This window comes from Ammospiza caudacuta, chromosome 32, assembly GCF_027887145.1.
Source record: "Ammospiza caudacuta isolate bAmmCau1 chromosome 32, bAmmCau1.pri, whole genome shotgun sequence".
NCBI lineage: Eukaryota > Metazoa > Chordata > Aves > Passeriformes > Passerellidae > Ammospiza > Ammospiza caudacuta.
Genome location: NC_080624.1, coordinates 2861936 through 3004439, shown reverse-complemented (window position 1 = coordinate 3004439; position 142504 = coordinate 2861936). Strand labels below are relative to the sequence as shown.

Here is a 142504-nt window from a genome sequence, read left to right as displayed (position 1 = left end):
CCCAAACCCCCCTGGTGACCCCCAAAACTCCCTTGAGAGCCCCCCAAACCCCCCTTCAGAGCCCCCCAAAATTCCCCTTGAGAGCCTCCCAAAACCCCCTTGGAACCCCCCAAACCCCCCTTCAGAGCCCCTCAAAACCCCCTGGAGAGCCCCCCAAAATCCAACTGAGAGCCCTCAAACCCCCTTGGGATCCCCCAAACCCCCCTTGGGAGCCCCCCAAAACCCCACTGAGAGCCCCCCAAACCCCCTTGGAGAGCCCCCAAACCCCCCTGGCGACCCCCAAAACCTCCTTGGAACCCCCCAAACCCCCCTTCAGAGCCCCCCAAAACCCCCTGGAGAGCCCCCAAACCCCCTTGGGAGCCCCCCAAAATCCAACTGAGAGCCCTCAAACCCCCTTGGGATCCCCCAAACCCCCTGGGCACCCCCACTCACTGCGCTTGCGGCCGTCCTCCACCTCGAGGGCGATGCGCACCTTGTTGGCCCAGGTGTCGAAGGACTCTGCGCGCACCTTGAGCTTGTGCAGCATGGCCGGCAGCTCGTCCAGGGTGTAGCGGTACCTGGGGGGCACCGGGGCTCACTGGGGGGCTCTGGGGGCACCCCAAAAGGGACACACGGGACCCCCAGACTGAGCTCACGGGGTGTTCCCCATCCCAGGGACACCTCGAGATCTTCAGCACCCCCAAACCACAGCCAGGGTCACACCAGGACCCCCAGATCAATGCCATGTGTGTCCCCAGGGTCACATCAAAGCCCCCCCAAAAACCATCTCCAAATCTGTAGAGGAGCCACCAGGTCGTGGCTGTGTCCCCCCACCCCATCCCAGGGACACCTCGAGATCTTCAGCACCCCCAAACCACAGCCAGGGTCACACCAGGACCCCCAGCTCAACGCCATGTGTGTCCCCAGGGTCACATCAAAGGTCCCCAGCCCCCCAAATCCCATTCAAACCCCCCCAAACTCCTCTCCCAGCCCCCCAATCCCCTGTCCAAGCACGTCAAATTCCTCTCCAAGCCCCTCAATCCTTCTCCAAACCTCCCCAATCCCATTCAAACCTCCCCCAAACTCTATTTAAACCCCTCCAAATCCTATTCAACTCGCCCAAACCCCTCTCCCAGCCCCCCAAACCCCATTTAACCCCCCCAAACCCCATTCAAACTCCCCCAAACACCATTCAAACCCCCTCCAAACCCCATTGAACCCCCCAAACTCCATTCAAACTCCCCCAAACCCCTCTCCAAACCCCATTCAAATCCCCCCAAACCCCAAACTCCTCTCCAAACCCCATTCAATCCCCCCAAACCCCATTTAACTCCCCCAAAACCCCATTCAAACCCCCCCAAACCCCATTCAAACTCCCCCAAACACCATTCAAACCCCTCTCCAAACCCCATTCAAACCCCCCCAAACCCCAAACTCCTCTCCAAACCCCATTCAATCCCCCCAAACCCCATTCAACCCCCACCAAAACCCTCTCCAAGCCCCCCAAACCCCATTTAACCACCCCCAAACCCCATTCAAACCCCCCCAAACCCCACTAAACTCCATAAAACCCCCCCAAACCCCATTCAAACCCCCCTAAACTCCATTTAAACTCCCCAAACCCCACTAAACCCCATTCAAACCCTCTCAAACCCCATTCAAACCCCCCTAAACTCCATTTAAACTCCCCAAACCCCGCTAAACCCCATTCAAACCCACTCAAACCCCATTCAAACCCCGCTAAACTTCATTCAAACCCCATTTAAAGCCCCCCAAGCCCATTCAGACCCCCCTAAACTCCATCTAACCCCCTCTCTCACCCCCCAAACCCCATTCAAACCCCACTAAACTCCATAGAACCCCCCCAAACCCCATTCAAACCCCCCTAAACTCCATTTAAACTCCCCAAACCCCACTAAACCCCATTCAAACCCCGCTAAACTCCATTCAAACCCCATTTAAAGCCCCCCAAGCCCATTCAAACCCCCTCTAAACTCCATTTAAACCCCCCCCAAGCCCCACTGAACCCCCTGTAGCCCCCCACCTGAGGTACTGCTTGCTGCGGGGGCACTTGCACAGGTCGTCCATGTGGTAGAGGCAGACGAGGCCCTGGGGGCAGTCGTAGCAGGCCAGGGCAGACAGGAAGCACGTGGTCTTGCACTTGTCACACTGCCGCTCGTCGTCGGGCAGCAGCTCGAAGGCCTCGCGCTCGGCCTCTGTGATGCCCTGGGGGGGCAGGAAAATGGCAATCAGACCCTCCTCGTGGAGATTTTGGGGTGTTCTCAGCACCCCCGATCCATTCGTGACCCCCTCAGAGGGATAAAAATCCTCCCTGTAGCTTCAACCCCTCCTGCTCTGCCTCTGGGATGTCCTGGGGGAGCAGGAAAATGGATATCAGAACCCCTATATAGAGATTTTGGGGTGTTCTCAGCACCCCAATCCCTTCATGATGCTCTAACTGGGGTAAAAATTCCCTCAGATTTTCCCCTGTAGCTCCAACCCCTCCTGCTCTGCCTCCGGGATGCCCTGGAGGGGCAGGAAAATGGATAGCAGAACCCCCCCATGGACATTCTGGGGTGTCCCTGTACTCCTAATCCCTCCATGATCCTCTCAAAGGGATAAAAACTCCCTCAGATTTCCCCCTGCAGCTTCAACCCTTCCTGCTCTGCCTCCGGGATGCCCTGGGGGGTCAGGAAAACGCACATCAGACCCTCCTCATGGAGATTTTGGGGTGTTCTCAGCACCCCAATCCCTTCATGATGCCCTGACTGGGATAAAAATTCCCTCAGATTTTCCCCTGTAGCTTCCAACCCTCTCTGCTCTGCCTCCATTATGCCCCGAGGGGCAGAAAAACCTACATCAGAACCCCCCATGGAGATTTTGGGGTGTTCTCAGCACCCCCAATCCCTTCATGATGCTCTGAGAGGGATAAAAATTCTGTCAGATTTTCCCTTGGAGCTCCAACCCTTCCTGCTCTGCCTCCGGGATGCCCTGGGTGGGGCAGGAAAATGGACATGAGATCCCCCCCGGCGGAGATTTTGGGGTGTCCCTGTACTCCTAATCCCTCCATGATCCTCTCAAAGGGATAAAAACTCCCTCAGATTTTCTCCTGTAACTCCAACCCCTCCTGCTCTGCCTCTGGGATGTCCTGGGGGAGCAGGAAAATGGATATCAGAACCCCTATATAGAGATTTTGGGGTGTTCTCAGCACCCCAATCCCTTCATGATGCTCTGACTGGGATAAAAATTCCCTCAAATTTTCCCCTGTAGCTCCAACCCCTCCTGCTCTGCCTCCGGGATGCCCTGGAGGGGCAGGAAAATGGATAGCAGAACCCCCCCATGGACATTCTGGGGTGTCCCTGTACTCCTAATCCCTCCATGATCCTCTCAAAGGGATAAAAACTCCCTCAAATTTTCTCCTGTAACTCCAACCCTTCCTGCTCTGCCTCTGGGATGCCCTGGGGGAGCAGGAAAATGGATATCAGAACCCCCACATTTTGGGGTGTTCTCAGCATTCCCAATCCCTCCATCACCCCCTAAGGGTGACGGAACAACCCTCACCCCCTCCCCAGACCCTTTGGGGTGCCCCAAAAGCGCCACAACCACCCCCCCCTCCATCTCCCTTGCCCCCTCCCCCTTCGTGGGCGCCCCCCACCCCCCGTTTTTGGGGGTGCCCCCACCTTCTCGAGCAGGGCCTTGCGCAGCTTGCGCTCCTCCTGCACGAGCACGAACATCTCCTTGTGCACGGCGGCCGCCAGGTTCAGGTCCAGCTTCTCGGGGCTGGCGGCCATCTTGCAGATCAGCTCCTCGTGCGAGAACACGCAGTAGCGGCGCAGGCGGCGATAGTGCTCGATGCACTGCCGGCCCGCGGGGAGCTGCGGGAAAACGGGGGAAAACGGGGGGTCGGGGGGGGGGGTCCCCAAAACCTGGGGGGACCCCCAAACGCAGCCCTGAACCCAGCTGTGCCGACCGAGCTCCCAAAGCTGGGAACCTTCCCATAGCCCTGAACTGAGCCGGGCACCGGATGATGCTCAATGCACTGCCTGCCTGCGGGGAGCTGAAAGGGACTGGGGGCGTCAGGGGGGTCCCCAAAACTGGGGGAACCCCCAAACGCAGCCCTGAACCCTGAGCTGTGCCGAGCTCCCAAAGCTGGGAGCCTTCCCATAGCCCTGAACTGAGCCGGGCACCGGATGATGCTCAATGCACTGCCTGCCTGCGGGGAGCTGAAAGGGAAAACGGGGCGTCGGGGGGGTCCCCAAAACCTGGAGGGGGACCCCCAAACACAGCCCTGAACCCTGAGCTGTGCCGAGCTCCCAAACCTGGGAACCTTCCCACACCCCTGAACTGAGCTGGGCAGCTGAAAGGGACTGGGGGCGTCAGAGGGGTCCCCAAAACCTGGGGGGAACCCTAAACACAGCCCTGAACCCAGCTGTGCCGAGCTCCCAAAGCTCCCAGACCTGGGAACCTTCCCATAGCCCTGAACTGAGCCGGGCACCGGATGATGCTCAATGCACTGCCTGCCTGCGGGCAGCTGAAAGGGACTGGGGGCGTCAGAGGGGTCCCCAAAACCTGGGGGGACCCCCAAACGCAGCCCTGAACCCTGAGCTGTGCCGAGCTCCCAAAGCTGGGAACCTTCCCACAGCCCTGAACTGAGCCGGGCACCGGATGATGCTCAATGCACTGCCAGCCTGCGGGGAGCTGAGAGGGACTGGGGGCGTCAGGGGGGGGGTCCCCAAAACCTGGGGGGACCCCCAAACACAGCCCTGAACCCAGCTGTGCCGAGCTCCCAAAGCTCCCAAAGCTGGGAACCTTCCCATAGCCCTGAACTGAGCTGGGCACCTGAAAGGGACTGGGGGCGTCAGGGGGGGTCCCCAAAACTGGGGGGGGACCCCCAAACACAGCCCTGAACCCTGAGCTGTGCCGAGCTCCCAAAGCTGGGAACCTTCCCACACCCCTGAACTGAGCTGGGCACCTGAAAGGGACTGGGGGTGTCAGGGGGGTCCCCAAAACCTGGGGGGGACCCCCAAACGCAGCCTCGAACAGATCTCAGCACCCCCAAACCTGGGGAACCCCCCATAGCCCTGAACTGGGCAGTGCCCCAAGCACCCCCTGCCTGTGGGAGCTGCACGGGGGGCAGGGGCTCCCCAGAACTGGGGGACAGACATTCTCTCCCCCCCCCAGGGATATTCTTCTTTCTCCCCCAGGGATATTTTTCTTGTTCCCCCCGTGGTTTTTCTGCCCTTTCAGGCACTTTCTGAGCCCCTCCAAACACATTTTGTGCCCCCCAGAATTCTGGCTTCTCCTTTTCTTTTTCTTCCTTTCTCCACCCATAAATTTCAGTTTCCCTCTTTGTGCTCCCCTGTTTTTTTTGCCGTATAAAGGAATAATAATAATAAATAAAGAAATAATTTATATTATATTATATTATATTATATTATATTATATTATATTATGTTATATTATATTACATTATGTTATATTATATTACGTTATAGTATGTTATATTATATTATATTATATTATATTATATTATATTATATTATATTATATTATATTATATTATATTATATTATATTATATTATATTATACTATATTATGTTACACTATATTATGTTACACTATATTATGTTACACTATATTATGTTACACTATATTATGTTACATTATATTATGTTACATTATATTATGCTACATTATGTTATACATGGTAAAAATATAATATTATTGATATAATATTATTAATATATCAAGATACATTATCACTATATTATTAATAGAATAATTGTGTATATTAATGTATTAACATACTGATATGTTAATTATTGTAACACTAATATATTACTAATATACATTGATATATGTGATATATAACATATAATATACAGTATATAGTATATAATATATACTATATACTATATAATATATATAATATATAATATTTAACATATAATATATATAATAAAATATGACATATAAAGGAATAAAAGAAAAGGAATAATAGAAAAAAAAATAATATAAAGGAAGTCTGGAGGGTTTTGATTCCTCTAGTGTAGGCTTTTCTAAGTACTAGGAAATGAGAGGGCTGGTGTACCTGCCTCCCCAGGTATTTTTTCTGCCCCCTCAGGTCCATTTTCTACCCCCCAGGTCCATTTCCCGCCCCCCAGGTCCATTTTCTACCCCCCCAGGTCCATTTTCTACCCCTCCAGGTCCATTTTCTACCCCTCCAGGTCCATTTTTTAACCCCCCAGGTCGATTTTCTACCCCTCCAGGTCCATTTTTTACCTCCCCAGGTACACTTCCTGCCTCCTCAGGTACATTTTCTACCCCCCAGGTCCATTTTTTACCCCCCCCAGGTGCATTTCCTGCCCCCCAGGTCCATTTTTTACCCCTCCAGGTCCATTTTTTACCTCCCCAGGTCCATTTTTTACCTCCCCAGGTACACTTCCTGCCTCCTCAGGTACATTTTCTGCCCCCCAGGTCCATTTTTTACCCCCCCAGGTGCATTTCCTGCCCCCCAGGTCCATTTTTTACCCCCCAGGTCCATTTTTTACCCCCCCAGGTACATTTCCTGCCTCCCCAGGTACACTTCCTGCCCCCCCAGGTCCATTTTTTACTCCCCCAGGTCCATTTTTTACCCCTCCAGGTACATTTTTTACCCCCCCAGGTCCATTTTTTACCCCCCAGGTCCATTTTTTACCCCCCCAGGTCCATTTTCTACCCCCCAGGCCCATTTTCTGCCCCCAGAGCTCACCCAGTCGGCCGTGCAGAAGTTGACGGCCTCGGCGAAGTTGTAGCCCTGGTTGAAGCCGCTGTGGTAGGCGCGGGGGAAGGTGATGACGAACTCGCCGGCGCATTGGTTGGTCCGGACCACCTGGGGGGACACACCTGGGCTCAGCCCCGCCCCCAGGGCGTGTCACGGGGCCGGGGGGGGGGGGGCTGGGGACACCCCCAACTCACGGGGACGCCGTGGGCCATCAGGGTGTTGGGGTTCATCAGGGTGACGAGCTGGTGCAGCAGGTCGGGCTGGCTCTCGAACAGCTCCGGCGTCAGCTTCTTCATCACCTCCTCCAGGTGCTCGGCCGCGAACGACGGGACCCCGTACCAGGTCTTGGGCTCGCCCCTGCGGGTGGGGGACCCCAAAAATGTCCTTATTCCACCCCAAAAATGTCCTTATTCCATCCCAAAAATGTCCTTGTTCCACCCCAAAAACCTCCTTGTTCCACCCCAAAAACCTCCTCATCCCACCGCGATCCACCCCAAAAACCTCCTCATCTCACCCCGTACCACGTCTTGGGCTCGCCCCTGGGGGTGGGGGACCCCAAAAATGTCCTAATTCACCCCAAAAATGTCCTTATACCATCCCAAAAATGTCCTTATTCCATCCCAAAAACCTCCTTGTTCCACCCCAAAAACCTCCTCATCTCACCCCGTACCAGGTCTTGGGCCCGCCCCTGCGGGTGGGGGACCCCAAAAATGTCCTTATTCCATCACCAAAAATGTCCTTATTCCATCCCAAAAATGTCCTTATTCCATCCCAAAAACCTCCTTGTTCCACCCCAAAAACCTCCTTGTTCCACCCCAAAAACCTCCTTGTTCCACCCCGTACCAGGTCTTGGGCTCGCCCCTGCGGGTGGGGGACCCCAAAAATGTCCTAATTCCATCCCAAAAATGTCCTTATTCCAGCCCAAAAATGTCCTTGTTCCACCCCAAAAACCTCCTCATCCCACCCTGTACCACATCTTGGGCTCGCCCCTGGGAGTGGGAGACGCCAAAAATGTCCTAATTCACCCCAAAAACCTCCTGATCCCACCCTGATCCACACCAAAAACCTCCTCATCTCACCCCGTACCATGTCGTGGGCTCGTCCCTGGGGGTGGGGGACCCCAAAAATGTCCTTATTCCACCCCAAAAATGTCCTTATTCCAGCCCAAAATTGTCCATATTCCACCCCAAAGACCTCCTTGTTCCACACCAAAAACCTCCTCATCCCATCCCGTACCACGTCTTGGGCTCGCCCCTGGGAGTGGGAGACCCCAAAAATGTCCTAATTCACCCCAAAAACCTCCCTATTCCATCCTAAAAATTTCATCATCCCACCCCGTATCACGTCTTGGGCTCGCTCCTGGGGGTGGGGGACCCCAAAAACATCCTTATTCCAGCCCAAAAATGTCCTAATTCACCCCAAAAACCTCCTGATCCCATTCCTGTACCAGGTCTCGGGTTCGTCCCCGGGGATGGGAGACCCCAAAAATGTCCTTGTTCCACACTAAAAACCTCCTGATCCCATCCTGTACCGCCCCAAAACCACCCTCATCCCACCCCAAAAATCTCCTGATCTCATCCTGCACCACACCTTGGGCTCTCCCCTGGGGATGGGGCACCCCAAAACCTCCTGATCCCACCCCAAAAACCTCCTGATCCCACCCCAAAAACCTCCTGATCCCACCCCAAAAACCTCCTTATTTCCATCCCAAAAACCTCCTTGTTCCACCCCAAAAACCTCCTTATTTCCACCCCAAAAACCTCCTTATTTCCACCCCAAAAACCTCCTTATTTCCATCCCAAAAACCTCCTGATCCCACCCCAAAAACCTCCTTATTTCCACCCCAAAAACCTCCTTATTTCCACCCCAAAAACCTCCTGATCCCACCCCAAAAACCTCCTTGTTCCACCCCAAAAACCTCCTTATTTCCACCCCAAAAACCTCCTTATTTCCACCCCAAAAACCTCCTTATTTCCACCCCAAAAACCTCCTGATTCCACCCCAAAAACCTCCTGATCCCACCCCAAAAACCTCCTGATCCCACCCCATGCCATGTCTTGAGCTCACCCTGGGGACAGGACACCCCAAAAATGTTCCTCCTGGCCACTCAAACACCCCACAATCACCCCCTGGGCACCCAGAATTAACCCCTGGGCACCCAGATGCCCCCCAAAGTTGCCCCTCTTGTCCCCCAGATGCCCCCAAACACCCCAAAGTCGCTCCCCTGGCCCCCCAAACACCCCAAAATCGCCCTCCTGGGCACCCAAAATCACCCCCTGGGCACTTAAATGCCACCCAAACACCCCAAAGTCATTCCCCAAGTGCCCCAGACACCCCAAATTTGCCCCTCTCTCCCCCCAGACAACCCTAAATGCCCCCTGGTGCCCACCAGTGGAGGTAGTTGATGGAGCAGCTCCCTAAATGCCCCCCAGATGCCCCTTGGTGCCCCCTTGGTCCCCACCAGGTGCCCCTTGGTGCCCACCAGTGGAGGCAGTTGATGGAGTAGCCCCCTAAATGCCCCCAGGTGCCCCCTAAATGCCCCCCAGAAGCCCCCCCAGATGCCCACCAGTGGAGGCAGTTGATGGAGCAGCTCCCTAAATGCCCCCCAGGTGCCCCCTAAATGCCCCTTGGTGCCCATCAGTGGAGGCAGTTGATGGAGCAGCTCCCTAAATGCCCCCCAGGTGCCCACCAGTGGAGGTAATTGATGAAGTAACTCCCTAAATGCCCCCCAGGTGCCCACCCAGTACCCACCAGTGGAGGCAGTTAATGGAGTAGCCCCCTAAATGCCCCTTGGTGCCCACCAGTGGAGGCAGTTGATGGAGCAGGTCCCTAAATGCCCCCCAGGTGCCCCCTAAATGCCCCCCAGAAGCCCCCCAGGTGCCCACCAGTGGAGGCAGTTGATGGAGCAATGCCCCCCAGGTGCCCCCTAAATGCCCCCTTGGTGCCCACCAGTGGAGGCAGTTGATGGAGCAGCTCCCTAAATGCCCCCCAGACACCCCTAAATGCCCCCCAGGTACCCACCAGTCGAGGCAGTTGATGGAGTAGCTCCCTAAATGCCCCTAAATGCCCCCCAGGTGCCCCCTAAATGCCCCCCAGGTGCCCACCAGTGGAGGCAGTTGATGGACTAGCTCCCTAAATGCCCCTAAATGCCCCCGGATGCCCCCTGGTGCCCACCAGTGGAGGCAGTTGATGGAGCAGCTCCCTAAATGCCCCCCAGGTGCCCCCTAAATGCCCCCAGGTGCCCCCTAAATGCCCCCAGGTGCCCACCAGTGGAGGCAGTTGATGGAGCATCTCCCTAAATGCCCCCTAAATGCCCCCCAGGTGCCCCCTAAATGCCCCCTAAATGCCCCCAGGTGCCCACCAGTGGAGGTAGTTGATGGAGTAGCTCCAGTGGTCCTCGATGTGCCAGCAGAAGGCCGAGAACACCATGCCCACGTAGAGCCAGGGCACCTTCATGCCCGAGATGTCGGCGTTGATGTGGCACAGCACCGACTGCTGCAGCACCGGCATCACGTTCAGGTTCCAGCCGCTGCCCGCGTACTCCTGGGGACACCGAGGGGACACCGAGGGGACACCGAGGGGACAGCGTCACCGGGCATGGGGACACCGAGGGGACACCGAGGGGACAACGTCACCGGGGATGGGGACACCAAGGGGACACCGAGGGGACAGCGTCACCCAGGGATGGGGACACCGAGGGGACAGCGAGGGGACACCGAGGGGACACAGAGGGGACAGCGTCACTGGGGATGGGGACACCGAGGGGACTTGGGGACACCGAGGGGACAGCGTCACCGGGGATGGGGACACCGAGGGGACAGCGAGGGGACACCGAGGGGACAGCGTCACCGGGCATGGGGACACCGAGGGGACACCGAGGGGACAACGTCACCGGGGATGAGGACACCAAGGGGACACCGAGGGGACAGCGTCACCCAGGGATGGGGACACCGAGGGGACAGCGAGGGGACACCGAGGGGACACAGAGGGGACAGCGTCACTGGGGATGGGGACACCGAGGGGACTTGGGGACACCGAGGGGACACTGAGGGGACAGCGTCACCGGGGATGGGGACACCGAGGGGACAGCGAGGGGACACCGAGGGGACAGCATCACCGGGGATGGGGACACCAAGGGGACACCGAGGGGACAGCATCACCCAGGGATGGGGACAGCGAGGGGACAGCGAGGGGACACCGAGGGGACAGCGTCACCCAGGGATGGGGACATCGAGGGGACACAGGGAAGGTGTCACCTCGACACAGGGACATGCCCAGGACAGCATCACCCAGACATGGGGACGAGGGGACACAGGGACATGGTATCACTCCCACTCCCACATGGGGACAGGGACATGCCCAGGACAGTGTCACCCGGGCACAGGGACACCCCAAGGGACAGTGTCACCCAGGCACAGGGACACCCCCAGGACAGTGTCACCCGGGCACCCGGACACCCCCAGGACAGTGTCACCTGGGCACAGGGACATGGCATCACTCCCCCATGGGGACAGAGACACCCCAAGGGACAGTGTCACCCGGGCACGGGGACACCCCCAGGACAGTGTCACCTGGGCACAAGGACATGGCATCGCCCCTACATGGGACAGAGACACCCCATGGACAGTGTCACCCGGGCACGGGGACATGGCCTCACCTCCACGTGGGGACAGGGACACCCCAAGGGACAGCGTCACCCAGGGGATGGGGACACTGAGGGGACACAGGGATGGCATCACTCGGGCATGGGGACATGCCCAGGACAATGTCACCCGGGGATGGGGACACCGAGGGGACAGTGTCACCCGGGGGATGGGGACATCGAGGGGACACCAAGGGGACAGCATCGCTCAGAGGATGGGGACATTGAGGGGACAGTGTCACCCGGGGGATGGGGACATAGAGGGGACACGAGGATGGCATCACCTGGGCACGGGGACAGCATCACCCAGGGGATGGGGACACCAAGGGGAGAGGGACATCGAGGGGACGGCGTCACTCAAGGGATGGGGACACTGAGGGGACAGTGTCACCCACGGGATGGGGACATCAAGGGGACAGTGTCACCCACAGGATGGGGACACCAAGGGGACATGGGACAGTGTCACCTGGGCACAGGGACATCCCTAGGATGGCATCACCCAAGCACAGGGACATGGTGTCACCCCCACATGGGGACAGGGACACCCCAAGAACAGCGTCACCCGGGGGACAGTGTCACCCAAAGGGATGGGGACACTGAGGGGACAGTGTCACCCAAAGGGATGGGGACACTGAGGGGACAGCCAGGGGACGGTGTCACCCAAAGGGATGGGAACAGGGACACCCCCAGGACATTGTCACCAGGGGATGGGGACATCGAGGGGACACTGTGAGGATGGCATCACCCAGGGATGGAGACATCAAGGGGACAGTGTCACCAGGGATGGGGACATCGAGAGGACACTGAGGGGATGGTGTCACCAGGGGATGGGGACATCGAGGGGATGGTGTCACCCAGGGATGGGGACATCGAGGGGACAGTGTCACCAGGGATGGGGACATCGAGGGGATGGTGTCACCCAGGGATGGGGACATCGAGAGGACACCGAGGGGATGGTGTCACCAGGGATGGGGGTTTGGAGGGGACGGCGTCCCCCAGGGATGGAGACATCGAGGGGACAGTGTCACCAGGGATGGGGACATCGAGGGGATGGCATCACCTCGATGAGGACACCCAGGGGACACAGGGACAGTGTCCCCAAGGGACAGCATCACTGAGGGGACAGGGACACCTCCAGGACAGCGTCACATGGGCAGGGGGACACCAAGGGGACAGCGTCACTTGGGCAGGGGGACACCAAGGGGACACCAGGACGGTGTCACCCGGGCACAGGGACACTGTCCCACCTCCTCCTCGGGGGAGGTGACACTGTCCCTGGCAATGCCCCCGTGGGGTAACAATGTCCCCCCGGGGGAGGTGACAGTTTTTCCCCGGGGGAGGTGATCACGCCCCTGTCCAGAGGTGACAATGTCCCTGGCAGTGTCCTGGGGAGGTGACAATGTCCCCCTGGGGGAGGTGACACTGTGACAGTGTCCCCAATGTCCCACCTCCTCCTCTGCGGAAGTGACACTGTCCCTGGCAATGCCACCGTAGGGTAACAATGTCCCCCCAGGGGAGGTGGCAGTGTCCCCGTGTCCCACCTCTGCCTCAGGGGAGGTGACAATGCCCATCAGTGCCCTGATGGCAGGTGGGAGGTGACAGTGTCCCCATGTCCCACCTCCTCCTCTGCGGAGGTGACACTGTCCCTGGCAATGCCCCCGAGGGGTAACAGTGTCCCCCTAGGCGAGGTGACAATGTCCCCCCCAGGGAGGTGACAGTGTCCCCATGTCCCACCTCCTCCTCGAGGGAGGTGACAATGCCCCTGGCAGTGCCCGGGGGAATGTGACACTGTTCCCCCGGGGGAGGTGACACCGTGGCAGTGTCCCCGTGTCCCACCTCCTACTTGGGGCGGGAGGTGACAACGTCCCTGTGGCAGTGCCCTGGGAGGAGGTGACAACGTCCCACCAGGTGAGATGACAATGTCCCTGGCAGTGCCCCAGGGGAGGTGGCAGTGTTCCCCCTGGGGGAGGTGGCAGTGTCCCCACTGTCCCCGTGTCCCACCTCCTCCTCGGGGGAGGTGACAATGCCCCTGGCAGTGCCCCGGGGGAGGTGGCAGTGTCCCCGTGTCCCCGTGTCCCACCTCCTCCTCGGGGGACAGGCGCCGTTTGCCGTCGCGCACGGGGAAGCCGGAGCCGAACTCCTTGGAGTGGATGTCGGCGCCGTACTCCACGGTCACGTCCTCCTCGATGCTGTTCACCAGGCGCCAGAACTCCTTCTCCACCAGCTCCGTGGGCACCATCTGCGGGCACCCGGGACATCAGGGGGCATTTTGGGGGGGATTTGGGGGCATTTGGGGGATTTTTGGGGAGATTCTGGGGCATTCTGGGGGGTTTTGGGGCTGTTCACCAGGCGCCAGAACTCCTTCTCCACCAGCTCCTTGGGCACCATCTGCGGGCACCGAGGGCATTTGGGGGGATTGTGATGATTTGGGGGGATTTTGGGGGTTTTTGAGGGCATTTTGGGGCTGTTCACCAGGTGCCAGAACTCCTTCTCCACCAGCTCTGTGGGCGCCATCTGCAGGCACCGAGGGCATTTGGGGGCTTTTTGGGGGTTTGGGGGGGGATTTTGGGGATTTGGGAGCATTTTGGGGTTTTTTGGGGAGATTCTGGGGCATTTTGGGGGGTTTTGGGGCTGTTCACCAGGCGCCAGAACTCCTTCTCCACCAGCTCCTTGGGCACCATCTGCGGGCACCGAGGGCATTTGGGGGATTTTGGGGGGATTTTGGGGGTTTTTGAGGGCATTTTGGGGCTGTTCACCAGGTGCCAGAACTCCTTCTCCACCAGCTCTGGAGGCACCATCTGCAGGCACCGAGGGCATTTTGGGGGTTTTGGGGGGGATTTTGGGGGTTTGGGGGGATTTTGGGGGTTTTTGAGGGCATTTTGGGGCTGTTCACCAGGTGCCAGAACTCCTTCTCCACCAGCTCCTTGGGCACCATCTGTGGGCACCGAGGGCATTTTGAGGGTTTCTGGAGGGGTTTTGGGGTTTTCTGGGGGCATTTTGAGGGCTTTGGGGGTTTTTGGGGGGATTCTGGGGGAGGTTTGAGGGGATTTGGGGTGGGATTTGGAGGTTGTTCACCACAACTCCTCCACCTCCTGACGCTCCGTGGGCACCATCTGCGGGCAGGGGGCTTGAGTGGGGGGCTGCAGGGAGGGGATTTGGGGGCCAAGGGCCTTCAAGGGGTACAGGATGGTTTTAGGTGTGTCTGGGGGAGACCTGGAGGGGTTTTGGGGTGACCCAGGCAGGTTTTGGGGTGATGCAGGGGGGTTTTGGGGTGACCCAGGCAGGTTTTGGGGTGCTCACATGGACGGGCACATTGAAGCAGCCAGCCTTGAAGGCATCACCCACCTCCCCAAAGGGAGGGGAGCCCAAGGGAGTCTGGGGGGCTCAGGGGGAACCTGGGGAGTTTTGGGGGGATCCAGGGGGGTTTGAGGAGATCTGGGGGGTTTTGGGGTGACCCAGGCAGGTTTTGGGGTGATGCAGGGGGGTTTTGGGGTGACCCAGGCAGGTTTTGGGGTGATGCACGGGGGTTTTGGGGTGACCCAGGCAGGTTTTGGGGTGCTCACAAGGATGGGCACACTGAAGCAGCCAGCCTTGAAGGCATCACCCACCTCCCCAAAGGGAGGGGAGCCCAATGGAGTCTGGGGGGCTCAGGAGACCCTAGGAAGTTTTGGGGGAATCCAGGCAGATTTTGGGGTGATGCAGGGGGGTTTTGGGGTGACCCAGGCAGGTTTTGGGGTGCTCACAAGGACGGGCACATTGAAGCAGCCAGCCTTGAAGGCATCACCCACCTCCCCAAAGGGAGGGGAGCCCAAGGGAGTCTGGGGGGCTCAGGGGGAACCTGGGGAGTTTTGGGGGGATCCAGGGGGGTTTGAGGAGATCTGGGGGCTTTTGGGGTGACCCAGGCAGGTTTTGGGGTGCTCACATGGACGGGCACATTGAAGCAGCCAGCCTTGAAGGCATCACCCACCTCCCCAAAGGGAGAGAAGCTCAATGGAGTCTGGGGGGCTCAGGAGACCCTCGGAAGTTTTGGGGGGATCCAGGGGGGTTTGAGGAGATCTGGGGGCTTTTGGGGTGACCCAGGCAGGTTTTGGGGTGATGCACGGGGGTTTTGGGGTGACCCAGGCAGGTTTTGGGGTGCTCACAAGGATGGGCACACTGAAGCAGCCAGCCTTGAAGGCATCACCCACCTTCCCAAAGGGAGGGGAGCCCATTGGAGTCTGGGGGGCTCAGGAGACCCTAGGAAGTTTTGGGGTGATCCAGGGAGTTTTTTGGGGTCCGGGGGAGTTTAGGGGGGCTCACGTGGACGGGCATGTTGAAGTAGTCGGCCTTGAAGGCGTCGGCCATCTCCCCGAAGCTCTGCAGCGTGTACTCGCGCGTGGCCTGCTCGAAACCAAACGCCTCCGGGGGCCGCTTGCACTCCTGGGGGGACACCGGGGACATCGGGGGGGTCACCGGGGACATCGGGGGGGGTCACCGGGGACATCAGGGGGGGTCACCAGGGACATCGGGGGTCAGGAGGGTTTGGGGAAATCGGGGGGGTCACTGGGGACATCAGGGGACACCGGGGACATCAGGGGGGGTCACCAGGGACATCGGGGGGGACACCGGGGACAGCGGGGGGGTCACCGGGGACATCGGGGGGGTCACCGGGGACATCGGGGGGGTCACTGGGGACATCACGGGGGGTCACTGGGGACATCGGGGGACACCGGGGACATCAGGGGGGGTCACCGGGGACATCAGGGGGGGTCACCAGGGACATCGGGGGTCAGGAGGGTTTGGGGAAATCGGGGGGGTCACTGGGGACATCGGGGGGGTCACTGGGGACATCAGGGGGGGTCACTGGGGACACCGGGGGTCACCGGGGACATCAGGGGGGGTCACCGGGGACATCAGGGGGGGTCACTGGGGACATCGGGGGTCAGGAGGGTTTGGGGAAATCGGGGGGGGTCATTGGGGACATCGGGGGGGTCATTGGGGACATCAGAGGTCAAGGGGTTTGGGGACGCTGGGGGGGGGGATCAGGGGGTTTGGGGTCATTGGGGACATCAAGGGTCAGGGGGCTTGGGGACACTGGGAGGGTCACTGGGAGGGGTCAGGGGGCTTGGGGACATCAGGAGGGGTCAGGGTGTTTGGGGACACCAGGGGGAGTCAGGGGACACCAGGAATTAGGGGGTTTGGGGATGTTGGGGACATCAGGGGTCAGAGGATTTGGGGACACTGGGAGGGGTCATTTGGGACACCAGGAAAGGGTCAGGGGACACCAAGAAGAAGTCGTTGGATACATCAAGGGTCAGGGGGCTTGGGGACACCAGGAGGGGTCATTGGGGACACCAGGGGTCAGGGGGTTTGGGGACAACCGGGGGCTTGGGGACACTGGGAGGGTCAGTGGGGATCGGGGGGCTTGGGGACACCAGGAAAGGGTGAAGGGAAACCAGGAAAGAGTCAGGGGGCTTGGGGACATCGGGGCAGGGGTCACTTGGGACACCAGGAGGGGTCAGGGGGTTTGGGGACACCAGGAGCAGTCATTGGGACACTGGGAGGAGTCAGGGGACACCAGGAGGGATCACTGGGGACAGGAGGGGTCAGGGGGTGTGGGGACACTGGGAGGGGTCACTGGGAGGGGTCAGGGGCTTGGGGACACCAGGAAAGGGTCAAGGGATACCAAGAGGGGTCAGGGGCTTGGGGACACCAGGAGGGGTCACTGGGGACACCGGGGGTCAGGGGCTTGGGGACACCAGGAGGGGTCAGAGGATTTGGGGACACTGCGGTACTTGGGGAACCCTACAGAAAGCAGATCAGGGGGTCCCTAACCCACAGATGGGGGTCCCCAGCCCCACAAACAGAACTGGATGGGATCTGGGAGCCCCCACCCCACAAATCAGACAGACCCAAACCCTCCTGAAAGCCAGGACACCACACAAGGGGGGTCTGGTTCCAATCCCTAAAGATCAGGGGGTCCTTAAACCCATAGATGGGGGTCCCCAGCCCCACAAACAGCCTGGATGGGATTTGGGAGCCCCCACCCCACAGATCAGAGGAACCCAAAGCCCCCTCACAGCACAGGACACCACACAAGGGGGGTCTAGTTCCAACCCCACAGATCAGGGGGTCCCTAAACCCACAGATTAGGGGGTCCCTAAAGATCAGGGGTCCCTAAACTCAAAGATCAGGGGGTCTCCAGCCCCACAAACAGCCTGGATGAGATTTGGGAGCCCCCACCCCACAGATCAGAGGAACCCAAAGCTCCCTCACAGCACAGGACACCACACAAGGGGGGTCTGGTCCCAACCCCACAGGGGTCCCTAAAGATCAGGGGGGTCTCTGAACCCACAGATCAGGGGGTCCCCAGCCCCACAAACAGAACTGGATGGGATCTGGGAGCCCCCACCCCAAAAATCAGACAGACCCAAACCCTCCTGAAAGCCAGGACACCACACAAGGGGGGTCTGGTTCCAGCCCCACAGATCAGGGGGTCCCTAAACCCATAGATCAGGGGGTCCCTAAACCCACAGATCAGAGGGTCCCTAAACTCAAAGATCAGGGGGTCTCCAGCCCCACAAACAGCCTGGATGGGATTTTGGAGCCCCCACCCCACAGATCAGAGCAACCCAAGCCCCCTCACTGCACAGGACACCACACAAGGGGGGTCCCAGCCCCCCAGATCAGGGGGTCCCTAAAGATCAGGGGATCCCTAAACTCAAAGATCAGGGGGTCTCCAGCCCCACAGATCAGGGGGTCCCCAGCCCCACAGATCAGGGGGGTCCCTAAACTCAAAGATCAGGGGGTCTCCAGCCCCACAAACAGCCTGGATGGGATTTGGGAGCCCCCACCCCACAGATCAGAGGAACCCAAAGCCCCCTCACAGCACAGGACACCACACAAGGGGGGTCTGGTCCCAACCCCACAGATCAGGGGGTCCCCAGCCCCACAGATCAGGGGGTCCCTAAACCCACAGATCAGGGGGTCTCTGAACCCACAGATCAGGGGGTCTCCAGCCCCACAAACAACTGGATGGGATCTGGGAGCCCCCATCCCACAAATCAGACAGACCCAAACCCTCCTGAAAGCCAGGACACCACACAAGGGGGGTCTCTAAACCCACAGATCAGGGGGTCCCTAAACCCACAGATCAGGGGGTCTCTGAGCCCACAGATCAGGGGATCCCCAGCCCCACAGACCAGGGGGTCCCTTAACCCACAGATCAGGGGGTCCTTAAACCCATAGATAGGGGGTCTCCAGCCCCACAAACAGCCTGGATGGGATTTGGGAGCCCCCACCCCACAGATGAGAGGAACCCAAAGCCCCCTCACAGCACAGGCCACCACCCACCGAGGTCCCCAGCCCCACAAGCAGGACGTGCCCCACACCGGGGTGACCCCGGGGCCGTCCCCGTGCCCCCCTCACCGCCATGACGCATTTGGGGCAGCGCCAGATGCCCTTGGGGATCTCGGGCAGGGGGGGCAGCAGGCAGAAGATGTGGTAATTGTCATCGCAGCCGTCACACAGCAGCAGCTTGTCGTCCTCGTCACCCCGCGAGCAGATCCGGCACACGTACGAATCCACCTGCAGGAAAAAATAAAATTAAAAAAAAAAAAAAAAAAAAAAAATTAAAAAAAAAAAAATTAAAAAAAAATAAAGGGGGGGATTTTGGGGGGAAATTAGGGGATTTTTTTTTTTTTTTTTTTTAACCCAAACTAAAATTGCTCAGGGGTATTTTTGGGGTTATTTTAGGGGGCTTTTGTGTTATTTTTGGGGATATTTAAATTCAAATTTTAATTGGGGGAGTTAAAGGAGGGAAGGGGTAGAAATGGTATCAGGGATTTTGGGGGGTGTGGGAGGGAAGGAAGGGGGGGGGATGGGGTGAGGAAATTTAATTGAATTAAAATTTAATTGAATTGAAATTTAGAATTGAATGGGGAGAGGGTCCACTAAAAACAGCCCCAAAACTGAAAAAAAAAACCCAAGAACTGAAAACAAACCCCCAAAACTGAAAAAAAAAAAACCAAAACTGGGGGGATTTTTCCCCCCAGGTGACCCCTACTCACGAACTGGCTGTTGCACTAAAACAGCCCCAAAACTGAAAGAAAACCCCAAAAATAAAAAAACAAAAAAAAAAAAAAAAAAAACAAAACTGACAAAACTGAAAGAAAACCCCAAAACTGGGGGATTTTTCCCCCCAGGTGACCCCTACTCAGGAACTGGCTGTTGCACTAAAAACAGCCCCAAAACTGAAAAAAAAAAAAAACCCAAAACTGAAAAAACCCCCAAAACTGAAAGAAAACCCCAAAACTGAAAGAAAAAACTGAAAGAAAACCCCAAAACTGAAAGAAAAACTCCAAAACTGAAATAAAAACCCCAACACTGGGGGGTTTTCCCCTACTCACGAACTGGCTGTTGCACTGAAAACAGCCCCAAAACTGAAATTAAACCCCCAAAACTGAAATAAAAACCCCAAAACTGTGGATTTTTCCCCTACTCACAAACTGGCTGTTGCACTAAAACAGCCCCAAAACTGAAATTAAACCCCAAAACTGAAAGAAAACCCCAAAACTGGGGGATTTTTCCCCTACTCACAAACTGGCTGTTGCACTAAAACAGCCCCAAAACTGAAATTAAACCCCAAAACTGAAATAAAAACCCCAAAACTGAAAGAAAAACCCCAAACCTGTGGATTTTTCCCCTACTCACGAACTGGCTGTTGCACTAAAACAGCCCCAAAATTGAAAGAAAAAACTGAAAGAAAACCCCAAAACTGAAATAAAAACCCCAACACTGGGGGATTTCTCCCCTACTCACAAACTGAAAGAAAACCCCAAAACTGGGGGATTTTTCCCCCCAGGTGACCCCTACTCAGGAACTGGCTGTTGCACTAAAAACAGCCCCAAAACTGAAAAAAAAAAAAAAACCCAAAACTGAAAAAACCCCCAAAACTGAAAGAAAACCCCAAAACTGAAAGAAAAAACTGAAAGAAAACCCCAAAACTGAAAGAAAAACTCCAAAACTGAAATAAAAACCCCAACACTGGGGGGTTTTCCCCTACTCACGAACTGGCTGTTGCACTGAAAACAGCCCCAAAACTGAAATTAAACCCCCAAAACTGAAATAAAAACCCCAAAACTGTGGATTTTTCCCCTACTCACAAACTGGCTGTTGCACTAAAACAGCCCCAAAACTGAAATTAAACCCCAAAACTGAAAGAAAACCCCAAAACTGGGGGATTTTTCCCCTACTCACAAACTGGCTGTTGCACTAAAACAGCCCCAAAACTGAAATTAAACCCCAAAACTGAAATAAAAACCCCAAAACTGAAAGAAAAACCCCAAACCTGTGGATTTTTCCCCTACTCACGAACTGGCTGTTGCACTAAAACAGCCCCAAAATTGAAAGAAAAAACTGAAAGAAAACCCCAAAACTGAAATAAAAACCCCAACACTGGGGGATTTCTCCCCTACTCACAAACTGGCTGTTGTACTAAAAAGAACCCCAAAACTGAAAGAAAAACCCCAAACCTGTGGATTTTTCCCCTACTCACCAACTGGCTGTTGCACTAAAACAGCCCCAAAACTGAAAGAAAAAACTGAAAGAAAACCCCAAAACTGAAAGAAAACCCCAAAACTGAAATAAAAACCCCAAACCTGTGGATTTTCCCCCTACTCGCGAACTGGCTGTTGCACTAAAACAGCCCCAAAACTGAAAGAAAACCCCAAAACTGGGGGGTTTTCCCCTACTCACGAACAGGCTGTTGCACTAAAACAGCCCCAAAACTGAAATTAAACCCCAAAACTGAAATAAAAACCCCAAAACTGGGGGTTTTCCACTACTCACTAACTGGCTGTTGCACTGAAAACAGCCCCAAAACTGAAATTAAACCCCAAAACTGAAATAAAAACCCCAAAACTGAAATAAAAACCCCAAACCTGTGGATTTTCCCCTACTCACGAACTGGCTGTTGCTGTGGCTGCGGCGCAGCCTCATGGTCATCTTGGTGCAGGGCTCGGGGCTGTGGCGCAGCTCGTCCCGAGCCCCCCCCGGGGAAATTGGGGACCCCCGGGGCTCCCCCGGAGGCTCCTCCTTCACCACCACCGTGGGGGGGCACTCGGGGCCGTCCTTGTCTGTGGGGAGGGGGGAAATGGGGGTTACTGGGGGGTTTGGGGGGTGATAGGACAATTGGGGGTACTGGGGGGTGCTGAATCATGGGGGGGGGTTAATGAGAGATTGGGGGGTGCTGAACTATTGGGGGTTACAGGGAAATTTGGGGTACCAGAACAATTGGGGGGTGCTGAACCACGGGGGGGTTAATGAGAGATTGGGGGGTGCTGAGCTATTGGGGGCTGCTGGGAGATTTGGGGGTGACAGAACAATTGGGGGGTGCTGAACTATTGGGGGTTACAGGGAGATTTGGGGTAACAGAACAATTGGGGGGTGCTGAACTATTGGGGGTTACAGGGAAATTTGGGGTAACAGAACAATTGGGGGCTGCTGGGAGATTTGGGGGTGACAGAACAATTGGGGGGTGCTGAACTATTGGGGGTTACTGGGAGATTTGGGGGTACCAGAACAATTGGGGGGTGCTGAACTATTGGGGGTTACAGGGAGATTGGGGGGTGCTGAACAATTGGGGGTTACTGGGAAATTTGGGGGTGCTGAATTACTGGCAGATTGAGGGGTGCTGAACTATTGGGGGTACAGAGAGATTTGGGGGGTTACAGAACAATTGGGGGTTACTGGGAGATTGGGGAGTGCTGAACTATTGGGGGTACAGAGAGATTTGGGGGGTGCTGAACTATTGGGGGTACAGAGAGATTTGGGGGGTGCTGAACTATTGGGGGTTACTGGGACATTGGGGGGTGCTGAAGCATTGGGGTTAGTGAGAGATTGGGGGGTTACAGAATCATTGGGGGGGTTATTGAACTATTGGGGGGTGCTGAACCATTGGGGGTGTTACAGAACAATCTGGGGGTACTGAATTATTGGGTTACAGAACCATTGGGGGGGTTACTGAGCGACTGGGGGTTGTTAGAGTTCTGGTTGAACCATTGAACCATTTGGGGGGGGGTTACTGAGAAACTGGGGGGTTATTGAACCTTTTGGGGGTTACAGAATCATTGGGGTGGTTCTGAACCACTGAGGGGTTACAAAACAACTGGGGGATTATTGAACTGCTGGGGGTGCTGAACTATTGGGGGGTTATTGAACCACTGGAGGATAACAGAACAACTGGGGAGTGCTGAACAACTGGGGAAAGGGTCCTGAAAATGGGAGGGGGTGTCAAAAGAATGGGAGGGGGCAAAAGGACTGGAAGGAAAAGGGGTCCCTAAAGAACTGGGAGGGGGGAAAAGGGGTCCCTAAAGAACTGGGGGGGGAAAAGGGGTCCCTAAAGAACTGGGAGGGGGGGAAAAGGGGTCCCTAAAGAACTGGGGGGGGAAAGGGGGTCCCTAAAGAACTGGGGGGGGAAAAGGGGTCCCTAAAGAACTGGGAGGGGGGGTGTCTGTCCCACAACACAGAGGTCTGTCCATAAGTAACTGGGGAGAGAAAGTTTCTAAATTACTGAGAAGGAGACACCCCATAAAACCTGGGGGTGTGGGAAGGCATCCCAAAAAAATGAGCAGAGGTAGCCAAAAGCTCTGGGGGATGTGACCCAAAAGAGAGAGGGGAGAGGAAAGAAAGAGTCCTGAAGAACCCAAAAGAATTTGGGGACACCCCAAACAAACTGCGGACAAAGAGGCTCCCACAAGAACGCCAGAATAAATAATAAAAAAAGATCCCAAAAAAACCCCAGAGGCTCCCAGAAGGATTGAGGGTGTCCCAACCACCCCTGCACCCCCACATGAGGAGGGGGGATCCCCAATACCTTTCTTCCTCATGGTCTTATCCTTGGCCACGAGCCCCAAGCCCAACATTTTGGGCCCGGCCCCGTAAATCTGCAGCTTCTTCAGCTCGGGGTTCTTCTCGATGTCCTCCTCCGTGGGCTCGGGCTGCGGGACAGCGACGTCAGGGGGGGGTTTGGGGATCCCAGGGGGGATTTTGGGGTGATTTAGGAGGGTTTAGGGGTGCCCACCTCCTGCTGCAGGCGCTTGGCACGCCGGCCGTAGCTGTTGAACTTGGAGGGCTGCACGGACTGGCGCAGGGGGATGCTGTGCGGTTTGTACTCCCTGTCCTTCTCCTCGCTCTCAAAGGGCCGCGCGTGGCACTGCTGGAGGATGGGGGGCACCCTCAGCGTGGCCCGGGGTGCCCCCCAAACCCCTCCCCGAGGCCCTGCACTCACCACCAGGTTGGCCCCGGACTGGTACATCTCGTAGGGGTAGATGATGCGCTCGTAGTGCGCCCGCAGCAGCGAGCCGATGTTCTTGCCCGACGGGTACGAGAGGCGCTGGGCCACCCGCGCCCACCGGCGGTCCTTGCAGATGGCCTCGTAGCCACCCTCCTCCATCACCACCTGGGAGGGGGGACACTGTGCTCAGGGACAGCCAGGGACAGCCCGGGTCACACAGGGCCACCTGCGCCCACCCCTGGTCCTTGCAGGTGGCCTCACAGCCACCCTCCTCCATCACCACCTGGGAGGGGACACTGTGCTCAGGGACAGCCCAGGGACAGCCACAGCCACCCATGGACACCCACAGCCACCCGCGCCCACCGGCGGTCCTTGCAGATGGCCTCGTAGCCACCCTCCTCCATCACCACCTGGGAGGGGGGACACTGTGCTCAGGGACAGCCAGGGACAGCCCAGAGTCACCCTGGTCCTTGCAGGTGGCCTCAGAGCCACCCTCCTCCATCACCACCTGGGAGAGGGGACACTGAGCTCAGGGACAGCCAGGGTCACACAGGGCCACCTGCGCCCACCCCTGGTCCTTGCAGGTGGCCTCACAGCCACCCTCCTCCATCACCACCTATGAGAGGACACTGAGGGCTCAGGGACACCCCAGAGCCACCCAGGGCCACCCGCAGTCCTTGCAGGTGGCCTCATAGCCACCTTCTTCCATCACCACCTGGGAGGGGACACAGTGCTCGCTCAGGGACACTACAGGGGTCGGCCAGGGCCACCCCAAGCCAGCCAGGGCCACCCCAGAGCCACCTGCAGTCCTTGCAGATGGCCTCACAGCCACCCTCCTCCATCGCCACCTGAGAGGGGACAGTGAGCACTCAGGGACAGCCCAGAGACATCCAGGGACAGCCAGAGTCACCCAGGGCCACCCCTGGTCCTTGCAGATGGCCTCACAGCCACCCTCCTCTATCACCACCTGAGAGGGGACACGGGGCACTTAGGGACACCCCAGTGACACCCAGGGACAGTCAGGGACACCCCAGAGCCACCGGCGGTCCTTGCAGATGGCCTCACAGCCACCCTCCTCCATCACCACCTGAGAGGGGACACAGTGCCCAGGGACAGCCCAGGGACACCCAGGGCCACCCCTGGTCCTTGCAGGTGGCCTCGTAGCCACCCTCCTCCGTCACCACCTGGGAGGGGACACTGAGCACTCAGGGACTCCCCAGTGCCACCCAGGGCCACCCCAAAGCCATCCAGGGCCACCTGTGCCCACGGCTGGTACTTGTGCCCCCCTCCTCCGTCACCATCTGTGAGGGGACACTGAGCACCCCGGGTCACCCAAGGCCACCCCAGAGCCACCTGTGCCCGTGGGTGACACTTGGTACCCCCCTCTCCTCCATCACCACCACTGAGTACCCCAGAACTGGAGACGTCACCCCCTGGATGGGGACAGCACCCCCTAAATGGGGACAGCACCCCCTGAATGGGGATGTCACCCCAAAAATGGGGACAGCACCCCGTAGATGGGGACGTCACCCCCTGAATGGGGACGTCACCCCAAAAATGGGGACAGCACCCCCTAGATGGGGATGTCGCCCCAAACATGGGGACAGCACCCCCTAGATGGGAACAGCACCCCCTAAATGGGGACAGCACCCCCTAAATGGGGACGTCACCCCAAAAATGGGGACAGCACCCCCTAGATGGGGATGTCACCCCAAACATGGGGACAGCACCCCCTGAATGGGGACAGCACCCCCTGAATGGGGACAGCACCCCCTGAATGGGGATGTCACCCCAAAAATGGGGACAGCACCCCGTAGATGGGGATGTCACCCCAAACATGGGGACAGCACCCCCTAAATGAGGACGCCACCCCCTGAATGGGGATGTCACCCCAAACATGGGGACAGCACCCCCTAGATGGGGACAGTGAACTCCTCTAAAACCAAACATTTCCCTCTCACAGAAGTAATTCATTCTAATTAGAAATACTCGCCCAGAAAAAAAACAATTATCCCCCTAATTAGAAATATTCTCCCACAAAATTAACCCCCCCCCAAATAGAGAAATATCTTCCAAAACAGCAAAATATCTCCCCAAAAACACAACTCCTAAATGGGAAAATTAAAATAAATTCCTAAATGGGAAAATACCCTCAAGGAGGGCAATTAACCCCCCTAAATGAGAAAATGCCTCTATGGGGGCAATTAATCCCCCAATAAAAAATAAACCCCCAGAGGAACAATCACCCCCCCTAGGTCAGAAGACACCCCAAAATTTGGGGAATTTACCCCCAAAACAGGAAAATCCTCCCCCCAGGACTATTGGGGGGGCACCTTCATCATCCTCACCCCCAGGTGTGACCCCCAGGGAGGTTTGGGGGTCCCCATTTTGCCCCCCCAGATCAGAAAACACCCCTAATTTTAATTTTCCCTAATTTTGGGGGAATTAACCCCCAAAACCAAAATATCCCCCCAAAGGAAACAATCACCACCGGGGGGGCACCTTCATCATCCTCACCCCCAGGTGTGACCCCCCAGGGAGGGCAGGGGGTCCCCATTTTGCCCCCCCAGATCAAAAAATACCCCTAATTTTATTTTTCCCTAATTTTGGGGGAATTAACACCCCAAAAACCAAAATATCTCCCCAAAGGAAACAATCACCACTGGGGGGGCACCTTCCTCATCCTCACCCCCAGGTGTGACCCCCAGGGAGGGCTGGGGGTCCCCATTTTGCCCCCCCATACCAGAAAACACCCTTAATTTTATTTTTCCCTAATTCTGGGGGAATTAACACCCAAAATAAAAAAATATCCCCCCAAAGGAAACAATCACCACCGGGGGGGCACCTTCCTCATCCTCACCCCCAGGCGTGACCCCCAGGGAGGTTTGAGGGTCCCCATTTTGCCCCCACAGATCACAAGACACCCCCAAATTTGGGGGGATTAACCCCCAAAATAGGAAAATCCTCCTCCCCCCAGGAGACAATCACCACTGGGGGGGCACCCTCCTCATCCTCACCCCCAGGTGGGACCCCCAGGGAGGGCTGGGGGTCCCCATTTTGCCCCCCCATACCAGAAAACACCCCTAATTTTAATTTTAATTTTCCCTAATTTTGGGGGAATTAACACCCCAAATAAAAAAATATCCCCCCAAAGGAAACAATCACCACCGGGGGGGCACCTTCATCATCCTCACCCCCAGGTGAGACCCCCAGGGAGGGCAGGGGGTCCCCATTTTGCCCCCCCCTCACCTTGCTGAGGCTGTAGAGGTCGAGGATCCGCCGCTCCACGTTGGGAATTTTGAGGGACGAGCCCTGGATCTCCCAGAATTTGGCGATCTGGTCCAGGTAGTTGAGCTTCACCCGTGTCTGAGCCTGTGGGGGGGGAGCAAATTTGGGGAGGGGGGGGCACAGATGGGGGGGTGAGACCCCAAAATCAGCGCCCAAAGCCCCCCCTGGGTCCCCCCCATCCCACCCCGCTCACCTCCAGCTCGTTGAGCCGCTGGATGCGGGGCGTGAACCTGAAGTTGTCGACCTCGACGGCAAAGGGGGGCTGCCAGTCCTGGGGAGGGGGCAAAGGGGGGGTCAGGGATGGACAGACGGACACACAGACCCACTCTGGGGATGGGGGGCAGCAGCCATGGCCCCACCAGGGTGGTACAGAGAGAGCAGCACTGGGAGATCCGTGGGGAAATGGCGGAATGAACCCCAAGTTTGGGGGAATAAACCCTAAGTTTGGAGGAATAACCCCCAAATTCGGGGGGAATAAAGCCCAAATTCAGGGGGATAAAACCCCAAAGCTGGGGGGGAAAACCTGTCAAATTCGGGGGGAATAAACCCCAAATTCAGAAGGAATAAACCCCAAATTCGGGGGGAATAAACCCCAAATTCGAGGGGAATAAACCCCCAATTCAGAGGGAATAAACCCTAAATTTGCAGGGAATAAACCCCAATTCGAGTGGAATAAACCCCAAATTCGGGGGGAATAAACCCCAAATATGGGTGGGTATAAACCCCAAATATGGGGGGAATAAACGCCAAATTCGGGGTAAATAAACCCCAAATTTGGGGGGAATAAACCCCAAATTTGGGGAAAATAAGTCCCAAACTCGGGGGGAATAAGCCCCAAATTTGGGGGGAATAAACCTCAAATTTGGCAGGGAATAAACACCAAATTCAGGGGGAATAAACCCCGAATTCATGGGGAATAAGCCCCAGATTTGGGGGGAATAAGCCCCAAATTCAGGAGGAATAAACCCCAAATTCGGGGGGAATAAACCCCAAATTCGGGGGGAATAAACCTAAATTTGGGGGGTCTGCAGCAATGCCCCCTCCCCAGTCCTGCATGGACAGGGAGAACACAGCCCAAATTTGGGGGACACACACAACACACAGCCCAAATTTGGGGGGTATAGAGAACACATAGCCCAAATTTGGGGGGCACACAGAAAATACAGCCCAGATTTGGGGCACACAGTTCAAATCTGGGGGGCACACAGAAAATACAGCCCAAATTTGGGGGGCACACAGAAAATACAGCCCAAATTTGGGGCACACACAGAAAATACAGCCCAAATTTGGGGCACACACAGAAAATACAGCCCAGATTTGGGGCACACAGCCTAAATTTGGGGGGCACGCGGAAAACACAGCCCAAATTTGGGGCACACACAGAAAACACAGCCCAGATTTGGGGCACACAGCCTAAATTTGGGGGGCACACAGAAAACACAGCCCAAATTTGGGGGGCATAGAGAACACACAGCCCAAATCAGGGGTGGGGGCAGAGAAAATACAGCTCAAAATTTGGGGGGCACACAGAAAATACAACCCAAGTTTGGGGCACACAGCTAAAATTTGGGGGGCACACAGAAAACACAGCCCAAACTTAGGGCACACAGCTCAAAATTTGGGGGGCACACAGAAAATACAGCCCAGATTTGGGGCACACAGCCTAAATTTGGGGGGCACGCGGAAAACACAGCCCAAATTTGGGGCACACAGCTCAAATTTGGGGGGCACACAGAAAATGCAGCCCAGATTTGGGGCACACATCTCAAATTTGGGGGGCACACAGAAAACACAGCCCAAATTTGGGGCACACACAGAAAATACAGCCCAGATTTAGGGCACACAGCCTAAATTTGGGGGGCACGTGGAAAACACAGCCCAAATTTGGGGCACACAGCTGAAATCTGAGGGGCACACAGAAAACTCAGCCCAAATTTGGGGGGCACACAGCTGAAATTTGAGGGGCACACAGAAAACACAGCCCAAATTTGGGGGGCACACAGCCCAAATTTGGGGGCAGAGGGGTTCAGCACCCACAGGAAGCTCAGCCCTGCTGAACGCCGGGGTGAAACCGGGGGTGTCCCATCCCAAATCCAGGCTCTCCCCGTGCCCCCCCCCGCACCGAGAGCCACCCCCGCAGCCCCATTGGCGGGGGGGGACACACCGGGGGTGCCCCGCGGGGCCGGTGACGCCGGCACGGCCCGGCCCGGCCCAGCACGGCCCGGCCCTCCCGGAAGCCTCTCCCTCACCGAGCAGGGGGAACCGGCTCAGCCTGTGCCCCCCCCCACACCCACCAGGACCCCCCCCCAAACCGGCCGCGGGCACAAAGGGACCCCCACAGGGCGGGGACACAGCGAGACGCCCCCCCCCCCCCCAAAAAAAAAACAGGAAACCAGCCGGGAAATGAGGGGGGGGCGCAGCGCGGTGGGTGCGGATTGGGGAGGGGGGGGTTCAGCCGCCTCCTGCCCCCCCCATCGGTGCCCCCCCCCGGTTCTCCCCCATGCCGGGGGTCGCTGAACGAGCCGGGCCCCCCCCCAGGAGCGGCCGGACCCCCCCGCGGCCGCAGACAAAGGCTCGGCGCTGGCGCCATATTGGCCGTGGCACTGTTGTTGTTGTGAGGCCGCGGGGGAGGCACCGGGACCCCCCCCCCCGGAGCTGCTGAGGGGGCAACGGGACCCCCCCGAACCCGCGGGGACACCCCCGGGTCTGCCCCCGATACGGGCATGGGGGGGTCCTGAGGGAGGGGGGGGGGAATTATGGGAGAGGGTCTGAGCCCCCTCCCACACCACGAGGTTTGGGCTGTGCGGGACCCCCAAAATCCGCCTCAAAATTCACCCCAAAATCCGGGACCCCCCCACACCGGGGGAACCTCACCACCCCCCCCCACCCCGAAGTTATTCCTAAATGGGGGAAGGGGCATTTACACCCCCCCCCCACCCCCTGTGGGGATTTACCCCCCCACATTTGGGTCACCCCTCCCCCCAAACCCATAACTGCCCCCCCCCGGTGCATTTCCCCCCCCCCAGGAATGCAGCAGGAACACTGAGGATTAATTACACCCCCTGGTGGGGGTCATTATCCCCCCCCCCCCTTAATTAGAAATTACTCTGGGGGGGAGGAGTAATTAATCCCTCCCCCAAATTAGAAATTACACCGGGGGGAGAAGAATGACCCCCCCCCCCAAGTGGGAATGTGCCACCCCATGGGGGCAATCAATCCCAACACAAAATATCTCCATAAATCCAATTATATCCTAAAATAGAAAATATTCACTCTCCCCCCTCAGGAAATAAACACACAAAATGGGGGGGGGGGGAAGGGGGGGGGGGCAATTCCCACCTCCCAAATTATTAAATGACCCCACCAAGGGGACAACTCTGTCCTGAGGGGGGCACCGACCCCAGCCCCACACCGAGGGACACCGGGGAGGACCCCCGGTCCCCCCCGAGCCCCCACAGCGAGGGGATCCCCAAAACCCCCCCCGGAACCCCCCCAATACTCACGGCCGGGGGTCGGATTTTGCAGATTCCGCTTTTCTCGGCGATCGGGCGGATCTTGGCGATGTAACCCAGGGGGTCGCTGAACTCGGCCCAGCTGGGCTCGAACACGGGACACTCCGGGGGCGGCAAAAAGTCCTCGGGGGGCTCCGGTTCCGCCGCCAGCCACGGCGACCCCCACTCCCCGCGCTGCTCCGGGCCGGCCCCGCCGCCGCGGGTGCCCCCGAGGGGCCGCCGGGCCTTGTCCTCGGCTCCGGGCCGCTCCCCGCCGCCGCGGGCCCCGCGCTCCTCGGCGGCTTTGCGGGGGCTCCGCTCCTCGCCCGGGGGGCGCCCCCCGGCTCCTTTGCCGGGTCCCCCCCCGCCCTTAGCCCGCGGTTCGGCGCCGGTCCGGGAGGGCCGCGGGGCGCTCGCGGCCTTCTCGTCCCCCGCCGCTTTGGGGGGCGCGGCCGCCGGCCGGGGGGGCCCCGCGTCCCCGGAGGGCTCCGGGCCCCCCCACTCCGCGCCGCGGCCCCGCTTGGGCTCCTCGTCCCCGTCGGGCGGCGGCGGGGGGACCCACGGCGGGGACCCCCCCGGGCCGGGCCCCCACTCGGGCCAGCTGCCCCCTGCGCGCTGCTGCTCCCCCTCCTCCATGCCTCGCACCGAGGGGAGCGGGGGGTTCCGGGGCTGCCCGCCGGGACCCCCTCAGGGGGCCATGGAGGCCCCGCCGCCCCCGCGCCGCCCCCTCACAGGCCGCGGGCCGGCCCCCCCGGCCCCGAGCCGCGGGGAAAGGGGGGTCAAGACAACGTCCGCGAGCTCCGCCGACCCGCCGGCCCCTCCGCGGCCCCTGTGCCGCCTCTCCGGCCCGTCCAGCCCCGCCGCCCCGCGCTCCGCCCGCCTCACAGCCCGGGCCTGCCCGGTCCCCCCAGCCGGGCCGCCGCCGCCATCTTGGATCCTCCTCCTCCTGCCGCCCGCCCCCCGCCCGCGCGCACGCGCGCACTGCGCAGGCGCGGCCGCGCACGCCGCTCCGGGCGGTGTGATGAGTCCCGCGTGTCCTTCCGCCGCGGGACAGGAACGGGCGTCGAGCGCCGCCACAGCGCCGCCACCGCCGGCGAGGGCGGGAACAGTGAGAGGGAAAAACAGCACCGGAGCCTCTCCGCCGCGGTCCGGGTGGCGGGAGACGGTGTGGCGGGATGAGGGACGGAGAAATAGTCCTCAGGCTCCGCCCCGTTCGCGGCGGAGGCATCCGCGGCACCGCTCGCCTCCGCGGCTGGGTCAGCGGTGGGGCCGGGACTTGTTGTGCACGTTTAAAGGGACACACAGCGCATGCGCGCCTGGCGGCCGCGGGGAGGGCAGGGCCAGGCGGAGGGGCGGGGTTTGTTTATGCCACGCCCCTGTAGGCCACGCCTCTCCGTCCCTCCACGCCCTTCTCGAGACCCCCAGGACCCCCAGGGACCCTCATGGTTCCTATAGAGCCCCATAGACCCTATGGACCCCTATGCACCCCTATGGAGCCTTATGGACCCTATAGACCCCTATGGACCCCCAGGGACCCTCATGGATCCTATAGAGCTCCATGGACCCTGTAGACTCCTATGGACCCCTAGGGATTCTATAGAGCCCCACGGACTCTATAGATGCCTATAGACCCCCATGGACCTTTATGGACTCTATAGACCCCTATGGACTCCCCAGGACCCCCAGGGACCCTTATGGACTCTAAAATCCCCAGCTGACCCTAGAGACTCTTCAGGAGTCCCAAGGACCCTTATGGACCCCTACAGACCCCCACCCATATGGACTCCTGGGACTCCCATGGACCCCTTTAGCCCCAGGACCCCTATAACTCCCATAGCCTCCAGGACCTCTGTAGCCCTCATGGCCCCTATAGGCCCCAGGATCCCTATAGCCCCCATAGCCTCTATAGCCCCCATGGCCCCTATAACCCTCATGGCCCCTTATAGCCCCCATGGTCCCTATAGCCCCCATAGCTCCTATAGCCCCCACAGCCCCTCTAGTGCCCAGGGCCCCTATAGTCCCCAGGACCCCTGGAACTCCCATAACCTCTATAGCCCCTAAGACCCCTACAGCTCTCACGGCCCCTATAGCCCCCATAGCCTCTATAGCCCCCATGGCCCCTATAGCCCCCAGAACCCCTATAGCCCCCATAGCTCCTATAGCCCCCACAGCCCCTATAGTGCCCAGGAGCCCTATAGCCCCCAGGACCCATTTAACCCTCATGGTCCCCATAGCCCCAACGACCCCTATAGCCCCCATGGTCCCTATGGCCTCCATAGCCTCTGTAGCCCCCAGGACCACTTTAACCCCTATAGCTCCCATAGCTCCCATAACCCCTGCAGTTTCCAGGACCCCTATAGCCCCAACCACCCCTAGAGCTCCCAAGGTCCCCTGTAACCCCCATGGTCCCTATAGCACCCATAGTCTCTATAGTCCCAACAACCCCTATAGCCCCCATGGCCCCTATGGCCCACACAGCCTCTCTAACTCCCAAGACCCCTATAGCTCCCAGGACCCCTATAACCCCCATAGTCCCCATGGCCCCTATAGTCCCAATGACTCCCATAGCCCCTATAGCCCCCATGGCCCCTATAACCTCCAGAATCTCTATGGTCGCACAGCCCCTATAGCTCCCAAGACCCCTATAACCCCCATAGCCTCCATGGCCCCTATAGCCCTCATTACCCCCATAGCCCCATGGCCCCTATAGCCCTAAGCACCCCTATAGCCCCCCAGAACCCCCACTGCCCCATGATCCCTATAGCCCTCATTACCCCCATAACCCCCATAGTCCCTATAGACCCCATGGTCCCCATAACCCCCAGGACCCCTATAGCCCCCAGAACCCCCACAGCCCCATGATCCCCATAGCCCTCATCTACCCTATAGCCTCTATAACCCCCAGGACCCCTATAGCCCCCCAGAACCCTATAGCCCCATGATCCCTATAGCCCCCATAGCCCCCAGAACACCCAAAGCCCCTATAGCCTCTATAGCCCTCCAGAACCCCCACAGTCCCATGATCCCTATATCCCCCATAGCACCTATATCCCCCATAGCCTCTATAACCCCCGGGACCCCCATAGCCCCCCAGAACCCCCACAGCCCCATGATCCCTATTACATCCCCTATACCTCCCAGACCCTTTCAATCCCCCTGCCCCCCTCCACTCCCATCCTCTATAGCTGTGTCCCCCCATCCCCTACAGCCCCTATAGGCGTGTCCCGTCCCCCCCCATCCCCTATAGCCCCTATAGGTGTGTCCCCCCCCATCCCCTATAGCCCCTATAGGCGTGTCCCGTCCCCCCCCATCCCCTATAGCCCCTATAGGTGTGTCCCCCCCATCCCCTATAGCCCCTATAGGTGTGTCCCCCCCCCCATCCCCTATAGCCCCTATAGGTGTGTCCCCCCCCATCCCCTATAGCCCCTATAGGTGTGTCCCCCCCCCCATCCCCTATAGCCCCTATAGGTGTGTCCCCCCCCCATCCCCTATAGCCGTGTCCCCCCCATCCCCCTATAGGTGTGTCCCCCCCCATCCCCTATAGCCCCTATAGGCGTGTCCCGTCCCCCCCATCCCCTATAGCCCCTATAGGTGTGTCCCCCCCATCCCCTATAGCCCCTATAGGTCGCCCCCTCCCCAAAGAAGCGCTGTCGGGCGGGGCCGGCCGGTCCGTTTATGAAGCATCAAATATACAGTCTCGTCTCTTATATACAGGGCCCGGCGCGGGCGCATGCGGGTGCCTGGGGGGCTCCCCGGGGGGGCCCGGCCGCCTGGGACCCCCCCCTCCAAAACCCCAAAACCCCCGGGGGGACACGGGGGGGGACCCCAGGCGGCCGGGGGGGGGGCGGGGGGAGGAGGGGGGAGGGGAGGTTAAAGTGCCATGTGACATTCAGCCTGAGCTGGGAACGGGGGGACGGGGGGATTTGGGGTGAAGGGGGGGGGGGGCAGCATCACCGCCGGACCCCCGGGATGGTTTTAGGGGGGGGGGGTTGGGCAGAGACCCCCCCCCCCCATTTCCTCGCTCCCGGTGGGTGGGGGGTGGCGGGAGCAGCCAAACACGAGCCACGTGCAGGTTTTGTTTTTTGGGGGGGTTTTTGGGGGGGGACATGGAGGATGAAGGGGGGGGTTACAAAAATAACCACCGCGTCCAGCAGGCCGGCGCCGTCCGGGATGGGGGGGTGGGGAGGGGGCTCAGACCACCGTGCTGATGCGGTTCCCCCCCTTGGGTTTCGGGGGGCCCTGGCCGGCCTGGGCCAGGGGCGAGGTGGGGCCGGCGGGCGAGTGGGGGCTCAGGGGGGTGTGGGGCGATGGGGGGGGCAGGGGGGGGTAGGAAGGGTGTGGGGGGATGGGCGAGTGAGGGGGCGCGTGGGGGTGGTGGTGATGGTGGTGATGGTGGTGATGGGCAACGGGGGGCGCCGCCCCTCCCCCGCCGCCGCCCCCTCCCCGCAAAGCCCCCCCGGCCGGGCCCCCCCCCACGCCGCCGCCCCCCCCGAACACGAAGTGCTTGGCGGGGGCGGGGGGCGGCGGCGGGTGGTGGTGCGGGGGGGGCCCGGGGGGGTACGCGTGGGACAGCCCGTGGTGCGCGGGCGCGGGGCTGTACAGGGGCAGCGGCGACAGCGGCTGCCGGGGGGCGCCGGGAGGAGCCCCCCCCCTTTTGCCGGGCCGGTGCAGCGTGTAGTGGGGGTGCGGGGGGGGGAAGCCGCCGCCGGGGGGGCCGTGCTGCTGCGGGGGCGCCGACAGCGGAGGGGTGGGCCCGCCGTGGAAGCGCGGGGGGGCCCCGGCGGCGATGGCCGGCAGCGGCGGGGGGGGCGCGGGGCGGCTGGGCGGCGGCGGCTGCTGCGGGTACGGCGGGGGCGGCGGAGGGCCCGGGCCGCCCCCCGCGCCCGCCGAGCCCCCCCCGGGCCCGTGGCAGTACTGGGCGTGCAGCGCCTGCAGCTTGGAGGGGCCCTCGGGGGGCGCGGCGGGCGGCGGGTGGTGGTGGTGGTGCGACGAGGACGCCGAGGAGGAGGAGGCCGAGGCCGAAGCGGGACCCCCCGCGCCGGGGGGGGGCCCGGCGGGGCCTTTCCCGCGGCGGCTGCCGAAGAGCGAGCCCAGGAAGGACGAGGAGTTGGAGACCGGGCGGGCCGGGGGCTTGTAGCCGCCCCCCCCCTCGGGAGCGCCCCCCGGCCCGCCCGGGCCCCCCCGCGCCTGCGGCCGGGGGCTGCTGATGATGGAGCCCTGAAAGGGGGCGCGGTCAGCACCGGGAAGCCGCGCCCCTCGCGGGTTTTGGCGCCTCCCATTGGTTGAGTCAGCCCCGCCCATTCTGTGTGCAAGCCACGCCTCCCAGTGATAGCCCCGCCCCCGAGGCAAAAGCGAGCTCCCATTGGTGGATAAGAGCAGCCATCAATGGTTGGCCCCACCCCATCCACTCTGGCCCCGCCCATTCCACGTGCAAGCCATGCCTCCCAACCTCTAGCTCCACCCCCGAGGCACAAGTGGGCTCCCATTGGTGGATGAGAGCAGACATCAGTTGTTGGCCCCACCCCCAGGGCATGCACAAGCCCCGCCCCATCCATGCAGGCGTCCCCCCAATCCACAAATGAGCTCCCATTGGTGGATGAGAGCATCCATCAGCAGTTGGCCCCACCCCCAGATGTGCATAAGCCCCACCCCATCCATCCAGGCCCCACCCCTTTTACATATGAAGGATGGTTTGCCTGCCTGGGGGCGGGGCTAAAGTGGGCAGGGCTTGGGTGTGGCATTGGGGTGTGGCATTTAGGGGGTGACATTCAGGTGTGGTACTTGGGGTGTGACATTTGGGGTGACACTCCGGGGGCGGCACAGTGGGTGTGGCACTCGGGGTGTGGCACTCAGGGGTGTGACGGGGTGTGGCTTGCAGGGGTGTGGCACTCAGGGAGTGGCACTCAGGGGTGTGACAGGGATGTGACATTGAGGGGTGGCACTTAGGGGCGTGGCACTCAGAGGAGTCACAGTCAGGGGTGTGGCACTCAGGGGTGTGGCATTCATGGTGTGACAGGGGTGTGACGTTCAGGGTGTGGCACTCAGGGGTGTGGCATTCATGGTGTGACAGGGGTGTGACATTCAGGGGTGTGGCACTCAGGGTGTGGCACTCAGGGTGTGACAGGGGTGTGACGTTCAGGGTATGGCACTCAGGGTGTGGCACTTAGGGGTGTGGCATTCATGGTGTGACATTCAGGGGTGTGGCACTCGGGTGTGACATTCAGGGGTGTGGCACTCAGGGTGTGACAGGGGTGTGACATTCAGGGGTGTGGCACTCAGGGGTGTGACATTTGGGGTGTCACAGTCAGGGGGTGGCACTCAGGGACGTGACAGGGGTGTGGCATTCAGGGGTTGTGGCATTCAGGGATGTGATAGGGGTGTGACAATCAAGGTGTGGCACTCAGGGGGGTGACACTCGGGGTGTGACATTTGGGGCGGCACTCAGGGTGCAACATTAGGGCTGTAACACAGGGTGCGTGACAGCTCAGGCTGTGACAATCAGGGGTGGCACTCAAGGGGTGACATTCAGGGGTGTGACATTTGGGGTGGCGCTCGGGAGTGTGACAGAGTGGCACGCAGGGAATGTGACAGAGGATGTGACATTTTTGGGGTGGCACTCAGGGGGTGTGGCATTCAGGGGGTGTGGCACTCGGGGGGTGTGGCACTCAGGGTGTGGCATTCAGGGGGTGGCACTCAGGGGGTGGCACTCAGGGGGTGTGGCACTCAGGGTGTGGCACTCAGGGGGTGTGGCACTCAGGGGGTGGCACTCAGGGGGTGTGGCACTCAGGGGGTGTGGCACTCAGGGGGTGGCACTCAGGGGGTGGCACTCAGGGGGTGTGGCACTCAGGGTGTGGCACTCAGGGGGTGTGGCACTCAGGGGGTGGCACTCAGGGGGTGTGGCACTCGGGGCGGCACTCAGGGGGTGGCACTGTCCCCTCACCTCGATGGTGCTGTCCAGGGACCCCACGCTGTTCCGCCGGCCCCGCTTGCCTGGGGGGGGGGGGGAACAATGAGGGGAGACCCCCAGGGGACCCCCCCAGGACACCCCAAATCCCCCAGGACACCCCAAACCCCTCAGGAGACCCCAAATCCCCCAGAAATCCCAAATCCCCCCCCCGGACACCCCAAATCCCCCCCAGACACCCCAAACACTTCAGGGGACCCCAAATCCCCCCCAGGGCACCCCAAATCCCTCAGGACACCCCACAGGAACCCCAGACTGTCCCAGAAACCCCAAATCGCTCCCAGGGCACCCCAAATCCCTCAGGAGACCCCAGATCCCCCCCCCCCCCAGGGCACCCCAAATCTCTCAGGAGACCCCAAATCCCCCCCAGGATACCTGAAACCCCACTGGGGACCCCACAGGAATCCCAAACTGTCCCAGAAACCCCAACCCCCCCCCCGGACACCCCAAATCCCCCCGCTCAGGACACCCCAAATTCCCCAAAGCCACACCAAGGGACCCCCCCAAAGCCACACCCCAGGACACCCCAAACCCTCCCAGAGGACCCTAAACTCCACAGGGGACCCCAAAACCTCTCCAGAGTATCCCAAAACTCCCCATGGACACCAAAATGTTCCCTTGGGCACCCCAAACCCCCAAGGGACCCCAAAACCCCCTCATGGAGACCCCAAACTCCCTCCCGGTCCCTCCCCGTGACCCCCAGTGCCCCCCAGTCCATCTCAGCCCCCCAGTTCTTCCCAATCCCCCTCTCAATCCCCCTCCCAGTCTCACCCAATCCCCCTCCCAGTGCCTCCCAGTGGCTCCCAGTCCCTCCCAGTCCCTCTCAATCCCTGTCCCAGTCCCCCCCAGTCCCTACCAGTTGCTCCCTGTGGCTCCCAAGCCCTCTCAGTGCCCCCCAGTTCCTCCCAATCCCCCTCCCAGTCCCTCCAGAGCCTCCCAGCCCCTCCCAGTGCCCCCCAGCTCCTCTCAATCCTCCTCCCAGTGGCTCCCAGTGGCTCCCAATCCCTCCCAATCCCTCTCCCAGTCCCCTCCAATCCCCCTCCCAGTGCCCCCCAGTCCCTCCCAATCCCACCCCCAGTGCCCCCAGTGCTCCCAGTGCCCCCCAGTCCCTCCCAGTCTCTCTCAATCCCCCTCCCAGTGGCTCCCAGCCCTTCCCAGTCTGCCTTCCAGTGCCCCCCAGTGCCTCCTAATCCCCCTCCCAGTCCCCCCCAGTGCCTCCCAGCGGTTCCCAATCCCTCCCACCCTCTCCCAGTCCCTCCCACCCTCTCCCAGTCCCTCCCAGTCCTGCCCAGTCTCTCTCAATCCCCCTCCCAGTCCCTCCCAGTTCCCCCCAATCCCCCTCCCAGTCCCTCCCAGCCCCTCCCAGTGACCCCCAGCCCCTCTCAATCTCTCAATCCCCCTCTCAGTGGCTCCCAGGGGCTCCCAATCCCTCTCAAATCCCCTCCCAGTCCCCCCCCCGAGCCACTCCCAGTGCCCCCCAGTCCCTCCCAACCCCTCTCCCAGTCCCTCCCAGTCCGTCCCAGTGCTCCCAGTCCCCCCCAGCCCCACCCAGTCCCCCCCAGTTCCCCCGGTCCGGTCCCTCCCAGTGCTCCCAGTCCCGTCCCAGTGCTCCCAGTCCCGCCCAGTCCCCCCCAGCCCCTCCCAGTCCCCCGCAGTCCCTCCCAGTGCTCCCAGTCCGTCCCAGTGCTCCCAGTCCGTCCCAGTGCTCCCAGCGCTCCCAGTCCCGCCCAGCGCTCCCAGTCCGTCCCAGCGCTCCCAGTCCGTCCCAGCGCTCCCAGTCTCACCGCTGTCGGACAGGTCCCGCAGGGAGCTGCTCAGCGCGCTCCGTTTGAGCCCCTCGGCCCCGAACGCCTCCTCCAGGGAGCTGCGGCTGAGCCCGTTCAGCGCCTCGCGGGGTTGCCCCGCGCCCCGCGGCCCCGCCACGCCCTTCTGCTTCTCCAGCTCCGCTGGGGGACACCAGTAACGCCAGTGACCACCAGTGACCCCCCCCAGTAACCACCAGTTACACCAGTGACACCCAGTAACACCAGTGACCACCAGTGACCCCCAGTGCCCCGCGGCCCCGCCACGCCCTTCTGCTTCTCCAGCTCCGCTGGGGGACACCAGTAACGCCAGTGACCACCAGTGACCCACCAGCAACCTCCCAGTGACACCCAGTTACACCAGTGACCACCAGTGACCCCCATTGACCACCAGCAACCTCCCAGTGACACCCAGTAACACCAGTGACCAACCAGTGACCCCCCCCCAGTGCCCCGCGGCCCCGCCACGCCCTTCTGCTTCTCCAGCTCCGCTGGGGGACACCAGTAACGCCAATGACCACCAGTGACCCCCCCCCCCAGTAACCACCAGTTACACCAGTAACGCCAGTGACCACCAGTGACCACCAGTGACCGACCACCCAGTCACACCAGTGACCTCCAGTGTCCCTCCCAATGCTCCCAGTGCCCATTTTGATGTTCCCAGCACTCCCAGTACCCTTCTCAGTGCTCCCAGTGCCCCCAGTGCTCCCAGTGCCCATTTTGATGCTTCGAGTGCTCCCAGCACTCCCAGTCCCCCTCCCAGTGCTCCCAGTTGCTCCCAGTGCTCCCAGTATCCCTCCCAGTGCTCCCAGTGTCCCTCCCAGTGCCCATTTTGATGTTCCCAGTGCCTCTCCCAGTGCCCCCAGTATCCCTCCCAGTGCCCCCAGTGCCCCTCCCAGTGCCCCCAGTTGGTCCCAGTTGCTCCCAGCACTTCCAGTGCCCTTCCCGGTGCCCATTTTGATGCTCCAGTACTCCCAGTGCCCTTCCCAGCATTCCCATTGCTCCCAGTACCCCTCCCAGTGTTCCCAGTGCCCATTTTCATGCTCCCAGTGTCCCTCCCAGCACTCCCAGTGCCCCTCCCTGTGCCCATTTTGATGTTCCCAGTGTTCCCAGTGCCCCTCCCAGAGTTCCCCGTGCCCCCAGTGCCCTCCCAGTGCTCCCAGTGCCCCTCCCAGCGCTCCCAGTGCCCTCCCAGCGCTCCCAGTGCCCATTTCAATGCTCCCAGTGCAATCCCAGCGCCCTCCCAGTGCTCCCAGTGCCCTCCCATTGCTGCCAGTGCAATCCCAGTGCCCTCCCAGTGCTCCCAGTGCCCCTCCCAGTGCCCTCCCATTGCTCCCAGTGCTCCCAGTGCCCCTCCCAGTGCAATCCCAGTGCCCTCCCAGCTCTCCCAGCGCTCCCAGTGCCCCAGCAGCGCTCACCCTCCACCCGGTACTTCTCCATCTCCTGCACCTCGGCCACGGACTCTCGGAGGTCGCTGGCGAAGCGCAGCCGGTCCTGGGGGCTCGGGGCGTTGAACACGATCAGCACCTTGCGCTCGCCGCCCGGCGCCGCCGACAGCAGCTTGATCCCAAACTGGTAATCTGGGGGGGCACGGGGGTCAGGGACACCCCAAAAGGGACAGGGATACCCCCATGGGGTCAGCAATCTCAGCTTGATCCCAAACTGGTAATCTGAGGGGGAAATGGGGTCAGGGACACACCCATGGGGACAGGGACACCCCAAAAGGGACAGGGACACCCCCATGCGGACATCCCCAAAGGGACACCCAGCTTCATCCCAAACTGGTAATCTGGGGGGGGATATGGGGTCAGGGACACCCCCAGAATGTCAGAGACACCCCCATGGGGTCAGCAATCCCAGCTTGATCCCAAACTGGTAATCTGAGGGGGAAATGGGGTCAGGGACACACCCATGGGGACAGAGACACCCCCACAGGGACAGGGACACACCCATGGGTCAGGGGCACCCCAAAAGGGACAGGGACACCCATCTTGATCCCAAACTGGTAATCTCGGGGGGGGATATGGTGTCAGGGACACCCCAGAATGTCAGAGACACCCCCATGGGGACAGGGACACCCCCAAAGGGACAGGGACACCCCCATGGGGACATCCCCAAAGGGACACCCAGCTTCATCCCAAACTGGTAATCTGGGGGGGAAAATGGGGTCCGGGACACCCCCACGGGGACAGGGACACCCCAAAAGGGACAGGGACACCCTCACAGTGTCACCAACCCCAGCTTGATCCCAAACTGGTAATCTGGGGGGACAGGGAGGGGGGAGGGCACAGCAGAAGGTCTCAGAAGGTCCTGTGGGGTCCCATGGGGTGTTCTAGGGTTCTGTGGGGTTTTTTGGGCTCTGTAGGGTCCCATAGGGTTTTTTGGGGTGTTGTAGGGTTTTTGGGGTTCTGTGGAGTCCCATAGAACGCCCTGGGGCTCACAGGCGTTCTGGAAGAGCTGCATGTGCATCTCCACCAGCGGGAAGCTCTGCCGGAAGCTGTAGGTCACCAGGATCTTCTTCTTCTGGAAGATCTTCGTCACCTGCCGAGGCCAGGGGGTCACCAGGGACCCCTCCCCTGTGCCCCCCACCCCGAGACCCCCCGGGACCCCCTGGGACCCCCCGCTCACCACCAGGAGGTCGTTGAAGAGGAAAACCTCGCGCTGGTGCAGCCCCAGGCGCTGGGGCCGGTTGGGGTCGGGCACCTCGTAGAGTTGGCAGCAGCAGACGAGGCGGCGGTGGGGCAGGGACAGCACCTGGGGACAGCCATGGAGGGGGGTCACAGCTGGGACAGGGGGACACGGCCCCACGGACACCCCGGAGCTGCCCTGGGGTGGGGATGGTGGCCTTGGGACCTTCACTGGGGTCACACGGGGCGTGGCAACATTGTGTCACCTCAAATGTCCTACATGGGTCACCCTGAATGTCACGTGTGGGTCACTGCAAGGGTCACTTCAAGAGTCACCTCAAATGTCTCACGTGGGTCACTTCAAGGTCACCCCAAATGTCCCATATTGGTCACTTCAAGGGTGACCCCAAATGTCCCATGAGGGTCACTTCAGGGGTCACCCCAAATGTCCCTCATGGGTCACTTCAAGGGTCACCCCAAATGTCCCATGAGGGTCACCATGAGTGTGCCACATGGGTCACTTCAAAGGTCACACCAAATGTCCCACCTGGGTCACTTTGAGTGTCCCCCAGAGGTCACACCAAATGTCCCATGTGGGTCACTTAAAAATTGACCTCAAATGTCCCACATGGGTCACTTCAAGGGTGACCCCAAACGTCCCAGTTGGGTCCCATACGATATCCCCCATTGGTCACCTGGATCATCCCCCATGGGTCACCTGGAATGTGTCCCTTGGGCCACTAGAACCTGTCCCATGGGCCCACCTGCCCCATCCTTCCCTCAGGATCTCCTAGAACATTGGAACATCTCCCATGGGTGGCCTAGAACACCTTCCCCACCACAGCATCACCTGGAACATCTCCTTTGGCTGGTCTAGAACCTGTCCCATGGGGTCACCTGGGCCACCTCCCGTGGGTCACCTGGCCCCGCCCCCCGTGGGTCACCTGGCCCCGCCCCCCGTGGGTCACCTGGCCCCGCCCCCCGGGCACACCCACCGGTTTCTTGCCGACGATCATGCGCTCCACAGCCTGCACCTGGGACACGTGGTCGTCGTTGGTGCGCAGCTCGCGGCTCTGGATGCGCTGGTAGATGCCCACCAGCATGTCCCGGGGGATGTCCTCGCCATTGTCCACCCCTGTGTGACACCCGGACCTGCTCTGGAACCGCTCCAGAACCCACAACACCTCCAACCCTCAAGAACCTGCAACAGCTCTAGAACCCCCAATTCCAGATCCAGGGCTCACTACTAATGGGTGTCTCTAGAATCCAGTGACATCTGGACACACTCTAGAACCTGCAACGCCCAGCCCAACTCCAGGATCTGAGACACCCAGATCCCTTCTAGAGGCCCCAACACCCAGATGTGCTCTAGAACCCTCCTCACCATGTCCTACTCCAGAACCTGCAACACCTGAACCCACTCTAGAACCTGAAACATCTGCCCCTGTTCTAGAACCCACAACAGCTGGGCTGAGGGTGTTGCACCACTCTTGCACCAGTGTCATCCTGGACCCCCCCAGAACCTGGCCCCAGTCTAGAACCTGCAGGACCTGACCCAATCTAGAACCCACAACGCCCAGGTCCACCCTAGAACCCATAACACCTGACCCTGTTCCACACCCTACAACTCCTGAGCCGGCTCTAGAACCTCCAACACCCAGTCCTGCTCTAGAACCCGTGTCCCCTCCTGGGGAACACCAGGCAGGGCCTCACCTCGCAGGTTCTTGATGAAGTCCTCGAGCTTCATCTTGCGCTCGGCCTTGACGCTGGGGCTGTACATGTCGGTGTTGAGGAGGATGATGGCGAAGGCCAGGATGAAGATGGTGTCCGGGTTGCGGAACTGGCGCAGCAGGGCCGCGTTACACACGCAGTAGCGCTGGCTGCGGGGCGGACAACCCCCACGGCCCATGGGGTCACGGTGCCCCACGGCCTCTGCACCCCACGGCCGCCCCTGAGCGTGGGGAGGCGCCCCCATGGCTGCAGGGTCACCTAGAACGCGGGCCACCACCGCTTGTGTCCCCCTTAATCCACAGGGTCACCTAGAACATGGGCCACCACCGCTTGTGTCCCCCTTAATCCACAGGGTCACCTAGAACGTGGGCCACCACCCCCACTGCTCCTCCTTGATCCACAGGGTCACCTACAATGTCATCCTGTGGTCCAGGGGCCACCACCCAGTGTCCTGCCAGTCTGTAGGGTCACCCAGAACAGCCCCTGTTGCTACCACCCCCTTGTGTCCCCCCATAGCACATAGGGTCACCTAGAACATGGGCCACCACCCACATGGCTCCTCCTTGACCCACTGGGTCACCTACAACAGCCCCATGTCCCACAGGTGCCACCACCCCCTTGTGTCCCCCCTCAATCCACAGGGTCACTTAGAACATGGGCCACCTCCCCTATTGTTCCTCCTTGATCCACAGGGTCACCTAGAACGTCACCCTGTGGTCCAGGGGCCATCACCCAGTGTCCTGCCAGTCACCTAGAATGGCCCCATGTCCCTCAGGTGCCACCACCCCCTTGTGTCCCCCCTCAATCCATAGAGTCACCTAGAATGTCACCCCATGGTGACCACTGTGTGCTGCTGGTGGCAGGGTCAATGCAGTGGGGACATGGGGACACAGGGACAGGGGACACAGGGACATCATGGGGACACAGGGACAGGGGACATGGGGACACCGGGACATGGGGACATAGGGACACAGGGACATCATGGGGACATGGGGACATAGGGACATGGGGACATCATGGGGACACGGGGACAGGGACCCACCCCTCACCTGAAGGCCTCGATCAAGCGCTCGACCTTCTGCGCCTCGCCCTGCACCCGGATGTGGGACTGGAACTTCCGCAGGGCCTCGTCCAGCTCCATCCCGGAGAAATCCATCTCGTCCACCACGCAGCTGCCGGGACCCCGGCGCGGGGATGGGTCTGGGGGCTGCCGCTGTCCCCAGGGTGTCCCCTCTGTCCCCAGGGTGTCCCCCCTGGCATGTCCCCCCCTGTCCCCAGTGTGTCCCCCTGGCGTGTCTGCCCAGCCCCAAGATGTCCCCACCATCCCCAGTGTGTCCTCTCTGTCCCCAGGGTGTCCCCTCCTGTCCCCAGCGTGTCCCCTCTGTCCCCGGAGTGTCCCCTCTGTACCCAGCATGTCCCCCTGTCCCTAGTGTGTCCCCTCTGACCCACTCCCTGTCCCCTCCGTCCCCAGCGTGTCCCCGATGACCCCAACGTGTCCCCCCCGTCCCCAGTGTGTCCCCCTGTCCCCAGTGTGCCCTCCCCATCCCCAGCGTGTCCCCTCTGTCCCCAATGTATCCCCCTGTCCCTGGTATGTCCCCTCTGTCCCCGGCGTGTCCCCCCCCATCCTCGGTGTGCCCCCCCCAGCCCTGGTATGTCCCCCTGTCCCAACCCTGTCCCCCCCATTCCCACCATGTCGCCCCCACCTCCACCGTGTCCCCCATGTCCCCTCTGCCCCCGCCCTGTCCCCTCCGTCCCCAGCGTGTCCCCAATGTGTCCCCCCATCCCTGGCATGTCCCCCCCAGCCCCAGCGTGTCCCCCTCAGCCCGGGTGTGTCCCCCCTGTCCCCACTGTGTCCCCCTCGTCCCCACCGTGTCCCCTCTGTCCCTGGAGTGTCCCCCCCACCCCCAGCATGTCTCTCCCTCCCCATTGTGTCCCCTCCATCCCCAAGGTGTCTCCTCCATCCCCACCATGTCCCCCAAGCCCCACCGTGTCCCCTCCATCCCTGGCGTGTGCCCCCCATCCCCAAGGTGTCCCCCCCATCCCCGGCATGTCCCCCCATCCCCGGCGTGTCCCCCATCCCCGGCGTGTCCCCCGTACTCGAGCACGTCGCGGTTGAACTGTTTCTGGCGGTTGCCCAGGAACTCGCCGATCATCTGCCGGCTCAGGCCCTTCCGCTCCAGGATGAAGTGAGCCACGCCCACGGGCGTGTCCGACAGGAACCCCCTCTCGATCAGGTACTGGATCCCCTTCTCCGGCTTCCTGTGGGGGCGTGGCCATGGTGGTCAGCCATGGTGGTCAGTCATGGTGGTCAGCCATATGGTCAGCCATGGTGGTCAGCCATGGTGGTCAGCCATGGTGGTCAGTCATGTGGTCAGTCATGGTGGTCAGCCATGGTGGTCACCCATGGTGGTCAGTCATGGTGGTCAGTCATGGTGGCCAGCCGTGTGGTCAGCCATGGTGGTCAGTCATAGTGGTCAGTTGTGGTGGTGAGCCATGGTGGTGAGCCATGGTGGTGAGCCATGGTGGTCAGTCATGGTGGTCAGCCATGGTGGTCAGCCATGGTGGCCAGCCGTGTGGTCAGCCATGGTGGTCAGTATTGGTGGTCAGTCATGGTGGTCAGTCATAGTGGTCAGTTGTGGTGGTCAGTCATGGTGGTCAGTCATAGTGGTCAGTTGTGGTGGTCAGTCATGGTGGTCAGCCATAGTGGTCAGTCATAGTGGTCAGTTGTGGTGGTCAGTCATGGTGGTCAGCCATGGTGGTGAGCCATGGTGGTCAGTCATGTGGTCAGCCATGGTGGTGAGCCATGGTGGTCAGTCATGGTGGTCAGTCATGTGGTCAGCCATGGTGGTCAGTCATGTGGTCAGCCATGGTGGTCAGTCATGGTGGTCAGTCGTGTGGTCAGCCATGGTGGTCAGTCATGGTGGTCAGTCGTGTGGTCAGCCATGGTGGTCAGTCATGGTGGTCAGCTGTGTGGTCAGCCACAGTACTCAGTCATGGTGGTCAGTCATAGTGGTCAGCCATGGTGGTCAGCCATGTGGTCAGCCATGGTGGTCACTCTGGCTGTAGAGTGACCTAGAACATCACCTGCCCCCAGCTCTAGGGCCACCTGGTCACCTACTTCACCCTAGAGTTACCCAGAATAGCACTGTAGATGGACCTAGAACATCACCATAGGGTCACCTAGAACATTCCATGCCCTTTCTATAGGGTCACCTAGAACATCATTGTGGATTCTCCGGGGTCACCTGGAACCTCCTCCTGCCCTCGCTATAGGCTCACTTAGACCCTCACCATAGAGTCACCTAGAATGTCATTGTGGGGTTCTATAGGGTCACCTCAAACATCTCCCTCTCTTTGCTATAGGCTCACCTAGAACTTCACCACAGGGTCACTTAGAACATCACCCTGCCCTTGCTATAGGGTCACCTAGAACATCCCCCTGCCTTTTCTGTAGGGCCACCTGGAACATCCCTCCATCCTCACTATAGGCTCACCTGGAACATCCCCCTGCCCTCACGATAGGGCCACCTGGAACACCACCTTGTCCTTAATATAGCGTCACCTAGAACATCACCCTGCCCTTGCTATAGGCTCACCTGGAACATCACCTTGTCCTCAATATAGCGTCACCTAGAACATCACAACATCACCCTGCCCTTGCTATAGGGTCACCTAGAACATCCCCCTGCCTTTTCTGTAGGGCCACCTGGAACATCCCCCTGCCCTCACGACAGGGCCACCTGGAACATCACCTTGTCCTCATCAATATAGCGTCACCTAGAACATCACAACATCACCCTGTCCTTGCTATAGGCTCACCTGGAACATCGCCATAGAGTCACCTAGAATGTCATTGTGGGGTTCTAAAGGGTCACCTCACACATCCCCCTGTCCTCGCTATAGGGTCACTTAGAACTTCACCCCATCCTCACTATAGGCTCACTTAGAACCTCACCATAGGGTCACCTAAAACATCATTGTGGGGTTCTCCAGGGTCACCTCAAACATCACCCTGCCCTCGCTACAGGCTCACCTAGAACATCACTGTAGGGTCACCTAGAATGTCATTGTGGGGTTCTACAGGGTCACCTCAAACATCCCCCCACTGTCACTATAGGCTCGCCTGGAACATCACCATAGGCTCACCTAGAACACGACCCTGCCCTTGCTACAGCCTCACCTAGAACAGCCCCCTGCCCTCACCATGGCGTCACCAACAATCCCACCCCACCCTTCCCCTGCTGACCATGGCAGCACCGCATTGCCCCACTGCCGGACCCCCAGACCCCACCCCACGTCCAGCACAGCCCCCCCAGATCTCCCAAAGCCCCCCCAGCCCCTCACTTGTTGAAGAGGTTGAGGCCGATGCGGTACTGGCGCCGCTGCACCACGTCGTTGTTGAGCGCGGGCGAGTCCCAGCTCTGCCGCGGCTCCCGCTGGTACGTGGCCTTGCCGGGGGCGCCGGCGGCACCGGGGGGCTGCGGCGGCGCCGTGGGCGGCGGCGGGGGCGGCGGGGGCGGCCGGCGCAGGCTGTCGCGGGACGAGGAGCCCGAGGAGCAGTTGAGGGTCTCGTTGGAGTTGGAGCTGCTGCCCAGGCTCTCGTTGTCGCCCTCGGAGCCCTCCTCGGCCGCGGGCGGGGGCGGGGGCCCGGGCGGCGGCGGGGGCGGCCCCTCGGGGTGGAAGCAGCGGTGGGGAGGGGGGCCCGGAGCGGGGCAGGGTGCCGCCGCCGCCGCCCCCGGTGCCCTCGGGCTCGTAGGGGCCGCCGCGGTTGATGGAGCCGCGGTCCGAGCGGTCGCTCAGGTCGGCCGAGCTGTCGCTGGGGGGCTCCACGGTCAGCAGCGGGGGGTGCCCGCCCCCGGCCCCCCGGCCCCGGCACTCCAGGCACGGGGGGCCCCTCCGGGGGGGCTCCTCGGGAGGGCCCCCCCAGCGCTCGGCGGGGCCGGGGGCGTTGGCGGGGGGCGGCGGCGGGGGCGGCGGCGCGGGCGGGGGCGGGGGTCCCGCCGTGTCCGGGGGGGGCTCGGGGCTGGGGGGTCGCTCCGGGGAGCGGGGGGAGCCGGGGAGCCCCTCGTCCAGGTACAGCGTGACGTCACTGGCCGAGGTGGCCGCGCTGTCGCCCGCGGGGGGGTCCGGGGCGCCGGGGGGGACACCGCGACCCCCTCCCAGCGCCTCATCGATGGAGGCGGCCAAGGACTTCACCTGCAGGGACAGGAGCCCACCGTGAGACCCCCAGAGACTCCGGACCCCCATATTGGCCCCTGTGACCCCCGTGACCTCCCCAAGACCCCCAAATCCCTCTGACCCCCCCCCCAATGTCCCCTCTGACCCCCCATAACCCCCATGGTTTTTTTGTCACCTGACCGCAATGGCCACTGTAATGTCCATGGTCTTGTGACCCCAGTGACCTCCCAGGACCCCCGTGACCCTCCTGACTCTGGGAACTCCATGACCCCATAACCCTCTATGACCCTTTAACCCCCATCGCCATGACCCCTTTGACCCCATAACCCCCAGGACCCCCTCTGACCCCCCTGACCCCATAATCCTAAGAACCCCATAACCCCTGTGACCCCATAACCCCCATGACCCCCCTGACCCTGTAAACCCCAGGACCCCCTTAACCCCCATGACCGCCTGACCCCTCTGATCCCATAAACCCCCATAACCCTCAGAACCCTATAACCCCCCTGACCCCATAACCTCTATGAAACCCCTGACCCCATAACCCCCCTGACCCCCAAAACCCCCATAACCCCCCCAGACCCCCACCTGCTGCGCAAACGCCTCCTCCAGGTCGGCGCCTCCCGGCCCGAAATCGGCCGAAGCCGAGAGCTGCCGGGGGGGGCTTCCCGCGCCCCCCACCCCGGAGCCCCCCCCAATCTGGACCCCCTCTCCGGGACCCCCGCCCCCGTCCAGGCCGGCCCGGCAGGACCCCCCGTATCGGGGGGCGCGGCGCGGGCCCCCCAGGACGCCCTCGTCCAGCGAGGCCGGCTTGCCCTGGAAGTAGGGCGGGGGCGGCGGGGGCGGCCCCGGGGCGGGGGCCGGGGGGCCGCGGTCGTACTCCTCGAAGGAGAACTGCAGGCGCAGCCCCGGCAGCGCCAGGCGCCGCGCCCGGCCGCCCTCGCTGCGCAGCCGCTCGAACTTCTGCGCCATGCGGTAGCGCCGGAACGCCGCCTGGATGGTGCGCGCCGCCCGCCGCGAGCGGAAATAGCCGCCGTACTTGCGCTCCAGCATCTCCACCTGGGGGGACACGCGTGGGGACGTGGTGGGGATGTGGGGACATGGCAGGGGACGCGGGGACATGGTGGGGACGTGGGGACATGGCAGGGGACATGGGGACATGGCAGGGGACGTGGGGATAGTGATGGGGACATGGGGACATGGTGGGGATGTGGGGACACGGGGACGTGGCGGGGGATGTGGGGACGCGGGGACATGGTGAGGATGTGGGGATGTGGGCACATGGCAGGGGACATGGGGACATGGCAGGGGACGTGGGGATAGTGATGGGGACATGGGGACATGGTGGGGATGTGGGGACACGGGGACGTGGCGGGGGATGTGGGGACGCGGGGACATGGTGAGGATGTGGGGATGTGGGGACATGGCAGGGGACGCGGGGACATGGTGGGGACGTGGGGACATGGCAGGGGACGTGGGGACACGGCAGGGATGTGGGGATAGTGATGGGGACATGGTGGGGATGTGGGGTTGTGGGGACATGGGGACACCAGTGGGGATGTGGGGACACGGGATGGGTGGGGACATCCATGGGGACACAGGGACATGGGGATATGGATGAGGATGGGGACATAGGTGGAGACATGGGGAGATGAGGACATGGATGGGGACAGCCATGGGGACATGGGGATGTGGATGGGGACATGGAGACATGGCGAGGGACGTAGGGACACGGATGTGGATGGGGACATGGAGACATGGCGAGGGACGTGGGGACATGGATGGGGACATGGGGACATGGGGATGTAGGGATGTGGATGGGGACATGGGGACATGGATGGGGACATGGAGATATGGGGACGAAGGGACATGGATGGGGATGGGGACATGGAGACAGGCATGGGGACATGGCAAGGGACGTGGGGTCGTGGGGACATGGATGAGGATGGGGACATGGGGACATGCATGGGGATAGCCATGGGGACATGGGGACATGGCGGGGGACATGGGTGGGATGTGTGGACATGGGGACAGCAATGGGGACATGGGAACACGGGTGGGGATGTGGGGACATGGGGACAGCAATGCAGACATGGGGACATGGCAGGGAACATGGCGAGGGACGTGAGGTCGTGGGGATATGGATGAGGATGGGGACAGGCGTGGGGACATGGATGGGGACGTGGGGACATGGATGGGTCATGGGGACATGGTGGGGGACACAGGGACATGGGGACATGGGTGGGGATGTGGGGACGTGTGGACATGGATGAGGACAAGGACATGGCGAGGGACGTGGGGTCGTGGGGACATGGATGAGGATGGGGACATGGGGACATGGGTGGGGACAGCCATGGGGGACATGGGGACAGCAATGGAGTCATGGGGACATGGCAGCGGACATGGGGACATAGATGAGGATGGGGACATGGCGAGGGATGTGGGGACATGGATGAGAATGGGGACATGGGGACACCCATAGGGACAGCAATGGGGACATGGGGACACCCATAGGGACAGTGATGGGGACATGGTGGGGGATGTGGGGACATGGCAGGGGACATGGGGATGTGCGGACATGGATGAGGATGGGGACATGGGGACACGTGTGGGGACAGAGGACAGGGATGGGGACATAGGGACATGGCAGGGGACGTGGGGTCGTGGGGACATGGATGTGGATGGGGACATGGGGACATGGGTGGGGACACAGGGACGTGGGGACATGAATGAAGATGGGGACATGGGGACATGTGTGGGGACAGGGACCGTTGTATGGGGACAGGGACTGTGACATGGGTCTGCTGGCCACCACACAGGCTGGGGACAGTCACACGTGGCTGGTGACCACCACACGTGGGCTGTGACCGTCACACAGCCAGGACCCACTCTGGGCGTGTCCCCAGGTGTCCCCAGGATGTCCCTGGGTGTGTCCCCAGGTGTTTCCCATGGGGTGCCCCAAAGGGTGTCCCCAGGTGTGTCCCCAGGTGTCCCCAGGGGTGTCCCCAGGTATCCCCAGCTGTGTCCCAGGTGTGTCCCCAGTTGTCTCCAGGAGTCCCCAGGTGTCCCCAGCCTGTCCCCAGGTATCCCCAAGGGTGTCCCCAGGTGTGTCCCCAGGTACCCCCAGGTGTCCCCAAGTGTCCTCAGGTGTCCCCAGGTGCCCCCAGGTATCCCCAGGTGTGTCCCAGGTGTGTCCCCAGGTGTCCCCAGGTGTCCCCAGGTGCCCCCAGGTATCCCCAGGTGTGTCCCAGGTGTGACCCCAGGTGTATCCTCAGGGTGTCCCAGGTGTGTCCCCAAGGGTGTCCCCAGGTATCCCCAAGGGTGTCCCCAGGTGTGTCCCCAGGTGCCCCCAGGTACCCCCAGGTGTGTCCCAGGTGAGTCCCCAGGTGTCCCCAGGTACCTTCTTGTCCTGCAGGTCGGTGGAGAGCTCGTAGCTGTCGCTCAGAGCCTTCGGCCTCTTGCTCTCCTCCTCCTCCTCCTGCTTGCGCAGGGCCACGCTGGCGGGCTGGGGGGGCAGCCGGGGCCAGGCCACGCCCCCGGCGCCGCCCCCGGGGCCGCCCCCGGAGCCCCCCGGGCCTTGGGGCGCGGGCTGGGGCAGGGCCCGGTACGGGGGGGGCCGCCCGGGGCTCTCGGGCACCGCGCCCCCCCCCCTCGCTGCCCGGGGCCTCGCCGTCCACGCTGCGGGGACAGCGCGTCAGAGCCAGGTGGGGACCCCCCAAAAACACCCAAAAAACAGCCCAAAAAACAGCCCAAAAACACCCCAAAACCAGCCCAAAACACAGCCCAAAAACACCCCAAAACACCCCAAAACCATCAAAACCACCCCAAAACGTCCCCAAAACACCCAAAAACACCCAAAAACCACCCCAAAACCACCCCAGGACATCCCAAAAACACCCCAGACTCCTCCAGGATACCACAAAAACAATGCCAAAACACCTTAAAACACCCCAAAACCACCCCAAAACACCCCCAAAACACCCCAAAAACACCCCAAAATCACCACAAATGCACCCGGGACCCCCAAAATTCCCCTGGGACCTCCACAGGTCCCCCTGAGATCCCTCAAAGGGTCTGGAGGCGCCAGGGTGGGGACCAGGGGGACACAGGGACACGGGGACAGACAGACAGACATGTGGGCATGGGGACATGAGGACAGACAGACACAGGGACATGGGGACAGACAGACACGTGGATGTGGGACACAGGAACAGACAGAGACATGGGGACATGGGGACATGGGGACAGACAGACACAGGGACATGGGGACAGACAGACACGTGGATGTGGGACATGGGGACAGATAGACAGACACAGGGACATGGGGACAGACAGACACGTGGATGTGGGACATGGGGACAGACAGACAGACAGACACAGGGACATGGGACACAGAGACACAGGCCATGGGGACAGACAAACATGTGGGCAAGGGGACATGGGGACAGAGACACATGGACATGGGACACAGGGACAAGGGGACAGACAGACAGACACGGCATGGGACACAGGGACAAGAGGACACAGACATGGGGACACAGACTTGAGGACAGATGGACACGGGGACATGGGGACACAGGGACACTGACACATGGACACAGAGACACACAGACATGAGGACATCAGCCATATGGACACCCGGACATGTGGACACACAGACATGGGGACACACGGACACGAGGACAGATGGGGACATGGGGACATGGGCCCGATGGACATTGGGGAACCATGGACGAGAGGACATTGGCCATATGGACATGGGGACACGAGGACACATGGACAAATGGACATTGGGACAGATGAACATGGGGACATCGGCCATATGGACATGGGGTCACATGGACACACAGACATGGGGACACACAGACATGGGACACAGGGACATGGGGACATCAGCCATATCAACATGGGGACATGGGGACGCACAGACACATGGACAAATGGACATGGGGACACACGGACATGGGGATATGGGGACACATGGATGCAGGGACACACGGACATTGGCCATATGGACATGGGGACAAACGGACACGGACATGGAGACAGAGACATGGAGACATTGGTGATGTAGACATTGGGACACATGGACACACGGACATGGGGAACACGGACATGAGGACATGGGGACAGACGGACATGGGGACACAGGGACACAGTGACACATGGACATTGGGACACATGGACACACGGACATGGGGAACACGGACATGAGGACATTGGCCATCTGGACATGGAGACACAGGGACACACTGACACATGGACATTGGGACACATGGACACACAGACATGGGGACAGATGGGCAGTGGGACATGGGGCCATCTGGACATGGGGACATTGGCTGTATGGACATGGTGACACACGGACACCGGGACACACGGACATGGGGACACACGGACACATGGACATAATGGACATTGGGACACAGGGACAGACAGACATAGGGACACACGGACACATGGCCATGGGGACGTGGGCCCTATGGACATTGGGACACATGGACACACAGACATGGGGACAGATGGACATGGGGACAGATGGACATGGGGACAGACGGACATGGGCCCTATGGACACTGGGACACATGGACATGGGGACAAACAGACACACAGACATGGAGACACAGGGACACGGGGACATCAGCAATATGGACACAGGGACACGGGGACACAGGGACACACAGACATATGGACACGGGGAACACAGACACAGGGACATCGGCCCTATGGACACGGGGACACATGGACAGATGGACATGGGGACAGACAGACATGGGGACATCGGCCATATGGACACAGACACACAGACATGGGGACACACAGACATGAGGACAGATGGACATGGGGACACGGGGACACACTGACACATGGACATTAGGACACGTGGACACTTGGACATGGGGACGTCAGCCATGGGGACACATGGACACACGGACATGGGGACAGACAGACATGGGGACATGGGGACACACAGACGTGAGGACACACAGACACACGACAGGGACATGACAGGGACGTACGTGCACGCACGGCCACGGGGGACACACGGACATGGGGACACACGGACAGGGACGTACGTGCACGCACAGCCACGGTGGGGGGGGGGACACACGGACACGCAGACAGACGGACACACAGACAGACGGACACACGGACACGCAGACAGACGGACAGACGCCTCCCCTCCCCCCCAGCCCCGCGGGGACCCAGCGCCGGGATTGGGGGGAGGGGGAGGGAAGGGGGCGGAGCAAAGCGTGGGGGGGAGGGGGGATCCCCAAAATTCGGGGGGAGGGTCCCGGGCAGGCGAGGGGGAGGGGAAGGGTTGGGGGGTCCCGGGGGGGTCTCGGGGGTACCGGGGGGGTCCCGGAGGGGTCTCGGGGGTTCCCGGAGGGGGTCTCGGGGGGGTCCCCGACTCACCCGTGCAGCAGCCGCTGCCGGAGCGGCCCCCGCCGCCGCTCGGCCGTGCACTGCAGGCACCACATTTTGGGGAGGGGGCGGCACCCCCAAATCAGTGGGGAGGGGGGGACACGCACACACTGGGGGGGAGGGGGGGAGGACACCCCCGGGATTGGGGGGGGAGGGGTCCCGGGTGGGGGAGGGGCTGGGGGAGCCCCCGGCGCCTCCGCAGCGGAACCAGGGCCCGGCCGGGCGGGGCGGGGGGGTGAGGGGGGGAGGGGGAGGAGCCGAGCAGAGACCCCCCCCCTCCTCCCCCCGCCCCCCCCCCCACCGCTCTGCGCGTGCCCGGACACCGAGACCCCCCTGGATTTGGGGTGGGGGGGATTTGGGGGAGGGTCCTGAGGGGGGACGGGGGGGGAGGGGAGGACGCCTGGGTCCCTGTGACATGGAATGGGGGGGGGGGGCGTGTGTGTCCCCCCCCCCCAAAGAATAAAAAACCACGCCCAGATTGGGAGGGGGTGCCCCCTATAATTGGGGTTCCCCCCCCGGAATCAACTGGGGGGTCCCCGATGGGGGGAGGAGCCCCCAGGCCCCCTCCAAGGCCGGGGGTCCCCAAGGAGGGGAGGGGGAGTTGGGGGGGAGGTGTCCCCGTCCCGCTGCGCATGCGCAGAGCGCCCCCCCCGTGGATGGCGGTTGCCATGGCGATGCGGCGGGCGGGGGGCGGCGGTTGCCATGGGAACGCGGCGGGGGATGAGGGACGGGGGGAGGGGAGGGGGGGGTTCCCCGGGGGGGAGGGGCGAGGCCGCGGAGTCCCCCCCCTTTAGCCCCGCCCCCATCCCCACCCTCGGCACCGCCCCCTCCCCAAAATAGCGCAGGGATGGAGGCGTTGCCATGGCAACCGCCCCCAAACTGCGGCCGGGGGAGGAGCGGGCGGCGCCTGTGGGGGCCCTATAGGGGCCGGGGATCCATATGGGGGCCATGGGGGTCCCGATAGGGCCATGGGGGCCCTATAAGGTCCAGGGGATCCATATGGGGGCCATGGGGGTCCCTGTAGGGCCATGGGGGCCCTATAGGGGCCGGGGATTCATATAGGGGTCTGGGGATCCCGATAGGGGCCGGGGATTCATATAGGGGCCATGGGGAGCCCTATAGGGGCCATAGGGATCCATATAGGGCCTGGGGATCCCGATAGGGGCATGGGGGCCCTAAAGGGGCCGGGGATTCATATAGGGGCCGGGGGATCCATATAGAGCCTGAGGACCCCTATAGGGCCTGGGGACCCCTATAGTGGCCATGGGGATCCTGATATAGCCATGGGCGCCCTATGGGGCCATGAGGATCCATAGGGCCTGGGGACCCTGAGAGGGGCCTGGGGATGCCTGTAGGGCCTGGGGACGCCTATAGGGCCCTGGGGTCTGTACAGCCCCCGTAGGGGTCTACATGGACCCTATGGGCCCCTATAGGGATCTATATGGGCTCCTATAGGGTCCTGGGGTTTGTATGGCCCCCATAGGGATCTATATGGGCCTTAAAGGGGCTCTATATGGGCCTCTATAGGACCCTGGTGTCTGTACGGCCCCTATAGGGGTCTGTATGGGCCCTAGAAATACCCAGGGGTTTGTATGGCCCCTATATGGGCCCCTATAGAGACCCTGGGGTGTGTACGGCCCCTACAGGGGTCTATATGGGCTCCTATGTGGCCCCTGCAGGGATTTTATATGGGTCCCTATAGCGATCTATATGGGCCCCTGTGGGGATCTATAAAGGTCCCTATAGGGATTTTATATGGGTCCCTATAGGGATCTATATGGGCCCCTGTGGGGATCTATAAGGGCTCCTACAGGGATTTTATATGGGTCCCTATAGGGATCTATATGGGCCCCTGTGGGGATCTATAGGGGCCCCTATAGGGATTTTATATGGACACCTATAGGGATCCCCATGGCCCCTAGAGGGATCCACAAGTGCCCCTATAGGACCCCGAGGTTCCTATAGAGCCCCTATAGGGATCCATATGTTCCCTGCAGGGATCTGTAAGGGCCCTATAGAGCCCCCATAGGTGGCAGGGGTCCCTATGGCCCCTATAGGGATCTATATGTTCCCTATAGGGATTCTATATTGACCCCTATAGGGATCTATATGTTCCTTATAGGGATCCCTATGGCACCTACAAGGATCTATATGGCCCCCTATATGGGCTCTGGGGTCCCTATGGCCCCTATAGGTCCAGGGGGGTCCCTATGCCACCTCTAGGGATCTATATGGCCCCCATAGGGATCTGTATGGGCCCCTATATGGGCCCTGGGATCCATATGGCCCCTATAGGCGCTGGGGGGTCCCTATAGAGCCCCTCTAGGGATCTATATGGGCCCCTCTAGGTCTTGGGGTCCCTATCAAGCCCCTATAGTATCCCGAAGGTCCCTATAGATCCCCCATAGGTGCTGGGGGTCCCCCATGGCCCCTATAGGATCCTGTGGGTCCCTATGGCCCCCATAGGTGCCGGGGGTCCCTATAGAGCCCCTGTGGGATCCCGAGGGTCCCTATGGCCCCATAGGGATCGATATTGTCCCCTATAGGATCCTGGGGGTCCCTATAGGGCCCCCATAGGCATCTATATGTTCCCCATAGGGGTCCCTATAGAGCCCCCATAGGTCCCAGGGGTCCCTATGGCCCCTATAGGGATTCAATATTGACCCCTATAGGGATCTATATGGCCCCTATAGGGTGCCAGGGGTCCCCATAGAGCCCCCATAGGGATCTATATGTTCCCCACAGGGGTCCCTATGGCCCCTATGGGATCCCGGGGGTCCCTATGGCCCCTATGGGATCCCGGGGGTCCCTATGGCCCCTATGGGATCCCGGGGGTCCCTATGGCCCCTATAAGGTCCTGGGGGTCCCTATGGCCCCTATGGGTCCTGGGGGTCCCTATGGGTCCCGGGGGTCCCTATGGCCCCTATGGGATCCTGGGGGTCCCTATGGCCCCTATGGGTCCCGGGGGTCCCTATGGGTCCCGGGGGTCCCTGTGGCCCCCACAGGAGGCTGCGTGCGGTGTTTGGGGAGGGGCGGCTCTTACCTGCGGGCGGGGGGAGGTTGGAGCAGCCAAAGCACCCGAGGGTGGCACCTGGAGGGGACAGGGACACACGGGGGGACGGACGGACAGACGGACACGGATGGACAGAGGGACAGACAGATGGACACGGATGGACACAGGGACAGGGACACACGGGGGGACGGACGGACAGACGGACACGGACATGGATGGACACGGGGACACGAGGGGGGACGGACAGATGGACGCGGATGGACAGGGGACAGACAGGGGGACGGACAGATGGACACGGATGGACACAGGGACACGAGGGGGACGGACAGATGGACACGGGGACAGGGGACACACAGGGGACAGACAGATGGACAGGGGAAAGACGGGGACACGGATGGACAGATGGACAGGGAGACACAGAAGGACACAGGGACAGGGGACGGACAGGGGACAGACAGACGGACACAGGGACAGACCGGGGGACACGGATGGACACAGGGACAATGGACAGAGGGATACAGAGATGGACAGGGGGACAATGGACAGATGGACAGGGGGACACAGATGGACAGGGGACAGACAGATGGACAATGGGTGATGGGGACAGTGGTCAGGAGGTGATGGAGGGGGACACATGGACGGTGGGGACAGACAGACAGCAGGGGACAGACGGACAGCAGGGACAGGGGACAGAGGGATGATTGACAGGGGGACAGACAGGACACCGAGGGACAGATGGACGTGGGGACAACGGGCAGGGGGTGACAGAGGGGAGGGGACAGATGGCTACGAGTCACTGTGGCAGGACGGACAGACGGACAGGGACGGACAGAGGGGGGCACGGACAGACAGGGATGGACAGATGGACAGGGAGGGACAGTGGGGGGACAGATGGATTGGGGGGAGGGTTGGATGGCAGCCAGACAGACAGACATGGGGGGGGGGCATGGATGGATGGACGGGCACGGGGAGGACATGGACAGACGGACATGGCAGGGGGACACGGATGGACGGACGGACACATGGGGGAACATGGACGGACAGACAGACACGGCGAGACACGGACGGACAGACAGACGGGGGAGAATGGACAGACGGACATGGGGAGGGGACACGGATGGACAGACGGACGCAGGGGACGGAGCACGGATGGACAGATGGACACAGGGTGGGGGGGACACGGACGGATAGACGGACACGGGGTGGGGGACACAGACAGACACATGGGAGGGGACACGGACGGACAGACGGACACAGTGCGAGGGGGACACGGACGGACAGACGGACGCGGGGTGGGGGACACAGACACGGGGGAAGGGACACGGACGGACAGACAGACACGGACAGGGAGGAGAGAGAGGAGAGAAACGAGTCAAGAGCCGGAGGGGGGGGACGGGACGGACGGACAGACGGACACGGGGGACACGAGAGGGGGGAGGGAGGGGGACACGAGGGGGGGAGGGGCGGGGGGGGATCCAGCGGGGTGGGGGAGGGGCCCCGGGGGCGGCGGGTCCGGCCCTGACCCCCCCAAACCCCCCCGGACCCCCCAAAATCCCCAAATCCCACTCGGGGGGGGGTCCTGGGGGTCACCTCCCCCCCACCCAATGTCCCCAATGTCCCCAAATGTCCCCAGGGTCACACTCACGGCATGGGGGGCCGAGCTGGGGGGTCCGCGGGGCTTTTGGGGTGTCCGGGGGGGATTTGGGGGTGTCCAGGTGGGGTCCGCGGGGGTTTTGGGGTGTCCGGGGGGGATTTGGGGGGTCCGGGGGGGATGTCCGGGGGTATCTGGGGGGATTTTGGGGTGTCTGGGTGGGGTTTGGGGTGTCCTGGGGGGATTTTGGGGTCTCCTGGGGGGCTTTGGGGTGTCCTGGGGGTTTTGGGGTGTCCGGTCCCTCGGTCCGGCCGGTCCGGCCGCTGCCCCTCCCCCCCTTTCCTGCCCCCCCCCCTCGGTCCGGAAGGGCCCGGGCGGAATTCCGGCCCTGCCCGACCCCGGGGACAGCGCGGGGACAGCGCGGGGACAGCGCGGGGACAGGGACAGGGGATGGGGACAGCGAGGGGACAGCGAGGACATGGCCCTGAACAGGGACAGGGGGCGGGGACAGGGGGACAGGGATGGGACAGGGATGGCGACAGGGGGACATGGGGATGTGGGGACAGGGACGGGGGACACAGCGTGGGACAGGGACAGGGACATGGGGACAGGAGGGACATGGCCCTGAACAGGCACAGGGATGGGGACAGGGATATGGGGGACAGGGAGGGGACAGCGCGGGGACAGGGACATGGCCCTGAACAGGGACATGGGGACAGGGCGGGGACAGAGACAGGGACATGGGGACGTGGCCTGGAACAGGGGGACAGGGAATGGGGACAGGGATGCTGGAGTCACTGCCTGGGACAGGAACGGGGACATGGGGACAGGGAGGGGACAGCAACAGGGACAGGGGGACAGGGATATGAGCACAAGGAGGGGACACGGCCTGGGGTGGGGACAGGGACAGGGAGACAGGAAGGGGACAGGGACATGGGGGGATATGGGGACAGGGACAGAGAGGGGACAGGGACGCGGCCTGGGATGGGGACAGTGACATGGGAACATGGGATGGGGACAGGGAGGGGACAGGGAGGGGAGGGGACAGGAACAGGGACGGGGGGACACGGCCTGGGACAGGGTCAAGGAGGGGACAGGGACACGGGGACAGGGACACCGGAGTCACAGCCCAGCACAGGCACAGGGAGGGGACATGGCCCTGCACAAAGAAGGGACAGGGAGGGGACAGGGACAGGGAAGGGACACAGCCTGGCACAGGGACAGGGAGGGGACAGGGACAGAGGGGACATTGCCCTGCACAGGGACAGGGAAGGGACACAGCCTGGCACAGGGACAGGGACAGGCAGAGGGACAAGGAGGGGACAGGGAGGGGACACAGCCCGGCACACCCGCACATGGCCCTGGCACGGGGGTGCCACCACCTTGGCACCGTGTGACACGGGGTCACACGGGGTCACACGGTGTCACACACGGTGTCACACAGTGTCACACACGGTGTCACACAGTGTCACACATGGTGTCACACACGGTGTCACAGTGTCACACATGGTGTCACACAGTGTCACACAGTGTCACACAGTGTCACACCCGGTGTCACACACGGTGTCACAGTGTCAGACACGGTGCCACACCCGGTGTCACATGGCCCGTGCACACCCCGGCACTGCCCTCGCACAGGGGTCACACCTGGTGTCACACCCTGGCACGGTGTCACACACAGTGTCACACAGTGTCACACGCCGTGTCACCATTGTCACATGCCCTTGCACGAGGTTACACAGGGTCACACACAGTGTCACATGCACTGTCACACGCGGTGTCACCACTGTCACATGGTCCTCGCACAGGGTTGCACGGTGTCACACCCTGGCACGGTGTCACAGTGTCACACACAGTGTCACCATTGTCACACGCCCTTGCACGGGGTTGCACAGTGTCACACCCTGGCACGGTGTCACCATTGTCACACGCGGTGTCACACACAGTGTCACCGTTGTCACACGCCCTTGCACAGAGGTCACACGAAGGTGTCACACCCTGGCACAGTGTCACAACACGGTGTCACCGTTGTCACGTGCCCTCGCACAGGGTTGCACGATGTCACACCCTGGCACAGTGTCACAATGTCACATGCAGTGTCACACGCGGTGTCACACACAATGTCACACCCGGTGTCACTCACGGTGTCACACACGGTGTTACACGCGGTGTCACAGCGTCACATGCAGTGTCACACGCGGTGTCACACGCGGTGTCACCACTGTCACATGCCCTCGCACAGGGGTCACACCTGGTGTCACACCCTGGCACAGTGTCACACAGTGCCACACAGTGTCACCATTGCCACATGCGGTGTCACCATTGTGACACACCCTTGCACGGGGTTGCACAGTGTCACACCCTGGCACAGTGCCACGACACGGTGTCACCGCTGTCACATGGTTCTTGCATGGGGGTCACACCTGGTGTCACACCCTGGCACGGTGTCACACGCGGTGTCACCACTGCCACATGGCCCTTGCACACCCCGCACAACCCTGGCACAGTGTCACACGGTGTCACACATGGTGTCACATGCGGTGTCACACACAGTGTCACACGGTGTCACACACGGTGTCACACGCGGTGTCACACATGGTGTCACACACGGTGTCATACATGGTGTCACAGTGTCACACACGGTGTCACATGCGGTGTCACCCACAATGTCACACACAGTGTCACACACAGTGTCACACGCGGTGTCACACACGGTGTCACACACGGTGTCACACACAATGTCACACACAGTGTCACACCCGGTGTCACACCCGGTGTCACACCCGGTGTCACACCCGGTGTCACATGCCATCACACAGGGGTCACACAAGGGTGTCACACCCTGGCAGTGTCACACGCTATGTCACACGGTGTCACAGTGTCACACTCAGTGTCACACACAGTATCATGGTGTCACTCTCAGTGTCACACTCAGTGTCACACTGCCCTTGATGTCACACGCACTGTCACATGCTCTTGCACACGCTGTCACACGGTGTCACACCCAGCGTCACCCACACTGACACACCCAGTGCCACATAATGTCACACACAGTGTCACACACCCGGTGTCACGCCCATGTCACATGATGTCACACAATGTCACGTCCAATGTGACATAATGTCACACACAGTGTCACAGAGACACACCCACTGTCAACATACACAATGTCACACGATGTCACCCAGGGCCACACCCAGTGTCACACAGACACACACAGTGTCACACAATGTCACACACAGTGTCACACAATGTCACACCCAATGCCACATACAATGTCACACCCAGTGCCACATACAATGTCACACACAGTGTCATACAATGTCACACACAGTGTCACACAATGTCACCCAGGGCCACACCCAGTGTCACACACTGACACACACAGTGTCACACAATGTCACACCCAGTGCCACATACAATGTCACACACAGTGTCACACAATGTCACACACAGTGCCACATACAATGTCACACACAGTGTCATACAATGTCACACACAGTGTCACACAATGTCACCCAGGGCCACACCCAGTGTCACACACTGACACACACAGTGTCACACAATGTCACACCCAGTGCCACATACAATGTCACACAGTGTCACACACAATGTCACACACAGTGTCACACAATGTCACCCAGGGCCACACCCAGTGGCACTCATAATGTCACACCCGCTGTCACACCCAGTGTCACACACAATGTCACACGCTGACACACAGAGTGTCACACTCAGTGTCACACAATGTCCTACCCGCTGTCGCACAGTGTCACACCCAGTGCCATACCCAATGTCACATGATGTCACACAATGTCACATAACAGTGTCACCCATAATGTCATACCTGCTGTCACACCCAGTGCCACACCCAGTGTCACCCATAATGTCACACACAATGTCACACACTGAGACACACAGTGTCACATCCAGTGTCACCCGATGCCACACCTAATGCCACTCATAATGTCACACCCAGTGCCACACCCAGCGCCACACACTATGTCACACAATGTCACCCGGTGCCACACCCGGTGTCACAATGTCACATGGTGTCACCTGCTGTCACACATCGTCACACACAAAACGTCACACTCAGCGCCACACTCGGTGTCACACAAAAAATGTCACACCCAGCGTCACCCATAATGTCACACCCAACGTCACACCATGCCACACCAGCCCCTGCCCGGTGTCACCCTCGGTGTCCCCCCCGTTCTGTCCCTGTCCCCTGCCCTGTCAGTGTCACACCCCGGCCCCTCCCCCCCGGGGCACTTTTGGGGCCATTTTGGGCATTTTTGGGGGGATTCTGCTCCCGTTACCACGGCAACGCCCCCCCCGTTTGTCGCCTCCCCCGGCGCTGTCACCGCTGTCACCGCCCGCGCCGTCGCCCGGCAACGCCGCCCCGGCACCCGCGCGGCCCCGCCTGTCGCGACATGACGCATGTCGTGACACTGTCACAGCGCGGGGACCACCCTGTCGCGACACGACGCGCCGGGGGCTGCCCCGATAGATCGGCCCTGTCGCGATATATCAGCCCTGTCGCGATATATCAGCCTTGTCACGACACAGCGGCTCCAGCGCAGCGCGTCACTGTCGCGACATGCGTGGGAAAGGGGGGGTAATGGCGGGACAGAAGGGCCCTGTCGCGACAGAACGGCGCTGTCGCGACTCACCTGACAGCCCCCCCCCACCCCGGGAGGGGACCCAGGCGTCCGAGGGGGGGGGGAGGGGAGGGGAAGGAGGGGGAGGGGCGCGGTGGGGGAGGGGCAGCACTGACCTCACTGTCCTGGAGCTGTCGCGATCCGACCTGGGGGGGGGGGGGGGGGGGGGAGGGGAGGAGGGGTCAGTGAGGGGCAGAGACCCCTCCCCCCAAAATCCCCCTCCCCAAAATCCCCCCAAAAATCCCCCCAAAATCCCCCTCCCCAAAATCCCCCCAAAAAATCTCCCCCAAAAATCTCCCCCCAAAATCTCCCCCCAAAATCTCCCCCAAAATCCCCCTCCCCAAAATCCCCCCCCCCAAAATCCCCAGGTCCGTCTGTCCCCAGGTGCCCCCGGACAGACAGACGGCGCCCGGGGGGGGGAGGGGGGGCTCTGACGTCGCCCCTCCCCCCCCGCGGGTCCCGCACCTGCTCCTCCCCCCCAGGGGCGCGGATGGGGGAGGGGCCGCAGCCAAAAAATCCCGAAACTGGGAAACCCAAATCTCACAAATCCCATAAATTCTCGATTTTGGGGGAGGGAAATCCCAAATCCCAGATCCTTAAATCCCCCATTTTGGGAATCATAAATCCCACAAATCCCCGATTTCAGAAATCCCAAATCCAGGATTTTGGGAAGGGAATCCCAAATCCCGGATCCACAAATCTCAAATTTTGGGGACCCCAAATCCCCGATTTTGGGAAGGGAATCCCGGATCCTGGATCCTCAAATCCCCAATTTTAGAAATCCCAAATCTCGGATTTTGGGAATCCCAAATCCCACAAATCCCCAATTTTGGGAAGTTCTGAATCCCAGATCCCCGATTTTAGGAATCTCGAATCCCACAAATCCCCAATTTTGGGAATCTCAAATCCCCAGTTTTGGGGAGGGAATCTCTAATCTCACAAATCCCAGATTTTGGGAAGTCATGGATCCCACAAATCCGAGATTCTGGGAGGGGAATCCTGAATCCTGGATCCCTCAAATCCCCGATTTTGGGGAGGGAATCTCAAATCCCACAAATCCTCGATTTTGGAAATCCCAATTCTCCAAATCCCCGATTTTGGGGAGGGAATCACCAATCCTACGAATCCCTGATTTTGGAGGCTGGAGGGGAGGAGTCCCTGATCCCAAATCCCGGATTTTGGGAATCCCGAATCCCACAAATCCCAGATTTTGGGAATCCCCAATCCCATAAATCCCAGATTTTGGGAATCCCCAATCCCACAAATCCCTGATTTTGGGAATCCCCAATCCCATAAATCCCAGATTTTGGGAATCTCCAATCCTATAAATCCCTGATTTTGGGAAGTTCTAAATCCCAGATCCCCAATTTTGGGGTGTGCTCCTGAACCCCTGCTCTCCAGTCCCAGATTTTGGGGCCGTTCCCAACTCCTGTTTTTAGGGCTGTTTCTCGCTCTCAATCCCATTTTTTGGGGCCGTTCCCCATCCCCAGCCTCTGATTTTGGGGCCATTCCCAATCCCCAATCCTGGATTTTAGGACCCTTCCCAATCCCATTTTTTGGTGCTGTTCTCCATCCCCAATCCCATTTTTTGCTGTTCCCCACCCCAATCCCATTTTTTGGCACCATTCCCCCCTCCAATCCCATTTTTTAGGATCATTCCCCACCCCAATCCCGGTTTTTGGGGCTGTTCCTGACTCCAGTTTTTGGTGCCATTCCCAATTCTGTTTTTAGGGCCATTCCCCATCCCAATCCCAGATTTTGGGGCCGTTCTCAATCCCCGTTTTTGAGGCCATTCCCCATTCCCAATCCCGTTTTTTGGGGCTGTTCCTGACTCCAGTGTTTGGGGCCATTCCCCATTCCCAATCCCGTTTTTTGGGGCCGTTCCTGACTCCAGTTTTTAGGGCCATTCCCCACCCCAATCCCGTTTTTTGGTGCCAATCTAGTTTTTGCGGCTGTTCCCAATCCCATTTTTTGGCACTATTCCCCATCCCCAATCCCATTTTTTGGCACTATTCCCCTCCCCAATCCCATTTTAGTGCCATTCCCCCCTCCCCACTCCGGGTATTTTTGTGTCCCCAATCCCATTTTTTAGGACTATCCCCCTCCCCAATCCCATTTTAGTGCCACCCCCTTCCCCAGCCCGTTTTTTTGTCCCTCCCTAATCCCGTTTTTTAGGATCATTCCCCATCCCAAATCCCATTTTTTGGCACCATTTCCCTCCCCAATCCCATTTCTAGGACCATCCCCACCCCAATCCCATTTTAGTGCCACCCCCCTCCCTACTCCCGGTATTTTTGTGTCCCCAATCCCGTTTTTTAGGATCATTTTCCATTCCCCAATCCCATATTTTAGCGCCATTCCCTCTCCCCACTCCCGGCATTTTTGTGTCCCCAATCCCATTTTTTGGCACCATTTCCCTCCCCAATCCCATATTTTATCGCCATTCCCCCTCCCCACTCCCGGTATTTTTGCGTCCCTAATCCCATTTTTCAGGATCATTTTCCATTCCCCAATCCCATATTTTAGCGCCATTCCCTCTCCCCACTCCCGTTATTTTTGTGTCCCCAATCCCATTTTTTAGGACTATCCCCCTCCCCAATCCCATTTTAGTGCCACCCCCTTCCCCAGCCCGTTTTTTTGTCCCTCCCCAATCCCGTTTTTCAGGATCATTTTCCATTCCCCAATCCCATATTTTAGCGCCATTCCCCCTCCGCGCTCCCGGTATTTTTGTGTCCCCCCACATCCCGTACTTGCGCTGCAGGGTGGTGGCCGGGCTGGTGCTGGCGCTGGTGCTGTGTCCGCCGCCGGGGCTGGAGCTGCGGGAGGCGCCGCGGCTCAGCGGCCCCCGCGCCCACTCCCGCTCCCAGCAGCTGCCGTAGTGCCCGTCCCGGGCCCGGAACGGCGCCTCCCGCTCCAAGCGGGCCGGGTACGGCCCCTCCTGCTCCAGCCGCGCCGGGTACTGCGCGTCCCGCTCCGGGTACGGCGCGTCCCGCTCCGGGTACGGCGCGTCCCGCTCCAGCCGCGCCGGGTACGGCCCCTCCCGGTCCATGCGGCTGGAATATTGTCCGTCCTGCTCCATCCTGCTGGAATATTGTCCGTCCTGCTCCATCCTGCTGGAGTATTGTCCGTCCTGCTCCATCCTGCTGGAGTATTGTCCGTCCTGCTCCATCCTGCCCGGGTACTGCCCGTCCCTGTCCAGGTGCGGCTGGTACTGGAGGTCCCGCTCCAGGCAGCCGTGGAACTGCCCCTCCTGCTCCATGCGGGCCGTGTAGGGCCCGTCGCGCTCGGCTCGGCTCAGGTAGGGTCTGTCCCGCTCCTTTCGGCTCGGGTAGGGCCGCTCGTGCTCGCCCCGGCCCGTGTAGGGTCCGTCGCGCTCGGTGAGCGCCTCGAAGGCCGCGTCCCGCTCCAGGTGCGCGGGGTAGGGCCGCTCCCGCTCCAGGTGCTCCGCGTAGCTCCCGTCGTGCTCCAGGTGCTCGGGGTAGGTCCCGTCGCGCTCCAGGTGAGCCGGGTAGGCCCCGTCGGGGTCGCCGTGGCTCGGGTAGGGCAGGTCCCGCTCGCCTCGGGCCGGGTACGGCAGCTCGGGGTCCCCGTAGAGCCCCTCGGCCTCCAGGTGGTTCTGGTACTGAGCCTCGGCGTCCGCGTGGCCCTGGGGACACGGAGGGGACACGGGGGTGGCACCGCGGGCTGGGCAGGGACGGTTCTGGGCATGGATGGGAGCCCCTGACACGGGATGGATGGACCTGGGATCCTCAGCTTGGTGTGGGCATCCCTGAGACCCCCTGACCCGGGATGGGTGGATCTGAGACCCCTGACCCGGGATGGGTGGACCTGGGACCCCCCTGACCCGGGATGGGTGGATCTGAGACCCCCGACTCAGTCTGGGCATCTCTGAGACCCCCCTGACTCGGGATGGACGGCCCTGGGACCCCCTGATCCAGCCCCAAATGGCCCTGGGATCCCTTTGGGGGTCCTGAGACCCCTGCCCTGGTCTGGACATCCCTGGGACCCCTCTGGCCTGCGATGGGTGGACCTGGGACCCCCTGGCCCAGCCTGGATGGACCTGAGACCCCTGGCCTGGTCTGGGCATCTCTGAGAGCCCCCTGACCCGGGGTGGACGACCCTGGGACCCCCTGACTCAATCCCACAAGGTCCAGGACCCCCTGACCCTGCCCATATGGCCCTGAGATCCCCCTGATCCAGCCTGGACGGCCCTGGGACCCCCAGCTCGATCTGGGCAACCCTGGGACCCCCTTGGGGGTGCTGAGACCCCCGCCCTGGTCTGGACATCCCTGAGACCCCCCAGTCCAACCCCACAAGGTCCAGGACCCCCTGACCTACCCCAAATGGTGCTGGGACCCCCCATTCTGGTCTGGGCATCTCTGAGACCCCCCTGACCCAGCCTGGATGGACCTGAGACCCCTGCCCTGGTCCAGCCGGTCCTGGGACCTCTTCACTCAATCCCACAAGGTCCAGGACCCCCTGACCCTGCCCATATGGTCCTGAGACCCCTGCCCTGGTCTGGACATCCCTGAGACCCCCCTGACCCAGGATGGGTGGCCCTGGGACCCCCTGACCTGGCCTGGACGGCCCTGGGACCCCCAGTCCCATGTTTCGGTGGGAGTCCCGTATTCTGCATTCCCAAATCCCAGATCCCAAATTTTGGGGATGTCCCTGACAGCCCAACCCCAGATTTTGGGGATGTCCAGATCCCCAAAACCCAGATTTTGAGGGGGGTCCCAGATTGTGGATTTCCAAATCCCAGATTTTGGGGGGTCCCAGATCCCCAAATCCTGCAGATTTTGGCAGATCCCAGGTTCCCAAATCTCCGATCCCCAATTTGGATTTGGGGATCCCCAATTTTCTGGGGCTGTGTTCCTGAACCCTTGGGCATCCCTGGGACCCTCCCTTGGGGGTCCTGAGACCCCCGTCCTGGTCTGGACACCCCAAATCCGGGCTCCCTACCCTCCCAAGCCCCCTTCCCACTCCATGAACCCCCCAAAATTGGGGTCCCCTCTACATGACCCCCACCCCCCCCAGAATCCCCTCTCTGCCTCCAAACCCGGGGCTCCCCCAAACCCCTCCCCACCCCAAAATCGGGGTCTCTTCCCTGTGACCCCCCCCCCCCGTGACCCCCTCCCCACCGCTGCACCCCCAATCCTGGGCTCCCCACCACCCCCCAAACCCTCCCCTCCCCAAACCAGGGGGTCTCCAGCCCCACGACCCCCCCCCCCATTCACCCTCCCCACCCCAGTGACCCCACCCCAAACCCGGTCCCGGTGACCCCTCGGTGACCCCACCCCCCCCTCACCGTGACCCCCCCGTGACCCCGAGCTTCTGCACCCCCCAAACAGCGCCCCCCACCCCATAACCACTCCGGCCCCATCGCGGTGCCCCATAACCCACACCCCATATCCCCCCACACCCCGACACCCCCTAAACGCCCCCTATCCCCACGTCCCCCCACATCCCCCCATATGTGCCAAGCCCCACACCCCCATTTCCCCCCACATGGCCCCTACACGCCCCATACTTCCCCATATCCCATCCACATCCCTGACACCCCCTACCCCACATCCCCCCAAATCCCCCAATGCCCCCCATATCCCCTACATGTCCCAAACCCCATATCCCCCCCATATCCCCCCATATCCCCATATCCCCCCCATATCCCCTACATGCCTCTAACCCCACATCCCCCCATATCCCCCCCATATCCCCAAATCCCCCAATGCCCCCCATATCCCCTGCATGCCTCTAACCCCCATATCCCCCCCATATCCCCATATCCTCATATCTCCCCATACCCCCACATCCCCCTATGTTCCAAACCCCCATCTCCCCCCCATATCCCCCCCATATCCCCTACATGTCCCAAACCCCCATATCCCCCCATATCCCCCACACTGCCACATCCCCCATACCCCCATATGTCCCAACCCCCCGTATCCCCCCAATCCCCCCTATACCCCCCACATCCCCCTACCCCCACATGTCCCAAACCCCCCGTATCCCCCCCATATCCCCCCATACCCCACCGTGGCCCATAGCCCCCATATCCCCTGTATGCCCCATACCCCTCACCAGTTCCATATCCCCCCACACCCCCATATCCCCCACACCGCTCTCATGTCCCATACCCCTGTATCCTCCCCATATCCCCCCTACCTCCCAAACCCCCATATGGCCCCCCACATGCCCTATACCCCCTATGCCCCCATATCCCCCACAGGTTCCATATCACCCCCATATCCCCCACACCCCCATATCCCCTACATGTCCCCAACCCCCATATCCCCCCCAATCCACCCTATGGCCCCACAAGTTCCATATCCCCCCATATCCCCCACATCCTCCATATACCCGATACCCCCAGACCCCCAAACCCCACCATCCCCCAGATATGGGGGCGTCCCTATCCCCATATCCCCCAATACCCCACAACCCCAATACCCTCAGACCCCAAATCCCCCATACCCCCCCATATCTCCCACACTCCCCATATCCCCCCCAATATCTGGGGGTGTCCCTATCCCCACACGCCCCATATCCACACATCCTCTACATCCCCCCACATCCCCCGGATATCTGGGGGCGTCCCTCTCCCCACATCCCCCATACGTCCCAAAGCCCCATATCCTCTCTACATCCCCTATAACCCCCCTATATCCCCCGCACCCCCACACCTCCATATCCCCCCCCAATTCCCCCTTATCCCCACACACCCCCATATCCCCCAATAGCCCCCCATACATACCCCAGACCCCCAAACCCCTCACACCCCCCTATCCTCCGTGCCCCCAAATACTCCCATATTCCCAAATCCCCCACACCTCCCATGTCCCCCACATGTAGGGGCATCCTTATCCCCACATCCCCCATAGCCCCACAAGTGCCATGTCCCCCAAATCCCCCTCACCCCCATATCCCCCAGACCCCCAAATCCTCCATATCCCCCATATGTGGGAATGTCCCTGTCCTCACATCCCCCATGTCCCCTGTATCCCCCCCATATCCCCCATACTGCTCACGTGTCCCAAACCCCCATATCCCCCCATATCCCCCCAAACCCCCATATCCCCCCCATACCCCCAAACCCCCCATACGTCCTAAACCCCCATATCCCCCCACATCCCCTATTACCCCCAGAGGTCCTACACCGCCCATATATGGGGGCGTCTCTATCCCCATATCCCCCCCAAATATCCCCCATATATCCCCCATCTATGGGGGTGTCCCTAGCCCCATATCCCCCCATATACCCCCATACCCCTCATAAATCACCCCTATCCCCCACATCCCCCATACTGCTCACATGTCCCATACCCCCATATCCCCCTCATATCCCCCAGACCCACAAATCCCCCAGACCCACAAATCCCCCAGACCCCCCATATCTGGAGGCTTCCCAATCCCCATATCCCCCCAATAAATCCCCACATCCCCCATACCCCAATACCCCCAAATCCCCATATATGGGGGAGTCCCTATCCCCATATCCCCCCCATATATCCCCCATATCCCCAATACCTCCAGACCCCCAAATCCCCCATATCCCCCATGTATGGGGGCGTCCCTATCCCCACATCCCCACATCCCCTATATCCCCATATGTCTCACGCCCCCCATACTCCCACCATCCCCCACATCCCCAATACCCCCAAATCCCCCACACCCCCCATATGTCCCACACCCCCCATATCCCCCCATACCCCAAACCCCCCATATCCGGGGGCGTCCCTATCCCCACACCCCCCATGCTGCTCACATGCCCCATACCCCCATATCCCCCCCCTGTCCCCCAGTTCCCTCAATACTCCCATATCCCAATGCCTCCAGACCCCCAAACCCCCCATATATGGGGGGGGTCCCTATCCCCCCATATCCCCCATATCCCCCCCCATAACTCCCAATACCCCCCATATCCCCCCAAACCCCCAAATCCCCCATAAATGGGGGGGTCCCTATCCCATATCCCCACATCCCCCATACCCCCATAACTCCCAATACCCCCCAAACCCCCAAACCCCCCATATATGGGGGGTCCCTATCCCCTCATATCCCTCATATCCCCACATCCCCCCACATCCCCCATATCCCCCATATCCCCATACCCCCCCACATCCCCCATACCCCCCCTCATCCCCAATACTCCCTGTCCTGGGTTGACACTCCCAAAACCCCCAGACCCCCAAATCCGCCATATCCGGGGGCGTCCCTACCCCCACACCCCCAATCCCCCCACCCCCCAAAGCCCCCGGACCCCCCAAAGCCCCGGACCCCCCGAATCTGACCGGGTGCCGGGGGTTGCTGGCAGGTGCGTCCCTATCCCCAAACCCCCCCAAACCCCTCTACACCCCCAAACCTCCCCAAACCCCCCCTACACCCCCGGACCCCCCCAAAGCCCCGGACCCCCCGAATCTGACCGGGTGCCGGGGGTTGCTGGCGTTGCCGCAGGTGCGTCCCTATCCCCACACCCCCAAACCCCCCTACACCCCCGGACCCCCCAAAGCCCCCGGACCCCCCCAAAGGCCCGGACCCCCCGAATCTGACCGGGTGCCGGGGGGTGCCGGCGTTGCCCGCCGCCCCGCGCTGCCGCAGGTGCCGGTTCTCCGGGCCAGGCGCTGCAGCTGCCCCTCGAGCTGCGCGATGCGGCGGCGCTGCGAGGCCAGGAGATGTCGCTGAGTCGCGATAATCCGGTTCAGCTCCAGCAGGTACTCGACAGCGCGGTCGGGGGGCTCGGAACCCCCCGGGGGGGCCCCGCCGCCCCCCGCGCCCTCCATCCCCCCCCCACCCCCCTCCCGGAGGTAAAAAACAAAAAAAAAAATAAAAAAAAAAAAAAAAATGTGGGGAGGGGGCTCGGAGGGGGGTCAAGGAGGGGGGGCTGGCATGGGGTGGGGGGGGGGGGTTTAAAAAATTGGGGGTGTGGGGGTGTGAAATTAAATTAAAATTTCGGGGGGTGTAAAATGTGAAATGGGGGGGGGGGGGGGTCCGGCAGCCCTGAGGGTGGGGGGGGTGTGGGGGGGTGTGGGGGGCCCTGGATGGGGGTGGGGGATGGGGGGGCCCCCGAGTGTGATGGAGGGGGGGGGGGTGGCCCGGCCGGGGGGCGGCGGGGGCGGGGGGGGCGGGGGGGGCGGCTCGGGGGGGCCCGATCCGGGCGCGGAGCTCGGAGGGAGGAGGCGAAGCGGGTGGGGGCGGGGCGGAGGGCGGGGTTAAGGCGGCCCCTCCCCCCCTTGCCCAAACCCCACCCCCCCTCCCACCCGGCCATGAACCGCCCCCCCCCCCCCCCCCCAATGATGGGGGACACCGCCTTCACCCCCCCCCCTCCCCAAAAAGGGACCCCCAGCGTCAGGCCCCGCCCCCTTCATTAATCTTAATTAACACTCCCAAAGGGGGGGGGGGAGGGTTGGGCTTGACACCCCCCCCCCCCCCCAAAAACTCCTCGGGGACCCCCAGGAGAGCTCCCGGCCCCTCCCCCCACGCCAACTTTATGACCCCCCCCGCGACCCCTCCCCAATTCTCTGCCCCCCGCCCCCTCCGTGTGCCCCCCCCCCGGTGCCACCCCCTGTGTGCCCCCCCCCCCGGTGCCACCCCCCCCTCGTGTGCCCCCCCCCCGGTGCCGCCCCCCGCCCCCCCCGGCGCTGCCGCCGGCTCAGCCCCGCTCCGTTGCCATGGTAACGGGTCACAAATAACTCGGGCTCTGATTGGGGTTCGGCCGCCGCACGGGGAGGGACCCCCGCCCCCCCAGAGCCCCCCCCGGACACCCCCAGAGCCCCCAGACCCACCCAGACCCTGCCTGGATTCCCCCAGACCCCCCCGAGACCCCCCGGAACTCCCAGAGCCCCCAGACCCACCCAGACCCTGCCTGGATTCCCCAGACCCCCCCGAGACCCCCCGGAACTCCCCAGAGCCCCCAGACCCACCCAGACCCTGCCCGGATACCCCCCCAAAGCCCCGGAGAGCCCCCAGACCCCTCCCAGCACCAGCACCTCCAGAGCCCCCCCATTCCCCCCATTCCCCCAAAACCTCCCCTGGACCCCCCTCAGACTCTGCTGGGACCCCCTCCCCAGACCCCCCATTTCTCTCAGACCCCCCCCCCCCGCAGACTCCCCCGGATCCCCCCAAAGCCCCTCCAGACCCTGCTCGGACCCCCCCAGACTCCCGCAAAACCCCCCAAAACCCTCCCCAAACAGCCCCAGGACCCTGCCGGGACCCCCCCAGACCCTGCCGGGACCCCCCCCCCCCAATCCCCAGACCCTGCCGGGACCCCCCCAGAGCCCCCATAGCCCAGGGGCTGTGACTGCTCCTGCTCCCGGGCTCCTATAGAGCCCCTACAGATCCCCCATAGCCCCCCAGCTGATCCCCTATAGATCCCCTACAGCCCCTATAGAGCCCCGACAGCCCCCACAGCCCCCTACAGATTCCCTATAGATCCCCTGTCGCCCCCTATAGATCCCCTATAGCCTCCTATAGATCCCCTACAGCCCCCTATAGCCTCCTATAGATCCCCTATAGATTCCCTATAGATCTCCTATATCCCCCATAGATCCTCTATAGAGCCCCCATAGCCCCCCTATAGCCCCCTATAGATCCCCTATAGCCCCCACAGATCCCCTATAACCCCCTATAGATCCCTCACAGCCCCTATAGCCCCCTATAGCCCCCATCGCCCCTAGAGATCCCTACAGCCTGCTATGGATCCCCCACAGATCCGCCATGTCCCCTATAAATCCTGCACAGATCCCCACAGCCCCCCTATAGATCCCTACAGATCCCCTATGGATCCCCTATCAATCCCTATAGATCCCCCATAGATCCCCTATAGATCCCCTATGGATCCCCTATAGATCCCTATGGATCCCCCACAGCCCCTCTATAGATCGCCCAGAGCCCATACAGATCCCCTGATGATCCCAAATAAATCCCCTATAGGTCCCCTATAGATCCTCTACAGATCCCCACAGATCCCCATAAATCCCCTATAGCTCCACAGATCCCCTATAGCCCCCACAGATCCCCCACAGATCCCCACAGATCCCCTATAGCCCCCACAGATCCCCTATAGCCCCTCCACAGATTCCCTATAGATCCCCCATAGCCCCCGTAGATCCTCTATAGATCCTACAGATCCCCTATAGATCACTTACAGCCCTCCTATAGCCCCTATAGATCCTCCATAGACCACCTATAACCGCCCTACAGGTCTCCTATAGCCCCCCATAGATCCTATAGATTCCCTATAGATCCTCCATAGATCCCCTACAGCCCCCCTACAGGTCTCCTACAGCCCCCCTGTAGATCCCCTATAACCCCATAGATCCCCTATAGATCCCCTATAGCTCGTAGAGGTCCCGTATAGATCCCCTAAAACCCCCCTATAGATCCCCTATAGGGATCCTGTATAGATCCCCCACAGTCCCCTAGAAATCGCCCATAGATCCCCTACAGCCCCCCCATAGATCCCCCATAGATTCCCTATGAATCCTACAGATCCCCCATAGATCCCAAATAAATCCCCTATAGAGCCCCCACAGCCCCTCCAGAGATCCCCTATAGCCCATATGGATCCGCTATAGATCCCTGCAAGCGCCCAAACACCCCCTACAGCTCCCCCTATAGCCTCCTCTAATGCCCCATGGATCCTATAGCCCCCCTATAGATCACTTATAGCCCGCCTATGGATCGCCTATAGCCCACAGAGATCCCCTATAGATCCTATACACCCCCTACAGCCCCTATGGATCGCCTATAGCCACAGAGATCCCCTATAGATCCTATACACCCCCTACAGCCCCTATGATCTCCTATAGCCCACAGAGATCCCCTATAGATCCTATACACCCCCTACAGCCCCTATGGATCGCCTATAGCCCACAGAGATCCCTATAGATCCTATACACCCCCTACAGCCCCTATGGATCTCCTATAGCCCACAGAGATCCCCTATAGATTCCTATACACCCCCTACATCCCCTATCAATCGCCTATAGCCCACAGAGATCCCCTATAGATCCTATACATCCCCTACAGCCCCATCGATCGCCTATAGCCCACAGAGATCCCCTATAGATCCTATACATCCCCTACAGCCCCATCGATCGCCTATAGCCCACAGAGATCCCCTATAGATCCTATACATCCCCTACAGCCCATCGATCGCCTATAGCCCACAGAGATCCCCTATAGATCCTATACATCCCCTACAGCCCCATCGATCGCCTATAGCCCACAGAGATCCCCTATAGATCCTATACATCCCCTATCAATCGCCTATAGCCCATAGAGATCCCCTAATGATCCCAAATAAATCCCCTATGGATCCCCTATAGATCTCTTATAGCCCCCCTATAGATCCTCCATAGATCCCCTATAGCCCACATACGGATCCCCTATAGATCCCCCATAGTCCCTACAGTTCCTCTATAGATCCCCTATAGATCCCCACAGATCCCCTATAGATCCCCTATAGCCTCCTCTAGACCCCCACAGATCCTATAGATTCCCTATAGCCTCCTATAGCTCCCCTAATGATCCCAAATAAATCCCCTATAGCTCCCGAGAGATCCCCCTAGAGATCCCCTATAGCCCCCACAGATCCCTATAGATCCTATAAATCCCCTATAGATCCCCTACAGCCCTGCCATAGATCCCCTATAGATCCCATCCATTCCTTATAGCCCCCTTATAGATCCCCCATAGCCCCCTATAGATCCCCTGTAGCCCCCTATGGATCCTATAGATCCCCCATAGATCCCCTATAGATCCCCTATAGATCCCCTATAGATCCTCCACAGATCCCTTATAGCCCCCCATAGATCCCCTGTAGCCCCCTATGGATCCTATAGATCCCCCATAGATCCCCTATAGCCCCACAGATCCCCTATAGATCTCCTATGGCCCATATAGATCCCCCATAGATCCCCTATAGATCCTCCACAGATCCCTTATAGCCCCCCATAGATCCCCTGTAGCCCCCTATGGATCCTACAGATCCCCCTATAGATCCCCTATAGCCCCCACAGATCCCCTATAGCCACCCTATAGATCCCCTATAGATCCCCCATAGCCCCCACAGATCCCCTATAGATCCCCTATAGATCCCCCATAGACAATCGATCCCCTATAGATCCCCCATAGATCCCCTATAGCCCATATAGATCCCCTATAGATCCCCTACAGCCCCCTATGGATCCTACAGATCCCCCTATAGATCCCCCATAGCCCCCACAGATCCCCTATAGATCCCCCTCCCCCCTCCTTCATTTCCATTTTAATTTTAATTAATTTTAATTTCATTAATTTTCTTGTAATTACTTTTAAATTTCATTTTATTCAATGCTCGTTTTCCTTCCCCAAATCCGGGGCAATTCCATAAAAACCGGGGGGGGGGGGGGGGGGGTGCAGGACATGATTGGGGGGGGGAAGGGGGAGGGGGGACACCCCAAAATCGGGGGGGGGGGGCACCCCGGGAACGCAAAGGGGACCCCGAAATTGCGGGGGGGGGTCAGGGACCCCATAGGGGACCCCAAATTTAGGGGGAGGTGTCCGAATTTTGGGGATCCCCACTCCCCCCCCCGAGGGAATTTTTTGGGGCGACCCCAAATTTGGGCAGTTCCAAATATTTGGGGGGGGGGGGTCCCAATTTTAGGGGATCCCCACCCAAGGGAGTTTCGGAGGGACCCCAAAATGTGGGGGGGGGGTCTCAATTTTGGGGATCCCCACCCAAGGGACATTTGGGGAACTCCCAAATTTTGTGGGAGGGGGCACCCAGGGACCCCAAAATTTGGCGGGGGAAGGTCCAGGACCCCCTAGAGGACCCCAAATTTTGGGGGGTCCCCAATTATTATGGATCCCCACCCAAGGGAATTTTGGGGGGGGACTCCTGAATTTGGGGGGGTGTTCAAGACCCCGGAATTTGGGGGGGGTCCCTAATTTTAGGGGGTCCCAAATCCCAACCAGGGCCCTTAGGGGGACCCCAAAATTTCAGGCGGGGGCACCCAGAGACCCCAAATTTGGGGGGGTCCCCAATATTTGTGGGGTTCCCCACCCAGAGGGATTTTTGGGTGGACCCCAACATGTGAGGGGACCAACGAGGGACCCCAAAATTTGGGGGTGGGGGAGGCTCAAGGATTTTGGGGGTGGTCCTGAAAATTTAGGGGGGGGGTCACGATGATTTTGGGGGGTGCTGTGGGGGGTCCCGATGATTTTTTTGATCACAATTATTTTGGGGGGGGGGGGGGTCCTGGGATTTGGGGGTACCCCAAGATTTTGGGGTTTCCGGGATTTTGGGAGTCCTTGGTGGGAAAACTTTGATTATTTTTTGGGGGGTCCCCGGGATTTTGGGTGGGGGGTCCTGATAATTTTGGGGTCCTGGGGGGCTCCCAGGATTTTTGGGGTCCTGGAGATTCTGGGGGGGGTTGGGTCCCGAGGATTTTTTTGGGGTATCCCGATTATTTTGTGGGTCCCAACGATTTCGGGGGGATCCTGGGGGATTTTTTTGGGGGGGTCATGATGAATTTGTGGGGGTCCCCCAGGGTTTTGGGGTCCTGAGGATTTTTAGGGGTGGGGAGAGTCCAAGGATTTTGGGGTCACAATGATTTTAGGGGGGGGGGGGGTCCCAGGATATTTTGGGGTCACAATGATTTTGGGGGTGTCCCCAATATTTTAGGGGCGGGGTCACACAATGACTTTGGGGGTGTCCCCAATATTTTGGGGGGGGTTCACGATGATTTTGGGGGGGGTCCCCAGGGTTTTGGGCTCACGATTTTGGGGGTGTCCCCAATATTTTGGGGGCGGGGTCACGCTGATTTTGGGGGTGTCCCCAGGATTTTGGGGGGGGGTTCACAATGATTTTGGGGGGGGTCTCCAGGATTTTGGGGTCACGATGACTTTGGGGGTGTCCCCAGGATATTTTGAGGGGGGTCACGCTGATTTTGGGGGGGGTCCCCAGGGTTTTGGGGTCACGCTGATTTTGGGGGTGTCCACCAGGATTTTGGGGGGGGGTCCCCAGGGTTTTGGGGGTCACAATGATTTTGGGGTGTCCCCAGGATATTTTGGGGGGGGTGTCCCCAGGATTTTGGGGGGCTCCCCAGGGTTTTGGGGTCACGATGATTTTGGGGGTGGCCCCAATATTTTAGGGGTGGGGTCACGCTGATTTTGGGGGGTGTCCCCAGGGTTTTGGGGTCATGATTTTGGGGTGTCCCCAGGATATTTTGGGGTGGGGTTACGCTGATTTTGGGGGTGTCCCCAGGGTTTTGGGGGGGTCCCCGGGGTTTTTGGGGGGGGTCCCCGGGGTTTTGGGGTCACGATGATTTTGGGGTGTCCCCAGGATATTTTGGGGGGGGTCCCCGGGATTTTGGGGGTCACTGCTCGTTGGGGTTGGGGTTGGTGTCCGGGTACTTGGTGAGGTCAAAGGTCAGCACTTTGCTGATGACGCAATCGCCTTGCTGGGGGGGGAGGGAGGGGAAGGGGGGAGGGGTCACAGCCCGGCCTGGGACCCCCCCCCCCCCAAAAAAATCCCTGTGACCACCAAAATTCCCCTGAACCCCCCAAAAACCCAGCCCGAAAATGGAGCCCCTCCCCCAATGGAGCCCCTCCTCCCCATGGAGCCCCCTCCCCCCATGGAGCCCCTCCCCCAATGGAGCCCCTCCCCCCATGGAGCCCCTCCCCAATGGAGCCCCTCCCCCCCTTTTTGGGGTTTTTGAGACCCCCCCTCCCCCCATGAGCCCCTTGGTTTTGGGGTATTTTGGGGTAATTTGGGGTATTTTGGGGTATTTTGGGTATTTGGGGATATTTTGGGGTATTTTGGGGGAGTTATTTTGGGGTATTTTGGGGTATTTGGGGTATTTAGGGGAGTTATTTTGGGTATTTGGGGTATTTGGGGAGTTATTTTGGGGTAATTTGGGTATTTGGGGTATTTGGGGGGTATTTGGGGTACTTTGGGGGAGTTATTTTGGGGTATTTCTTTGGGGGTATTTGGGGGGTTATTTTGGGGTATTTGGGGGTTATTTTGGGAACTTTGGGGGTATTTTTGGGGTATTTAGGGTACTGTAGGGGACTTGTTTTGGGGTATTTTGAGTATTTTGGGGGAGTAATTTTGGGTATTTGGGGTATTTTTGGGGATATTTTGGGGGGATATTTTAGGGGGTTATTTTGGGGTACTTTGGGGGTATTTTGGGTATTTGGGGTATTTTGGGTATTTTGGGGGAGTTATTTTGGGGTATTTTGGGTATTTAGGGTATTTTGGGGGAGTTCTTTGAGGGTATTTGGGGTATTTGGGAACTTTGGGGGTATTTTGGGGTACTTAGGGTACTGTAGGGGAGTTGTTTTGGGGTATTTTGGGGGAGATATTTTGGGGTATTTTGGGTATTTGGGATATTTTGGGGGTATTTGGGGTATTTTGGGGATATTTCGGGGGGTTATTTTGGGGTATTTGGGGAACTTTGGGGGTATTTTGGGTACTTGGGGATATTTTGGGGTATTTTGGGTATTTGAGGTACTTTGGGGGAGTTATTTTTGGGTATTTTGGGTATTTGGGGTATTTTGGGGGACTTATTTTGGGGTATTTGGGGTATTTTGGGGGTATTTGGGGAACTTTGGGGGTGTTTTGGGATATTTAGGGGTATTTTGGGGTATTTAGGGTACTGTGGGGAAGTTGTTTTGGGGTATTTTGGGTATTTGGGGTATTTTGGGGGTATTTGGGGAACTTTGGGGGTATTTGGGGATATTTAGGGGTATTTTGGGTATTTAGGGTACTTTGGGGATATTTTGGGGGGGTTATTTTGGGATATTTTGGGTACTTTGGGGGGTATTTTTGGGTACTGTGGGGGAGTTGTTTTGGGGTATTTTGGGGTATTTGGGGTATTTTGGGTATTTGGGATATTTTGGGGGTATTTGGGGTACTTTGGGGATATTTTAAGGGGTTATTTTGGGGTACTTTGGGGGTATTTTTGGTATTTGGGGATATTTTGGGGTATTTTGGGGTATTTAGGGTACTGTAGGGGAGTTGTTTTGGGGTATTTTGGGTACTTTGGGGGAGTTATTTTGGGTATTTGGGGTATTTTGGGGGTATTTGGGATATTTTGGGGGTATTTGGGGTACTTTGGGCATATTTTGGGGGGTTATTTTGGGGTATTTTGGGGGTATTTGCGGTACTTTGGGGGAGTTATTTTGGGGTATTTAGGGTACTGTGGGGGAGTTGTTTTGGGGTATTTTGGGGTATTTTGGGGTAGTTATTTTGGGGTATTTTGGGGGTATTTTGGGGGAGTTATTGTGGGTATTTGGGGTATTTAGGGGAGTTATTTTGGGGTAATTTGGGTATTTCAGGTATTTTGGGATATTTGGGGTATTATGGGGGTATTTTTTGGGAGTTATTTTGGGTGTTTAGGGTATTTTTTGGGGGTTATTTTGGGGTATTTTGGGGGTATTTGGGGTACTTTGGGGGTATTTTGGTATTTGGGGATATTTTGGGGTATTTTGGGTACTTTGGGGGAGTTATTTTGGGGTATTTGGGGGAATTTTGGGGTATTTTTTGTATATTGGGGATATTTTGGGGGAGTTATTTTGGGGTATTTTTGGGTATTTTTTGGGATTTTGGGTATTTAGGGGAGTCATTTTGGGGTATTTTGGGGGTATTTTTTGGGAGTTATTTTGGGTATTTGGGGAATTTTTGGGGAGTTGTTTTGAGGTATTTGGAGTAATTTTGGGATATTTGAGATGTTTTTTGGAGGTTATTTTGGGGTATTTTGGGGGTATTTGAGGTATTTTTGGGGCAGGTTTTTTGGGGTATTTTTTTGGTATTTGAGGAATTTTTTGAGGTTATTTCGGGGATATTTTGGGGAGTTCTTTGGGGATATTTGAGATATTTTGGGGATATTTGAGATATTTTTTGGAGGTTATTTTGGGGTGTTTGAGGTAATTTTGGGGTAATTTTGGGGGTATTTGAGGTATTTTTTGGGGAGTTTTTGGGGTATTTTTGGGGTATTTGAGGTATTTTCAGGGAGGTATTTTTGGGGAGTTTTTTGGGGGTATTTTTTGGTATTTGAGGAATTTTTTGAGGTTATTTTGGGGGCATTTGAGGTATTTATTGGGGAGTTTTGGGGGTATTGTTGGGGTATTTGAGGTACTTTTGGGGAGTCTTTTTGGGGATATTTTAGATATTTTGGGGAAATTTGAGACATTTTGGGGGTATTTTTGGAGATTATTTGGGGATTTTTTTTTGGTTTTGAGGGTGTTTTGGGGTATTTGAAGTATTTTTGGAGGATATTTTGGGGGCACTCGAGATTTTTTTAGGGCATTTCTGGGTTATTTTTTGCACTTTTGGGGTTTCAGGGGTAATTTCGTGTATTTCAGGGGTATTTTTTGGTATTTCAGGGGAATTTGGGACCATTTTTGGGGATTTTTTTGGTATTTCGGGGATTTAGGGATATTTTGGGGTATTAAAGGGTATTTCTGGATATTTCAAGGGAATTTGAGGCCATTTTTGGGGATTTTTGGTATTTCAGGGGAATTTGGGGCCTTTTTTTGGGGATTTTTTGGTATTTCAGGGGAATTTGGGGCCGTTTTTTGGGGGATTTTTTGGTATTTCAGGGGAATTGTTTGGTATTTCAGGGGAATTTGGGGCCGTTTTTGGGAATATTTTGGTATTTCAGGGGAATTTGGGGCCGTTTTTAGGGGTTTTTGGTATTTCAGGGGAATTTGGGGCCTTTTTTGGGGTTTTTGGTATTTCAGGGGAATTTGGGGCCATTTGGGGGATTTTTGGTATTTCAGGGGAATTTGGGGCCGTTTTTGGGGGATTTTTGGTATTTCAGGGGAATTTGGGGCCCTTTTGGGGGATTTTTGGTATTTCAGGGGAATTTGGGGCCGTTTTTGGGGATTTTGGTATTTCAGGGGAATTTGGGGCCGTTTTTTGGGGCTTTTTAGGTATTTCGGGGAATTTTTTGGTATTTCAGGGGAATTTGGGGCCGTTTTTAGGGATTTTTGGTATTTCAGGGGAATTTTTTGGTATTTCAGGGGAATTTGGGGCCGTTTTTAGGGATTTTTGGTATTTCAGGGGAATTCAGGGCAGTATTTGGGGATTTTTGGTATTTCAGGGGAATTTGGGGCCGTTTTGGGGGATTTTGGTACCTCGGGGTAGACGCCGATCAGGCTCTGGGCCTTGGTGTAAAATTCCTCCTTGAGGGAGATGACGATGGCCTGGAAGTTGGCGGCCGACTGCTCCTTGATGTAATTGGCCACCTGGGGACCCCAAAAACCAGCTTGGCACCCCCAAAAATGGGCTTGGAACCCCCAAAAATGGACTTGGTGTCCCAAAAACCAGCCCGGCACCCCAAAAAATGAACCCAGAAACTCAAAAAATGGACTTGGAACGCCAAAAAAATGAACCAAGAACCTCAAAAAAATAGACCTGGCACCCCAAAAAATGGACTTGGAACCCAAAACCAGACCTGGCACCCCAAAAAATGGCCCTGGAAGGTCAAAGAAATGAAGCAAGAACCTAAAAAAAATGAACTTGGCATCTCAAAAACAACCCCGGCACCCCAAAAAATGAACCCAGAAACTCAAAAAATGGACTTGGCACCCTAAAATATGGACCTGGAAGCCCCAAAAACCGCCTTTGTCCCCCCGAAAAATGAACCTAAAACTTTAAAAAATGGACCTGGAAGCCCAAAAAATGAACCCAGGATGTCAAAAAAATGGACCTGAAACTCCCAAAAACGGACTTGGAACCCAAAACCAGACCTGGCACCCCGAAAAATGAACCTAAAACCTCAAAAAATGCACGTGGCACCCCCAAAAATGAAACTAGAAACTCAAAAAATGCACTCAGCACCCCAAAAACCCACCTGGAACCCCAAAAAATGAACCTAGAAACACAAAACCTGCCTTGGCACCCCAAAACGTGGAGCTGAAATTTCAAAAACGAACCTGGCACCCCAAAAAATGCACCTGGCACCCCAAAAAATGGACCCAGAACCTCAAAAAATGGACCCGGCCCCCCAAAAACTGCCTTGGCACCCCAAAAAATGGACCTGGCACCCCCAAAATTGGGGTGAGAAACCCCCAAAATTTGGGGGTGGGGGAAGAAAAATCAGCTCCGAGAGGGGCAAAATGAGATTGGGGTGACCCCAAAATCCCACAGGGGGAGCCCCAAAATGAGGAAGGGACCCCAAAAAAAGGGGAGGGGAACCCTAAAATTGGGGAGGGCACCCCAAAAATCGGTTGAGGAACCCCAAAATCGGGAGGGGAGCCCCAAAATTTGGGGGTTGGAGGTGCAAAAATCAGCTCCATGAGGGGGAAAACGAGGCTGGGGTGACCCCAAAACCCCACGGGGGAGCCCCAAAATGAGGAGGGGACCCCCAAAAAAGGAGAAGGGACCCCAAAAAAGGAGAAGGGACCCCCAAAAGTGGGGAGGGGCCCCCCCAAATTCCCACCTTGCCAATGTTGGTGTTGTCCAGCGCGGCGTCGATCTCGTCCAGCACGAAGAACGGGGCCGGCTTGTAACTGCGGGGAGAGCGGTGAGAGCCCGAAAATGGGACACCCCAAAAATGGGAACCCCGAAACTGGGAACCCCGAAAGTGGGACACCCCAAAAATGGGACACCCTGAAAGTGGGAACCCCGAAAGTGGGACACCCCAAAACTGGGAACCCCGAAACTGGGACACCCCAAAAATGGGACACCCTGAAAGTGGGGAACCCCAAAAGTGGGACACCCCAAAAGTGGGGAACCCCGAAACTGGGACACCCCAAAAATGGGGAATTCCAAAAGTGGGGAACCCCAAAAATGGGACACCCAAACTGGGACACCCCAAAAATGGGACACCCTGAAAGTGGGGAACCCCAAAAATGGGACACCCCAAAAATGGGAACCCCGAAACTGGGACACCCCAAACGGGGCCGGCTTGTAACTGCGGGGAGAGCGGTGAGAGCCCGAAACTGGGGAACCCCAAAAGTGGGGAACCCCAAAAATGGGAACCCTGAAACTGGGACACCCCAAAAATGGGGAACCCCGAAAGTGGTACACCCCAAAAATGGGAACCCCAAAAATGGGACATCCTGAAAGTGGGGAACCCCAAAACTGGGACACCCCAAAAATGGGAACCCCAAAAATGGGACACCCTGAAAGTGGGGAACCCAAAAAATGGGAACCCCAAAACTGGGACACCCCAAAAGTCGGGAACCCTGAAAAGGGACACCCTGAAAACGGGGAACACCAAATGGGGCCGGATTGTAACTGCGGGGAGAGCGGTGAGAGCCCGAAAGTGGGGAACCCCAAAAGTGGGACACCCCAAAAATGGGGAACCCCAAAACTGGGGAACCCCAAAAGTGGGACACCCCAAAAATGGGAACCCCAAAAATGGGACACCCAAACAGGGACACCCCAAAAGTGGAGAACCCCAAAACTGGGACACCCCAAACGGGGCCGGCTTGTAACTGCGGGGAGAACGGTGAGAGCCCGAAACTAGGGAACCCCAAAAATGGGGCACCCCAAAAATGGGACACCCTGAAAGTGGGGAACCCCAAAACTGGGACACCCCAAAAGTGGGAACCCCGAAAAGGGACACCCTGAAAACGGGGAACACCAAATGGGGCCGGATTGTAACTGCGGGGAGAGCGGTGAGAGCCCGAAAGTGGGGAACCCCGAAACTGGGACACCCCAAAAATGGGGAACCCCAAAACTGGCGCACCCCAAAAATGGGACACCCTGAAAGTGGGGAACCCCGAAAAGGGGCACCCTGAAAATGGGGACCACCAAATTGGGCTGGTTTGTAACTGCGGGGAGAGCAGTGAGAGCCCGAAACTGGGACACCCCAAAAATGGGAACCCCAAAAAAGGGGACACCCAAACTGGGACACACTGAAAGTGGGGAACCCCGAAACTGGGACACCCCAAACGGGGCCGGCTTGTAACTGCGGGGAGAGCGGTGAGAGCCCGAAACTGGGGAACCCCAAAACTGGGACATCCCAAAAGTGGGAACCCCAAAAATGGGACACCCTGAAAGTGGGGAACCCCGAAACTGGGACACCCCAAAAATGGGAACCCTGAAACTGGGACACCCTGAAAGTGGGGAACTCCAAAACTGGGACACCCCAAAAATGGGAACCCCAAAAATGGGACACCCCAAAAGTGGGAAACCCCAAAACTGGGACACCCCAAAAGTGGGAACCCCGAAAAGGGACACCCTGAAAATGGGGAACACCAAAAGGGGCCGGATTGTAACTGCGGGGAGAGCCCAAAACTGGGGGGACCCCAAAACTGGGACACCCCAAAAATGGGGAACCCCAAACTGGGACACCCCAAAACTGGGACACCCCAAAACTGGGACACCCCAAACGGGGCCGGCTTGTAACTGCGGGGAGAGCGGGTGAGACCCCGAAAATGGGGAGACCCCAAAAAGGGACACCCCGAAACTGGGACACCCCAAAATGGGGGAATCCACAAAATAGGGGAATGCCAGAAATGGGACACCCCGAAAATGGGGCACCCCAAAACTGGGGAACCCCAAAAAGGGACACCATAAACAGGGCTGGCTTGTAACTGCGGGGAAACCAGGCTGAGACCCCAAACTGGGACACCCCAAAAAGGGACACCCCAAAAAGGGACACCCTGAAACTGGGACACCCCGAAACTGGGACACCCCAAAAAGGGACACCCTGAAACTGGGACACCCCAAAACTGGGACACCCCAGAACTGGGACACCCCAAAACTGGGACACCCCAAAAAGGGACACCCTGAAACTGGGACACCCCAAAACTGGGACACCCCAAAACTGGGACACCCCAAAACTGGGACACCCCAAAAAGGGACACCCCGAAACTGGGACACCCCAAAAAGGGACATCCTGAAACTGGGACACCCCGAAACTGGGACACCCCAAAATGGGGGAATCCCAGAAATGGGACACCCCGCAAATGGGCACCCCAAAACTGGGGAACCCCAAAACTGGGGAACCCCAAAAGGGGCCAGCTTGTAACTGCGGGGAGAGCAGGGTGAGACCCCGAAACTGGGACACCCCAAAACTGGGGAACCTCAAAAAGGGACACCCCGAAACTGGGGAACCCTGAAACTGGGCTGAAACCCCAAACTGCGCACCCCAAAAGTGGGGAACCCCAAAAATGGGACACCCCAAAAATGGGACACCCCAAATGGGGCCGGCTTGTAACTGCAGGGAGAGCGGGGTGAGACCCCGAAACTGGGGAACCCCGAAACTGGGACACCCTGAAAGTGGGGAACCTCAAAACTGGGGAACCCCAAAAAGGGACACCCTGAAACTGGGGAACCCTGAAACTGGGCTGAGACCCCGAAAAGGGACACCCCAAAAGTGGGGAAACCCAGAAACTGGGCTGAAACCCCCAAAATGGGACACCCCAAAAATGGGGTACCCCCAAAATTGGGACATCCCAAAAGTGGGGAACCCCAAAAAGAGACACCCCTAAACTGGGCTGAGACCCAAAAATGGGAACCCCAAAAGTGGGGAGCCCCAAAAGGGGGGAACCCCAGAAATGGGGCGTTCCAAAACTGGGGAACCCCAAAACTGGGACAACCCAAAACTGGGCTGAGACCCCAAACCGGGACACCCCAAACATGGGGAACCCCAAAATTGGGACATCCCAAAACTGGGGCACCCCGAAAATCGGGGCACCCCAAAAAGGCCCATCCCCACTTTTGGGGTCCTCGTGGGTTTGGGGTCCCCCGAAGAGGTTTTGGGATCTTCCCTGAGGGATTTTGGGATCCTCCCGAGTTTTGGGGACCCCTCAAGGGTTTCTGGGATTTCCCATGGGATTTTGGGGTCCCCCTGGGGATTTTGGGGTCCCACCTGTGGATGGCCAAGAGCAGGGCCAGGGCAGCCAGGGGGGGATTTTTGGGGATTTCTCCCAGGATTTTGGGATTTCCCATGGGGATTTTTGGGATTTCTCTGAGGATTTTGGGATTTCCCATGGGGATTTTGGGGATTTCTCTCAGGATTTTGGGATTTCCCATGGGGATTTTTGGGATTTCTCTGAGGATTTTGGGGTTTCCCATGGGGATTTTGGGGATTTCTCTCAGGATTTTGGGATTTCCCATGGGGATTTTTGGGGATTTCTCTCAGGATTTTGGGATTTCCCATGGGGATTTTTGGGGGTTTCTCTCAGGATTTTGGGGTTTTCCTGGGGATTTTTGGATTTCCCTTGGGATTTTTGGGATTTCTCTCAGAATTTTGGGATTTCCCATGGGGATTTTTGGGGTCCCCCCGGTTTTTGGGGTCCCACCTGTGGATGGCCAAGAGCAGGGCCAGGGCAGCCAGGGGGGGATTTTTTGGGGATTTCTCCCAGGATTTTGGGATTTCCCATGGGGATTTTTGGGATTTCTCTGAGGATTTTGGGATTTCCCATGGGGATTTTGGGGGTTTCTCCCAGGATTTTGGGGTTTCCCATGGGGATTTTGGGGATTTCTCTCAGGATTTTGGGATTTCCCATGGGGATTTTTGGGGATTTCTCTCAGGATTTTGGGGTTTTCCTGGGGATTTTTGGGGATTTCTCTCAGGATTTTGGGGTTTTCCTGGGGATTTTTGGATTCCCCATGGGATTTTTGGGATTTCCCATGGGGTTTTTGGGGTCCCCCCAGAATTTTTTGGGTCCCCCCGGATTTTTGGGGTCCCCCTGGAGATTTTGGGGTCCCACCTGTGGATGGCCAAGAGCAGGGCCAGGGCAGCCAGGGGGGGATTTTTTGGGTATTTCTCACAGGATTTTGGGATTTCCCATGGGATTTTTGGGGTCCCCCTGAGGGATTTTTGGGGTCTCCCAGATGAATTTTGGGGTCCCACCTGTGGATGGCCAAGAGCTGGGCCAGGGCATCCAAAGGGGGATTTGGGGGATTTCCCTTGGGGGTTTTTGGGATTTTCCTGGCGATTTTGTGATTCTCCCTGGGGTTTTTGGGGTCCCCCCGGGTGTTTTTGGGGTCCCACCCGTGGATGGGCAAGAGCAGGGCCAGGGCAGGGATTTTGGGGAGGATTTGGGGGTCCCACCCCTGGGTTTTGGGATTTCCCATGGGGATTTTGGGGATTTCCCCTGGGATTTCCAACCCCCCTTCAGTTTTTGGGATTTCTCCCAGGATTTTGGGATTTCCCATGGGATTTTTGGGGTCCCCCTGAGGGATTTTTGGGGTCTCCCAGATGAATTTTGGGGTCCCACCCGTGGATGGCCAAGAGCTGGGCCAGCGCAGCCAGGGGTGGATTTTTTAGGATTTCTCTCAGGATTTTGGGGTTTTCCTGGGGATTTTTGGATTCCCCATGGGATTTTTGGGATTTCTCTCAGGATTTTGGGATTTCCCATGGGGTTTTTGGGGTCCCCCCAGAATTTTTTGGGTCCCCCCGGATTTTTGGGGTCCCCCCTGGTTATTTTTGGGGTCCCACCCATGGATGGCCAAGAGCAGGGCCAGAGCAGCCATGGGGGGATTTTTTTGGGATTTCTCTCAGGATTTTGGGATTTCCCCAGGGGCTTTTGGGATTTTAGGATTTCCCTTGGGGTTTTTGGGGTCCTCCTGAGGGATTTTGGGGTCCCACCCGTGGATGGCCAAGAGCAGGGCTAGGGCAGCCAGGGGTGGATTTTTTTGGGGATTTCCCATGCGGATTTTTGGGATTTCTCTCAGGATTTTGGGATTTCCCATGGGGATTTTTGGGATTTCTCCCAGGATTTTGGGATTTCCCATGGGGATTTTTGGGAATTTTCTCAGAATTTTGGGATTTCCCATGGGGTTTTTGGGGTCCCCCCAGGATTTTGGGGTCCCACCTGTGGATGGCCAAGAGCTGGGCCAGGGCAGCCAGGGGGGGGATTTTTTGGGGATTTCTCCCAGGATTTTGGGATTTCCCATGGGGATTTTTTGCGGGTTTCTCCCAGGATTTTGGGATTTCCCATGGGGATTTTTTGCGGGTTTCTCCCAGGATTTTGGGATTTCCCATGGGGATTTTGGGGGTTTCTCCCAGGATTTTGGGATTTCCCATGAGGTTTTTGGGGTCCCCCCGGGATTTTGGGGTCCCACCTGTGGATGGCGAAGAGCAGGGCCAGCGCTGCCACGGTTTTCTCCCCCCCTGACAGGTTGTCCATGGGCCGGAAACGCTTCCCGGGGGCGACGCAATTGTAATTGATGCCGTCCAGGTAGGGCTCCTCGGGGTTCTCGGGGCCCAGGAACGCCTGCGGGGACATTGGGGACAGTGGGGACATCACTGGGGACATTGGTGACACAGGTGACACTGAGGTGACACACTGTCATGGATCCCGTCCAGGTGCGGCTCCTCCGGGTTCTCGGGGCCCAGGAACGCCTGGGGGGACATTGAGGTGACATTGAGGTGACATTAGAGACATTGGTGACACAGGTGACACTGAGGTGACACACTGTCATTGATGCCGTCCAGGTAGGGCTCCTCGGGGTTCTTGGGGCCCAGGAACGCCTGCGGGGACATTGGGGACATTGGTGACACAGGTGACACTGAGGTGACACACTGCCATGGATCCCGTCCAGGTGCGGCTCCTCCGCGTTCTCGGGGCCCAGGAACGCCTGCGGGGACATTGGGGACATCACTGGGGACATTGGGGACATTGGTGACATTGGGGACATTGGTGACACAGGTGACATTGAGGTGACACACTGTCATTGATGCCGTCCAGGTGCGGCTCCTCGGGGTTCTCGGGGCCCAGGAACGCCTGGGGGGACATTGAGGTGACATTGGGGACAGTGGGGACATTGGGGACATCACTGGGGTCATTGAGGTGACACACTGCCATGGATCCCGTCCAGGTGCGGCTCCTCTGGGTTCTCGGGGCCCAGGAACGCCTGGGGGGACACTGGGGACATCACTGGGGACATTGGGGACATTGAGGTGACACTGGGGACATCACTGGGGACATTGGGACACTGGGGACATTGAGGTGACACTGGGGACATTGGGGACATTCAGGAGACATTCAGGGGACGTTGAGGGGACATTGAGGTGACCCAGGGGACATTGAGGTGACACTGGGGACATTGAGGTGACCCAGTGTCACAGCCAGGGCTCCTTGGGGCCCAGGAACACCTGGGGATGGGCGGGGCCAGCCCCGTGCCCAGGTGTGTGCCAGCCCCATGCCCACCTGCCCAGGTGTGTGCCAGCCCATTCAGGTGTGCCAGCCCTGCCCAGGTGTGTGCCAGCCCATTCAGGTGTGCCAGCCACGCCCAGGTGTGTGCCCAGGTGTGCCCACCTGTGCGCTGCTGTTCCGTGACAGCTCTGTGTGTGCCCAGGTGTGTGCCCAGGTGTGCCCAGGTGTGTGCCCCCTGATGCCCAGGTGTGCCCAGATGTGCCCAGGTGTGCCCAGGTGTGCGCCCAGGTGTGCCCACCTGCGCGCTGCTGTTCCGGGACAGCGCTTTGTAGATCTCGTCGATGTTGGTGGCCACGGCCTCGAAGCAGGAGTTGAAGCGGTCGAAGCGCTCCTTCTTCATCTGCTCAAACGCCTGCTTGGCCTTCTTGGCGCGCTTGCGGGCGGCCTCGAACTCTGGGGGGACATTGGGGACATCAGGGGACGGCTGGGGACATCAGGGGACAGTCAGGGGACAGCAGGGACACCCAGGGGACAGCAGGGACAGCCACGGGGACAGTGGGGTCAGGACAGCCCTGCTCGGCCTTCTTGGCGCATTTATGGGCGGCCTCGAACTCTGGGGGGACACTGGGGACAGCAGGGGACATTGGGGACAGCTGGGGACATGGGGGACATCACAGACACCCAGGGACAGCCACAGGGACACTGGGGACACCATGGGGACAGTGGGGTCAGGACACGCCTGCTCGGCCTTCTTGGCGCATTTACGGGTGGCCTTGAACTCTGGGGACAAATGGGGGACATTGGGGACATCAGGGACAACCAGGGGACATCACAGACACCCAGGGGACACTCCGTGTCCCCTCCACATCCCCCATGTCCCACCCTCCGAAGTCTCCTGGAACTTGTCCCCATGGTGTCCCCACCATGTCCTCTCACGTCCCCACGTGTCCCACCATCCGAGGTCTCCTGGAACTTGTCGCAGACACTGTCCCATGTGCCCACCACGTTCCACCGTGTCCCCATGGTGTCCCCACAGTGTTCCACCATCCAAGGTCTACTAGAACTTGTCCCCTCCCCATGTCCCCATGGTGTCCCCACATGTCTCACCATCCGAGGTCTCCTGGAACTTCTCCCCATATCGCCACGGTGTCCCACCATCCAAGGTCTACTAAAACTTGTCCCCATGTCCCCCTGTGTCCCCACAGTGTCCCACCATCCGAAATCTTCTAGAACTCGTCCCCATGGTGTCCTCACCATCCGAGGTCTCCTAAAACTTGTCCCCATTGTGTCCCCATGGTGTCCCACCATCAGAGGTCTCCTGGAACTTGTCCCCATGCCCCCTCCCGTGTCCCCATGGTGTCCCACCATCCAAAGTCTGCTAGAACTTGTCCCTGCTGTGTCCCCATGGTGTCCCCACATATTCCCATGATGTCCCCCCAGTGTCCCACCATCTGAGGTCTCCTGGAACTTATTGTGGACACTGTCCCATGTCCCCGCTGTGTCCCCATGGTGTCCCCACTGTCCAAGGTCTCCTGGAACTTGTCCCCCCATGTCCCCTCCATGTCCCCACGGTGTCCCCCCATGTTCCATCATCCGAGGTCTCCTGGAACTCATCGCTGATGCTCCTCCATGTCCCCCCCATGTCCCCATGGTGTCCCCCGTGTCCCCTGGTGTCCCACCATCAGAGGTCTCCTGGAACTTGTGGACACTCCCCCATGTTCCCACCATGTCCTCACTGTGTCCCCCTCAGTGTCCCCATGGTGTCCCCACCATCCAATGTCTCCTGGAACTTGTCCCCCCCATGTCCCCCCAGTGTCCCCATGGTGGTGTCCCCACCATCCGAGGTCTCCTGGAACTTGTCCCCCCCATGTCCCCATGGTGTCCCCATGGTGTCCCCACCATCCGAGGTCTCCTGGAACTTGTCCCTGACGCTCTCCAGTTTCTCCATGGCCTTCATGTTGGGGGCGGCGATGCGCTGCAGGACGCTCTGCTGCTCCGTCAGCCGCTGCTGCAGGGCGGCCATCTCCTGCCGGATCTCCTCCTCGGCCTGCGCGTCCTGGGGACACGGGGACATCGGGGACATTGGGGACATCATTGGGGACATCAGGGGTGTGAGGGACATTGGGGACATCGGGGACATCAGGGGTTTGAGGGACATGGGGACACAGCCGCTGCTGCAGGGCGGCCATCTCCTGCCGGATCTCCTCCTCGGCCTGCGCGTCCTGGGGACACTGGGGACATTGGGGACATTGGGGACATGTCCAGGCATGTCCAGGAATGTTGGGGTGTGCCCAGGTGGACCCAGGTATGCCCAGGTGTGCCAGGTGTACCCAGGTGTCCCCAGGTGTCCCCAGACATGCCCAGGTGTGCCGGGTGTCCCCAGGTGTCCCCAGGTGGACCCAGGTATGCCCAGGTGCACAGGGTGTACCCAGACATACCCAGGTGTACCCCGGTGTGCCCAGGCCATGCCCAGCTATGTCCAAGTGTGCCCAGGCATGCCCAGGTGTGCCCAGGCATGCCCAGGTGTAGCCAGATGTACAGGCATGCTCAGGCCATGCCCCGGTGCCCAGGAGTGCTGGATGTGCCCAGGTGTACCCAGACATGCCCAGGTGTGCCCAGGTGTACCCAGGGTGTACTGGGCGTGCCCAGAGCGTGCCCAGGTGTGCACAGGTGTGCCCAGCTGTGCCCAGGTGTGCCCAGCTGTGCCCAGGTGTCTCACCTTGAGCTCCTCGGGCAGGTCGCTGTAGTCGATCTCGATCAGAGCCTCGCGGGCGTAGAGGCTGGAGCTGCGCTGGGAGCTGCCAGCGGCGTCCTCACCCGTGCCACCACCCTGAGGGGACAATGGGGACACTCAGAGTGACACAGGGTCCTCACCCGTGCCACCACCCTGAGGGGACAATGGGGACACTCAGAGTGACACAGGGTCCTCACCTGTGCCACCACCCTGAGGGGACAATGGGGACACTCAGAGTGACACAGGGTCCTCACCCGTGCCACCACCCTGAGGGGACAATGGGGACACTCAGAGTGACACAGGGTCCTCACCTGTGCCACCACCCTGAGGGGACACTCAGAGTGACACAGGGTCCTCACCCGTGCCACCACCCTGAGGGGACAATGGGGACACTCAGGGTGACACAGGGTCCTCACCCGTGCCACCGCCCTGAGGGGACAATGGGGACGCACAGGGGACAATGAGGGGACAGGGCTGGAGCTGAGCTGGGAGCTGCCAGCGGCGTCCTCACCAGTGCCACCACCCTGAGGGGACAATCAGAGTGACACAGGGTCCTCTCCTGTGCCCCCACCCTGAGGGGACAATGGGGACAATGAGGGGACAGGGCTGGAGCTCCCACCGGCGTCCTCTCCAGTGCCACCACCCTGAGGGGACACACAAGGGACAATGAGGGGACAGGGCTGGAGCTGCCACCGGGGTCTTCACCAGTGCCACCACCCTGAGGGGACAATCAGAGTGACACAGGGTCCTTACTAGTACCACCACCCTGAGGGGACAATGGGGACAGTCAAGAGTGACACAGGGTACAGGGGGTGTCCCAGGTGTCACCTCCTCCTGGCTGATGCCGTCCACGGAGCCCCCGGCCAGCGGCAGGACAGGGGGTGACACAGATGGACAGGGATGACTCAGGGTGACACAGGAGGACAGGGGTGGCTCAGGGGGACAGGGGTGACACAGGGTGACATGGGGGTGTCCCCAGATGTCACCTCCTCCTGGCTGATGTCATCCACGGAGCCCTGGCCAGCGGCACCCAGGGGATGGGGATAACTCAGGGTGACACAGGAAGACAGGGGTGGCTCAGGGTGACCCAGGGTGTCACAGGGGTGTCACAAGGTGTCCCCAGGTGTCACCTCCTCCTGGCTGATGTCGTCCATGGAGCCCCTGGCCAGCGGCAGACGGATGTCCTGCATCTTGCAGGCCTGCAGGAGGTTGTGGCGGTCGCTGCGCTTCTGCTCCAGCTTGGTCTCGATGGCCGTCACCTCCTTCTGCAGGTGGGTCATCTCCCTGGGGACACGGGGACAGGGACACCATGGGGACAGGGACACCATGGAGACAGGGACACTGGGTCTCGATGGCCGTCACCTCCTTCAGGTGGGTCATCTCCCTGGGGACACAGGGACAGGGACACCATGGGGACAGGGACATGGTGTGGACAGGGACATGGGGACATGGTATGGGGACAGGGCCACGGTGTGGGGACAGGGACACCATGGGGACAGGGACACTGGGTCTCGATGGCCGTCACCTCCCTCTGCAGGTGGATCATCTCCCTGGGGACACGGGGACAGGGACACCATGGGGACAGGGACACGGTGTGGACAGGGACATGGGGACACAGTGTGGGGACAGGGACACCATGGGGACAGGGACACTGGGTCTCGATGGCCGTCACCTCCCTCTGCAGGTGGATCATCTCCCTGGGGACACGGGGACACCGTGTGGGGACAGGGACAGGGACACGGTGGGAACAGGGCATGGGGACGTGGTGGGGACAGGGGGACATCGTGGGGACAGGGACATGGGGACACGGTGTGGGGACAGGGCAGGGGACAGGGACATGGAGTAGGACATGGTGTGGGGACAGAAGATGGGGACAGGGACATAGGGACAGGAGGACAGGAGATGGGGACATGATGTGGGGACAAGGACATGGGGACACGGAGTGGGGACAGGGACAGGGAGAAGGACACAGGGACTGGGAATGGGGGACAGGGACAGGGGACACAGTGGGGACAGGGACATGGGGACAGGGACATGGGGACACGGCAGGGGACAGGGACACGGGGACATGGTGAGGACAAAGACACGGGGACATGGTGGGGACGGGGGAATGGGGACATGGTGGGGACAGGGACATGGGGACATGGTGTGGGGACAGGGACATGGGGAAGGACACAGGGACAGGGAATGGGGACAGGAGATGGGGACATGGCAGGGGGACATGGTGTGGGGACAGGAACATGGGGACACGGCAGGGGACAGGGACACGGGGACATGGTGAGGACAAAGACACGGGGACATGGTGGGAACAGGGGAATGGGGACATGGCTGGGGACAGGGACATGGTGTGGGGACAGGGCAATGGGGACGCAGGGATGTGGTGGGGACACGGGGACATGGTGGGGACAGGGCACGGGGACAGGGACATGGTGAGGACACGGGGACATGGTGGGGACAGGGCACGGGGACAGGGACATGGTGGGGACAGGGCAGTGGGGACACAGAGTAGGGACAGGGAATGGGGACAGGACATGGGGACAGGACATGGGGACACGGCAGGGGACACACGCACCATGGACACGCCCACAGGGACACACCCACCATGGACACGCCCACACGCTCCTTATACCAGTCTGGCTCCACCCCTTTAGTCCTGCCCACTGACCACACCCTCAATTTGGCCACGCCCATTTGACACCTCCCTCGCTTCTTGGCCACACCCCTTTTACTGGCCACACCCCCACTCGCCCCACCCCGCGTTGGCCACGCCCCCTTTACCACACCCATTTAGGCTCCGCCCTTACTTGATGCTCACACCCCCTCATTGGCCCCACCCCTTTAGGCCCCGCCCTCACTTGTTGGCCCCGCCCAGCTTCTTGCGGATCTCGTCCATCTCGTGGTTTTTGTCGTTCACCTCCGACTTCTTGGCCAGGTGTTGGTTCTTGAGGTCCTGCAGCTGCGCCATGGTCTCGTCGATGATCTTCATGTGCCGCTGCTCCTCCTGGGGACACCAAAAATGGGCAAAAATGGAGAAAAATGGGCAAAAATGGACAAAACCACCCAAAAATGGACAAAGTAACCCATTGATGATCTTCATGTGCCGCTGCTCCTCCTGGGGACACCAAAAATGGTCAAAAATGGTCAAAAATGGACAAAAGAACCAAAAGTTATCGATGGTCTTCATGTGCCGCTGCTCCTCCTGAGGGACACCAAAAATGGAGAAAAATGGAGAAAAATGGGCAAAAATGGTCAAAAATGGACAAAAACGGACAAAGATGGTCAGAAATGGACAAAAATGGACAAAATAACCCAAAAAATGGACAAAAGAACCCAAAGTTATCGATGGTCTTCATGTGCCGCTGCTCCTCCTGGGGGACACCAAAAATGGACAAAAATGGACAAAAACGGACAAAGATGGTCAGAAATGGACAAAAATGATCAGTGGTCTTCATTGTGCTGCAGCTCCTCCTGAAAAACCACCCAAAAATGGTCAAAAATGATCAAAAATGGACAAAAATGGCCAAAAGAACCCAAAGTTATCGATGGTCTTCATGTGCCGCTGCTCCTCCTGGGGACACCAAAAATGGGCAAAAATGGTCAAAAACGGACAAAGATGGTCAGAAATGGACAAAAATGGACAAAAGAACCCAAAGTTATCGATGGCCTTCATGTGCTGCTGCTCTTTCTGGGAAAATGTAAAAAAAACCAAAAAAGCCCCAAAATCTTCTTGAGCTTCTCCATCTTGGCCTCGTTCTTGTGCTCTTCTGGTCCCACCTCAGGTGTTCTTCATCATGGACCTCCCAAGACCCCAAAACACCTCAAAAACCCCAAAAAATCCCCCAAAAGAACCCAGAAGAACCCAAAGGTCCCAAATCTTCTCAATTTCTCCTGTCCTTCTGCTCTCCCTGGTCCCATCTCAGCTCTTCTCCACCATGGACCTCCCAAGACCCCAAAACACCTCAAAAACCCCAGAAAAATCCCCAAACCCCCCAAAAAAACCCAGAAGAACCCAAAGGTCCCAAACCTTCTCAATTTCTCCTGTCCTTCTGCTCTCCCTGGTCCCACCTCAGCTCTTCTCCACCTTGACCATCCCAAGACCCCAAAACACCTCAAAAACCCCAGAAAAATCCCCAAACCCCCAAAAGAACCCAGAAGAGCCCAAAGGTCCCCAAACCTTCTTGAGCTTCTCCATCTTTGCTGTGCTTTGGTCCCACCTCAGCTCTTCTCCACCATGGACCTCCCAAGACCCCAAAACACCAAAAAAACCCCAAAAAATCCCCCAAAAGAAGCAAAAGAACCCAGAAGAACCCAAAGGTCCCCAAACCTTCTTGATCTTCTTGATCTCGGCCTTGTCCTTGCACTCTCCTGGTCCCACCTCAGCTCTTCTCCACCAAGACCATCCCAAAACACCTCAAAAACCCCAGAAAAATCCCAGAAGTCCCCAAAAGAACCAAAGGAACCCAAAGGCCCCAAAACTTCTGGACCTTCTTCATCTTTGCTGTCCTTTGGTCCCACCTCAGCTCTTCTCCACCTTGAGCATCCCAAGACCCCAAAACACCTCAAAAACCCCAAAAAATCCCCAAAAGAAGCAAAAGAACCCAGAAGAACCCAAAGGTCCCCAAACCTTCTTCAGCTTCTCGATCTCGGCCTCGTCCTTGCGCACGCCCTGCTCCCACATCAGCACCTTCTCCTGGTCCTCCCGCAGTTGGTTGCGCTCGAAGTCCAGCTGGATGCCCAAGCGCGTCTTCTGGTTCTCAAACTCCAGCCTGGGGGACACCAGAGAGGTTCCTCAGAGGTTCTTGAGATGTTTCTTGGGGTTCCTCAGAGGTTTCTTGGGGTTCCTCAGAGGTTTTTTGGGGTCTCTGAGGGGTCTTTGGGGACTCTGAAGGGTTTTTTTGGGGTTCCTGAGAAGTTCTTGGAGGTTCTTGAGATGTTTGGTTGGGGTCCTCAGAGGTTTTTTGGGGTCTCTGAGGGGATTTTTGGGGTCCCTGAGAAATTCTTGGAGGTTCTTGAGATGTTTGTTGGGGTCCTTGATGGTTTTTTCCGTCTCTGAGGGGTTTTGTGAGGTTCCTGAGAAGTTCTTGAGATGTTTGTTTGGGTTCCTCAGAGGTTTCTTGGGGTTCCTCAGAGGTTTTTTGGGGTCTCTGAGGGGTTTGAAGCTCCTTGAGATGGTTTTTGGGGTTCCTCAGAGGTTTTTTTTCCGTCTCTGAGGGGTTTTGTGAGGTTCCTGAGAAGTTCTTGAGATGTTTGTTGGGGTTCCTCAGAGGTTTTTTGGGGTCTCTGAGGGGATTTTTGGGGTTCCTGAGAAGTTCTTGGAGGTTCTTGAGATGTTTGGTGGGGTTCCTCAGGGGTTTTTTGGGGTTCCTCAGAGGTTTCTTTAGGTTCTCGAGATGTTTTTTGGGGTCTCTGAGATGTTTTTTTGGGGTTCCTCAGGGGTTTTTGGGGTCCCCAGGGGATTTTTGGGGTTCCTGAGAAGTTCTTGAGATGTTTTTTGGGGTCCTTAATGTTTTTCTTGGGGTCCCTGAGGGTTTTTGGGGTCTCTGAAAGGATTTTTGGGGTCCCTGAGGGTTTTTGGGGTCCCTGAAAGGATTTTTGGGGTGCCTGAGGGTTTTTGGGGTGCCCTGGAGGTTTTTGGGTGCCCTGGAAGTTTTTTGGGGTCTCTGAGAAGTTTTTTGAGTGCCCTGGAGGTTTTTGGGGTCCCTGGGGGTTTTTTGGGTCTCTGAGAGGTTTTTGGGGTGCCCTGAGAGGTTTTTGGGGTCCTTAATGGCTTTTTTGGGGGTCCCTGAAGGTTTTTGGGGTCCCTGAGGGGTTTTTGAGGTGCCCTGGTGGTTTTAGGTGTCCCTGAGGGGTTTTTTGGGGTCCCTGAGAGGTTTTTGGGGTGCCCTGAGGGTTTTTTTTGGGGTCCTTAATGTTTTCTTTGGAGTTCCTGGGGGTTTTTTGGGTCTCTGAGAGGTTTTTGGGGTCCCTGAAAGGATTTTTGGGGTCCCTGGGGGTTTTTGGGGTCCCTGACCTTTTCTTGGCGATCTCGTTCTGCCTCTTGACCTTCTCCTCCTCGAACTCGCGGATGTTCCTGACGCCGATCTCGCGGCAGAACTCCTCAAACACCTCGTCCTCCACCTGGGGTGGGACGGGCTCAGGGACCCCAGAATGGTCCCCCAAAACCCAAAAACCCCCCCAAAATCCTCCCCAAAAACCCCCAAATTTCACCCAAAAACCCCCCCAAAATCCTCCCCAAAAACCCCCAAATTTCACCCAAAAATCCCCCCAAAATCCTCCCCCAAACCCCAAATTCCACCCAAAAAATCCCAAAAACCCCCAAATTCCACCCAAAAAATCTCCCCCAAAATCCCCCAAATCCACCCAAAAATATTCCCCTAAACCCCCCAAATTCCACCCAAAAACCCCCCCAAAATCCTCCCCAAAAACCCCCAAATTCCACCCAAAAAATCTCCCCCGAAATCCCCCAAATCCACCCGAAAATATTCCCCTAAATCCCCCAAATTCCACCCTAAAATCCCCCCAAAATCCTCCCCAAAACCCCCCAAATTTCACCCAAAAATCCCCCCCAAATCCTCCCCCAAAACCCCAAATTCCACCCAAAAATCTCCCCAAAATCCTCCCCAAAACCCCAAATTCCCCCCAAAATCTCCTCACAAATTGTCCTAAAATCCCCAAAATCCTCCCCAAAAACCCCAAATTCGACCCAAAAAATCTCCCCCGAAATGCCCCAAATCCACCCGAAAATATTCCCCTAAATCCCCCAAATTCCACCCAAAAATCTCCCCAAAAACCCCAAATTCCATCCAAAAATCCCCCCAAAATCCTCCCCAAAACTCCAAATTCCCCCCAAAATCTCCTCACAAATTGTCCTAAAATCCCCAAAATCCTCCCCAAAAACCCCAAATTCAACCCAAAAATCTCCCCCAAAATCCTCCAAATCCCCAAATCTGGGGGACCCCAAAAATCCCCAAATCCCCCCAAATCTTCAAATCTGAGGGACCCTAAAAACCCACAAATCCCCCCAAAAATCCCCCAAATCCCCCCTAAAATATTCCCCAAAATCCCCCAAATCTGGGACACCCTAAAATCTTCCCCAAATTCCCCCCAAAAATCTTCCCAAAATTCCCAAATTCCCCCAAAAATCTCCCCACAAATCGTCCCAAAATCCCCAAATCTGGAGGACCCCAAAACCAACCCAAAACCCCCCAAAAATCCACCCCAAAATCCCCCCAAAATCCCCAAATTTCACCCCAAAAGCCTCCAAACCCCTCTCAAAATCCTCCCCCAAATCCCCCAAATCTGGGGGACCCCAAAATCCCCAAAATCCCCCCAAAAATATTCCCCAAAATCCCCCCAAAATCCCCCAAATCTTCAAATCTGAGGGACCCTAAAATCCCCCAAAAATCCCCCAAATCCCCCCAAAAGCCCCCTAAAATATTCCCCTAAATCCCCCAAATTGGGACACCCCAAAATTCCCAAATCCCCCCAAAAATCTCCCCACAAATTGTCCCAAAATCCCCAAAACCAACCCATAAATCCCCCAAAAATCCCCAAAAATCCCCAAATTTCACCCCAAAATCCCCAAATTTCACCCCAAAATTCCCCCAAAATCCCCAAATTTCACCCCAAAATTCACCCTAAAATCCCCCAAATCCCCCCTAAAATATTCCCCCAAATCTGGGACACCCCAAAATCCCCCCCAAATTCCCCCCAAAAATCTCCCCAAAATTCCCAAAACCAACCCAGAAATCCCCCAAAAATCCACCCCCAAATCCCCAAATCCCCCCCAAAATCCCCAAATTTCACCCCAAAATCTCCCCAAAAATCCCCAAATTTCACCCCAAAATTCCCCCAAATCCCCCCCAAAATTCCCCCAAAATCCCCAAATTTCACCCCAAAATCTCCCCCAAAAGCCTCCAAACCCCTCTCAAAAGCCCCCCAAATCCCCCAAATCTGGGGGACCCCAAATTCCCCCAAATCCCCCCAAAAATCCCCCAAAATCCCCAAATTTCACCCTAAAATTCCCCCAAAATTCCCCCCCAAAATCCCCAAATTTCACCCCAAAATCCCCAAATTCTCCCCCAAAATCCCCCCAAAATCCCCAAATTTCACCCCAAAATTTCCCCCCAAAATCCCCAAATTTCACCCCAAAATTCCCCCAAACTTCCCCCAAAATCCGGGATATTTTGCTCCACATTGGAGAGAATTTTCCTTAAACCTGGATGGATTTTTTCCCCCAAAAATTGGGATTTTTTTTGCCCCCAAACTTGGGATTTTTTTCTCCAAAAATTGAAATTTTTTTCCCCAAAAATTGGAATTTTTTTCCCAAAAATTGGAATTTTTCCCCCCAAAAATTGGGATTTTCCCCCCCAAAATTGGGATTTTTTTTCTCCAAAAATTGGAAATTTTTTCCCAAAAATTGGAATTTTTTTTCCCCCAAAATTGGGATTTTTTTTCCCAAAAATTGGAATTTTTTTCCCAAATTTTGGGTTTTTTTTTTTCCCAAAAATTGGAATTTTTTCCCCAAATTTTGGGGATTTTCCCCCAATTCCGGAATTCCCCCTTGGGCCCGGACCTGGTTCATTTTGTCCCGCAGCTCCCTCATCTCGCGCTCGCGGCCTTGGATGATTCGCTTGATGTCGTTGATGCGCGGCCCAAAATTGGCCAATTCGCTCTCCAGCTTGGACTTCTCCTGGAAATGGGGAAAAATGGGAGAAAAACGTGAGAAATGGGGAAAAAATGGGGAAAAATGGGGAAAATTGTGAGAAAAATGGGGAAAAAGAGAGAAAAAATGGAGAAAAAAAAGGGAAAAATGGGATTAAAATCCAGCCCTGAAGCCCAAAATTGGCCAATTCGCTCTCCAGCCTGGACTGCTCCTGGAAATGGGGAAAAATGGGAAAATTGTGAGAAAAATGGGAAAAAATGGGGAAAAATTTGAAAAGAAATGGGGAAAATGGGGAAATTTTGAAAAAAAAATGGGGAAAAATGGGGCAAAAATGAAAAAAAAAACCGAGGGAAAAATGGAAAAATAAAGAGGAAAAAAAGGGGGAAAAATTGGAAAAATGGGGGGAAAATTGTGAGAAAATGGGAAGAAAAATTGTGAAAAAAATGGGGATAAAGAGAGAAAAAATGGAGAAAAAAAAGGGAAAAATGGGATTAAAATCCAGCCCTGAAGCCCAAAATTGGCCAATTCGCTCTCCAGCCTGGTCTGCTCCCGGAAATGGGGAAAAATGGGTAAATTTTGAAAAAAAAGGGGGAAAAAAGGAGCAAAAATGAAAAAAAAACGAGGGAAAAATGGAAAAATAAAGAGGAAAAAAAGGGGGGAAAACTGTGAGAAAATGGGAGGAAAATTTGGGGAAAAAATGGAGAAACAAAAGGGAAAAATGGGATTAAAATCCAGCCCTGAAACCCAAAATTGGCCAATTCGCTCTCCAGCTTGGACTGCTCCTGGAAATGGGGAAAAATGGGAGAAAAAGGTGAAAAATGGGGAAAAAATGGAAAAAAAAGGGAAAAATTGTGAGAAAAATGGGGAAAAATGGGGAAATTTTGAAAAAAAATGGGGAAAAATTGAAAAAAATGGGGAAAAAAGGGGCAAAAATGAAAAAAAAAAAACAAGGGAAAAATGGAAAAATAAAGAGGAATAAAAGGGGGAAAATGGGGAAAAATGGGCGAAAAAATGGGAAAATTGTGAGAAAAATGGGGAAAAATTGAAAAAAAATGGGGAAAATTTGAAAAAAAATGGGGAAAAAAGGGGCAAAAATGATAAAAAAATGAGGGAAAAATGGAAAAATAAAGAGGAAAAAAAGGGGGCAAAAATGGGGAAAAAATGAGGGCAAAAATTGGGAAAAAACTGGATAAAATGAGAGAAAAAATGGAGAAACAAAAGGGAAAATGGGATTAAAATCCAGCCCTGAAGCCCAAAATTGGCCAATTCGCTCTCCAGCTTGGACTGCTCCTGGAAATGGGGAAAAATGGGAAAAAATGGGAAAAATTGTGAGAAAAATGGGGAAAAAAGGGGAAAAATTGTGAGAAAAATGGGGAAATTTTGAAAAAAAAATGGGGAAAAAAGGAGCAAAAATGAAAAAATTCACCTTTTTTTCCTCCGAAGTTCACATTTTTTCCCTAAAAAAATCACTTTTCCTCCCAAATTCACATTTTTTCTCAAAATCCACATTTTTACCTCAAAATCCAGAAACTTTTTCCAAAATATTCACATTTCTCCTGCAAAAAATTCACTTTTTACCCTGGAAAAGTCACATTTTTGTCCGAAAAAATCACATTTTTTTCACAAAAATTCAGATTTTTTCCCCAAATTTTGGATTTTTTCCCCAAATTTTGGATTTTTTCCCAAAATCCCATTTTTTTCCCGCAAATCCGTGTCCCACCTGCAGGTTCAGGGCCAGGTGCCGCGTCTTGGTCTGCTCCAGGTCGCTTTGGGAACATTTCATGAGGAAATTTTCCCCCAAAAATTCACCTTTTTTTCCCTAAAAAACTCACTTTTCCTCCCAAATTCACATTTTTTTCTCAAAATCCACATTTTTACCTCAAAATCCAGAAATTTTTTCCAAAATATTCACATTTCTCCCACAAAAAATTCACTTTTTTTCCCTGGAAAATCCCCATTTTTTCCACAAAAATTCTGATTTTTTTCCCAAATTTTGGATTTTTTCCCCAAATTTTGGATTTTTTTCCAAAATCCCATTTTTTTTCCCCAAATCCGTGTCCCACCTGCAGGTTGAGGGCCAGGTGCCGCGTCTTGGTCTGCTCCAGGTCGCTTTGGGAACATTTGTTGGGGGAATTTCCCCCCAAAATTCACCTTTTTTTCCTTGGAAGTTCACATTTTTTCCCTAAAAAACTCACTTTTCTTCCCAAATTCACATTTTTTTCTCAAAATCCACATTTTTACCTCAGAATCCAGAAATTTTTTCCAAAATCATTCACATTTCTCCCACAAAAAATTCACGTTTTACCCCGGAATATCCCCATTTTTTCCACAAAAATTCCGATTTTTTTCCCCAAAAATTGAGATTTTTTTCCCCAAATTTTGGATTTTTTCCCCAAATTTTGGATTTTTTCCCCAAATCCCATTTTTTTTCCCCAAATCCGTGTCCCACCTGCAGGTTGAGGGCCAGGTGCCGCGTCTTGGTCTGCTCCAGGTCGCTCTGGGAATATTTGAGGCGCATTTGGAGCCCGTGGGCCTGGGACTGCACCTGGCGCAGCTCGGCCTCCTTGCGCTTGGCCTTCATCTGCTCCTGCAGGGGAAAATGGGGAAAAAGTCAGGAAAAATGGGAAAAATGAGAAGTTTGGGAATTATGGGGGGAAATGGGGAAAAAATTGGGGAAAAAATGAGGAAAAAATGAGGAAAAAATGGGAATTTAGGGGCACAGCTCGCCTCCTGGCGCTTGGCTTTCATCTGATCCTGAAGGGGAAAAATGGGGAAAAAGTCAGGAAAAATGGGAAAAAATGGGAATTATGAGGGAAAATGGGGGGAAAGTGGGGGGAAATGGGAAAAAATTGGGAAAAAATGAGGAAAAACTGAGGGAAAAATGAGGAAAAAATGAGGGAAAATGGGAATTTGGGGGCACAGCTCGGCCTGCTTGCGCTTGGCCTTCATCTGATCCTGAGGGGGAAAAAGTCAGGAAAAATGGGAAAAAATGGGAATTATGAGGGAAAATGGGGGGAAAGTGGGGGGAAATGGGAAAAAATTGGGGAAAAAATGGGGAAAAACTGAGGGAAAAATGAGGGGAAAATGAGGGGAAAATGAGGAAAAATGAGGGAAAAATGGGAATTGGGGGCGCAGCTCGGCCTGCTTGTGCTTGGCCTTCATCTGATCCTGAAGGGGAAAAATGGGGAAAAAGTCAGGAAAAATGGGAAAAAATGGGAATTATGAGGGAAAATGAGGGGAAAGTGGGGGGAAATGGGAAAAAATTGAGAAAAAATGAGGAAAAACTGAGGGAAAAATGAGGAAAAAATGAGGGAAAATGGGAATTTGGGGGCACAGCTCGGCCTGCTTGCGCTTGGCCTTCATCTGATCCTGAGGGGGAAAAAGTCAGGAAAAATGGGAAAAAATGGGAATTATGAGGGAAAATGGGGGGAAAGTGGGGGGAAATGGGAAAAAATTGGGAAGTAATGAGGGGAAAATGAGGGGAAAATGAGGGGAAAATGGGAATTGGGGGCACAGCTCGGCCTGCTTGTGCTTGGCCTTCATCTGCTCCTGCAGGGGGAAAATGGGGAAAAAGTCAGGAAAAATGGGAAAAATGAGAATTTTGGGAATTATGGGGGGGAAATGGGGGAATATGGGGAAAAAAATGGGGAAAAATGAGGGAAAAATGAGGAAAAAATGGGAATTTGGGGGCACAGCTCGGCCTCCTGGCGCTTGGCCTTCATCTGATCCTGAAGTGGGAAAATGGGGAAAAAGTCAGGAAAAATGGGAAAAATGAGAAGTTTGGGAATTATGGGGGGAAATGGGGAAAAAATTGGGGAAAAAATTGGGGAAAAATAGGGGAAAAAAAGAGGGAAAAATGACGAAAAAATGGGAATTGGGGGCACAGCTCGGTCTGCTTGTGCTTGGCCTTCATCTGATCCTGAGGGGGAAAAAGTCAGGAAAAATGGGAAAAAATGGGAATTATGAGGGAAAATGAGGGGAAAGTGGGGGAAATGGGAAAAAATTGGGAAAAAATGAGGAAAAACTGAGGGAAAAATGAGGAAAAAATGAGGGAAAATGGGAATTTGGGGGCACAGCTCAGTCTGCTTGTGCTTGGCCTTCATCTGCTCCTGCAGGGGGAAAAATGGGGAAAAAGTCAGGAAAAATGGGAAAAAATGGGAATTATGAGGGAAAATGGGGGGAAAGTGGGGGGAAATGGGAAAAAATTGGGAAAAAATGAGGGAAAAATGAGGGAAAAATGAGGGGAAAATGAGGGAAAAATGGGAATTGGGGGCACAGCTCGGCCACCTTGTCATGGGCTTCATCTGCTCCTGCAGGGGGAAAATGGGGAAAAAGTCAGGAAAAATGGGAAAAATTAGAATTTTAGGAAAATGGGGGGAAATGGGGAAAAAATTGGGAAAAAAAATGAGGAAAAAATGAGGGAGAAATGAGGGAAAAAATTGGAATTTGCGGCCCAGCTCGGCCTCCTTGTCTTGGCCTTCATCTGCTCCTGGATTGGGAAAAAAAATGGGGAAAAAGTCAGGAAAAATGGGAAAATTCAGGAAAAAATTTGGGATTTTTGAGGAAATTCAGGGGAAAATGGGGGGAAATTGGGAAAAAAATCGGGAAAAAAATGAGGAAAAAATGGGAATTTGGGGGCACAGCTCAGCCTGCTTGTGGCTTGGCCTTCATCTGCTCCTGGATTGGGAGAAAATGGGGAAAAAGTCAGGAAAAATGGGAAAAATCAGGGTCCCTTTTGGGCTCAGGTTTGGGTTTTTAGGCTCAGTTTTAGGGTCAGGTTTGGGTTTTTGGGGTCAGTTTTGGGTTTTTGGGCTCAGTTTTGGGGTCCCACCTTGAGCTCCTCGCTCAGCCGCTCCTTCTTCTCCCTGAGCTTGTGTGGGGTCACTTTGGGGTTTTAGGGTCAGGGTTGGGTTTCAGGCTCAAGTTTGGGTTTTTATGCTCAGTTTTAGGCTCAGGTTTGGGTTTTTGGGGTCAGTTTTGGGTATTTGGGGTCAGTTTTAGGGTCATTTCTGGGTTTTTGGGCTCCCACCTTGAGCTCCTCACTCAGCCTCTCCTTCTTCTCCCTGAGCTTGTTTGGGATCCATTTGGGGTTTTAGGGTCAGTTCTGGGTTTTAGGCTCAGTTTTAGGCTCAGGTTTGGGTTTTAGGATCAGTTTTGACTTTTTGGCTCAGTTTAGTCTCAGTTTTGGGTTTTTGGGCTCAGTTTTGGGCTCCCACCTTGAGCTCCTCGCTCAGCCGCTCCTTCTTCTCCCTGAGCTTGTGTGGGGTCACTTTGGGGGTTTTAGGGTCAGTTCTGGGTTTTAGGCTCAGTTTTAGGCTCAGTTTTGGGTTTTTGGGCTCAGTTTTGGGTTCTTGAGGTCAGGTTTGGGTTTTGGGCTCAGTTTTGGGCTCAGTTTTGGGGTCCCACCTGGAGCTCCTCGCTCAGCCGCTCCTTCTTCTCCCTGAGCTTGTGTGGGGTCACTTTGGGGTTCCTTTGGGGTTTGGGGGCTTTTTAGGCTCAGGTTTGGGTTTTTAGGCTCAGTTTTAGGGTCAGTTTAGGCTCAGTTTTGGGTTTTAGGGGTCAGTTTTAGGGTCATTTCTGGGTTTTTGGGGTTGGTTTTGGGGTCCCACGTTGAGCTCCTCGCTCAGCCACTCCTTCTTCTCCTTGAGCTTGTTTGAGGTCAGTTTGGGTCAAGGTTGGGTTTCAGGCTCAGGTTTGGGTTTTTGGGCTCAGTTTTAGGGTCAGGTTTGGGTTTTTGGGGTCAGTTTTGGGGTCCCACCTTGAGCTCCTCGCTCAGCCGCTCCTTCTTCTCCCTGAGCTTGTGTGGGGTCACTTTGGGGTTTTTAGGGTCAGTTTTGGGTTTCAGGCTCAGTTTAGGCTCAGGTTTTGGTTTTCAGGCTCAGTTTTGGGGTTTGGGGTCAGGTTTGGGGTTTGGGGTCAGGTTTGGGGTCAGGTTTGGGGTTTGGGGTCAGGTTTGGGGTTTGGGGTCCCACCTTGAGCTCCTCCGTCAGCCTCTCCTTCTTCTCCTTGAGTTTGTCCACGGCTTTCTCGTCCCAGCGCCGAGCTTTGGCCTTGAGGTCACTGGCACCACCCGAGATCACGCCCGACTTCTGGAACAGCGTGCCATCGAGGGCCACCGTCTGTGGGGACATTGGGGACATCATTGGGGACATTGGGGACACTGGCACTGCCCGAGATCACCCCCAACTTCTGGAACAGGGTGCCGTCCAGGGCCACCGTCTGTGGGGACACCAATGGGGACATCACTGGGACATTGGGGACATCACTGGGGTCACTGGCACCGCCCGAGATCACCCCGGACTTCTGGAACAGCGTGCCATCGAGGGCCACCGTCTGTGGGGACATTGGGGACATCATTGGGGACATCACTGGGACACCCCCGACTTCTGGAACAGGGTCCCATCCAGGCCCAATGTCTGAGGGGACATTGGGGACATTGGGGACACCCAGAGCCAACCATGGACTGCAGGAACAGGGTCCTGTCCAGGGCCACCGTCTGAGGGGACACTGGGGACATCATTGGGGACATCACTGGGGTCACATCACTGAGGCACCGCCCGAGATCACCCCCAACTTCTGGAACAGCGTGCCATCGAGGGCCACCATCTGTGAGGACACCAATGGGGACATTGGGGACATCATTGGGGACATCACTGAGACACTCCCGATTTCTGGAACAGCGTGCCATTGAGGGCCACCATCTGTGAGGACATCAATGGGGACATTGGGGACATTGGGGACACCCAGAGCCAACCATGGACTGCAGGAACAGGGTCCTGTCCAGGGCCACTGTCTGTGGGGACACTGGGGACATCACTGGGGACATCACTGGGGACATCACTGGGGACATCCATGGGACACCATGGACTTCTGGAACAGGGTCCTGTCCAGGGCCACCGTCTGTGGGGACATCAACGGGGACATTGGGGACATCCATGGGACACCATGGACTTCTGGAACAGCGTCCCATCCAGGGCCACCGTCTGTGGGGACATTGGGGACATCACTGGGGACACCGAGGATATCCTTGGGGACATCATCGGGGACACCCAGGGGACATGGGGGCTGCTTTGGGCCATTTCTCGGGGGTTTTGGGGCTGCTTTCAGGGCATTTCAGGGCGATTTTTGGGGCATTTCTGGGGTGGATTTTCAGGGATTTGGGGGCATTTTCAGGCTGGTTTTAGGGGATTTTTGGGGCATTTTGGGGCAGTTCTGGGGTATTTTCAGGGCAGTTTTGGGGGGCAGTTTGGGGCTGGTCTGGGGGTATTTTCAGGCTGATTTTGGGGCTGTTTGGAGCTGGTTTTGGGGTGGTTTTGGTGCCACTTTTGGGGCCACTTTTGGGGAATTCTCAGGATGTTTTGGGTCTGTTTCTGGGCAGTTTTGAGGGCTGGTTTTAGGTTATTTTGGGGTGATTTTGGCCATTTTTCGGGTGTTTTGGGGGCTGGTTTTAGGATATTTTTGGGGTGATTTTGGGGCAGTTTGGGGTGATTTCAGGGCAGCTTTGGGGGGCAGTTTTGAGCTGGTTTTAGGATATTTTAAGGGTGATTTTGGGGTGGTTTTGGGGCACCTTGTGCCTCTGGTGGCCCCCAAAGGCCATGGGGCTGTTTTGGGCTGGTTTAGGGTATTTTTAGGATGGTTTTGGGGTGATTTTGGGGTATTTTCAGGTCAGTTTTGGGGGGCAGTTTGGGGCTGGTTTTGGGGTGGTTTCAGGCTGTTTTTAGGGTATTTTTGGGGTGGTTTTGTGGCTCTTTTGGGGTGGTTTTTGGAGCTGTTTTGGGGTGGTTTTGGGGCATTTTCGGGGCAGTTTGGGGCTGGTTTTGGGGTGATTTAAGGCTGTTTTTTAGGGTATTTCTGAGGGGGATTTAAGTGTATTTTTGGGGTGATTTCAGGCCATTTTTAGGGTATTTCTGGGGTTGATTTTAGCGTACTTTTGAGGTGATTTTGGGGCAGTTTTGGGGCATTTTCAGGTCAGTTTTGGGGGGCGGTTTGGGGCTATTTTGAGGCTGGTTTTGGGGTGATTTTAGGGCACCTTGTGCCTCTGGTGGCCGCTGAAGGCCGTGGGGCTGTTTTGGGCTGGTTTTAGGGTATTTTTAGGATATTTTTGGGGTGGTTTTGGGGCACCTTGTGCCGCTGGTGGCCCTGAAGGCCATGGGGTTGGTTTTGGCTGGTTTTAGGGTATTTTTGGGGTGGTTTTGGGGTGGTTTTGGGGCACCTTGTGGCGCTGGTGGCCCCGAAGGCCATGGGGCTGTTCTGAGCTGGTTTTAGGGTATTTTTAGGATATTTTTGGGGTGGTTTTGGGGCACCTTGTGCCTCTGGTGGCCACTGAAGGCCATGGGGCTGTTCTGAGCTGGTTTTAGGCTATTTTTGGGGTATTTTTGGGGTGGTTTAGGGGTGATTTTGGGGCACCTTGTGGCGCTGGTGGCCCCCGAAGGCCATGGGGCTGTTCTGAGCTGGTTTTAGGGTATTTTTAGGATATTTTTGGTGTGGTTTTGGGGCACCTTGTGCCGCTGGTGGCCCCCGAAGGCCATGGGGCTGTTCTGAGCTGGTTTTAGGGTATTTTTGGGGTATTTTTGGGGTGGTTTTGGGGCACCTTGTGGCGCTGGTGGCCCCCGAAGGCGATCCTGCGCGCGTCCTCGACGTTGTCGCAGACCAGGGCGTTGCCGCACGCGAACTGCAGCGCCTTCTTGATGTGGGGGGGCTCGTAGCGAATCACATCGATCACCAGCTTGGCCCCCCGCAGCTCCCGCAGCTTCTCGTCCGTGGGCTTCACCTGAAACCCCGAAAATCGGGGTGAAAAACACCAAAAATGGGGTTAAACTTCATCTCACAGCTTCCTGTACATGGGTTTCATCTGAAATCCCAAAAATTGGGGTGAAAAACCCCAAAAATGGGGTTAAAACCCACCCCTGCAGTTCCCGCAGCTTCTCATCTGTGGGTTTTACCTAAAATCCCAAAAATTGGGGTGAAAAACCCCAAAAAATGGGGTTAAACTTCATCTCACAGCTTCCTGTACATGGGTTTCACCTGAAATCCCAAAAATTGCGGTGAAAAGCCCCAAAAAATGGGGTTAAACCTCATCTCACAGCTTCCTGTACATGGGTTTCACCTAAAATCCCAAAAATTGGGGTGAAAAACCCCAAAATGGGCACCCAAACCAACCCCAAACCCCAGCTTGGCCCCACGCAGCTCCCGCAGCTTCTCGTCCGTGGGTTTTACCTGAAATCCCAAAAACTGGGGTGAAAAACCCCAAAAATGGGGTTAAACCTCACCCCTGCAGCTTCTTGCCTATTGGTTTTACATAAATCCCAAAAATTGGGGTGAAAAACCCCAAAAATGGAGTTAAAACCACTCCTGCAGCTCCCGCAGCTTCTCATCTGTGGGTTTTACATAAAATCCCAAAAATTGGGGTGAAAAACCCCAACAATGGGGTTCAAACCAACCCTGCAACTCCTGCAGCTTCTCATCTGTGGGTTTCACCTGAAATCCCAAAAATTGGGGTGAAAAACCCCCAAAATGGGGTTAAACCTCATCTCACAGCTTCCTGTACATGGGTTTCACCTGAAATCCCAAAAATTGGGGTGAAAAACCCCAAAAATGGGGTTAAACCCCAAAACCAGGGGTGAAGAACCCCAAAAACGGGGTCAAACCCCATCCCTGCAGCTCATGGTCCACCTGAAACCCCAAAAATTTGGGGCTAAAACCCCCAAAAATGGGGTCAGAGTCCTAAAGTGGAGTCAGAACCCCAAAGCCGTGGAGTTATGAACCTCAAAATGGGGACCCTGACCCCAAAACTGGTTTTAGGGTTTTCTCTGCTCCCAAAACTGGTTTTAGGGTTTTCCCTACTCCCAAAGATGCTTTTAGTGTTTTCTCTGCTCCCAAAGCTGGTTTTAGGGGCCATCTCAAACCCAGTTTTAGGGTTTCTCCTGCCCTTTTGGGGTCTGACCTCGAGGCAGTCGAGGGGCAGGAAGGTCTCAGTCACCTGCTGACCCCAAACCCTGCTGTAAGGTTTCTCCTGACCCCAAACCCCCTTTTAAGGTTTTTGCTGACCCCAAACCCTGTTATAGGGTTTCTCCTGACCCTAAAGCTGGTTTTAGGGTTTTCACTGACCCCAAACCCCATTTTATGGTTTCTCCTGACCCCAAACCCGTTATAGGGTCCCACCTCGAGGCAGTCGAGGGGCAGGAAGGTCTCAGTCACCCACATCCTGCTGTGGGGTTTCTCCTGGCCCCAAACCTCACTGTAGGGTTTCTCCCGACCCTGAAGCTGCTCTGAGCATTTTCACTGCCCCCAAATCCCCTTTTAGGGTTTCTCCTGCCCTTTTAGGGTCCCACCTCGAGGCAGTCGAGGGGCAGGAAGGTCTCAGTTACCCACAGCCCACTGTAGGGTTTTTGCTGATCCCAAACCCCCTTTTAGGGTTTTTGCTGACCCCAAACCCTGTTATAGGGTCTCTCCTGACCCTAAAGCTGGTTTTAGGGTTTCTCCGACCCCAAACCTGTTATAGGGTCTGACCTCGAGGCAGTCGAGGGGTAGGAAGGTCTCAGCCACCTGCTGACCCCAAATCCCATTTTCACTGACCCCAAATCCCATTTTCACTGCCCCCAAACCTCACTGTAGGGTTTCTCCTGCCCCCAATCCCAGTTTTAGGGTTTCTCCTGCCCTTTTGGGGTCTGACCTCGAGGCAGTCGAGGGGCAGGAAGGTCTCAGTTACCCAAACCTCACTGTAGGGTTTCTCCTGATCCCAAACCCCCTTTTAGGGTTTCTCCTGCCCTTTTGGGGTCAGACCTCGAGGTAGTCGAGGGGCAGGAAGGTCTCGGGCTCCCCGCGCTGCTCCTTGATGTACTGGATGCAATCCCTGCCCGTCTTCTCCGAGTCCACGATGATGGCGTCCATGTTCTTCCCCAGCACCTTGGTCACCGCGATCTGGTACTTCTTCTGCGTGGGCTGGCACAGGTCAATGAGCCGGCCATACTGTGGGTTATAGGGTCACTTATGGGGTCAGGTGTGGGGTCAGGTGTGGGGTGTGGGGTCAGGGACATGGGGCATAGCAGGTATAGGGTCAGGGATATCAGGGTTGGGGCAGGGACACTGCAGTGGGGTTGGTTCTTCTGCGTGGGCTGGCACAGGTCAATGAGCCGGCCATACTGTGGGTTATAGGGTCACTTATGGGGTCAGGTGTGGGGTCAGGTGTGGGGTGTGGGGTCAGGGACATGGGGCATAGCAGGTATAGGGTCAGGGATATCAGGGTTGGGGCAGGGACACTGCAGTGGGGTTGGTTCTTCTGCGTGGGCTGGCACAGGTCAATGAGCCGGCCATACTGTGGGTTATAGGGTCACTTATGGGGTCAGTTATGGGGTATGGGATCAGGAAGGGGCTATAGGGTCAGGGATATCAGTTAGGGGGCAGGGACACTGCAGTGGGGTTGGTTCTTCTGCGTGGGCTGGCACAGGTCAATGAGGCGGCCATACTGCGGGTTATAGGGTCAGTCATGGGGTCAGGTATAGGGTATGGGATCAGTATTGGGGTCAGGAATGGGCTATAGGGTCAGGGGTATCAGTTATGGGTCAGAGATATCAGTTATGGGAAATCAGTTATGGGGCAGGGATATCAGTTATGGGAAATCAGTTATGGGGCAGGGATATCAGTTATGGGATATCAGTTATGGGATATCAGGGATATCAGTTATGGGATATCAGATATGGGTCAGGGATATCAGTTATGGGATATCAGTTATGGGGCAGGGATATCAGTTATGGGATATCAGTTATGGGATATCAGGGATATCAGTTATGGGATATCAGTTATGGGATATCAGGGATATCAGTTATGGGATATCAGTTATGGGATATCAGTTATGGGATATCAGGGATATCAGTTATGGGTCAGGGGTACCAGTTATGGGTCAGGGGTATCAGTTATGGGATATCAGTTATGGGATATCAGGGATATCAGTTATGGGGCAGGGACACTGCAGTGGGGTTGGTTCTTCTGCGTGGGCTGGCACAGGTCAATGAGCGGCCATACTGTGGGTTATAGGGTCACTTATGGGGTCAGTTATGGGTCAGGTGTGAGGTCAGTTATGGGGTCAGTTATGGGGTCAGTTATGGGGTCAGTTATGGGGTCAGTTATGGGGTCAGGTGTGGGGTCAGTTATGGGGTCAGTTATGGGTCAGTTATGGGTCAGTTATGGGTCAGTTATGGGTCAGTTATGGGGTCAGTTATGGGGTCAGTTATGGGTCAGTTATGGGGTCAGTTATGGGGTCAGTTATGGGGTCAGTTATGGGGTCAGTTATGGGGTCAGTTATGGGTCAGTTATGGGGTCAGTTATGGGGTCAGGTGTGGGGTCAGGTGTGGGGTCAGTTATGGGTCAGGTGTGGGGTTTAGGGTCAGGTTTTAGTACAGTTTTGGGTCAGTTTTTGGTGCAGTTTAGGGTCAGTTTTTGGTGCAGTTTCTGGGGTGTTTATGGTCAGTTTTGGGGTACATTTCAGGGTGTTTTGGGTCAGGTTTTGGGGTGTTTTTGGTCAGTTTATGGTGCAGTTTCTGGGGGTATTTTGTGTCAGCTTTTGGGGTGTTTAGGGTCAGTTTTGGGGGAGTTTAGGGCTGTTTCTGGGGGTATTTTGGGTCAGTTTTTGGGGTGTTTTTGGTCAGTTTTTGGTGCAGTTTCTGGGGGTATTTTGGGTCAGTTTTTGGTGTGTTCAGGCTCAGTTTACGGTGCAGTTTCTGGGGGTATTTTGGGTCAGTTTTCGGGATGTTTAGGGTCAGTTTTTGGTGCAGTTTCTGGGGGTATTTTGGGTCAGTTTTTGGGGTGTTTTTGGTCAGTTTTTGGTGCAGTTTCTGGGGGTATTTTGGGTCAGCTTTCGGGGTGTTCAGGGTCAGTTCCTGGGGTATTTTTGGTCCCTCTGGGGTCTCTGCTCACCACGGAGCCGGGGTAGAGGCGTTTGATGCTGTCCATGATCTCGGCCTTGCGCTGCTGCCGGCTGCTCTCCTGGCGGTCGATGCGCGCGTCCCCGAGCTGCTCCATCACCTGGTTCAGCTCCTTGTTGATCTCGTCGATGCGGCGCTTGGCCAGCTCCACCTCCTCGGTCAGCTCGCCCTCCAGGCGCTTCTGCTCCTCCAGGGACTGCCTGGGGGCAGAAATGGGGGTTTGGGGGTGAGAAAAGGGGGTTTGGGGTCATTTTGGGGGGTTTGGGGGGCTGATCCTACAGCTTTGAGGTGTTTCAGCTCCTCCAGGGACTGTCTGGGGGCAGAAATGGGGGTTTGGGGTCATTTTGGGGGGTTTGGGGGGCTGATCCTACAGCCTTGAGGTGTTTCAGCTCCTCCAGGGATTGTCTGGGGGGAGAAATGGGGGTTTGGGGGTGAGAAAAGGGCGTTTGGGGTCATTTTGGGGGGTTTGGGGGGCTGATCCTGCACCCTTTGAGGTACTTCGGCTCCTCCAGGGACTGCCTGGGGGGAGAAATGGGGGTTTGGGGGTGAGAAAATGGGGAGAAATGGGGGTTTGGGGGTGAGAAATGGAGATTTGGGGTCATTTTGGGGGATTTGGGGGCTGATACTACAGCTTTGAGGCGCTTCTGTTCCTCCAGGGACTGTATGGGGGGAGAAAATGGGGGTTTGGGGTCATTTTGGGGGGTTTGGGGTCATTTTTGAGGGTTTGGAGGGCTGATCCTGCACCCTCCAGGCGCTTCTGCTCCTCCAGGGACTGCCTGGGGGGAGAAATGGAGATTTGGGGTCATTTTGGGGGGTTTGGGGTCATTTTGGGGGGTTTGGGGGGCTGATCCTACAGCCTTGAGGCGCTTCGGCTCCTCCAGGGACTGCCTGGGGGGAGAAATGGGGGTTTGGGGGTGAGAAAAGGGGGAGAAATGGGGGTTTGGGGGAAAAAAAAGGGCGTTTGGGGTCATTTTGGGGGGTTTGGGGGCTGATCCTGCACCCTTTGAGGCGCTTCTGCTCCTCCAGGGATTGTCTGGGGGCAGAAATGGGGGTTTGGGGGTGAGAAAGGGGGAGAAATGGGGGTTTGGGGGTGAGTAAAGGGGGTTTGGGGGTGAGTAAAGGGGGTTTGGGGTGAGAAAAGGGGGACTGGGGGGGAGAAAGGGGGTTTGGGGTGAGAAAAGGGGGTTTGGGGTGAGAAATGGGGATTTGGGGGGGAGAAAGGGGGGACTGGGGGGCAGAAAGGGGGTTTGGGGGACTCTGGGGGGTTTGGGGGTGAGAAAAGGGGATATGGGGGGAGAAAGGGTGAGAAATGGGGATTTGGGGGGGAGAAAGGGGGATTTGGGGGGGAGAAAGGGGGTTTGGGGGGGAGAAAAGGGGGTTTGGGGGACTCTGGGGGGTTTGGGGCACTCTGGGGGGTTTGGGGGGCAGATCTGTCACCCTCTGACAGCAATGGGGACGTGGGGATGACCTGGGGACACTCCAACCCCCCTTGGGGACACTCTGGCCCCCCTAGGGACACCTGGGGACACTTTGGGGACACCTTGGTGACACTCCAACCCCCCTGAGGACACTCCAACCCCCTTGGGGACACCTTGGGGACACTGCAGCCCTCTTTGGTCACACTCCAGCCCCCCTGGTGACACCCTGGTGACACTCCAACCCCCTGGGGACACACCAAACCCCCTGGTGACACTCCAAACCCCCTTGGGGACACTTTGGGGACAATCCAACCCCCCTGGGGACACTCCAACCCCCTGTGGGGACACTCCAAACCCCCTTGGGGACACTTTGGGGACAATCCAAACCCCCTGGGGACACCCTGGTGACACTCCAACCCCCTGTGGGGACACTCCAGCCCCCTTGGGGACACTCTGAGGACACTCCAGCCCCCCTGGTGACACCTTGGGGACACTCCAACTCCTCTGGGGACACTGCAGGCCCCCTTGGGGACACTCCAGCCCCCCTGGTGACACCTTGGGGACACTGCAGCCCCCTTGGGGACACTCCAGCCCCCTTGGGGACACCTTGAGGACACTGCAACCCTCTTGGGGACACTCTGAGGACACTCCAGCCCCCGCTGGTGACACCTTGGGGACACTCCAACTCCTCTGGGGACACTGCAGGCCCCCATGGTGACATTCCAGGCCCCCTTGGGGACACCCTGGGGACACTCCAACCCCCCTGGGGACACCCTGGGGCACTGCAGCCCCCCTGGTGACACCTTGGTGACACTTCAGCCCCTTGGGGACACCTTGGGGACACTCCAACCCCCCTGGGGACACCCTGGGGACACCCTGGGGACAGTGGCGCACTTGCTGGTGGCGATGTACTCCTCGAGCTTCTCGATGCGTTTCTGGTTCTCCTCGATCTCCCTCAGCTTCTGCTTGATCTTGGCCTGGGGACACGGGGACAGAGGGGACAGGTGAGGGGACAGGTGAGCTCAGGTGTGCCCAGGGGACACCTTGGGGACAGTTTGGGGACAGTCTGGGTCTCACCTCGGTCTCCACCTTCTTCCTCTCCTCCAGGTCCAGCCGGTCCTGGTCGGCTTTCTGGTCGCGGTTGAACTTCTCGAGCTCCTGGGCCAGCGTGGCCGCGCGCTTGCTGGCCTCCTCCTTCAGGCGGTGGTACTTCTTCACCTGGGGACACGGGGACACGGGGACATTGGGGACACTGGGGACATTGGGGACACTGGGGACACCTGGGGACCATGCACTTGCTGGCCTCCTCCTTCAGGCGGTGGTACTTCTTCACCTGGGGACACAGGGACACAGGGACATTGGGGACACCTGGGGACATTGGGGACACCTGCTGGCCTCCTCCTTCAGGTGGTGGTACTTCTTCACCTGGGGACATGGGGACACGGGGACATTGGGGACATTGGGGACATTGGGGACACCTGGGGACACGGGGACATTGGGGACACCTGGGGACATTGGGGACACCTGGGGTCAGGGCACCTGCTGGCCTCCTCCTTCAGGCAGTGGTACTTCTTCAACTGGGGACATTGGGGACATTGGGGACACCTGGGGGACACCTGGGGACATTGGGGACACCTGGGGGGCACCTGGGGTCAGGGCACCTGCTGGCCTCCTCCTTCAAACGGTGGTACCTCTTCACCTGGGGACATTGGGGACACCTGGGGGACACCTGGGGGTCAGGGGACATGGGGGGACATGGGGACACCTGGGGTCAGGGCACCTGCTGGCCTCCTCCTTCAGCCGGTGGTACTTCTTCACCTGGGGACATGGGGACACCTGGGGGTCAGGGGACATGGGGGGACACCTGGGGGCAACCTGGGGTCACCACACCTGGGGGACACGGGGACAATCTGGGGGTTAGAGAACCTGGGGGACATGGGGACAACCTGGGGTCAGGGCACCTGGGGGACACCTGGGGGTCAGCACACCTGGGGGGACATGGGGACATCTGGGGGGGGTCAGAGAAACTGGGGGACACCTGGGGGACACCTGGAAGACCTTCCCAAACTCCACAGGGTCACCCCACACCTGGTTCTCCTCCTTTCTGTGCCTCTGGTTCTCCTCCATCCCTCCCAAACCCCACCTGTCCCACCACACCTGGTTCTCCTCCAGGCTCAGGTCCCTCCCAAACCCCACCTGTCCCACCACACCTGGTTCTCCTCCAAGGTGAGGGCCCTCTCCTGTAGCTCTGGTTCTCCTCCATCCATCCCAAACCCCAGATCCACCTCTCCTTCTCCTCCACCCATTCCAAATCCCATGGGATCACCCCACACCTGGTTCTCCTCCATGGTCAGGTTCCTCCTGTGTCTCTGGCTCTCCTCCATCCCTCCCAAACCCCCAAATCCCACCTGGCCCAGGTCTCCTTCTCCTCCATCCCTCCCAAACCCCACGTGTCCCACCACACCTGGTTCTCCTCCAGGCTCAGGTCCCTCCTGTGCCTCTGGTTCTCCTCCATCCATCCCAAAGCCCCAAACCCCACCTGTCCCACCACACCTGGTTCTCCTCCAGGGTCAGGTCTCTCCCAAACCCCACCAGTCCCACCACACCTGCTTCTCCTCCATGATCAGGTTCCTCCCGTATCTCTGGTTCTCCTCCATCCCTCCCAAACCCCCAAACCCCACCTGTCCCACCACCACACCTGGTTCTCCTCCATGGTCAGGTTCCTCCTGTGTCTCTGGCTCTCCTCCATGCCTCCCAAACCCCACCTGTCCCACCACACCTGGTTCTCCTCCATGATCAGGTTCCTCCTGTATCTCTGGTTCTCCTCCATCCATCCCAAACCCCCAAACCCCACCAGTCCCAGCACACCTGGTTCTCCTCCAGGGTGAGGTCTCTCCCCTGCCTCTGGCTCTCCTCCATGCCTCCCAAACCCCACGTGTCCCAGCACACCTGGTTCTCCTCCAGGGTGAGGTCTCTCCCAAAGCCCCAGACCCCACCTGTCCCACCACCACACCTGGTTCTCCTCCAGGGTCAGGTCCCTGCCCTGGCTCTGGCTCTCCTCCTCCATGCGTTCCTCGAACTCCTGCCTGGACTTCTCCACGCTCAGCATCTCCTTCTCCAGCTCGTCCATGTCGGCCTTGCGTTTCTTGTACTGCTTCTGGGCGTTCTGCAGGGACTTCCTGGCGGCCTCCAGCTTCTTGATCTTGTGCGAGGTGTTCTCCTTGGCCTTGATGTACTGGGGCCGCTTCTGGTTCAGCTCCGAGTCCTTCTCCCTGAGGAGGAGAACCTCAGGTGGGTTTGGGGCTGGTTTGGGGTCAGGGCCTGGTTTGGGGTCTGGGTCTGGTTTGGGGTCAGGGCCTGGTTTGGGTTTGGGTCTGGTTTGGGTCTGGGTCTGGTTTGGGGTCTGGGCCTGGTTTGGGGTCTGGGTCTGGTTTGGGGTCAGGGCCTGGTTTGGGGTCTGGGCCCGGTTTGGGGTTTGGGCCTGGTTTGGGGTCAGGGCCTGGTTTGGGTTTGGGCCTGGTTTGGGTTTGGGTCTGGTTTGGGTCTGGGCCTGGTTTGGGGTCTGGGCCTGGTTTGGGGTCTGGGCCTGGTTTGGGGTCAGGGCCTGGTTTGGGGTCAGGGCCTGGTTTGGGGTCAGGGCCTGCTTTGGGGTTTGGGCCTGGTTTAGGGTTTGGGCCTGGTTTGGGGTCAGGGCCTGGTTTGGGGTCAGGGCCTGGTTTGGGGTTTGGGCCCGGTTTGGGGTTTGGGCCTGGTTTGGGCCTGGTTTAGGGTTTGGGCCTGGTTTAGGGTTTGGGCCTGGTTTGGGGGTTTGGGCCTGGTTTAGGGTTTGGGCCTGGTTTAGGGTTTGGGCCTAAAAAAAACTGGGATTGTCCAAGATCTGGAGTGCCCTGCTCTGTGAAGGTGTCCCTGTATATGGAAGCAGAATTTAAACCTGGTTTTTAAACATTCCAACCCAAACCATTCCAAGGTTTTGGAGCCCCTCTGCCATGGAGACAGGCTGGGATTGTCCAAGATTTGGAAAACTGGAATTGCCCAAGATTTGGAAAGCTGGGATTGTGCAAGATTTGCAATCCCCTGATCTGGGAAAGTGTCCCTGCCCATGGAACCTGTATGAGAATTTAAACCTGGTTTTTAAACATTCCAACCCAAACCATTCCAAGGTTTTGGAGCCCCTCTGCCACAGAGACAGGCTAGGGTTGTCCAAGATTTGGAAAACTGGAATTGCCCAAGATTACAAAGCTGGGGTTGTCCAAGATTTGGAAAACTGGAATTGTCCGAGATTACAAAGCTGGGGTTGTCCAAGATTTGGAAAACTGGAATTGTCCAAGATTACAAAGCTGGGGTTGTCCAAGATTTGGAAAACTGGAATTGCCCAAGATTACAAAGCTGGGGTTGCCAAGATTTGGAACCACCTGATTTATGAAGTTGCTCCTGCCCGCGGAACCAGAACTTAAACACGATTTTTAAACATTCCAACCCCAACCATTCCAGTTTCTGCCATTTCCACCCCAAACCCCCAAGGCCTCTCACTTGATCTCCTTCTCGATCTGCTGCTGCTCCCTCATCATCTTGCCCAGCTCCTTCTTGCGGTCCTTGAGCTCGTCCTCCACCCTGTCCATCCTCTTCTTGTCCTTGTCGATCTCGCGGTTCTTCAGCCCCAGCTCCTTGTTGAGCTTCTCGATCTCGGCCTCGTTGTGGAACAGCTTGAAGAGCTGGAGCTGCACCTGCGCCCGAACCACCTCGTCCTTGAGCCGCTGGTACCGGTCAGCCTGGGGAAAGGGGACAGGCCTGGGTTAGACCCGGGACAGGCCTGGGTTACACCTGGGACAGGCCTGGGGAAAGGGGACAGGCCTGGGTTACACCTGGGACAGGCCTGGGTTACACCTGGGACAGGCCTGGGTTACACCTGGGACAGGCCTGGGTTTACACCTGGGACAGGCCTGGGTTAGACCCGGGACAGGCCTGGGTTACACCTGGGTTAGACCTGGGACAGGCCTGGGTTACACCTGGGACAGGCCTGGGTTAGACCCGGGACAGGCCTGGGGAAAGGGGACAGGCCTGGGTTACACCTGGGTTAGACCTGGGACAGGCCTGGGTTACACCCGGGACAGGCCTGGGTTACACCTGGGACAGGCCTGGGTTACACCTGGGACAGGCCTGGGTTACACCTGGGACAGGCCTGGGTTTACACCTGGGACAGGCCTGGGTTTACACCTGGGACAGGCCTGGGTTACACCTGGGACAGGCCTGGGTTACACCTGGGTTAGACCCGGGACAGGCCTGGGTTACACCTGGGACAGGCCTGGGTTAGACCCGGGACAGGCCTGGGTTACACCTGGGACAGGCCTGGGTTACACCTGGGTTAGACCTGGGACAGGGCTGGGTTTACACCTGGGACAGGCCTGGGTTACACCTGGGTTACACCTGGGACAGGCCTGGGTTAGACCCGGGACAGGCCTGGGTTACACCTGGGACAGGCCTGGGTTACACCTGGGTTACACCTGGGACAGGCCTGGGTTTACACCTGGGACAGGCCTGGGTTTACACCTGGGACAGGCCTGGGTTACACCTGGGACAGGCCTGGGTTACACCTGGGTTAGACCTGGGACAGGGCTGGGTTACACCTGGGACAGGCCTGGCTTGGCTCAGGGGCTGCTCAGAGCTGGGCCTAGGCCTGGTTCTGGCCAGGAGCTGCTCAAAGCTGGGCTTTGGGCTGGGTCTAGGTCTGGCTCTGGTCAGAAGCTTCTCGGGCCCAGGACTTGGGCCTGGCTCTGCTCAGGAGCTTCTTAAACCTGGGCCTGGTTCTGGCTGGTACCGGTCAGCCTGGGGGAAAATGGGGGTGAGAGAGGGGATTGGGGGTTAGGACTGGGTCTGGCCAGGAGCTGCTCAAAGCTGGGCCTGGCTCTGCTCAGGAGATGCTCAAAGATGGGATTAGGGTGGGATTGACCTGGGTGGGATTGGCCTGGGTCTGGCCAGGATCTGCTCAAAACTGGGATTAGGGGTGGGATTGGCCTGGTTCTGGCCAGGAGCTGCTCAAAACTGGACCTGGTTCTGCTCAGGAGCTTCTTAAACCTGGGCCTGGTTCTGCTCAGGAGCTGCTCAAAACTGGGATTAGGGTGGGATTGGCCTGGGTGGGATTGGCCTGGGTCTGGCCAGGATCTGCTCAAAAGTGGGATTAGGGTGGGATTGGCCTGGGTCTGCTCAGGATCTGCTCAAAGCTGGCCCTGGTTCTGGCCAGGATCTGCTCAAAGCTGGGATTAGGGTGGGATTGGCCTGGGTCTGGCCAGGAGCTGCTCAAAGCTGGGATTAGGGTGGGATTGGCCTGGGTGGGATTGGCCTGGGTCTGCTCAGGAGCTGCTCAAAGCTGGACCTGGTTCTGCTCAGGAGCTTCTTAAACCTGGGCCTGGTTCTGCTCAGAATTTTCCCCAAAATTCCAAGCATTTCCAAACCCCCCTTTCCTCAGGGTTCTGAGCTTTCCCAAACCCTTTTTGCCCAGAAATCCAAACCTTCCCAAAACCCCATTTTCCCAAGAATTCTCAGCTTTACCAAATCCCATTTTCCCCACCACTCTGAGCATACCCAAAACCCTTTTTCCTGTGAATCCAAGTATTCCTAAAACCTCGTTTTTCCTGAGAATTCCCAACCTTCTCAAACCCCATTTTTCTCAGAATTCTGAGCATTCCCAAACTCTTTTTTCCTGTGAATCCAATCATTCCCCAACATGAATTTCCTGTGAATCCAACCATTCCGAAACATGATTTTCCTGTGAATGTAACCATTTTTTTTTCTCCTGTGAATCCAACCATTCCCAAACCCTTTTATCCCTGAATCCAACCATTCCCAAACTCTTTTCTCCTGTGAATCCAAGTATTCCTAAAACCCCTTTTTTCCTGAGAATTCCCAGCCTTCTCAAACCCCATTTTTCCCAGAATTCTGAGCATTCTCAAAACTCTTTTTCCCAGGAATCCAAACATTCCCAAAATCCCTTTTTCCTGGAACTCCAATCATTCCCAAACCTCATTTTCCCCAGAATTCCAAACCTCCCCAAAGCCCTTTTTTTTTTTTTTTCCCCAGGACCTCAACCATTCCCAAACCCTTTTTCCCCCTGAATCCAACCATTCCCAAGCCCCATTTTCCCAGATCTCCAAACCTTCCCAAACCCCATTTTTTCCCAAGAATTCCCAGCCTTCCCAAACCCCATTTTCCCAGGATTCTGAGCATTCCCAAAACCCTTTTTTCCCCAAAACTCCAAGCATTCCCAAAGCCCTTTTTTTTTCCCCAGGAATTCCCAGCATTCCCAAACCCCATTTTCCCCAGGATTGCAAGCATTCCCAAACCCTTTTTCCCTGTGAATCCAACCATTCCCAAAACCCTTTTTTCCTTGAACTGTCAACCTTCCCAAACCCCTTTCCCCAAAATCCCAAACCTTCCCCAAATCCCATTTTCCCAAGAATTCTCAGCCTTCCCAAATCCCTTTTTTCTCCAGATTCCAGACCTCCCCAAACCCTTTTTCCCAGGATTCAAATTGTTCCCAAAATCTGCTTTTCCCCAGAATTCCCAGCCTTCCAAAACCTCATTTTTCCCAGGATTCTGAGCAATCCCCAAACCCTTTTTTCCTGTGAATCCAACCATTCCCAAACCTTGTTTTCCCCAGAATTCTGATCCCTCCCAACCCCCTCTATTCCCAGGATCCTGAGCATTCCCAAACCCCTCTTTTCACAGGATTCCAACTGCTCCCAAAATCTTCTTTTCCCCAGAATTCCCAGCCTTCCAAAACCTCATTTTCCCCAGGATTCCGATCATTCCCAAAACTCTTTTTTCCTGTGAATTCAACCATTCCCAAACATGATTTTCCTGTGAATCCAACCATTCCCAAAACCCTTTTCCTTGAACTCTGAGCATCCCCAAAACCTTCTTTCCCAAAACCCTTTATTCCCAAAATTCCCAGCCTTCCCAAACCCCTCTTTTCCTGGGATTTCCAAGCAATGCTAAACTTCTCCTTCCCCAGGATTCCAATTGTTCCCCAAACCCTTTTCCCCAGAATTCCCAGCCTTCCCAAACCCCTTTTTTCTCAGGACTTCAAGCATTCCCCAAACTCTTTTTTTCCTGTGAATCCAACCATTCCCAAAGCCTTTTATCCCTGAATCCAACCATTCCCCAAACATGATTTTCCTGTGAATCCAACCACTCCCAAACTCTTTTCTCCTGTGAATCCAACCATTCCCCAAACACAATTTTCCTGTGAATCCAACCATTCCCAAACCCTTTCTTCCTGTGAATACAACCATTCCCAAACACGATTTTCCTGTGAACCCAACCATTCCCCAAACTCTTTACTCCTGTGAATCCAACCATTCCCAAAACCTTTTTTCCTGTGAACCCAACCATTCCCAAACCCTTTTATCCCTGAATCCAACCATTCCCCAAACATGATTTTCCTGTGAATCCAACCATTCCCAAACCCTTTTATCCCTGAATCCAACCATTCTCAAACACTATTTTCCCTGAATCCAACCATTCCCAAACCCATATTTCCCTGAATCCAACCATTCCCAACACAATTTTCCTGTGAATCCAACCACTCCCAAACCCTTTTTTCCTGTGAATTCAACCATTTCCCAAACTCTTTTTTCCTGTGAATCCAAACATTCCCCAAACATGAATTTCCTGTGAATCCAACCACTCCCCAAACACAATTTTCCTGTAAATCCAACCATTCCCAACTCTTTTTTCCTGTGAATCCAACCATTCCCAACACGATTTTCCTGTGAATCCAACCATTCCCAAACCCTTTTTTCCCTGAATCCAACCATTCCCAACACGACTTTCCTGTGAATCCAACCATTGCCAAACTCTTTTCTCCTGTGAATCCAATCATTCCCCAACATGAATTTCCTGTGAATCCAACCATTCCGAAACATTATTTTCCTGTGAATGTAACCATTTTTTTTCCTGTGAATCCAACCATTTCCAAACCCTTTTTTCCTGTGAATCCAACCATTCCCAACCCCATTTTTCCCCAAAATCCCCTCCTTCCCCACCTCCTCCTTCTCCTGCTTGGCCTCCTTGCGCTCGGCCGCGATGTTTTTCTTGCGGTGATAATTGAACTGCGTGTCCTCCTCGGCCTTGACCATCTCCTTCTTGCGCTTGTCGTACTCGGGGGCGAGTTCCCCCGAGCGGCTGATCTCCTCAAAGAGAGCTGTACGCTCCTTGGGGTTCTTCATGGCGATGGACTCCACTGCTCCCTGCAGAAACAGGGCAAAAATGGTCCTAAATCCCCTTGGAAATGGTCCTAAATCCCCTCATTCCTGTGAGGGATCCCTGAATCCCTGGGGATCTCCTCAAACAGGGCCCTGCGCTCCTTGGGGTTCCTCATGGCGATGGACTCCACTGCTCCCTGCAGAAACAGGGCAAAAATGGTCCTAAATCCCCTTGGAAGTGTTCCTAAATCCCCTTGGAAACGGTCCTAAATCCCTTATTCCTGTGAGGGATCCTTAAATTCCAAAGGGGATCAGAAATCCCTGGGGATCTCCTCAAACAGGGCCCTGCGCTCCTTGGGGTTCCTCATGGTGATGGACTCCACTGCACCCTGAAAAAAACAGGGCAAAAATGGTCCTAAATCCCCTTGGAAATGGTCCTAAATCCCTTTGGAAATGGTCCTAAATCCCTTTGGAAATGGTCCTAAATCCCCTCATTCCTGTGAGGGATCCCTAAATCCCAAAAGGGAATCAGAAATCCCTGGGGATCTCCTCAAACAGGGCCCTGCGCTCCTTGGGGTTCCTCATGGCAATGGACTCCACTGCTCCCTGCAGAAACAGGGCAAAAATGGTCCTAAATCCCCTTGGAAATGGTCCTAAATCCCTTTAGAAATGGTCCTAAATCCCCTAATTCCTGTGAGGGATCCCTAAATCCTAAAAGGGAATCAGAAATCCCCGGGGATCTCCTCAAACAGGGCCCTGCGCTCCTTGGGGTTCCTCATGGCAATGGACTCCACTGCTCCCCGAAAAACGGGGTGAGAAATGGTCCTAAATCCCCTTGGAAACGGTCCTAAATCCCTGAAAATGATCCCTAAATCCTGTCAGAGAGGTTCCTAAATCCCTGCAGGGTCAGGGAAATCCTAAATCATAACAGGGATCCCTGAATCCCTGAGGATCTCCTCAAACAGGGCCCTGCGCTCCTCAGGGTTCCTCATGGCGATGGACTCCACTGCTCCCTGAAAAACGGGGTGAGAAGTGGTCCTAAATCCACTTGGAAATGTTCCTAAATCCCTTTGGAAATGGTCCTAAATCCCCTAATTCCTGTGAGGGATCCCTAAATCCTAAAAGGGAATCAGAAATTCCTGGGAATCTCCTCAAACAGGGCCCTGCGCTCCTTGGGGTTCCTCATGGCGATGGACTCCACTGCTCCCTGCAGAAACAGGGCAAAAATGGTCCTAAATCCCCTTGGAAATGTTCCTAAATCCCTTTGGAAACGGCCCTAAACCCCTGAGAATGAGCCCAAAATCCCTGCAGGGTCAGGGGTTCCTGAATCCCTGAGATGGGTCCCTGAATCCCTGGGGATCTCCTCAAACAGGGCCCTGCGCTCCTTGGGGCTCCTCACGGCGATGTCATGGAAAAACGAGTCAGAGAGCCCCTAAATCCCACAGGCTGTCCCCAAATCCTCACAGGAGAGTTGCTAAATCCCCAAATCCTCACAGGAGAGTCCCTAAATCCCCAAATCCTGAGAGGAGAGTTCCCAAATCCCCAAACCCTCACAGGAGAGTCCCTAAATCCCCAAATCCTGACAGGAGGGTTCCCAAATCCCCAAATCCTGACAGGAGGGTTCCCAAATCCCCAAATCCTCACAGGAGAGTTCCCAAATCCCCAAATCCTCACAGGAGAGTTCCTAAATCCCCAAATCCTGACAGGAGAGTTCCTAAACCCCCAAATCCTCACAGGAGAGTTCCTAAACCCCCAAATCCTCACAGGAGAGTTCCTAAACCCCCAAATCCTCACAGGAGAGTTCCCAAATCCCCAAATCCTCACAGGAGAGTTCCCAAATCCCCAAATCCTCACAGGAGAGTTCCCAAATCCCCAAATCCTCACAGGAGAGTCCCTAAATCCCCAAATCCTCACAGGAGAGTTCCCAAATCCCCAAATCCTCACAGGAGAGTTCCTAAACCCCCAAATCCTCACAGGAGAGTCCCTAAATCCCCAAATCCTCACAGGAGAGTTCCCAAATCCCCTCAGGGGGGTCCTAAATCCCCTCAGGGAGTTCCTAAATCCTTGGGGGAGGTTCCTAAATCCCCTCAGGAGGTCCCTAAACCCTCTCAGGGGGTTCCTAATTCCCCTCAGGGGGTTCCTAAATCCTTGGGGGAGTTTGGGGGATCCCTGTGGGGAGGGAGAAATTGGGGAGACCCCCCCCAAATCCACACGGGGGTCTGGGGTCTCCCTCAGGGCAGATCCCCTCCCTCATCGCCCTGGGGTCCTTTGTGGGGTCAGGGGGGTCCTAAATCCCCTCAGGAGGTCCCTAAACCCTCTCAGGGGGTTTCTAAATCCTCGTGGAGGGTCCCCAAATCCTTTGGGAAGTTTGGGGGGTCCCTGTGGGGAGGAGAAATTGGGGAGACCCCCCCCAAATCCACACGAGGGTCTGGGGTCTCCCTCAGGGCAGATCCCCTCCCTCATTGCCCTGGGGTCCTTTATGGGATCAGGGGGTTCCTAAATCCCCTCAGGGGGTCCCTAAATCCCATGGGGGGGATCCTAAATCCTCATGGAGGGTCCCCAAATCCTTGGGGGAGTTTGGGGGATCCTTTTGGGGTGTAGGAATTGGGGAGACCCCCCCCAAATCCACACGGGGGTCTGGGGTCTCCCTCAGGGCAGATCCCCTCCCTCATCGCTTTGAGATCCTATATGGGATCAGGGGGGTCCTAAATCCCCTCAGGGGGTCCCTAAATCCCATGGGGGGGGGGTTCCTAAATCCTCGTGGAGGGTCCCCAAATCCTTTGGGGAGTTTGGGGGATCCCTGTGGGGAGGGAGAACTGGGGAGACCCCCCCCAAATCCACACGAGGGTCTGGGGTCTCCCTCAGGGCAGATCCCCTCCCTCATCGCCCTGGGGTCCTTTATGGGGTCAAGGGGCTCCTAAATCCCATGGGGGGTTCCTAAATCCCCTCAGGGGGTCCCCAAATTCTCATGGGGGGTTCCCAAATCCCCACAGTGCCCTGGGGATCCCTTTGGGGTGTGGCAATTGGGGAGACCCCCCCAAATCCACACGGGGGTCTGGGGTCTCCCTCAGGGCAGATCCCCTCCCTCATCACCTTGGGGTCCTTTGTGGGGTCAGGGGGGGTCCTAAATCCCCTCAGGGGGTCCCTAAATCCCCTCATGGAGGGTCCCCAAATCCTTGGGGGATCCCTTTGGGGTGGGAAAATGACGGAAATCCCCCCAAAACCCATCCAGGGGACTCCCCAGCTCCTGTGAGCACAAAAACCTCCCCGAAAAACCCCAAAACACCCTCAAAACCCCCAAAACTGCCCCCCCCCCCCCAAAAAAAAAAAAAAAACAAAAACCCCAAAATTGACCCCAAAAAGGCTCCTAAATGCCCTAAGAGGCTCCCGGGGCCCCTCGGCACCTGGAAGACGAGGAAGTTCCTGGCCTTGATGAGGATGCCGAGCTTCTCCAGCTCCTCGCTGTACTCGCTCAGCTGCACCACGCGGTTGTTGATCTTGTACTCCGAGGAGCTGCCTGGGGGCGGCACGGGGGGCTCAGGGGGAGCCCCAAAACCCTGAACACCCCTAAAGGGCACCCCCAAACCCTGAACACCCCTAAAGGGCACCCACAAACCCTGAACACACCAAAAGGGCCCCCAAAACCCTGAACACCCCTAAAGGGCACCCCCAAACCCTGAACACCCCTAAAGGGCCCCCAAAACTCTGAACACCCCAAAAGGGCACCCCCAAACCCTGAACACCCCTAAAGGGCACCCCAAAACCCTGAACACCCCAAAAGGGCACCCAAAACTCTGAACACCCCAAAAGGGCCCCCAAAACCCTGAACACCCCAAAAGGGCACCCAAAACTCTGAACACCCCAAAAGGGCACCCAAAACTCTGAACACACCAAAAGGGCACCCCCAAACCCTGAACACCCCTAAAGGGCACCCCCAAACCCTGAACGCACCAAAAGGGCACCCCCAAACCCTGAACACACCAAAAGGGCACCCCCAAACCCTGAACACCCCTAAAGGGCACCCCCAAACCCTGAACACCCCTAAAGGGCACCCCCAAACCCTGAACACCCCTAAAGGGCACCCCCAAACCCTGAACACACCAAAAGGGCCCCCCAAAACCCTGAACACCCCTAAAGGGCACCCCAAACCCTGAACACCCCTAAAGGGCACCCCAAAACCCTGAACACACCAAAAGGGCCCCCCAAAACTCTGAACACCCCTAAAGGGCACCCCAAACCCTGAACACCCCTAAAGGGCCCCCAAAACTCTGAACACCCCAAAAGGGCACCCACAAACCCTGAACACACCAAAAGGGCACCCACAAACCCTGAACACCCCTAAAGGGCACCCACAAACCCTGAACACACCAAAAGGGCCCCCCAAACCCTGAACACCCCAAAAGGGCACCCCAAAACCCTGAACACCCCTAAAGGGCACCCCCAAACCCTGAACACACCAAAAGGGCACCCAAAACCCTGAACACCCCTAAAGGGCACCCCCAAACCCTGAACACCCCAAAAGGGCACCCAAAACTCTGAACACCCCTAAAGGGCACCCACAAACCCTGAACACACCAAAGTGTGTCCCAAACCCCAAACAACCAAAAAATGTGTCCCCAAACCCTGAACACCCAAAAAGGGCCCCCCCAAACCCTGAACAACCCAAAAGGGCACCCACAAACCCTGAACACGCCAAAATGTGTCCCCCAAATCATAAACACCCCAAAATGTGTCCCCCACACCCTAAACACCCCAAAAGGGGTCACCCCAAACCCTGAACCCCCCAAAAGGGCCCCCCCAAACCCTGAACAACCCAAAATGTGTCCTGTAGACCCCAAACACCCCAAAATGTGTCCCTAAACACCCCAAAATGTGTCCCAAACCCCAAACAACCCAAAAATGTGTCCCCAAACCCTGAACACACCATAAGGGCCCCCCAAACCCTGAACACCCCAAAAGGGCCCCCCCAAACCCTGAACACGCCAAAATGTGTCCCCCAAATCATAAACACCCCAAAATGTGTCCCCAAACACCCCAAAAATGTGTCCTATAAACCCCAAAATGTGTCCCACAAACCCTGAACACCCCAAAAGGGGTCACCCCAAGCCCTGAACACCCCAAAATGTGTCCCAAACAACCCAAAACTGTGCCTCCCAAATCATAAACACCCCTAAATGTGTCCCCCAAACCCTGAACACCCCAAAATGTGTCCCCAAACCCTGAACACCCCAAAAGGGGTCACCCCAAACCTTGAACACCCCAATATGTGTCCCAAACAACCCAAAAATGTGCCCCACAAATCATAAACACCCCAAAATGTGTCCTCAAACCCTGAACACCCCAAAATGTGTCCCCCACACCCTAAACACCCCAAAAGGGGTCACCCCAAACCCTGAACACCCCAAAATGTGTCCCTAAACACCCCAAAATGTGTCCCAAACCCAAACAACCCAAAAATGTGCCCCACAAATCCTAAACACCCCAAAATGTGTCCCCAAAACCCCAAAATGTGTCCCCAAACCCTGAACACCCCAAAAGGGCCCCCCAAAACCCTGAACATCCCAAAATGTGTCCCTAAACACCACAAAATGTGTCTCCAAAACATAAACACCCCAAAATGGAACCTCAAAACCCTGAACACCCCAAAAGGGGTCACCCCAAACCCTGAACACCCCAATATGTGTCCCAAACAGCCCAAAATGTGTCCCCCAAATCATAAACACCCCAAAATGTGTCCCCCACACCCTAAACACCCCAAAAGGGGTCACCCCAAACCCTGAACCCCCCAAAAGGGCCCCCCCCAAACCCTGAACAACCCAAAATGTGTCCTGTAGACCCCAAACACCCCAAAATGTGTCCCTAAACACCCCAAAATGTGTCCCCAAAACATAAACACCCCAAAATGGGACCTCAAACCCTAAACACCCCAAAAGGGGTCACCCCAAACCCTGAACACCCCAAAATGTGTCCCTAAACACCCCAAAATGTGTCCCAAACCCCAAACAACCCAAAAATGTGCCCCACAAATCCTAAACACCCCAAAATGTGTCCCACACACCCTAGACACCCCAAAATGTGTCCCCAAACACCCCAAAAATGTGTCCTGTAGACCCCAAACACCCCAAAATGTGTCCCCCACACCCTGAACACCCCAAAATGTGTCCCAAACAACCCAAAAACGTGCTCCCCAAATCATAAACACCCCTAAATGTGTCCCCCAAACCCTGAACACCCCAAAAGGGCTCCCCCCAAAACCCTGAACACACCAAAATGTGTCACTAAACACCCCAAAAACATCTCCTGTAGACCCCAAACACCCCAAAATGTGTCCTATAAGCCCTAAATACCCCAAAATGTGTCCCAAACCCCAAACAACCCAAAAATGTGCCCCCCAAATCATAAACACCCCAAAATGTGTCCCCCAAACCCTGAACACCCCAAAATGTGTCCCCAAACACCCCAAAATGGTACCTCAAACCCTGAACACCCCAAAATGTGTCCCCCACACCCTAAACACCCCAAAAGGGCCCCCCAAAACCCTGAACACCCCAAAAGGGCCCCCCCAAAACCCTGAACACCCCAAAATGTGTCCTGTAGACCCCAAAATGTGTCCCAAACCCCTAAACAACCCAAAATTGTGCCCCCCAAATCCTAAACACCCCAAAATGTGTCCTATAAACCCCAAAATGTGTCCCACAAACCCCAAACGCCCCAAAAATATGTCCTGTAGACCCCAAACACCCCAAAATGTGTCCTATAAACCCCAAAATGTGTCCCAAACCCCTAAACACCCCAAAATGTGTCCTGTAGACCCCAAACACCCCAAAATGTGTCCTATAAACCCCAAAATGTGTCCCCCAAACCCTGAACACCCCAAAATGTGTCACCTAAACACCCCAAAATGTGTCCACAAATCCTAAACACCCCAAAATGGGACCTCAAACCCTGAACACCCCCCAAATGTGCCCCCAAACACCCCAAAATGTGTCCCCCAAATCCCAAACACCCCAAAATGTGTCCCCTTTGCACCCACCTCAGAGCAGCCCCAAACCCCCAGAAATGCCCCCAAAATGCCCAAAAATGCCCCCAAACCCCCCAGAAATGCCCCCAAACCCCTGGGATTGCCCCCAAACCCCCTGAAATTCCACCAAATCCAACCTAAACCAGCCCCCAAAAAACCTGAAAAGGCCCCAAAATGCCCCCAAAACCTCCAGAAACGCCCCCAAACCCACCCCAAAACAGCCCCCAGACAGCTGCAAATGCCCCCACAGACCCTGAAATGCCCCTAAACCCCACCCTAAACCAGCCCCAGAACCACCAGAAATGCCCCAAATACCCTGGAAATGCCCCAAATACCCCCAGAAATGCCCCAAATACCCCCAGAAATGCCCTCAAACCCGCCCCAAAACAGCCCCCAAACTCCACCATAAATCAGCACCAAAAACCCCAGAAACACCCCAAAACCCCCAGAAATGCCCCAAAACCCTCGGAAATGCCCCCAAACCCACCCTAAACGAGCCCCAAAACTCCCAGAAATGCCCCCAAACTCATCCCAAAATGCCTGGAATTACCCTCAAAGCCCACCCAAAACCAGCCCCCAAACTCCCAGAAATGCCCCCAAACCCCCAGAAATGCCCCCAATTCCACCCCAAGACACCCCAAATACCCTGGAAATGCCCCCAAAGCCCACCCTAAACCCCCACAAATGACTCCAAACCCACCCCAAAACAGCCCCCAAACTCCACCCTAAACCAGCCCCAAAACTGCCCCAAAACCCCCAGAAATGCCCCGAAAAGACCCAAAAAATGCCCCCAAAGCCCTGGAACTCCCCCCAGCCCCCCAGGATTCCCCCAAAGCCCACCCTAAACCAGCGCCAAAACCCCAGAAATGTCCCCAAGCCCCACTGCAAACCAGCCCCAAAACACCCCTAAAACAGCCCCAAAACCCCAGAAATGCCCCTAAACCCCAAGAAATGCCCCAAAAACAGCCCCCAAATCCCTGAAACGCCCCCACAGCTCTCGGAAATGCTCCCAAACCCCACCATAAACCAGCCCCAAAACGCCCAGAAATGCCCCCAAACCCCCAGAATTTCCCCAAAACCCCCCAGCAATGCCCCCAAAACAGCCCCAAAACCCCCAGAAACGCCCCGAAAAGGCCCAAAAATGCCCCCAAACCCCCGGAATTTCCCCCAAATCCAAACCTAAACCAGCCCCAAAACGCCCAGAAATGCCCCCAAACCCCCAGAATTTCCCCAAAAGCCCCAGAAATGCCCCAAATACTCTGGAAATGCCCCCCCAAAATGCCCCCAGACCCACCAGAAATGCCCCCAAAACCCATCCCAAAAGAGCCCCCAAACTCCACCCTAAACCAGCCCCAATCCCCCCCAAAGCAGCCCTAAAACAGCCCCAAAACCCCCAGAATTTCCCCCAAACCCCCAGCAATGTCCCCAAAGCCCACCCTAAACCAGCCCCAAAGCCCCCAGAAATGCTCCAAATGCACCCCAAACCAGCCCCAAAACCCCCAGAAATGCCCCAAAACCACCCGAAAACAGCCCCAAAACCCCCAGAGCAGCCCCCAAATCGCTGGCAATGCCCTTAAAGCCCACCCTAAACCAGCCCCAAAGCCCCCAGAAACGCCCCGAAACCACCCCAAAATGCTCCCAAACTCCCAGAATACCCCCAAAACCCCCCAGCAACGCCCCCAAAACCCATCCCAAAATCCCCGGAATTACCCCCAAAGCCCACCCAAAACCAACACCAGTGATGGTGGAACCCTGGAAAAAGTAAAAGATAGAATGGGAAATGTTGGGCTTTGTGCTTTCCCAGATCAACTGCACCTGCGTAAGCAGTGTGGTAAATTATAGAATTGTTAGATGTGGCGATTGTTTAGTAATTAAATGTAATTATTATATAGCCATAAGAAGAATAGCGAGAAGCTATGTTGGAAATTCAGAGGGGGGCTAAATTTATGCGTACCACAGAACAACACAAGTTTAATAATTAACACGGAAGCCGTGTAACGGCAGAGCACAAACCACGATCGCTTCGGATCTACGGTGGGAGCCAGATTTGGGTTGAGCACACCCCGACTCCCAGAGCTCTCAACGGAAAGCACCGCGTGTAATCCCCCGTGATTATCATGTGGTTTTGAACGCTAACACCAAAACCGCCAAAAATACCCCAAAAACACCCCGAAAACAGCCCCAAAAGGCCCCAAAGACGGACTGACCGACGATGACGCGGGCGAAGGTGCGGTCCTCGGCGCCCTCCTCCGAGTACACCATGCTGACGAAGGCGCGGCTGGCCGCGGGCTTCCCCACGGGGGCGCCGTGGATCAGGTCCCGCAGCGTCTTCACCCGCAGGTTGCTCGTCTTCTCCCCCAGCACGAAACTGATGGCGTCCATCAGGTTGGATTTTCCTGAGGCGGGAATTTGGGGGGAGGGGGGACACCGGGGGGGGTGTTAGGGGGCGGTGGGAATTGAGGGGGGACCCCAGGGAATGGGGGGAATCCAAGGAATTGAGGGGGGGACCCCATGGAAAGAAAGGGGGACCCCAGGGAAGGGGGGAACGGAAAGAAACCCCATGGAATGTGGGGAACCTCGGGAATGGAGGGGGGACCCCATGGAATGTGGGGAACCTCGGGAATTGAGGGGGGACCCCATGGAAAGAAGGGGGACCCCAGGGAATGGGGGGAATCCAAGGAATTGAGGGGGGACCCCATGGAAAGAAAGGAGACCTCAGGGAATGGGGAAACGGAAAGAATTGAGGGGGGACCCCATGGAATGTGGGGAACCTCGGGAATTGAGGGGGGACCCCAGGGAATGGGGGGAATGGAAAGAATTGAGGGGGGACCCCAGGGAATGGGGGAATCCAAGGAATTGAGGGGGGACCCCAGGGAATGTGGGGAACCTCGGGAATTGAGGGGGGACCCCATGGAAAGAAGGGGGACCCCAGGGAATGGGGGGAATCCAAGGAATTGAGGGGGGACCCCAGGGAAAGAAAGGGGGACCCCAGGGAAGGGGGGAACGGAAAGAAACCCCATGGAATGTGGGGAACCTCGGGAATTGAGGGGGGACCCCAGGAAATGTGGGGAACCCAGGGAATTATTGGGGGATCCCAGGGAATGTGGGGAACTGAAGGAGTTGAGGGGGGACCCCAGCGAATGTGGGGAACCTCGGGAATGGAGGGGGGACCCCAGGGAATGGGGGGAATCCAAGGAATTGAGGGGGGACCCCATGGAAAGAAGGGGGACCCCAGGGAATGGGGGGAATGGAAAGAATTGAGGGGGGACCCCATGGAATGGGGGGAACCTCGGGAATTGAGGGGCGACCCCATGGAAAGAAAGGGGACCCCAGGGAATGTGGGGAACCTCGGGAATTGAGGGGGGACCCCATGGAATGTGGGGAACCCAAGGAATTATTGGGGGATCCCATGGAATGTGGGGAACTGAAGGAGTTGAGGGGGGATCTCAGGGAATGGAGGAAGCCAAAGGAATTGAGGGGGGACCCCAGGGAATGGAGGACTTGAAGGGAGCCCTGGGAATTATTACTGGGGGGACATGGGGAGGGGTGTTTAGGGGATGGGGAGAGCCATGGGAATTATTGGGGGACCCCAAGGAATGGGGAAACCCGGGGAATTGAGGGGGGACCCCAGGGAATGGAGGGCTTGGAAGGAGCCCAGGGAATTATTGGGGGCCCCTAGGGAATGGGGAAACCCAGGGAATTGAGGGGGGACCCCATGGAAAGAAGGGGAACTCCAGAGAAAGGGGGAACTGAAGGAATTGAGGGAGGACCCCAGGGAATGGGGGGCTTGGAGGGGAGCCCTGGAATTGAGGCAGGACCCCATGGAATAAGGGGGGTTGGAGGGAGCCCAGGGAATTATTGGGGGACCCCATGGAATAAGGGGGGCTGGAGGGAGCCCAGGGAATTATTGGGGGACCCCATGGAATGAAGGAGTTGGAGGGAGCCCAGGGAATTATTGGGGGACCCCATGGAATGAAGGAGTTGGAGGGAGCTCTGACAATTTTGGGGGGACCCCAAGGGAAGAGGGGAGAGGTGAGAGGGGTGTCCAGAGAATGGAGAAGAAGAGCTGAGGGGGGACCCCAGGGTGTGAGGGGGAGGCTGTAGGGAACGGGGGAGAGACCCAGAACCTCAGGAGGGACCCGGTAGAATATGGGGGTACCCCTTGGGAAGAGGAGGGAGGCCAGGGGGGACCCTAGGGAGGGGATGAGGGAGGTCTTTGGAGAATTATTGGGGACCCCAAGGCTTATGAGGCACCTCAGGGAACGGGGAACCTCCCCGGGCAGGGCGGGAGGAGAGAGCGGGAGCGGGGCGGTGTAAAGAACTCGGGGTGACCCCTCAGACCGTGACGGCAGCGGTGTAAAGAACTCGGGGTGACCCCTCAGACCGTGACGGCAGCGGTGTAAAGAACTCGGGGTGACCCCTCAGACCATGACGGGAGCGGTGTAAAGAACTCGGGGTGACCCCTCAGACCGTGACGGGAGCGGTGTAAAGAACTCGGGGTGACCCCTCAGACCGTGACGGGAGCGGCCTTGGACCCCCTCCCTACCCCCGAGAGCCCCCCCGGCACTCACCGGAGCCATTGGGGCCGATGATGGCGGTGAAGCGGCGGAAGGGCCCGATAATCTGGCGGCCCTTGTACGATTTGAAGTTCTCTATCTCGATGAGTTTCAGGAAGCCCATGGTGGGGCCGGGGCGGCCCGGGAGTGTCCCGGGAGTCTGGGGGGGTCCCGGGGCTCTGAGGGGGGCTCGGGCCGGGGCCGCTGCCGGAGGGCGGGAAAGCGGCGGCTGAGGCGGCCGCTGAGGGACGGAGCGCTGCGCCTCGCGATTGGCTCAGCGCGCTGTCAATCTTCGCATTAACCCCGCCTCCTCGTCTCTGATAGGCCGGCGGTTTCCCGTGGCGGTTTTATGGCACCTCGCCTTGCGATAGGCTACAGTTGCTGTCAATCTTCGTTGTAACCCCGCCTTCTCGCTTCCTATTGGCCGCCGGTTTGAACGTAGAGTTAGTGGCGCCAGCGGGCTCATTTGCATGGAACGTACCAAGTCTGGGGGAGCAGGGGGAGGAGTGGATTGGGCCGCCCCGTCGCCATGGGAACCGGGGACGCCATGAGGGCAAAGGGAGCCGCAAATTGGGGGATTTTCGGTAAAAATCGCGTTTGTCGGTGATCGGGACGAAAAACCTTGGGACAAGATTTACTGCTCGAGGTTTTTTCCAATCAGAATGGTTCTGTGATGCCAAGATTATAAAATAACTTGGAATATTGAACAATAACTTAATGATGACTGCATGTTGTTTAAGTATATATATTTTTGTAATATCTTTCTCTACTAATATTTATATGACTTGCACTGACATTCATACAAGACATTCATATATTCTGCATTATAAAGCATTAAAGTATTAGTAAAACCTGGCTTATTGACATGATCTAATATCAACACAATCTAAATTAGAATTTCTTATATATTTGTATGACCTGGTATCTATATAACCCAAATTACAGCTTTTTTCACCTATGTAACCTGACATAAATAATTTTTTCACAATGTAATGGCCATTATATGGTTAACTAGCTGCTTAATGGTCAATAAGACAAAAAAATAACAAAAAACTTACCAGGTGAATAGCTTTAGAGACAATACGTGTAGCAGTAATGAGATATTAGCAAGTGCAGAGCCAATTAGCCATTCAATTGAGAATTTAGGCTGGTTGAGACCAGACAGACCAAGGATCACCATAACTGCCCATGCTCTGAAGACAAAGTTGAAAAGTTCAGATGTGAGGAAGACCTTGGAAGCTTTAATCAGAAATCCCAACTGCCCCCAAACTGGGGAGACACAAGCGCTGTGCAAAAGAACTGATAACCATGAGATCAAATATAATATAAACGTTGATGCCAACAGCTTATTAATCCTGGATAAAAAAAAAACTGTGCTCTGGATAATAGTTCATTGATATCCAAATATTCTTGTTGTACCCTCACCTGGATCTCAGGTGTGTCCTCACCTGGGGACTCCCCTCACTGATGTCACTGCCCCTCAGACCTCACAGGCACCATTTTCACTCCCACCAACCCTTTACAGGGTGGATTTTCACCTCATTTCCCCCACAGTTGCCTCCCAAACCCTACAGGTGCCATTTCTCCCTCAGTTGCCCCTCATGGCCACCATTTGCCACCACCACCCTCACAGGTTCCATTTCCCCTTATTTTCCCCTCACAGACTCCATTTTCTCCCATTTTTCCCCCATTTTCTGCTCATGGCGTCCATTTTCCTCTGTTTTCCCCTCAAGGGTTCCATTTTCCCCTCACAGGCTCCATTTTCCTCCCTTTTCCCCTCATGTGCTCAGTTTTTCCTCCATTTTCCCCTCAAAAGCTCAATTTCCCCCCAATTTCCCCTGAAAGTCTCAATTTCCTTCAATTTTTCCCTCACAGGCTCCATTTCCCCCCATTTTCCCCTCAAGGGCTGCGTTTCCCTCATTTTCCCCTCAAAGGCCCCATTTCCACCCCATTTTCCCCTCATAGGCTCCAGTTCACCCCAATTTTCTCCTCTAAGGCTCAATTTTCCTCTCAAAGTCTCAAATTCCCCCCCAATTTCCCCCTCTCAAAGTCTCAATTTCCCCCCATTTCCCCCTCAAGGGCTCAATTTTCCCCTCCTGGGCTCCATTCCCCCCATTTTCCCCTCATGGGCTCCATTTTCCCCTCAAGGGCTCAATTTCCCCCAATTTCCCCTCAAAGACACCATTCCCCCCATTTTCCCCTCATGGGCTCCATTTTCCCCTCAAGGGCTCAATTTCCCCCAATTTTCCCCTCACAGACTCAATTTTCCCCCATTTTTCCCTATTTCCTCCAATTTTCCCCTCAAAGGCTCCATTTTCCCTCCATTTTCCACTCACGGGCTCCATTTTCCTCTGTTTTCCCCTCACGGGCTCCATCTCCCTCATTTCCCCTTCAAAGGCTCCATTTTCTCCCAATTTCCCCTCAAAGTCTCCATTTCCCCCCATTTTCTCCTCTCAGGCTCCATTTTCCCCTCACAGGTTCCATTTCCCCCCATTTTCCCCTCACACACACCATTTTCCCCATTTCCCCTCAAAGACACCATTCCCCCCATTTTCACCCTCATGGGCTCCATTTTCCCCTCAAGGGCTCAATTTCCCCCAATTTCCCCCTCACAGACTTGATTTTCCCCCATTTTTCCCTATTTCCTCCAATATTCCCCTCAAAGGCTCCATTTTCCCTCCATTTTCCACTGATGGGCTCCATTTTCCTCTGTTTTCCCCTCACGGGCTCCATTTCCCTCCATTTTCCACTCAAAGGCTCCATTTTCTCCCAATTTCCCCTCAAAGTCTCCATTTCCCCCCATTTTCTCCTCTCAGGCTCCATTTTCCCCTCACAGGTTCCATTTCCCCCCATTTTCCCCTCACACACACCATTTTCCCCATTTCCCCTCAAAGGCTCCATTTCCCCCCATTTTCCCCTCACGGACTCAATCTTCCCCTCAATTTAATCCCGTTTTCCCCTCAGTTACACCTCAAAGGCTCCATTTGCCCCCATTTTCCCTTCAAAGATTCCATTTTCTCCTCACAGGTTCAATTTCTCCCTGTTTTCCCCTCACGGGCTCCATTTCCCTCCATTTTTCCCTCAAAGGCTCCAATTCCCCCCATTTTCCCCTCACGGGCTCCATTTCCCCCATTTTCCCCTCACAGGCTCCATTTTTCCCCCAATTTCCCCTTATAGACATCATTATCCCCCCAATTTCCCCTCAAAAGCTCCATTTTACCAATTTTCCACTAATGAGTTCCATTTTCCACTAAAAAGATGGATTTTCGCTTTTGAATTCTTGATTCTTCTTATAAATCCAGATGGTCTCAGCCCCAAAACTCCCATTTCCCCTGCAAAAATGTCAGTTTTTCACTAAAACTATGGATTTTCCCTCTAATATTTTAGATTTTTTCTTTAAATCCAGAGGGTCTCAGCCCCAAAATTCCCATTTTCCCTACAAAAATCCTGATTTCCCGCCGAAAGTATAGATTTTACCCCAAAATTCCCACTTTTCCTGCAAAAATAATGGTTTTCCACTAAAATGATGGATTTTCCCCTCGAATACTTTAGATTTTACCCCTAAATCTGGAGGGTCTCAGCCCCCAAATTCCCATTTTCCTTACAAAAATACTGATTGTCCACTGAAAGTATGGATTTTGACTCCAAATTCTAATTTTCCCTGCAGAAACATTGGTTTTCCACTAAAACTATGGATTTTTCCCTCTAATACTTTTGATTTTTCCTCTAAATCTGGAGGGTCTCACCATTGGGTTTGGGCGTACCGGGTGGGAGGAGTCATTAAGCCACGCCCCTCCGTCAAACCACGCCCATTCAACAGCATAACCACGCCCCCAACCGCACAAAAGCGGCCGTAAGGCCACGCCTTTTCAGCATAACCACGCCCCCTCGTTGGTCACGCCCATGCGTCGCCACGCCCCCTGCGGCAGCGCGCGCGAGGGGGCGTGGCCAGGGCAGCGCGCGCCGGCCCCACCCCCGCTCCCCCCCTCAGGTACAGGCGGGATCGGAACGGGGGGGGGGGGAACCCAAAATTGGGGAATTTTAACCCAAAATTGGGGAATTTTAACCCAAAATTGGGCTGGATTGAGGGGCTGAGGGTGGAGGGGAGATGGAGCCAGAAAAGGGGAAGGATTTGGCCCCAAAGAGGGGGAGTTTGGTCCCAAAAAGGGTGGGGTTGGCAGCTGGAAAAGTGAATTTGGGTCCCCGAAAAGGGTGGGGTCGCTCCAAAAAGTGCGGGTTGGGTCTAAAAAATGGGGAATTTAACCCAAAAACGGGGAAAATGGTCCGGAAAGTGGAAGGGTTGTGATCACAGGGGGAGTTTGGTCCCAAAAGGGGGAAATTTGAATGAAAAGAAGGGAGTTAGGACCCCAAAAAGGCGGGGTTTGACATCAAATATGGGGATTTTGGCTCCAAAAATAGGGAATTTACCCCAAAAATATGGAATCTGGCACCAGAAAGGGTGTGGTTATCTCCAGAAAGGGAGATTTGGCTCCTAAAAGTGGCAATTT

General features: G+C 57.2%; 3 protein-coding genes across 3 annotated transcripts in view; all 3 read right to left on the bottom strand.

Moving 5' to 3' along the window:
* KDM5C (lysine demethylase 5C) overlaps positions 1-31255 on the bottom strand; it is a 46704-nt gene extending 15449 nt beyond the window's left edge. Inside the window, exons 1-16 of the mRNA XM_058822301.1 lie at positions 30451-31255; positions 27141-27218; positions 26909-27031; positions 23654-23824; positions 23447-23581; positions 23240-23363; positions 21328-21500; positions 18793-18951; positions 15685-15804; positions 13466-13624; positions 10105-10286; positions 6938-7100; positions 6732-6851; positions 3660-3854; positions 2024-2205; positions 433-557 (exon numbers count right to left, since the gene is read on the bottom strand). Of these exons, the coding sequence (XP_058678284.1) occupies positions 433-557; positions 2024-2205; positions 3660-3854; positions 6732-6851; positions 6938-7100; positions 10105-10286; positions 13466-13624; positions 15685-15804; positions 18793-18951; positions 21328-21500; positions 23240-23363; positions 23447-23581; positions 23654-23824; positions 26909-27031; positions 27141-27218; positions 30451-31074 (2833 nt within the window). The 5' untranslated portion in view covers positions 31075-31255. The remainder of the gene's footprint in view (positions 1-432; positions 558-2023; positions 2206-3659; positions 3855-6731; positions 6852-6937; positions 7101-10104; positions 10287-13465; positions 13625-15684; positions 15805-18792; positions 18952-21327; positions 21501-23239; positions 23364-23446; positions 23582-23653; positions 23825-26908; positions 27032-27140; positions 27219-30450) is intronic.
* A 3374-nt stretch (positions 31256-34629) lies between these two features.
* Positions 34630-52371, bottom strand: IQSEC2 (IQ motif and Sec7 domain ArfGEF 2). Its single transcript, XM_058822300.1, is given in 14 exon segments — positions 34630-35655; positions 37379-37428; positions 39187-39348; positions 40623-40784; positions 41646-41745; positions 41833-41958; positions 42827-42966; positions 43545-43711; positions 44612-44734; positions 45660-45821; positions 47907-48257; positions 48259-48758; positions 49329-49799; positions 52141-52371. Coding segments are annotated over 13 exon segments (3534 nt in total). The 5' UTR covers positions 49794-49799; positions 52141-52371.
* Positions 52372-79449: 27078 nt separating this feature from the next.
* On the bottom strand, positions 79450-138203 carry SMC1A (structural maintenance of chromosomes 1A). Its single transcript, XM_058822374.1, has 25 exons — positions 138012-138203; positions 135648-135836; positions 129824-129936; positions 126261-126464; positions 121750-121988; positions 120233-120491; positions 118297-118437; positions 118114-118196; positions 115794-116001; positions 113664-113849; positions 111472-111651; positions 108854-109000; positions 105331-105468; positions 102792-102908; positions 100227-100333; positions 98841-98982; positions 97072-97217; positions 95347-95500; positions 94202-94312; positions 93382-93538; positions 91781-91935; positions 90449-90600; positions 84864-84933; positions 83557-83667; positions 79450-79877 (listed from the first exon to the last, which is right to left on the bottom strand). The coding sequence occupies exons 1-25, from the start codon at positions 138118-138120 to the stop codon at positions 79794-79796; spliced, it is 3702 nt and encodes a 1233-aa protein (XP_058678357.1). The 5' UTR covers positions 138121-138203; the 3' UTR covers positions 79450-79793.
* Positions 138204-142504: the final 4301 nt, after the last annotated feature.

Excerpts from the sequence above, each read along its gene's own strand:
- SMC1A (XM_058822374.1), bottom strand. The coding sequence starts at position 138,120 with ATGGGCTTCCTGAAACTCATCGAGATAGAGAACTTCAAATCGTACAAG. Across the intron at positions 105,469-108,853 it reads GGCTGACGGAGGAGCTCAAG|GAGCAGATGAAGGCCAAGCG; the intron begins GTGGGACCCCAA and ends TTTCCCCTGCAG. Across the intron at positions 93,539-94,201 it reads ACCTGCCCGAGGAGCTCAAG|GACGCGCAGGCCGAGGAGGA; the intron begins GTGAGACACCTG and ends CCGTGTCCCCAG.